The sequence below is a fragment of the Botrytis sinoallii genome (assembly GCF_014898435.1).
Source record: "Botrytis sinoallii strain Bc 23 chromosome Unknown BSIN_015, whole genome shotgun sequence".
NCBI classification, from domain to species: Eukaryota; Fungi; Ascomycota; class Leotiomycetes; order Helotiales; family Sclerotiniaceae; genus Botrytis; species Botrytis sinoallii.
This window is the reverse complement of record NW_024066042.1, coordinates 1,215,525-1,356,264: the sequence shown is the minus strand read 5'-3', so window position 1 is coordinate 1,356,264 and position 140,740 is coordinate 1,215,525. Positions and strand designations below refer to the sequence as shown.

General features: G+C 42.1%; 31 protein-coding genes across 31 annotated transcripts; 11 read left to right on the top strand and 20 right to left on the bottom strand.

Moving 5' to 3' along the window:
- Positions 1-32,324: 32,324 nt before the first annotated feature.
- Positions 32,325-34,125, bottom strand: EAF02_008353 (uncharacterized protein; the record flags this gene model as incomplete). Its single annotated transcript, XM_038904401.1, has 2 exons — positions 32,325-33,279; positions 33,416-34,125. The coding sequence occupies 2 exons, from the start codon at positions 34,123-34,125 to the stop codon at positions 32,325-32,327; spliced, it is 1,665 nt and encodes a 554-aa protein (XP_038756123.1).
- A 950-nt stretch (positions 34,126-35,075) lies between these two features.
- Positions 35,076-37,139, bottom strand: EAF02_008352 (uncharacterized protein; the record flags this gene model as incomplete). Its single annotated transcript, XM_038904400.1, has 3 exons — positions 35,076-36,830; positions 36,887-37,007; positions 37,060-37,139. The coding sequence occupies 3 exons, from the start codon at positions 37,137-37,139 to the stop codon at positions 35,076-35,078; spliced, it is 1,956 nt and encodes a 651-aa protein (XP_038756122.1).
- Positions 37,140-37,536: 397 nt separating this feature from the next.
- On the top strand, positions 37,537-39,657 carry EAF02_008351 (uncharacterized protein; the record flags this gene model as incomplete). Its single annotated transcript, XM_038904399.1, has 1 exon — positions 37,537-39,657. One exon carries the CDS (start codon positions 37,537-37,539, stop codon positions 39,655-39,657), a length of 2,121 nt encoding a protein of 706 aa, XP_038756121.1.
- A 293-nt stretch (positions 39,658-39,950) lies between these two features.
- Positions 39,951-42,163, bottom strand: EAF02_008350 (uncharacterized protein; the record flags this gene model as incomplete). Its single annotated transcript, XM_038904398.1, has 3 exons — positions 39,951-41,381; positions 41,430-41,974; positions 42,031-42,163. The coding sequence occupies 3 exons, from the start codon at positions 42,161-42,163 to the stop codon at positions 39,951-39,953; spliced, it is 2,109 nt and encodes a 702-aa protein (XP_038756120.1).
- Positions 42,164-42,636: 473 nt separating this feature from the next.
- EAF02_008349 (uncharacterized protein) lies at positions 42,637-44,005 on the bottom strand. The gene is made up of 2 exons (XM_038904397.1): positions 43,565-44,005; positions 42,637-43,499 (listed from the first exon to the last, which is right to left on the bottom strand). Exons 1-2 carry the CDS (start codon positions 43,868-43,870, stop codon positions 42,756-42,758), a joined length of 1,050 nt encoding a protein of 349 aa, XP_038756119.1. The 5' UTR covers positions 43,871-44,005; the 3' UTR covers positions 42,637-42,755.
- A 4,109-nt stretch (positions 44,006-48,114) lies between these two features.
- EAF02_008348 (uncharacterized protein) lies at positions 48,115-49,851 on the bottom strand (the record flags this gene model as incomplete). The annotated part of the gene is made up of 3 exons (XM_038904396.1): positions 48,115-48,993; positions 49,042-49,485; positions 49,549-49,851. The coding sequence occupies 3 exons, from the start codon at positions 49,849-49,851 to the stop codon at positions 48,172-48,174; spliced, it is 1,569 nt and encodes a 522-aa protein (XP_038756118.1). The 3' UTR covers positions 48,115-48,171.
- Positions 49,852-50,102: 251 nt separating this feature from the next.
- Positions 50,103-51,949, top strand: EAF02_008347 (uncharacterized protein; the record flags this gene model as incomplete). The annotated part of the gene is made up of 3 exons (XM_038904395.1): positions 50,103-50,251; positions 50,310-50,505; positions 50,561-51,949. The coding sequence occupies 3 exons, from the start codon at positions 50,103-50,105 to the stop codon at positions 51,947-51,949; spliced, it is 1,734 nt and encodes a 577-aa protein (XP_038756117.1).
- A 566-nt stretch (positions 51,950-52,515) lies between these two features.
- On the top strand, positions 52,516-52,785 carry EAF02_008346 (uncharacterized protein; the record flags this gene model as incomplete). Its single annotated transcript, XM_038904394.1, has 2 exons — positions 52,516-52,538; positions 52,581-52,785. 2 exons carry the CDS (start codon positions 52,516-52,518, stop codon positions 52,783-52,785), a joined length of 228 nt encoding a protein of 75 aa, XP_038756116.1.
- A 1,145-nt stretch (positions 52,786-53,930) lies between these two features.
- EAF02_008345 (uncharacterized protein) lies at positions 53,931-55,811 on the bottom strand (the record flags this gene model as incomplete). Its single annotated transcript, XM_038904393.1, has 1 exon — positions 53,931-55,811. The coding sequence occupies one exon, from the start codon at positions 55,809-55,811 to the stop codon at positions 53,931-53,933; it is 1,881 nt and encodes a 626-aa protein (XP_038756115.1).
- Positions 55,812-57,881: 2,070 nt separating this feature from the next.
- EAF02_008344 (uncharacterized protein) lies at positions 57,882-59,376 on the bottom strand (the record flags this gene model as incomplete). The annotated part of the gene is made up of 2 exons (XM_038904392.1): positions 57,882-59,063; positions 59,122-59,376. The coding sequence occupies 2 exons, from the start codon at positions 59,374-59,376 to the stop codon at positions 57,882-57,884; spliced, it is 1,437 nt and encodes a 478-aa protein (XP_038756114.1).
- Positions 59,377-59,671: 295 nt separating this feature from the next.
- EAF02_008343 (uncharacterized protein) lies at positions 59,672-60,222 on the top strand (the record flags this gene model as incomplete). The annotated part of the gene is made up of 4 exons (XM_038904391.1): positions 59,672-59,731; positions 59,785-59,820; positions 59,887-60,024; positions 60,082-60,222. The coding sequence occupies 4 exons, from the start codon at positions 59,672-59,674 to the stop codon at positions 60,220-60,222; spliced, it is 375 nt and encodes a 124-aa protein (XP_038756113.1).
- A 142-nt stretch (positions 60,223-60,364) lies between these two features.
- On the bottom strand, positions 60,365-61,664 carry EAF02_008342 (uncharacterized protein). The gene is made up of 3 exons (XM_038904390.1): positions 61,212-61,664; positions 60,940-61,156; positions 60,365-60,888 (listed from the first exon to the last, which is right to left on the bottom strand). Exons 1-3 carry the CDS (start codon positions 61,412-61,414, stop codon positions 60,802-60,804), a joined length of 507 nt encoding a protein of 168 aa, XP_038756112.1. The 5' UTR covers positions 61,415-61,664; the 3' UTR covers positions 60,365-60,801.
- A 410-nt stretch (positions 61,665-62,074) lies between these two features.
- Positions 62,075-63,064, top strand: EAF02_008341 (uncharacterized protein; the record flags this gene model as incomplete). Its single annotated transcript, XM_038904389.1, has 3 exons — positions 62,075-62,163; positions 62,219-62,890; positions 62,965-63,064. 3 exons carry the CDS (start codon positions 62,075-62,077, stop codon positions 63,062-63,064), a joined length of 861 nt encoding a protein of 286 aa, XP_038756111.1.
- A 651-nt stretch (positions 63,065-63,715) lies between these two features.
- Positions 63,716-65,218, bottom strand: EAF02_008340 (uncharacterized protein; the record flags this gene model as incomplete). The annotated part of the gene is made up of 2 exons (XM_038904388.1): positions 63,716-64,877; positions 64,944-65,218. 2 exons carry the CDS (start codon positions 65,216-65,218, stop codon positions 63,716-63,718), a joined length of 1,437 nt encoding a protein of 478 aa, XP_038756110.1.
- Positions 65,219-66,182: 964 nt separating this feature from the next.
- Positions 66,183-67,387, bottom strand: EAF02_008339 (uncharacterized protein; the record flags this gene model as incomplete). Its single annotated transcript, XM_038904387.1, has 6 exons — positions 66,183-66,740; positions 66,795-66,888; positions 66,951-67,038; positions 67,096-67,189; positions 67,258-67,293; positions 67,358-67,387. The coding sequence occupies 6 exons, from the start codon at positions 67,385-67,387 to the stop codon at positions 66,183-66,185; spliced, it is 900 nt and encodes a 299-aa protein (XP_038756109.1).
- Positions 67,388-72,600: 5,213 nt separating this feature from the next.
- Positions 72,601-74,129, bottom strand: EAF02_008338 (uncharacterized protein). The gene is made up of 2 exons (XM_038904386.1): positions 73,602-74,129; positions 72,601-73,549 (listed from the first exon to the last, which is right to left on the bottom strand). Exons 1-2 carry the CDS (start codon positions 73,961-73,963, stop codon positions 72,862-72,864), a joined length of 1,050 nt encoding a protein of 349 aa, XP_038756108.1. The 5' UTR covers positions 73,964-74,129; the 3' UTR covers positions 72,601-72,861.
- A 1,532-nt stretch (positions 74,130-75,661) lies between these two features.
- Positions 75,662-76,333, top strand: EAF02_008337 (uncharacterized protein; the record flags this gene model as incomplete). Its single annotated transcript, XM_038904385.1, has 1 exon — positions 75,662-76,333. The coding sequence occupies one exon, from the start codon at positions 75,662-75,664 to the stop codon at positions 76,331-76,333; it is 672 nt and encodes a 223-aa protein (XP_038756107.1).
- Positions 76,334-78,759: 2,426 nt separating this feature from the next.
- EAF02_008336 (uncharacterized protein) lies at positions 78,760-80,241 on the bottom strand (the record flags this gene model as incomplete). The annotated part of the gene is made up of 6 exons (XM_038904384.1): positions 78,760-78,861; positions 78,912-79,054; positions 79,102-79,403; positions 79,472-79,600; positions 79,650-79,738; positions 79,804-80,241. 6 exons carry the CDS (start codon positions 80,239-80,241, stop codon positions 78,760-78,762), a joined length of 1,203 nt encoding a protein of 400 aa, XP_038756106.1.
- A 3,233-nt stretch (positions 80,242-83,474) lies between these two features.
- On the top strand, positions 83,475-86,330 carry EAF02_008335 (uncharacterized protein; the record flags this gene model as incomplete). Its single annotated transcript, XM_038904383.1, has 6 exons — positions 83,475-83,502; positions 83,595-84,276; positions 84,327-84,404; positions 84,459-84,941; positions 84,993-85,705; positions 85,756-86,330. The coding sequence occupies 6 exons, from the start codon at positions 83,475-83,477 to the stop codon at positions 86,136-86,138; spliced, it is 2,367 nt and encodes a 788-aa protein (XP_038756105.1). The 3' UTR covers positions 86,139-86,330.
- Positions 86,331-87,085: 755 nt separating this feature from the next.
- On the top strand, positions 87,086-89,545 carry EAF02_008334 (uncharacterized protein; the record flags this gene model as incomplete). Its single annotated transcript, XM_038904382.1, has 5 exons — positions 87,086-87,220; positions 87,293-87,426; positions 87,487-88,039; positions 88,093-88,852; positions 88,902-89,545. The coding sequence occupies 5 exons, from the start codon at positions 87,086-87,088 to the stop codon at positions 89,543-89,545; spliced, it is 2,226 nt and encodes a 741-aa protein (XP_038756104.1).
- A 5,659-nt stretch (positions 89,546-95,204) lies between these two features.
- EAF02_008333 (uncharacterized protein) lies at positions 95,205-99,759 on the top strand (the record flags this gene model as incomplete). The annotated part of the gene is made up of 3 exons (XM_038904381.1): positions 95,205-95,909; positions 95,976-99,530; positions 99,625-99,759. The coding sequence occupies 3 exons, from the start codon at positions 95,205-95,207 to the stop codon at positions 99,757-99,759; spliced, it is 4,395 nt and encodes a 1,464-aa protein (XP_038756103.1).
- Positions 99,760-100,969: 1,210 nt separating this feature from the next.
- EAF02_008332 (uncharacterized protein) lies at positions 100,970-103,462 on the bottom strand (the record flags this gene model as incomplete). Its single annotated transcript, XM_038904380.1, has 2 exons — positions 100,970-103,318; positions 103,448-103,462. The coding sequence occupies 2 exons, from the start codon at positions 103,460-103,462 to the stop codon at positions 100,970-100,972; spliced, it is 2,364 nt and encodes a 787-aa protein (XP_038756102.1).
- Positions 103,463-104,854: 1,392 nt separating this feature from the next.
- Positions 104,855-107,891, bottom strand: EAF02_008331 (uncharacterized protein). The gene is made up of 3 exons (XM_038904379.1): positions 107,440-107,891; positions 107,068-107,296; positions 104,855-107,002 (listed from the first exon to the last, which is right to left on the bottom strand). The coding sequence occupies exons 2-3, from the start codon at positions 107,261-107,263 to the stop codon at positions 105,411-105,413; spliced, it is 1,788 nt and encodes a 595-aa protein (XP_038756101.1). The 5' UTR covers positions 107,264-107,296; positions 107,440-107,891; the 3' UTR covers positions 104,855-105,410.
- A 5,148-nt stretch (positions 107,892-113,039) lies between these two features.
- Positions 113,040-113,852, bottom strand: EAF02_008330 (uncharacterized protein; the record flags this gene model as incomplete). Its single annotated transcript, XM_038904378.1, has 1 exon — positions 113,040-113,852. The coding sequence occupies one exon, from the start codon at positions 113,850-113,852 to the stop codon at positions 113,040-113,042; it is 813 nt and encodes a 270-aa protein (XP_038756100.1).
- Positions 113,853-114,561: 709 nt separating this feature from the next.
- On the top strand, positions 114,562-115,901 carry EAF02_008329 (uncharacterized protein; the record flags this gene model as incomplete). The annotated part of the gene is made up of 2 exons (XM_038904377.1): positions 114,562-115,059; positions 115,131-115,901. The coding sequence occupies 2 exons, from the start codon at positions 114,562-114,564 to the stop codon at positions 115,899-115,901; spliced, it is 1,269 nt and encodes a 422-aa protein (XP_038756099.1).
- A 600-nt stretch (positions 115,902-116,501) lies between these two features.
- Positions 116,502-118,471, bottom strand: EAF02_008328 (uncharacterized protein; the record flags this gene model as incomplete). The annotated part of the gene is made up of 4 exons (XM_038904376.1): positions 116,502-117,192; positions 117,282-117,732; positions 117,802-118,281; positions 118,354-118,471. 4 exons carry the CDS (start codon positions 118,469-118,471, stop codon positions 116,502-116,504), a joined length of 1,740 nt encoding a protein of 579 aa, XP_038756098.1.
- A 1,419-nt stretch (positions 118,472-119,890) lies between these two features.
- On the bottom strand, positions 119,891-121,247 carry EAF02_008327 (uncharacterized protein; the record flags this gene model as incomplete). Its single annotated transcript, XM_038904375.1, has 3 exons — positions 119,891-120,254; positions 120,319-120,754; positions 120,875-121,247. 3 exons carry the CDS (start codon positions 121,245-121,247, stop codon positions 119,891-119,893), a joined length of 1,173 nt encoding a protein of 390 aa, XP_038756097.1.
- Positions 121,248-122,075: 828 nt separating this feature from the next.
- EAF02_008326 (uncharacterized protein) lies at positions 122,076-125,697 on the bottom strand. The gene is made up of 6 exons (XM_038904374.1): positions 125,591-125,697; positions 125,120-125,511; positions 124,915-125,058; positions 124,519-124,849; positions 123,656-124,385; positions 122,076-123,606 (listed from the first exon to the last, which is right to left on the bottom strand). Exons 3-6 carry the CDS (start codon positions 124,955-124,957, stop codon positions 122,581-122,583), a joined length of 2,130 nt encoding a protein of 709 aa, XP_038756096.1. The 5' UTR covers positions 124,958-125,058; positions 125,120-125,511; positions 125,591-125,697; the 3' UTR covers positions 122,076-122,580.
- A 5,282-nt stretch (positions 125,698-130,979) lies between these two features.
- EAF02_008325 (uncharacterized protein) lies at positions 130,980-133,184 on the bottom strand (the record flags this gene model as incomplete). The annotated part of the gene is made up of 1 exon (XM_038904373.1): positions 130,980-133,184. One exon carries the CDS (start codon positions 133,182-133,184, stop codon positions 130,980-130,982), a length of 2,205 nt encoding a protein of 734 aa, XP_038756095.1.
- Positions 133,185-134,935: 1,751 nt separating this feature from the next.
- Positions 134,936-136,351, top strand: EAF02_008324 (uncharacterized protein; the record flags this gene model as incomplete). The annotated part of the gene is made up of 4 exons (XM_038904372.1): positions 134,936-135,215; positions 135,272-135,368; positions 135,424-135,612; positions 135,664-136,351. 4 exons carry the CDS (start codon positions 134,936-134,938, stop codon positions 136,349-136,351), a joined length of 1,254 nt encoding a protein of 417 aa, XP_038756094.1.
- Positions 136,352-137,189: 838 nt separating this feature from the next.
- Positions 137,190-138,291, bottom strand: EAF02_008323 (uncharacterized protein; the record flags this gene model as incomplete). The annotated part of the gene is made up of 4 exons (XM_038904371.1): positions 137,190-137,264; positions 137,394-137,991; positions 138,103-138,131; positions 138,199-138,291. The coding sequence occupies 4 exons, from the start codon at positions 138,289-138,291 to the stop codon at positions 137,190-137,192; spliced, it is 795 nt and encodes a 264-aa protein (XP_038756093.1).
- Positions 138,292-140,740: the final 2,449 nt, after the last annotated feature.

The window sequence follows — 140,740 nt, the reverse complement described above, 5'->3', positions numbered from 1 at the left end:
ATGCATTATAAACAATCTAAAGCGTTCAGACTGGCTCTTTGTTTCTATAGAAATGCAATTTAACAAGTAGGCGATCATATATATTAAGAAACTCTTATATACACCTAGCAAACTCATTCAGCTGATCACCGACTCAGAGTTCTATACTCAGATTTGTTCTAATTATTAAAGGATCCTTAGAAAGTAACAATCTTTTCAACAAAGCTTGCTGTCTATTCCTTATAAACTCATCACTCAATTGATCATTTGAATATATTATATTCTAAAAACCGCAAACCTAATATATAATACAAGAGCCCTGCTACTCGGCTAAACAAATAGCAACCCACTCTCATTTCTTCTCTTTTACTATAAGGATCGAAGCCCACAACGAGCCTATCCATTCGGGAATCAAGCTCTGTCTCAACAACAACCCGGATCAGATATTCCCTTTTGGAAACAGAAGCGGATTGCATTTGTAGAGGAGCGAATAGCTCCTGGTATTGAAAATAAATTGCTAAATTCGGTTGCGATGATCACGCTGCTCAAATAGTTCCTTATCTTAGTATATTTAAATACCCTTAGGGAGGTCCAAAACAGACGTTAATTAATATAAATAAAAAAAAAAATATAATATCAATATAATCAGTCTTTATAATCTTGGAAATGTTTTATTCTTTTTACTAACCTTGAGTAATATAATTATTTCAACGAGTTTCTATTTGTTGGAATAATAGCTAAATCTGAGATAGGCTATGAAAATCTTATATATTATATTCTTTGTATTAGGCTAGTATACTTTGAGAAGATAAACAATTGTTTGATTGATTTTGAGTAATATGCTTCTGACTCTTATTATATATTTTTTCATTTTCTTTATAATGATTATTCTTTTCTATAATAAGATTGTCTGGCTATCTTGTTTTTGTAAAGAGTTGTATTGTAGATCGTCCAATGCTTTGAAGCGATCGAGTATTATTGTAAAGAGTGCTTCGGCTTTTTCTTTGATATCAATAATCTCTTAGTCTTTGATTATTAAAGGAGAAGTCTTGAGGTTTGCTTCTGGAATCAGCTTGTACTAGTTTATAACTTTATATAGTTTCTGATTATTCTGTATATTGTTTAGGCGTTTAATCTAATAGGCTTGTTTTGATATTTGCACGATTCTTTATAGATCCTGTTGGGCAATTACTATTCTATTAGCAATTCCAGTTCTCCTGATTTATGTATATATTTGATGTGCTTCCTTATATTTGTTGGTTCACTATGGGGATGATTGGTAGGGTTTGTGGCCTTTCTGCCCTATAGTTTTTATAGAGGTATTCAGTGTACTTGTAAATCTAATGATGTCACGGGGTGACACTAAGCCCTTTCTGTCCTGTCCTGTCCTGCTATATATGTGAGAGTAAGGTAGAACTTCCAGTTCTACCTCCTAGTCTTTTGGGCGTTTAGCTCAGCGGTAAAGCTTCTGAATACTCCCAGAAGTGATCCCGTGACAAATGATCAGTTTGTTAATATTGTGAGTAGACCGGAGATCCGGATTCTGGAGATTCGTTAAATGATTAGCTATTATATTTACTAAACAGAATAAATCTGAATTGTATATCCGGATATGCGCTTGCTTGTATTCAGAGATTCCTCTGTTCGAGATGATAGTGACTTGAATAGCGTGATCGGAGTTGCTATACAGATTATTATCGATCACCATCATAGTAATAGCCAGGTTGGAAAAGGTCAGGTCCAGAATATATCCCCTCGCATGTATAGGGGCATCGGGCAGAAATGAATTATATTATAATTACTTTCTAGAATATATTATAATACAAAGTAGGTTCGCTATATCTATAGATGCTTTCCCGGCTTACTTGTAATAAAGCCACTAGTACTAAACTTCTATAGAATCTTTTAACTATATTAAACCACCTATTGTATAATTACCTTCGAAAATTTCAATCAGAATCAAAACCATTCCTTTATGCCTTTATTTCTGTTTACTCCTTAAACCTATCTAATACCTCCATCATACCCTCTACCCTATAATATCCGATTATAGACCAATATATACATCCATCCTTTTAAGCCATATAGATAATATTACTATCGCTATTATTATATACTACACCTCGCAACTAATAGCCATTTCACATTACTGTTACAACGGATTAGTAACAGACTGTAGAATCACCAACTTATAGGCTATAATGATATTATAGGCCTCAGTGATTCAGCTGCAGTATACCGGGGGACACTAGGCACCCAAGGAAAGCCTTAGGCATGTATATAATATTAGTTATAGGATACCCTAGAAACCTAGAACATAGTTCCCAGGACAGTAGGTCCTAGGAAAGACAGAACACAGTAAGCAAGAAGGCTTCACTAGGATTAATTATGTTCCAGGGGATTAGCCCCGGGACAAAAGAATAAGCTAGGACACCAAGAGTTACGGGATTAGTGTCCCGTGATGGACAGCTCAGGAACAACAGCGCTCCAGGAGCGACCGGCTGTCCCAGCTGTCCAAATAAGACAAAGATCTATATAAGGGAATAGGTTTCATTATAATGTAAAGCTTCGTGCTCAAGAACAATCATTAGTTTCATCACTATAGTTACGAGAATTGCAATTAGTTATAACCTTATTGAATTCCTATTTGAAGTTTAGTCTAAACCACCTCGAGAGATCTCTAGCCACTTCCACGTGACCCTAGAGGCAGCTCCCGTAACAATTACCTTACCGAATCTTTTCTACACAATAAAACCAACTATATCTCGCAGACTTACTATTTCAAATCTCTAGCCAAACAGCCCTTTTATAATATTTCCAATTTATTAATTAAAGTTCTATTTATAAAATCCATTTTCCTAATATATAATTTATAATCGAAAATAGAATACTAGAAGCACATTATATATATATATTATAGGATTAACCTCTGTCTAAGATCCTTCATTATTATAATACTGATCAAGCACTATCAAGTATAACTTGCTAAAAGTGTTTTTCCTATATCAAAACTCCTTTACTATTATAATGTTTTTGTATATTCGAAGATAAAATACTAAAAACATTTTTCCTTTTATTTTATATATATTCCCACCGGCCCTAATAAATATTATTCTAGCCTTTATATACTTTCTATTACTTTCCTTATCATTTATAAATATCCAATCTAATATACCCACAGATCGTATATATTATTGGGTTATAAAAACTCTATATACTAACACCCCAAAGGTATTCTATCAGTTTTCATTCATCAAGTTAAGAATATCGGCCCTACTCCCAATACAAGCTTTAGTCAGATTTAATTATATTATAAAAACTTCATTATCCATTATTTCAAAAACTAATTCTGCTTTGTAAATACTTTACTATAATATATTCTAGCTCTATTCCTTATATAAATTCATAAAGATATAATTCCATATCAATCCTATTTTTATCTTCCTTTTATTATTAAATAGTTTTTATCTCCATTTTGCTAATAATCCTCTATTTCAAGTATCTTTTGTCACGGAATTCACCGTATAGTGTAACCCTACGGTATTAATCCTAGTACTCCTCCGGAGTACTCATTCCCATGATTACTAAAACTATTTCACTCAGTTCATTTGTGTACCCTATATACCTAATTAGGCGACTCCATCGCCTGATCAGGGTATATAAAGCAGGTATGATCCTTATGATCACACCTCAAGTCAATCTAGTTTATTATCACTCTATATACCTATCTCCTGATCAAAGTGACCATTAGACATAGCTATTACCTCCGTGATAGTTATGAGCCCGGTTGGCACTCATACTGCGCCCTCATTATTCATATACGTCTTTTGATCACTCTGATTCATATATACTCTCTCCTATTCATCTTTACAAACTCGTCATGTCTAAATCCAATTCCTCAGAAGTCACCAGACTCGTTACCCGTGGACACTGGTCAAGATGGTTCCTGAATCTACAACACCTCTGTATATCGAAAGGTATCTGGAAGGACGTCAAACCATCTGATTCCAAGACCATTCCGATCACTCCGATCAGTTCCGGAGAATCCTCGGAAGATGGAAAAACTCTTCACCAGTTGATCCCCACCGACGAAGAAGACTGGCTCACCAAGGACCCACCTGAGCTCATTACGATCGTCGATCTCATGAGAAAATACGATTTGAACAACAATGCAAAGTACCTCGCTGATCTCGATGCTTATGAACAATCTCAACAGAAGGACTCAGAAGGAGACACTAAGATGACTCCATCACAATCCTCTAAAGAGCCAATGCTTAAGCCTGTGAGGCCTAAAGCAAGTACCTTTCAAGATATCTCAGCAGAACACTCCGCACTTCAAGGAGAGTACCGCTACCAGAGGGACAAGTACAATATCATGCATAAATCGTATCAGGATGTCTACGAATGGATTACGGAAACAGTGGACTCATCCCACCTTATGGAACTTACTCTTGACAACAGTGATGGAAAAGCTTTACCACTCAAAACGATCATTCAGAAGCTACAGGATAAGCTCGCACCTACCATCACAACAGCAAAATCTGCTATTGCTCAAGAATATCGAAACGTTCTTCAGCAAGCAACCGTAGGTCGAACTGATCCGATCAAGTGGCATAACGAATGGACTAAAGCTTATACTACCGCAAAATCATATCATGTCGAAGTAGAGGATGACTTAGCAATCATCAACTTCCTACAGGCTGTGGGAGCACGTATGCTCCCCACTTGGGCAAGCACCATGCTCATTCAGATCGAGACCAACAATCAACTTGGAATTCCCAATTACTCTTTGAAGCAATTCGGAGATATCTTTGGTGGCTTAGTCTATCAGGACTCTCTAGCACCCAAGGGCAAGGGTATATTCTCGACAATCAACTCTGAACCTAAGCATAACCCTGGTAATCCGCAAGGAAAGCAAGGCAATGCTCGGAGAGGAGGCCCCAAAAAGGCAACTGGTCGATATGAATGCCCTTGTAAGTCGGAATCTGATTGGAAGAATGGAAAGGCGGGTGGTAGTCACTATCCCAAGACATGCTGGTTAGTTGAGTTCGCACTCACCGGAAAATGCGACTCCCGGAATTCAATCTCATTGACAGAGAAGGAATGCAATAACATACGAGGAAGGATCAAGGAAGATCGATGGTCGAATATACGCAAAGCCTGGGAGCAGAAGGGATGGATCAACTCAAGAGGTAGTACCTCTCAATCATATGATTCAATAGACCCTGGATCGAGAACAGTAGCCTGTCTCATCCAAGGTTCTACGAGTCACGGGATTTATACTACTACCTCTGATCCACTCCATCAACTCTCTGATAGTACTATACTTGACAGCGGTGGCGCCATGCACCTCGTTAACAATATCGATCTTCTTGACGGACATGAATATACACCTTCACCAGCATCAGATTACGTTGAGGCAGGAACAACAAAAATTCAGGTCGTCGGACGAGGCACTCGCACGATCAAGAATATCCTCCAAAGACCTCAAGGTTCAAAAGGTGATCTGGTTCTCTCAAATGTCGCATATATTCCTGGATTTCACGTCAATATCGTCTCGGAAACAAAGCTCTTAGGTGCAGGAATATGGTTTTTAGGGATGGACTCTACATTACGGAAGGGCAATCTTGAGAACAGTCATATTGTCGCTCATTGTACTCGTAAAGATAACCTCTTGTTCCTAGAATACAAACCACTTTCCTCCTGCTTGATCAACCTAAGCACGATACCTGTGAATCCAAACCTTCTGATGTGTCCCACGATCAATACCAACGTCAAACGACCATTTCGCCGATCGAGGGACCCACCTAAACCTCGAGAGGATTCCGCAGAACTCTGGCATGAACGATCAGGACATTTGGGTAAAGAAGCGCTCGAACATCTCGTCTTCTCAGCAAGGAACGTGAAGATAAAAGGACTCTCTAGGATTGAATGTATTGATTGCTCACGCACACATGCTAAGCAAATAATATCACGAGCTCCTAGTGAATCCCGATCACCACGTCCTTTCTACAAAATTCAATGGGATTTATTCGACTTTCCACGCGCATATACCGGAGCATCCTGGCTCCTGGTAATCAAGGACATGTTTAGTGGAAAGATCTTTAGCTTTCCATTATACCAAAAGACTCATTTCGAAGTATTTGACACAATCCAGAACTTCCTCGCTTGGGTGCTCAGAAAGTACAGTCTATCAGTAGTCTGTATCAAGCAGGATAACGACACTTCAGTCATTGGTATTATGGGAAACACCGTATTCGAAAATTGGATCAAAACCGAAGGTATTGAACTTGAGTTATCTCCACCAAATACGCACGAATCAAATGGAGGATCGGAACGAGCAGGACAAGAGATAATCACCAAACAGATCAAGATGCGGATCTCCGCAGGCATACCTGATCTTTTATGGGTTGAAGCAGTGCAAGCTGCTACCTACCTATATAACATTAGTCCTCTTAAAGCTCGATCGTTCAAATCCCCAAATGAGGTGCTGGATACTTGGTTTCATGAATACCTACGATCATCTGCCCCAGCGGTCGCGGATCACTTAACTGTCGATCTCCGCCCAAACTGGAGTAGAATATATCGATACGGGTGTAGGGCATACCCTCTGGATAAGGAAAGAGAACTAGGTATAAACAAGAGAATTTACAAAACTAACCCTAGAGCAAATATTGGATATCTCGTCGGATACGTACCAGGTTCTCCAATCTACCGTATCTGGATACCCAAGCTCAAGCGGGTCATCGTCACTCGAAACGTTACTTTCTTTGAGGAAAGAACATACAAAATGGATCAAACAGATAAAACCATCGATATACACACGGATCAAGAGCTACAGCAATTTGCACTAGCTCTCGATATTCAGCAAACAATCGATATCGATGGTACTATTGTTGATCAAGGTGACGATGTGATGACTTCGACACACACTACTACTGGTTCTGTTGACACCACCATGCGCACTTCAGATACACCTCAAGACGAGCAGGACTCGGGGGTGTCTCTGGGGGGTGGGAGCTCACACATGAATACCGAAAGTAGTAGTACGCACAAGGTTCTGCACTCTGAAGAGGCCCTAGAGGCAGAAGACCGAATTCAAGAACGAACCACCACTGATCAGGCACAGGAGTCTACAAGTTCTACTCCGACATCACCGAGCAACCGTAGTAATCAACCAGAAAGTATGGATTATGAGCACACTGGTAGTGCTACCCAAGTCATACGCGGGGAGTACGAGAGCGATCCAGACACTCATCCTACTGATACTATGGACGCCTACGTCGTAGAGGAAGTAACATCACCGGAAAGATTACCTCCTCCGACACGCACAATCGATCAATTCAAGGAAGATCAACTTTCATTTCTTCCTGATCGAGAACCCAAAAGACAAAGGATCATGAGGATCGAAATTCCTCGCCCAACTCTCAATCCATCTGAGTATCAATCCTTTGATTTTGATGATACAACTCCTGATATCAACACATCTACGGATCACCACCATCAAACTCGACAACAAAAGAGACTGCAAAACAATCCGTCAACAAGCGACCACACGCTTATAGGCACTCTTATTGCGAACTTGTCGCTCGAAGGTGATTCCCGTATCGAAGATTTCCATTCAACATTTTGGCCTAGCCACCCAAATATGGATATACAGGGGAAAGAACACTCATTTGTTACCGTACACAGCGTGATCGCCTCCGCCGTACGAACAAAACCTAGCCCTCCTAAAGCACCTGAAAATGGAGCCTTAGAGGAGCTACCCAACTTGCATCTATCAGGATTGCCCAAACCACCTCAGCGTTACCACCAACTCAAGGATCACTTCTTGGGGAAATGGTTTAAACGCGAGTGTGAGATTGAGATCAACAATCTGAAGGATCGCAAAACATGGCATGAAATCAATGCACAAGACGCACCAATTGCCCCTATACCATTGCAATGGGTATTCACATACAAATGCAATGAACAGGGATTCTTAACGCGATGTCGAGCTAGGCTGGTTGTTCGTGGTGATCTTCAAGCTAAAGACACGATCGAATCAACCTACGCCGCGACACTCGCCGGAAGATCATTTAGGATCGTAATGGCGCTGATAGCAAAATACGATCTGGAAACAAAGCAATTTGATGTCGTCAATGCATTTGTCAATGCTCATAGGGATCCATCAGGTGTACCTGTAGTTTGCTACTTACCGGATGGATTCAAGGAACCAAATAAGTGCGTAGTTCTTGATCGCGCACTATATGGTCTCCGAGATTCCCCTGCATTATGGTTCAAGGACTTTAGCAAGACACTAAAGAATCTAGGTCTAAACCAATGCAAGGAGGAACCCTGTCTTTTCACAAACCCAGATCAGACTGTTTTGGTACTATTCTTTGTGGACGATATACAGATCGTGTATCATCGCAAGCATGTATCAACAGCTGATAGTATCATCTCTGGTATCAAGGCGGCCTATGAATTGAGAGATCTAGGCGATACAGAGTGGTTTTTGGGTATCCGGATCATTCGCGATCGGAAAATGGGAAAACTTTGGTTAGCACATGATACCTACATTGAGAAGATTGCAAAGAAGTTTAATCTCAATAATGGCAACGCATGCACACCGTTACCAATCATGGAATTCGTGAAATATGATGGAACTGCTACTATCACATTCATACGAATCTATCAAGAAAAGGTAGGATCAGTGCTATATACCGCAATCACAGTTAGAGCAGATGTCGCATTCGCAGCATCGCAACTCAGTCACTTTCTAACTAACCCATCTCCGGATCACATGAAAGCAGTTGATCACTGTATTCGGTATCTCTGGAACACGAGATACTACTCAATTGGATACTGTCGAGAACAGATCCCACAGCTTTTGTCATTTTCAGACGCCTCATTCGCCGACGACAAGGAATCACGAAGATCATCTCAAGGTTTCGTGATCTCATTGTTCGGTGGACCAGTAGTATGGAAAGCCTCAAGACAAGATACCATCACTACTTCCACCACCGAAGCCGAATTACTTGGTGTCGAGCGTACATCAAAAGAGACACTAGCTACCCTTCGATTTCTCAAAGAGATCAATCTTGTAGTCAAGCAACCAGTCACGATCTTCTGCGACAACCAGCAAACGATCAGATTAGTAGTAGGTGAGAACGAAAGGATCACTACTAAGCTGAGACACGTCGATATACAGAACATGTGGCTACGTCAGGAATATTCAAAAGGGAGTTTCCATCTCACATATTTGCCCACAGCAGAGATGACAGCAGATGGATTAACTAAGAACTTATCACGACAAAAGTTCAATCACTTTATATCCCTCCTAAACCTACAAGACGTGAGCACCAGGATCAACAAGATCAAACGACATATTTTCCTTCAAGAGCACGCTTCTTTGTAGCGAATTCAATCTCGAGCTGCATCAATTCAAGCTTCCGCTTCTTCTCAGCAAGCTCGTCACCAGAGTCAACCACGTCCCCTTCACCAACAACATTATACTCATCATCGAGATCACTATCAAATTCAACCCTCCTTTCTTTACCCTTCGAAGCAGCGCGAGCAGGCTGTGACCAAGTCTTAGGACTCGCCGCAGGAACTCTCGTATCAACCTTCCAACGCTTTACCGCAGGAGATTGAGGAGCAGGAGAGGATCTCCGTTTCCTAGTCGGAGAGGGAGGTAATGATCTCGTGGCGGGGGAAGGACGAACGGATGATCGCGACGATCGAGCAGGGGGAGGAGACATAACCTGTGTTGGTGATGAGAGAGAGTCAAGATCGATGAACTCGCTATCCTCTTTAGTCATCGCCAACATAACCGTCATCGCAATACGGGCCGATTTCTGGTTCGGGACAGTCCTCTAAAGAGTATGTCAGCAGATCACAACGAGATAAAAAAGATCAGAACATACCTTTCCAGGAAGTACCACGAACTCAGGATCGCAAAGCTCCAACAGTCGAACACCCAAAGGTCTCAAATACACCGGGAGAGGTGTACAAGTGTGCGTGGTGCACTTCCAGCACCGAAGAGAAGACGCATTTCTCCGCTTGAAACACTTGCCATGTTCCTCATGACGACCAGAGAGAAGAGAACGAACACACTCCGTACAGGGAACAGCGTTTTGCGCACCCTTATTCCTAAGATCACGCTTTGGGCCCTTCCGCTTGCGCTCATCACGAGCTTTGCGAGTAGGTGTCCGGCTCTTACTTGACCTAGGAGCGGGGGTGGGATCGGTGGAAGAAGAGGAAGGTGACTCCAATAAGGAACTCTCGCCGTCGGAAGGAAGGTCAGGAAGATGATATTCCTCCTCGCTATCGACAAAAGGATTACCACGATCCGCGGGAGTTATCACTGTACGACCTTTGTTTGCATCAGCCCGGCGATCTCGAACAGCTTCAACCTTCTTCAGAAAGCTATCATCGAGATCTTGGTGATGTTCACCAAAGGATGGTCTTGTCCGTGAAAACTGTTTGTTGGAGGGCGATCGAACCTCAGCTGCAGGCAATAACTGACCAGGAGAACGCTGAGCATTAGATCCACCAGATTGAATGTCACCCTTCGGTGAGGTATGCGGGGAGGCGGTTGTATATCGATCAACAAGATCAATAGAGGCCGGGGACTCTCTGACAGGAGAAGGCATGATGAAAGAACGTATTGGAATTATCGAATATGAATCTAAGGAAGGGGAACTGTCTCCCTCTTATAATCATATCGATCCACTAAGTTCTCTCAAAATCCATCGAATTCCACTCAATTCCATCTCCGCCACAGAGCGTCGTATGCGCGGATCGATCGAATCAATTGATACAAACACTCAACCGCATAACAATCAAAATGACTCAAGCCTCCTGATATGCAACAATCCGAAGGATTAATTCCCTCACTCGAATATCGTCACTTTCTCACAGGCTTTCCTGATCAACGATACAACTCACTCTTTTCTTTTCTTGAAAAATCATACGCTTTATACGCCTCACGCTCCTTTATCTGATGAATAAGCCTGCCCGGCAGGTAAAATCACAGCAACTACCCGAACAAGGCGCTCACCAACGCTTACGCCGCTCACGGCCAGAAAAAATTTTCCTTTGTTTGCTATGCAGATCCCTCAGTGTAACCATCAAAGCACCGAGCGATCTGGGGGGTGTGTCACGGAATTCACCGTATAGTGTAACCCTACGGTATTAATCCTAGTACTCCTCCGGAGTACTCATTCCCATGATTACTAAAACTATTTCACTCAGTTCATTTGTGTACCCTATATACCTAATTAGGCGACTCCATCGCCTGATCAGGGTATATAAAGCAGGTATGATCCTTATGATCACACCTCAAGTCAATCTAGTTTATTATCACTCTATATACCTATCTCCTGATCAAAGTGACCATTAGACATAGCTATTACCTCCGTGATATCTTTACAATTACCCTTTGATAATTAGCTATATATACCTTCGTTCCCAATACAGCCTCCGATTAATGTATAACCACTACCCAGTTCCAGCTAACTCTACTTAGCTCTCCAATCGCATAATCGAAGGTTCGTAGGATACATCACGTACAGATGAGAGTCATCGTATCCCCTAGCAGATATAATAACAAAAGCAAATCCTAATAAAGTATTCGAAAGGTTTATTAATACAAATACCCTTATTGTATATATAGAAGGATAGATGAAACGAGAAATTCATACAAAAGCCAACTAAACCATATATAAACTAAATTGATAATTAGAATACGAAGTTATTGATATTTATTTTCATTTTATTATTTAACATTTTTGAAAAAAGTTTTTAACAAATACTTCAATTTTAACCCATTTCCTTTTAAATTATAATAGAAATACAAAAAGAAAAACAGCTCAGAATGTTGTACAAGGAATGCGTACGATTTAGTCGACAATAAGAGGCTCCTTAGCAGAACCAGAATCAAGCAAAAGAGAACCTTTCCGAATACCAAAGGATTTTGATCCGATTGATAGAGAAGAAATGGGACTTTAATCAGGAGAAGTATAAGGAAGACACGAAGGATGACAGCCCCTTAAATAAGCTTGCGGATAATCCGATTATATGCATCTAATTCTATAATCTCGTTATTTATAGTTTTCATAATTATTGCCGAAATGGTCAATCATATAACAACAATCTGGAAATGAAGTTAATCTATATTAACGATATTTCCCACAAGAATCCTTTATAAAAACCCCCTGACTCTATATCAATAAGTTATTTATGTATAAAGATCATATTATATGAATTTGAGCAGGTGTAATTCGATTATGTATGTATACAATATTGTTTCCTAGCATTACTAAAAGAGCAAGTTAAAGATTGTTATAACAATATTGGACAAGAGCTTGGTTACTAATGAGGAGAATGGGATTTTGATTATCGGCCACTGTTGCATTTGCTGTATTATACAATTGAAGAGTCCTATTCATACGAAAATATCAGTATATTATGTACAATACTATGCTAGTAGCAAGTATAAAGTAAATTTTGGTATGATTGGCTGCTCTTTCAGCAAGAGTGAAATATATATTTCGGATGGTCAATTAAATTCGAATTTTCTGTAATATCGATTAGATTAATATAGTTCCGAAACCAGGTATATCGTTCGATATAACCGAAGAATACGTACGGGATGGAAAGCCTTAGATTTTGATGATTTTGATGGAGTTTAGTATAGTTTTGATTGATTTGGAATAGAATTTTCTATGCTCGTTTGATTCAACATAGGGATAAGAATTAGATTAAGTGATAAGATAGCTGCCTATCACAAGTTCTATATATCAGTTTGTTTTATACAAACAACCTTCATACAAAAAAGAAAAAGTTAAGCCTATATCGGAATACATGATTAGATCACATTCACCCTACCTTCGCACAAAGTGTGTATGTAGAGTAGAATGTGTATATAGCCTAGAATATTCCCCCTTTATATAAAGAGGGCAGATAGAATAATAAAACCCTTTTATCCTTATATGCTTTTTGTGTATACACCCCTTACGAGGTCGATCCAACAAAAAGATATAATAAAAGAACATATTGAAAATATCAAATATAAATCTGAAAAAGAAGGATTGTTTTTTTCTTATATTTATATTAATTAAATAAGTTCTCCCAGAATTCTATTATATTCTCCTCAAGTCTATCGACATTACAAAGTATTGGGGATACAATGACTCTCACCTGTACGTGGTGTATCCTACAAACCTTTGATCGTATGATCGGAGAGTTAAGTAGAGTCAACTGGAACCGGGTAGTGGTTATACATTAATCGAAAGTCATATTGGGAATAAAGATATATACAACTAATCATCAAAGAGTAATTGCAAAGATATTCGGAACAAAGAACTATCAGCAAAATGAAAATGAAAATCATTCGATAATAAAAAGGAGATAAGAATGGGATTGATATAGAACTATACCTTTACAAATCTGTATAGGAAATATTTATTTATTTATTTATAGTGATTAACGTCTAATATCTGACCTCCCAAGGGGTATTCTAGACGTACTAAGGAGCGGGCCTACGGGCCGCTAGCGTTCCAGCCGCTCATAGTAGTGTAATGTTAGCTAATCAGGGGCTTGTTGCCTCTGGTGTTCCCCCGCTCAGTACCGCTCATGGCGATCCTGCGGCTGTTCTGTCTAAGGGTTTGTGGTCCTGTTCTAGAGGGCCTTGTTTTGTATGTCGTCCGGGTGTCGGCGGATGATCGGGTCGACCGCTATCGATCGGGAGAGCGCTCAGGGCGCTTATGGCTGGTCGGTGCGGGTCTTAGGTTGATTGGCAGAAATGAATTATATTATAACTACTTTCTAGAATATATTATAATACAAAGTAGGTTCGCTATACCTATAAACGCTTTCCCGGCTCACTTATAATAAAGCCATTAGTACTAGGCTTCTATAAAATCTTCTGATTATATTAAACCACTTATTACATGATTATCTTTAGAAGTTCTAGTCAGAACCAAAACCATTTCTTTATATCTCTATTCCTATTTGCTCCTTAAGCCTATCTGATACCTTCATTATGCCCTTTACCCTATAGTATCCGATTATAGACCGATATACACATTTATCCTCTCGAGCCATATAAACAGTATCGCTATTGCTATCATTATATACTACGCCTTGTGGCTAATAGCCGTTTTGTATTATCTTACTGAATCTTTCCTATATAATAAGGCTGACTATATCTTGCAGGCTTGTTATTTCAGATCTCTAGCCAGATAGTCCTTCTATAGTGTTTTCAATCCACTAATTAAAGCTCTACTTATAAAATCCATTCCCTTAATGTATAGTTTGTAATCGAAAATAGAGCGCTAGGAGCGTATTGTATATATATATTGTAGGATTGGCCTCTACCTAAAATCCTCCGCCGCTATAATATCGATCGAGTGTTGTCGAGTATGGCTTGCTAAAAGCATCCTTTCTATACCGAAGCTCCTCCGCTACCATATCACTCCCGCATACTTGGAGATAAAATACTAAAAACGTCCCTCCTCCTATTCCATATATACTCCTGCCAGCCTCAGTAAACACTATCCTAGCCTTTATATACTTCCTACTACTCCCCTTACTATTTGTAAATATCCAATCCAGTATACCCGCAGATCGTATGTATTATTGGATTGTAAAAACTTTACACACTAACATCCCAGAAGTATTTTGTCGATTTTCGTTTATCAAGTTAAAGATATCGGCCCTACTCCTAATATAGGCTTTAATCAGACTTAGCTATATTATAGAAGCTTCATTATTCGTTATTTCAAGGACTAATTCCACTTCGCAAATGTTCTGTTACGATATACTCTGGCTCTACTTTTTATATAGATTTATAAAAACATAGTTCCACATTAATCCCACTCTCATCTTCTTTTTATCATTGAATGGTTTTTATTTTCGTTTTACTAGTAGTCCTCTATTCCAAGTATCTTCGTGATTACTTTTTGGTGATCAGCTATGTATACCTTCACTCTCAGTATAGCCTTCGATTAATATACAACCACTATCCGGCTCCAGCTAACTCTACTTAGCTCTCCGATCACACGATCGAAGGTTCGTAGAATACACCACGTACAGGTGAGAGTCATCGTATCCCTGTATAGGAAATAGAGCCAAAATATATTACAATAGAGTATTTGCGAAACGAAATTAGCCTTTAAAATAATGAATAATAAAGCTTTTATAATATAACTGAATCTAACTAAAGCCTATATTAAGAGTAAGACCAATATCCTTAACTTGATAAACGAAAATCGATAAAATACCTCTGGGGCATTAATATACAGAGTTTTCATAATTCAATAATACATATAATCTACAAATATACTGAATCGAATATTTATAAATAGTGAGAGAAGTAATAGGAAATATATAAAGGCTAGGATAATATCTACTAAAACCGGTAAAAACATATATGGAATAGGAGGAGGGATGTTTTTAGTATTTTATCTTTAAATATATAAAAGCGGTATAATAGTGGAGAAGCTTTGGTATAGGAAGAACACTTTTAGTAAGTTACATTCGATGATGTTTTAATTAGTATTATAATGGTAAAGGATCTCAGGCAGAAACTAATCCTATAATATATATATACAATATGTTTTTAGTACTCTACTTTCGATTACAAATTATATATTAGAGAAATAGATTTTACAAACAAAGCTTTGATTAATGAATTGGAAACACTATAAAAGGGCTATCTAGCTAAAAGTCTGAAATAGCAAGCCTGCAAGACATAGTCGACTTTGTTGTATAGAAGAGATTTGATAATATAATGTGAAACGGCTATTAGTTATAAGGCATAGTATATAATAATAGCGATAGCGATACTATCTATATGGCTTAAGAAGACAAATATGTATATCGATCTATAATCGGATACTATAGGGTAGAGGGCATAATGGAGGTATTAAATAAGCTTAAAAAACAAATAGGAATAAAGGTGTAAAGAAATGATTTTGGTTCTGACCGAAATTTCCGAAGATAATCATATAATAGGTAGTTTAATGTAGTCAGAAGATTCTATAGAAGCCTAGTACTAATAGCTTTATTACAAGTAAACCAAGGAAGCATTTGTAGGTGTAGCGAACCTACTTTGTATTATAATATATTCTAGAAAGTAGTTATAATATAATTCATTTCTGAGGCGTATGGTTTGATCACAAGCTCACATTCAAACAGCATATCGAAACGCGAGCAGCCAAGGCCGGAAATGGCCCACCATATTTAAGGGCTAGCCCGGACCGCAAACGGACCCCCAGTAGTATCTCTACAAAAAGCAGTAATCACTTGCCTATACTTAGCTCTATTCTATAGATCGAAAATATAATATATAAAACGAACAAGAATTATTGGACAGTACTGAGATGGGATACCAATGGTAGTAAGTATTTGGCTAAAAGGAGCGATTTTCATTATTAATAAGGTTTTACGAATAGCAATCAAAGAAATCCTTTTAGTCTAGTAAACAACTCCGAATTCAGTAATAATGAGAGATAACACTCTCCCATTTGTAGAAATAGTGTTAAAACAAATAAAATGGAGAACAGCTCTCCATACTTAAACTATTAATCCAAAACACTCTTTATATCATTAAGGGATAAGAGCCACCTACTCCTTCAATAAGAGAAAAGGCTAATTGCAGTTGGCCAAAACAAAGGTCCAGATAATCAGCCAATGCCTCTCTTAAATCAAGGAAACGATTTAGCAGAGCCCTATTACACACCAGGGTGCCGAACAAATCCCATAAGAGGCCTTACGAAAGAGATAGTAGCTAAGCAATTCCAAGAATAATAAGTAAGCATATATACAATCAGATTATCATCTTCTCAGATGGATTGGAATAGACCAATAAAGACAATAGGCGAATAGAATATAAATATATTATATACAGAGGACAGAATGTAGTACACAAAGGAAGCAATAGACTACACCACAACTCTCATATATTCAATGCAAAAGCAATCGGGCATACCGAGGCCTCCAAGCAGCAATCAGAAATATTACTGGTATAAAACAAATGGAAATCTGTATATATATTAATAGTATATTAGTAATATAAGGAATAAGAAATATAGCCTCTATTATATCGCAATAAGCTTTTCTCAAATATTACAAACTAATGCAAACACACTTAATCCAAATCAAATGGTTGTTAGGCTATATAGAGATTGAAGAAAATAAGTATACAGATATATTTGCTAATAAAGGGATAAGAAAATCAGCTTTAGGGTATACAAATCAATCTACAATAAACAGTATCTATTCTATAGCAAAAACTATTATGGAATCAGTAATATAGATGTAATGAATTAAATAAAAATCAACATTCTCCAAATAGTATTAGAAATAGAATTCAAAAAGTATAAACAAATGCTCTAATAAACTAGAACTCTTATAAGTATCACGGGGCAGGCGGGCGGGATAGGGTTCTAATAACTTTACTTTAATCTGACAAAGTTATACTGATTCGGGTAATAGGTTCAGATTGAGGATTAAGACGTAGCTCAAAGAGCTATAATACAGGATCTTCTGAGTTGAAGATATACGGAATTTTCACAGTAAACTAGTCTGATCGGGCTCTAGCTCGTTTGCGCTCCGGTGCGAACACTCCTTTCGGTTCTCTCCGATAGGATCAGTATATTATATAAGCTCACATCATAACATTATCCCCCTCCTAAGGGTTGAACTCTATCGAGACGGTACATTACGGTTTATAATCTATAGGCAGGCAGGGTCTGATTAAGTGGAACCAGATTTATCAGGATATCTACAATGGAAGTTGTAGATCAGTTCTTATACATCTTTTAGGTAGCTTATAGATTCTTTAGTTAGCATATTATAGCCAATCTAACGGATAGTATATTTCAAACAAGATTCTTCACAATCTCTTCTTTCCTAATGGGAATTTAGGATTTCGATAATCTCAAAACACTTAAGGCCATCTATTTCTACAGAGAATAATAATAGATTACACTACCCAGGAACAGAATTATTATATATAGGATATAGTAGATTAACATAGAAAACAGAATGAATCTTTATCAAGACTAGGAGCTCCAGTTTATAAGCATAAAGGCCTACCGGGTTCAAGATTTTGAAGAACCCAAGGTTCTTCCAATTAAACTTCTTTTGTAAATACAGGATCTTAATATTTCTAACATTCAGCCAGATCAAATCACCGGGCAGGTATCTATAGACAGGGGAACGGTAAATGTCGGCATTCTTCGAATATCGAGCTTGATTAGTAATTAATTTGATTTGTAAATATAAAGAGATAGTTTTTATTTTAGTAATGAATTCTTTAGTGTCTTATACAGCAAAACGGTTATTTTAGGATGGTACAGGCTTGAAGCCCAGGTGGGGGTGGAACCTGTAATTCGAGAAGAACAGGGTTATCCGGATACTTTCGGACCAGGTGTTATTAATAGAAAATTCAGTAAGTGGGAGTCATTCTACTCAATTATTCTGTAGATATGCTATATACAATTAGAGATACTGCTCTAATATTATATTAGCCTTCTCAATTTATCTATTAGTTTTGGGGTAATAAACAATCGAGAGCTTAACAGCTATATTCAAGTACTTGCAGATATGTTTTTAGAATTCAGAAACAAATTGAGCTCTATAATCAGATATAATGAATAGGGATAAGCCATAAAGCTTCCAGATATTCTTTTAAAATAAATAAGCAACCTCTTTGAAATTACAAATACTATAATAGAACAAGAAATATTTCATTTTCGTTAATCGATTGATTATTATTATAATAATATCGAAACCAATATTTTCGGATAGATATATAATAAAATCTATTGAGATATTTTGCTAAGCTTTTTGTAGGATCAGGAGTAGATGAAGAACTCTCTCCTGGCCTCTACAATTTGGGACAGTGTGATAGCAATTATAACAATTACAGACCCACTGCATAATATAATTATAATATTCAGGCTAATAGTAGTTTCGAGACAGTAATTCAAAGATTCGGGTACAATGCAGATAACCGGCAACAGGCGATTGTCACGGTGTGAGCTCACGTGATATGCTGGTCCTATCGGAGAGGACCGAAAGGAGCGCTCGCACCGGAGCGCAAGCGAGCTAGGGCCCGATCGGGCTAGCTCGCTGTAAGAATTCCGTATATCTTCAACTCAGAAGATCCTGTATTGTAGCTCTTTGAGCTACGTCTTAATCCTCAATCTGAACCTATTACCCGAATCAGTATAGCCTTGCCAGATTAGGGCAAAGTTATTAGAACCCTATCCAGCCCGCCTGCCCCGTGATACTACGTAGCTCCTACCCATTAAAATATCGCTTTCGCGATGACTGCTCCGCACCCGCCTGGCCGGCCTGGGGACTCCTCGGAATTTGGCGCTTCTGTATCGGAGGACCCCCAGGTTTGGTACCAATACCTCCAGTCGGCATCTGCGTATTATGCCGAGCTGGAGGAGACCAACAGATCGCTCGAACGCGAAATTTCCGAATCCCTAGTCCGCGAACGTATTCAAGCCGCTCTGCACGAGCAGGTTGCTACTCAAAACGCCCGTCTACTCGATCGCCTTGCCGAATCCACGCCTACTATACCTGCTCGTTTGGAAACCGTATCCCCCGAAACTCCCGCTGACTCTGTCCCCGAACCTACTGTACCTGCTCCGACCACTCGATTGAGTGAGCGCATCCCCGATCCGAAAGAGTTTGATGGCACCCGCTCCGACCTGCGCAGATTCGTTCAACAGATACACGGAAAATTGAATGCGAATAATGATAGATTCCCGACGACTTCTGCCCGCTTGACTTACACTGCTGGAAGACTTACTGGAAAGGCATACGAGCTTATACTACCTAAGATCTCCCGTGGGATTCCTCAGTTCACCGACTATACCGCACTCCTCGAATATCTCGAAAACGCCTTTGGGGATCCTGATCGAACACAAAACGCACAGAATAAACTATATGTACTGAAGCAAAGACACCTCGATTTTAGCACCTTCTTCGCGGAATTCCAGAGACTCGCCCTAGAAGGAGAGATGCCTGATGATGCTCTAACCCCGCTCCTATTTCAAGGAATCTCTCGCGAACTACAAGACATGCTGTTGCATAACCCCGCTCCGACCCGTGAATTTCGTCAATACGCTAACCACCTACAACAACTCGATAACCGATTCCGTCAACACCAACAACAAGTCCACCGTATTCGTCCTATCGCTTCCGAAACTTCATCCCGGAGAATAATCGCTGCTCCGCCTCTACGACTCGCTAGCCCGAAGTCTACTCCTGGAGACCCAATGGACCTGAGCTTAGGAAAAAGGAATACACTGCTAGGAACCTGGGTTCGCGGCGGGAACGCGGCGAATGCTATCGCTGCGGCTCTGCCAGCCACCTGATACGAGACTGCCCGCACCCCGATACCCGTCCTGTTCAACTCCGAGTTACCACTACTACAACCAGCCCTACGAGAACCAGCCCTGTACCGAACAGTCCTCCGAGGGGCCGAGTCCCTATCCGTTCCCCACCTCGCTCTCCTCCCCGCTCGCCGACTAGCTCAATCAATTCGGGAAACGGGATACGCCTGACCTAAACCGCGATCAGGACGATCCTCCGCGTACCCTCCGTTTATCTGCTGCTGCTACTCATGGCCTTCCTTTGGAAGATGAACTAAACAATCGTGCGGATCTGATGATTCTACCCGTCACCCTGCTCTTGGAAAAAGACACCCTCCCGACATACGCTATGGTCGATAGCGGATGCGAAGGAATTGCCTTCGCAGATCGAAGTTGGGTGTCTTCCCAGAAAATACCAGTACACCAACTGTCTACGGCGTTCGAAGTCATAGGATTCGACGGAAACACCCTGCCCGACAATCGAGTTACCTCCTACATCCGAGTAGGACTCAGAATCAACGATCATATCGAGAAGAAGATCGTTTTGTATGTAACCGAGCTAGCCCACTATCCTATTGTGCTGGGGATAGCTTGGCTTAAGAAACACAACCCCCGTGTCGACTTCGCGACAAACTCGTTCCAGTTCGATAGCTCGTTTTGCTACGAATTTTGTAACACTCCGTCCCGCCCGTCCCGCATAAAAGCTCTGCCAGATGTTCCTCCAAAAGCCCGACCTGTACACCTGCCTGCCCGCCCCGAAGGGTTAAAGAATAAGGATATAGCCGCGATCTCCCTGAGAGCCTGTTCGGCTTACGCCCCGCCGGAATATGAAATGTTCCAGATATCGATCGAACAAATCGATGATATTCTAAATAAGAAGAAGAAGGTATTCGACCCCAAAGACCTATTACCCGAGTTCCGAAATTGGAAAGATGTCTTCTCCCCAAAGAACGCAGAGAAGCTACCCCTCATCGACCGTACGACCATGAGATCCGTCTTAAAGAAGGAGCTGTTCCTCCTTTCGGCGCCTTGTACTCCATGTCCCGCCCCGAATTAGAAGCCCTGAAAGAATGGCTGGAAGAGAATCTTAGAAAAGGGTTCATCCGGCCGAGCTCCTCCCCCGCCGCTTCCCCTGTTTTTGTTTGTCAAGAAGGCCGATGGAGGCCTCCGATTTTGTGTAGATTACCGCGCTTTGAACAACTTGTCGGTCAAGGATCGATACCCCTTGCCATTAACGAAAGAATCTCTGAACAATCTGAAAGGAATGAAGTATTTCAGTAAGATCGATATCATCTCTGCCTTCAACAATATAAGAGTGAAAGAAGGGCAGGAATACCTGACTGCGTTCCGTACCCGATTCGGACTGTTCGAATCCTTAGTCATGCCGTTCGGGCTGACAGGGGCCCCCGCAACCTTCCAGAGGTTTATCAATGATTCCCTACGGGGATACCTGGATGTATTTTGCACCGCTTACCTGGACGACATTCTGATATACAGCCGAACTCGAGAGGAACACGTCCGCCATGTCCAGAAGGTCCTGCAAGCACTGAGGGAAGCCGGCTTGTTCGCTAAATTCGAAAAGTGCGAATTCCTGAAATCCGAAACCAAGTTCCTAGGCCTTATTGTAGGAAGCGATGGTATCCGAATGGACCCAGAGAAAATCCGAACAATCGTGGATTGGAAACCGCCTGCTAGCGTAACCGACGTCCAAGCATTCATTGGGTTTTCGAACTTTTACCGACGGTTTATTAGAGATTTTTCGAAGATTATCAACCCGATGGTAGACCTGACCAGAAAGAATGTTCCGTTCCTGTGGAGCCCTGCCTGTCAAGAAGCGTTCGACCGATTGAAGCGAGCGTTTACCGAAGCACCTGTCCTGGCTTCCTTCGATTGGGAAAAGGAAGTGATCGTAGAAACCGATGCCTCCGATTACGTATCCGCCGGAGTACTCTCCCAATACAACGATGATGGAATACTTAGACCTGTTGCATTCTTCTCTAAAAAACACTCGGCAGCTGAATGCAACTACGAGATTTACGACAAAGAACTGCTAGCTATTATCCGTTGCTTCGAAGAATGGCGTCCCGAGTTGGAAGGCGCCGCATCACCAATTCAAGTGATCACCGATCATAGGAATCTGGAATACTTTACCACAACGAAGCTATTGAACCGCCGTCAAGCCCGCTGGTCCGAATTTCTGTCTCGATTTAATTTCCGAATCACCTATCGCCCCGGAAAGCTAGGTGCCAAACCCGACGCGCTGACCAGGAGGTCAGAAGATCTCCCTAAGGAGGGGGATGAACGCCTCCTGCACCAAAGCCGTACTATCCTGAAACGAGAGAACCTGGATCCCGACCTGTTTCCCGCTGCTGTTACCCTAATCGAACCCAAGATTGCCAAGAGAGTACGCTTCGCTGTAACCACCCGTAGCCAGAGAAACCCCGACCCTACCGACACCACCGACCACTTGGATTCCGACGATACCGTAACTTTACCAGAAAATGGCAAAGTTATAGAGCCTGCAATCCCACGTGCCATATCTGTACCCAACCCTGCGATACGACTAGAGGACCCAGAAAACCCTCTAAACCTTCCTGCCGACCTGCTTACCCTGTTCCACGAAGGCTACCAAGCCGACCCTGTACCCGAATCTGTCCTGAAATCCCTACGAGAGGGATCCCCGAAACACCCGAAAATCACTCTTGCCGAGTGTACCGAAAACAACAACCTGCTGTACTACCGAGGGAAACTATACGTTCCCGACCACGACCCCCTGAAAACCTACCTGCTCCGCCTGTACCACGAATCGCCCGCCGCTGGTCACCCGCACCGTACCCGAACCTTCGAATTACTGTCCCGAAACTACTACTGGCCTGGATACTACGATTATGTTACGCAGTGGGTCCGTAACTGCCATAGTTGCCACCGCGCTGCCCCGAATCGCAGAGGCCAGGAGGGAGTTCTCCGCCCGCTCCCGATCCCGCAGAGAGCTTGGCAAGATATCTCAATAGATTTCATTACGCACCTGCCCGAAAGTACCGGTTTCGATGCTATTATGGTAGTAGTCGACCGATTGACGAAAATGAAACATTTCTTGCCCTGCTATGGTACCTGCAACTCCGAAGAGGTCGCCCGCCTGTTCCGGAAGAATATCTGGAAGCTCCACGGCTTACCCCTGACCATTATATCTGATCGTGGAGCTCAATTCGTCTCTGAATTCTGGAAACATATCTGCAAGCGCTTGGGCGTAGCCGCCAAGCTTTCAACCGCTTACCATCCTGAAACTGACGGACAAACCGAGAGGGCTAATGCGATGCTGGAACAATACCTCCGGTCGTATGTAGCCTACCTGCAAGACGACTGGGCAGAGTGGCTCCCACTCGCCGAATTCTCTATCAACAATGCCTGGTCCGAAAGCACCCGAATGACCCCGTTCTTCTCGAACTACGGGTTCCACCCCCGCCTGGGCTTCGAGCCCGCATCGTCCCAGAGTAACCGTCCTGCCGTACGAGATGCCGAAGAATTCGTCGCTAAAATGGAAGCCATCTCCTCACACCTACAGACCGAACTAACTGCCAGTCAAGCCCGATACTCGAAGAATGCCGATGCCCGCCGTTCCCCTGCCCGTAGATACCTGCCCGGTGACCTGGTCTGGCTGAATGCCAGAAACATCAAGACCCTGCGCCCACAGAAGAAGCTCGATTGGAAGAACCTCGGGCCCTTCAAAATCCTGAACCCGATAGGCCCCTATGCCTATAAACTGGAGCTCCCGGCCTCGATGAAGATTCATCCTGTTTTCCACGTCAACCTGCTATATCCTGCACACGATGATCCTGTTCCTGGGCAGCGTAATCCGCCACCACCCCCTGTAGAAGTAGACGGCCTCGAGCGTTTTGAGGTTGCCGAAATCCTGAACTCCCGCTGGGAAAGAAGAGGTCGTGGAGGACCTCGCCTGAAATACACTGTCCGTTGGGTCGGCTACGATACGCCGACCGAAGAACCTGCGAGCTACCTGGAAGACGCACAAGAACTGATCCGCAACTTCCACCGTAGATACCCTGACAAACCCGGTCCCGCTTGACCGGGCCCCGCCTGCCTGTAGATTGTAAACCGTGACGTGCCGCCTCGACGGAGCTCGACTCTTAGGAGGGGGGTAATGTCACGGTGTGAGCTCACGTGATATGCTGGTCCTATCGGAGAGGACCGAAAGGAGCGCTCGCACCGGAGCGCAAGCGAGCTAGGGCCCGATCGGGCTAGCTCGCTGTAAGAATTCCGTATATCTTCAACTCAGAAGATCCTGTATTGTAGCTCTTTGAGCTACGTCTTAATCCTCAATCTGAACCTATTACCCGAATCAGTATAGCCTTGCCAGATTAGGGCAAAGTTATTAGAACCCTATCCAGCCCGCCTGCCCCGTGATAGCGATTCGTGATATAAATAGAGCAGATAGGTTTTCAGGGGATTGTAATCGGGAATATATAGTTTCCCTCGATAATATAGCAGATTATTGTTTTCGGTATACTCGGCAAGAGTAATTTTCGAGTATTTCGGGGATCCCTCTCGTAGGGATTTCAGAACAGATTCGAATATAGGGTTGGCTTGGTAGCCTTTGTGGAACAGGATAAACAGATCGGCAAGAAGATTTAAAAGGATTTCTGAATCTTCTAATCATATTGTAGAGTTGGATATAGATATAGTAAATAGAATTGCAGACTTTATAACTTTGCCATTTTCTGGTAAAATTATAGTATCATTGGAATCTAAATAATCAATAGTATCGATAGAATCAGGGTTTCTTTGGTTGCGGGTAGTTATAGCGAAGTATACTTTCTTGACAATCTTGGATTCGGTTAGAATAACAGTAACAGGAAACAGATTAGGATTCAGATTCTCTTGTTTCAGGATAATATGACTTTGATACAAAAGGTATCCATTCTTCTCCTTAAAGAGATCTTCTAACCTCCTAATCAGCATATTAGGTTTAATATCTAGCTTCCCAAAGCAATAAATGATTCGGAAATTAAATTAAAATAGAAATTCGGATCAACAAGTTTAATAATGGTTTAATAGCTTTGTAATAATAAAATACTCCAGATTTCAATAATCGATAATAACTTGAATTAGGGAGATAGTGCCTTTCAGCTTCGGGTGTTACTTTCGAAATAGTGAATAATAGCTAATAATTCTTTATTATAAATCTTATAGTTATATTTAGCTATCAAATGTTTTTTAAAGAAAAATGCAATAGGTTTTAGTATTTTCTTATTATTGTATTAGGAGAGTACTCTGGTAGATATATAGTCGAAAATGTCAGTTTTTTAAGATAACTTTTTTTTCTTAATCAAAGGAAATCAGAACAAAGGCTTTGATGAATATTCACTTTAATTAGTCGAACACTTTTTGATAAACAGGGCTCTATAGAAACAAAACATTCTTTCTAATCAAGTCTATTATTGGGCTAATAATCTTCAAGAAATCTTTAATAAATCATTGATAGAAGTTTGTAAACCTAATGAACACTTGGACATTAGTTACAATAACAGGCGGTTTCCAATCTATAATGATTTTGATTTTCTCTGGGTTTATTTGGATATTATCTTTTCCTATAATAAAATCTAGAAATTTAATTTCGGATTTCAGGAATTCATACTTTTCGAATTTAATAAACAAACCGGCTTTCTATAATACTTATAGAATCTTCTGAATATAATAAATATGTTTCTTTTGGATTCGGCTGTATATCAGAATATTATTTAAATAAATGATACAAAATATATTCAAATATTCTTACAGAGAATTGTTGATAAACCTTTGAAAGGTTGTGGGTGCTTTTATCAGCCCGAATGGTATAATCAGGGATTCAAATAGTTCAAATTGGATATGAAATATAGTTAGATACTTCTGTCCTTTTTTTATTTTTATATTGTTGAAGGTAAAGATAATATCAATTTTATTAAAATACTTTATTCTCTTTAGATTATTTAGAGATTCCTTTATTAATGATAAGGGGTATTGGTTTTTGATTGAAAGGTTATTCAGAATATAATAATCTATACAAAACCGAAGGTCTTTATTAGTTTTTTTGATAAACAGAATAGGGGAAATAGTAAGGGAAGAGCTTGGCCAAATAAACTCTTTTCTAAGATTCTCTTCTAGTTATTCTTTCAGGGCTTCTAATTTGGGGTGGGATATGGAGTACAAAACGCTGAAAAAAGAAATAGCTCCTTTTTTGAAACGGATCTTATAATTATATAGTTAATGAGGAGATAGTTTCTCTATATTCTTTAAGGAGAAAATATCTTTCCAATTTTGAAATTCGGGTAATAGATCTTTGGGATTGAATACCTTCTTCTTTTTATTTAGAATATCATTGATTTGTTTGATTGATATCTGGAACATTTCATATTTCTGGTGGGTATAAGTTGAATAGGTTTTTAGAGAGATTGTAGCTATATCCTTATTCTTTAACCCTTCAGGGCAGGCAGGTAGGTATATAGATCGGGCTTTTAAAGAAATATCTAGCAGAGCTTTTATATAGGATGAGTGGGATGGAGTGTTACAAAATTCATAGTAAAACAAGCTATCGAATTGGAATGAGTTTATTACGAAATCGATACAGGGATTGTGTTTCTTAAGCTAAGCTATTTCTAGTATAATAGGATAGTGAACTAGCTTGATTATATATAAAACGATCTTCTTTTCGATATGATTATTGATTTTGAGTTCTACTCGGATATAGAAGGTAACTCGATTATTAGGTAGGGTGTTTCTATCGAATCCTATAACTTCGAATGTTGTAAATAGTTGGTATACTAGTATTTTCTGGGAAGATACTCAGTTTCGATTTGTGAAAGCAATTCCTTTGTATTCGCTATTGACTATAGCATATATCGGGAGGGTATCTTTTTCCAAGAATAGAGTGATAGGTAGAATTATCAGATCTGCATAATTGTTTAGTTTATCTTTCAAAGGAAGGCTATAAGTAGCAGCAGCAGATAAGCGGAGGGTATATGAAGGATTATCCTGATTGCGGTTTAAGTTAGACATATCCTGTTTCCCGAATTAACTAAGCTAGTTAGCGAATAAGGAGGAGAGTAAGGTGGAGAACGGATAGGGATTTGGTCTTTTGAAGGATTGTTTGGTATAGGGCTGATTCTTGTAAGGCTGGTTATAATAATAATAACTTAAAATTAAATAGAATGAGTATCAGAATACAAGTAGTTTCGTATCAGGTAGCTAGTAGAGCTGTAGTGATAGTATTTGCTGTATTCCCGCTGCAAACCCAGGTTCCTAGTAATGTATTCCTTTTTCCCTAAGCTCAGATCTATTGGATCTCTAGGAGTAGATTTCGGACTAACGAGTTATAAAAACGGAGTAGCGATTATTTTTTGGAATAAAGTTTTGAAAGTAATAAAATGAATATAGTAGACTTGTTATTGATATTAACAGAATTAGTTATCGAATTGTTATAGATAGTTAATATATTAACAAAATTTATAGGTTGGAATAGGATTATACAATAGTATATCTTGTAGTTTATAAGAGATTCCTTGAAATAGGAGTGGGGTTAGAGTATTATCAGGTATCTTTCCTTTTAAAACAAATTTCTGGAATTTTATAAAGAAAATATTAAAATCGAGATATCTTTGTTTCAATATATATAATTTATTTTATACGTTTTATATTCAATCAGAATCCCCAAAGGTGTTTTCGAGATATTTGAGAAGTACAATATAATCAGTAAACTGAGGAATCCTATAGGAGATCTTAGATAGTATAAGCTTGTATATCTTTCCAGTAAATCTTCCAGCAGTATAAATCAAACAAGCAGAAGTTGTTAGAAATCTATCATTATTTGTATTCAATTTTCCATATATTTGTTAAACAAATCTATACAGATTGAAGCAAATACCATCAAACTTTTTCGGATTGGGAATATACTTATTCAATCAAATGGTTGGAGCAGGTACAATAGATTTAAAAACAGAATTAATAGGAATTTCAGGAAATACAATTTCCAAACAAATAAATATAATAGGTATGGATTCAGCAAGGCAATTGAGTAAACAGGCGTTTTGAATAACAATCTGTTTATACAGAGTAGTTTGAATACATTCACAGACTAGGGATTCGGAAATTTCATATTCAAGTAATCTATTGGTTTCCTTTAGTTTGGCATAATATACAAATACTGACTAAAGGTATTGATATTAAATCTAAGGGTTCTTCAATACAGAAATGCCAAATTCTGAAAAGTCCCCAGACTGGCTAAATGGATATAGAGTAGTTATTGCGAAAGTGATATTTTAATAAATAGGAGCTATATAGTATTACAAAGCAAACGGGCAGGATAGGGTTTTAATAATTTTATTTAATCTAGCAAAGTTATACTGATTTGGATAATAGATTCAGATTGAGGATTAAGATGTAGTTCAAAGAGCTACAATATAGAATCTTCTGAATTGAAGATATATGGAATTTTCATAACGAGCTAGTCCGATCAGGCCCTAGCTCGCTTGCGCTCTGGTGCGAGCGCTCCTTTCGGTCCTCTCCGATAGGACCAGCATATCACGTGAGCTCACACCGTGACAATAAGCTACTTTTTATTGTATACTAGTGATCCGCTCAGTATATAGTAATTTCGAAAGTTGTTATCAATAATTTAAATATAAGGAAATAATGATTTATTGCTTATATGATATATGTCACGGGGTGACACTAAGCCCTTTCTGTCCTGTCCTGTCCTGCTATATATGTGAGAGTAAGGTAGAACTTCCAGTTCTACCTCCTAGTCTTTTGGGCGTTTAGCTCAGCGGTAAAGCTTCTGAATACTCCCAGAGGTGATCCCGTGACAATATATACAAATCCCCTAAGCATATTGTATATTGCTATAAAGTTTTTGTGATCTACAAAACCTGGCCCCCAGATATCAGGCTCAAATATTTACCCCCGTAATCGAGTGGTTTAAAAATGATTATTGAAATAGTTAATACATATACCAACCAAGTTTACTAAATTTATTACTATAATAGACTTTTATAGGAGTATATACCCTAGAATGCTATTAAAAGAATAGGAAGAGAAAATAGAAATGAATCAATCGATCCGGGTGAACACAAATATAGAATAGAAGGTGACCGATATAGCAAGGTTATAAAAAACAAAATCGATATATATAATATATTGTATTGTATTAGAATATATACAAAATCTATTTTTACAGAATAAAGCAACTTTCAATCAAAATATTATATAAAAAATCGGAAAGTGTGTATGGAGGTATTCAGAAAATCGAAAACAAAAGCGCAAGCACGTTAACTATCACTTGAAAGACTATTGAGGGTATTGAGACCCCATTCTTAGAAGAGGGGGATTATATAAATTAGAGATTATCCCACAGTTAGTCCAATTGTAATGCCCCCTGGGAGATTCGTCTATACGGCCCGGTTGAAAATTACTAATAATAATAATAATTACAAAGTATTGTGTATACAAATCTCTTGAATTAATCAATATAAACATTCAACTATATAACAATTAATATAATTCAAGTTATTTGGTATATAGCAATTTTATAGATTAAAATCCCTTATTCAAGATCATTATTCTTTTATAGCTTTCCGAAATAAACAAGGCAACTTACTCTTTTCTTTTTTTAAAAAAATTATATATTTTATATACCTTATACTCTTTTATTTAATGAATAAGCTTATCCAGCAGGTAAATCACAATAACTATTCGAATAAGATGTTTACTAATGCTTATACTGCTTACAGCCAGAAAAAAATTTCTTTTATTTGCTATGCAGATCCCTCAGTGTAATTATCAAAGTATTAAACGATCTGGGGGGTGTATTATGGAATTCACCATATAATGTAACTTTATAATATTAATTCTAGTATTCTTCCCTCTTTTGGAGTACTTATTCCTATGATTACTAAAACTATTTCATTCAGTTCATTTGTATACCCTATATACTTAATTAGACAACTCCATTGTCTGATTAGGGTATATAAAGTAGATATGATCCTTATAATCACACTTCAAATCAATCTAGTTTATTATCATTCTATATACCTATCTCCTGATCAAAGTGACTATTAGACATAGCTATTACCTTTGTGATATCTAATTACTTTGAGAGTAAGGATTATAGTATATAAAAATAAATATCTTAGTAAACGTTTATACATATTTAGTACAAGTCTATTAATTGTATTAATCATATTATGTATATATTTAGCTTATAGTCAAAGCTAGTAGAATCTTAATATAAAAGTTTTAGCAAAAAAAGTCTTTATTCCAATAGATCTGGAGATAAGTAATATAGAGATCTTTATAATGGTAGATATTGAAACTAGATTCTTTTTATAAGTAATATAATCAATAAATATATTTAGAGAAATAAAGACTTTATTATTATTTGAATAAATATAAATTAGAGATATACAAATTATATCACATTACTATAACTAGTCTATCCATTTGGGAACCAAACTCTATCTTAATAACAATCTGGATCAAATATACTCTTCTGGAAATAGAAGAGAATCGCACCTACAGAAAAGCAAACAGCTCCTAGTATTGAAGTTAAATTGCTAAATTCGATTATAATGATCACGCCGCTCAAATAGTTCCTTATCTTAGTACGTCTAAATACCCTTAGGGAGGTCCAAAACAGACGTTAATTAATATAAATAAATAAATAAAAATAAATAAGTGATTCGGAATTGGAATTGGAGGATTGTGTGATCTATAAAACAAGATTGTGTATAGAATAATTGAAAAAGTGTCCGAGTTCCCCATACGTTACATTATAGGAAGATATATTCATTTTTGAATATATAGTAACTTAATCGGTATATCAATAAACAATAAACTCATATACTCACATACTCATAATCTCACTATTAATAATCCCAACCTCAACACCTCTCCTCTCCTCTCCTTTTCTCATTTTCTCCCCTTCACCTCTTCTACTTACAACCCTTACAGCAAGCGAGACATTGTACTTCAGCTTTCATACCCAGAAACGGAAGACGAGACGAGGCGAGATGAAAAGATATAGATCGAATCAAAGAAGGAAGATGATATCTGTAGATAGGTAATCTTACATATATTGAAGCCTAGACACGTCTAGCTAGACTGCTGTATGTAGCTAATCCTATAACTCTCGAATAGAACAATAATTAATATCATAACTGAATAAACATATCACCAATATAATACATATATATACCCATAAATATAGACCAAGAAACTTGTTACCAAAGCAACTCATCATCAAGATAGAAAGACAACATCCCACGCAATCTCCTCTTTCATACACAAAACGCGGAATTACTCAAATACCAAACCGTCTAAAAAGCATACACATATATTCAAACACCCATAACCAAATTTATACACATATTCACATTCCCCTATCAAAAAACTATCACTATAACAGTACAAACTAATCCACCCCCATCAATCTATCCCACAATAAAATATCTCAAACCCCAATCTATCTATTTCTACAGCTGTACACCAATACCACACGAACCACTATTCAACAAATGCAGGGTATATTGAGAGAAAGAAAAAACCCCCCTAACACCAAACGGGGCATTCGATAATTTTCCCAATCAAAAAATACCCGACCCAAAGCCCAGCAAAAAAATTCGCCGAGCTGCAGAACCCCATATTTGATGCGCCGAGTCAATGAGTTCGCCCAAAAAGAAAACTTGATCCTGATAGCCATGTTCCTCATAGCTGATGTGTTTGTAGAAAAAACATTAATGAATCGAAGTCGTACTTTGATGTTGAAAATTGCATGTACGTTCGCTACCGACATTTGCGAGAGAACGCCTAGACTCCAATACCCGTGGAAAATAAAATGTAAGGGTGATCTGATATGTACCCCCAAGTACTCCGTAAGTACTCCATTAAAACAGATCATTGTGAACCCCTCAAAAATAGATCTCAAGCACTTGTATTGGCTCTAACTGTAGTAGGCCGTGCAGAGAAAGCTTTATTAGAAGGTGGATCTTGCGAAGAAGCAGATGAATCTAACCCACTATCCGTGACGATAATTTTTGGGACCCCAGATTGACCAGACGAGGAAGAAGTATTGGAAGAAAGAGGTGAATTTATATCCCCAGTTGAATCCTCGAGTCCAAGACCTTCATCCACACTCTGAGAACCTGCAGATTGCAGACCATTGCCCCTGAACAATCTTTCCGAGAACATTTGCTCTGGGGGTAGAAATGTTCGTGGTCCCAATGACGATACACCTGTAATTGGGCGTGCTCCCTCGGTAACGGGATACATTCCATTTCTCGAAACTGGTGGCCCATAGTGTTGTGCAATGCCATTTGCGCGCCACATGGCAAGAACAGCTTCCTTATCGTCAAGTCCGACTGCCTTGATTCTTTCTGTAATCCAGTTCTCAATATTTGTTCTGCTCTGCGACGCAGAAGGCTTGAATTTATAGGCTGTCACTTCATGTTCTCTATAAACTGCCTGGCTGGAGGTACAGACCCGACAAGATTTTTCCGCTGGGGTGGCATTTGATCCTTTCCTACATTTCCACCAGCCCCCCTTTCCATTACGTCGCCCAACTTGTTTCCATTCTTCTCCATCGCTGTGAAATTCCAGGTTCCATAGATTACGTTTGGGATTCCTCTCCTTATGATCATCATAGCCGAGCTCAATTTCTCTCCCAATAATCCAATCATTAATCATATTCCTGAAATTGTCCCAGGGCCTATGAATTCCATCGGACGGAAACCAGTCAGGTAGGTATGCGCCACATGTATCCCGATCTGCGAGTGTGATTGGAGGTCCAGGTGGGATGTGTGTCTCTTTGCATTTCTTGCAGTATTCGATGGGTGCCTCTTCGTCTAAATTTCTGACAAAATCGGCCTTTTGTTCGTCTCTGTGAGCACCCAAATGTTAGCAATTGTGTCTTATTATGGGCTCGAGGCAGATTATGCGACAAGAAACACCAGCACACCTGTAACATAACTGTCAAAGTAAGATTGTAAAAGAGAAGAGAAGGTTGGTAAACTTACACAGTATAGATTTCACCAACACATGAAGGATCATGTTGTACCCATGGCTTTTGTGTAAAGTCTATTCCAGTGGCCATCATTTCACCAATCGATGGTTTTCTGGTACGCTTAGGTGCAGTAGATACGAGCTTCTCAGGAGATGGTGTATTTTTTACAGCAAGCTCAGCTCCGTCAAGAGCCACATCGAAAGTATCATATTGTTGTGGATCGTACTTGTCGACCTTTTCTATTCCTGTATAATCAGAATTTGCTGGCGGAGGAAAGATTTTCCACGGTTCTACTGGCTCATTTGGCCTCGAAGGGGGAAGTTCGATATTCTCGGGTGCACGCTGACGAGAAAAGCCGGTGACGACTATCGGATTCGTAGGCTTGTACTCATTGTAGGTATATTTTGATACCACTTCACCCGCGAGATTTCTGATGACGGCGGGCACAGTCTTCCGCGCATGCGCAAGAGGTACAACTGAATGAGGTTTCGGCCGGGGCTGGCTGGATGATGTAATACCATTCGCATCAAATTTTGAATCATGACGAGGTCGAAGGGATAGGTACTTATAATCTTCCGAGTTTTGACTGTTAGAGGCCACAGCTTGGGAATCCATAGAGGTATCCTTATGTAAACGTTTGTTGTTCTCCAAAATAGAAGCTGGTTTGGTTTCATTGTTGGGGCCGAGTGAACCATGATGTGGCATGGTTCCCGAGTTGTCCATGTTGAAATGAGTCTGTAGGGGGACCAGGTGGAACATTATGAATTGGAAGCAAAGTGAAATGTTATCCTCCTCTATTTTGACTGTTGATGAGAAATTGTGTCAAAAATTATTGATACAAAAGGAAAACCTGAAGGACAGATGTAAGTTATTTTTTTCTTGGTGTGTGAGAAAGTTTGGTGCAAGGTTCTAGTTCATGGAAAGAAACTTGCTTGAAATTTTAGTCCAAGGTAAATCAGAAACTCAAAAAGCCAGCGATCAAAGAATTATGCCCCCTTGATAGCTGATATGCAGTTGCCCGATTAATGTAGGAACAGTGTCTCTGGAATCTACCATGAGCAAGCTGGGTAGATGTTTCCTGAAAAAGTCGTTGGGGTTGATGAAATAGAATGATGGAAGGTAGAAACAGGCCAGATGACTGCCTGAGAAGCTGTTGATTCATAATTTGAAGTGGAATAATCAAAAGGGTTTGAATAATCTATATACTTTACTGTAATAAGTTACGGTTGTAGAGGTCCAAGAGCATACTGTAGTAGGTAACTGTCAGTGACATAGGTTCTCATATGTGGAGATATAAACGACACTAACAGTAATTGAATCGTACAGATGAAAGTATAGAAGTGAATAGAACATGAACAAATCAGACAAAAACAATTTTTATGTTTACCTAGAGGAGATCAATATTAAAGCATCAATGCTGAATGGGGGTTTGTCGATTGAGGATTTTGGAAAGGAAACATGAAGGCTTTGTGTTTGGAGGGAAAGAACTCCGCAGAACTAAAAAATAAAAATAGAAAGGTGCAACAGTGAGAAGATATGATGAAAGACCAAGCACTCAAATTCACTAAACACACTTTGATATAATTATCAACACCCTAGTATTCAACAAAAATGGTTACTCAATTACAGATTAACAAAGGTTTCACACAAACCCACTGTTGGCTGCCCAAGTTTCATCCCAGAAGAGGTCCAATACTGACTGCTTCCCTCTTTGCTAAAATGGCGTCTTGCTCTAGCTTCAACCGTGATTTACCTGCTCGCCTTTTTTCCGCCTCCAAACTCGAGAATCTTCCCTTTGCGCCATGCTTGAGTTTCGTTATCATATCTCCAGCCTGGCCCTTCTTCAGATCCGCGGAGGTCAATTGGTCATCCTGTGGTCGAAACTTGTTAAGAAACATCAATTGCCCCTCTGTGGCCGGACCGTTTCTCCAGGAGACTTTTCTAGCAATAAATTGGAGAGGATATTTTTTGGCCGCGAAAGTATCCGCCGCATGAACGGCATCCAACAAGGTTTCTGCAGCGACCAGTTGGCGGGGCTTTGCAAATGGTGATTTAGATTTCGAAGCCCTTAGACTAGCCATGGCAACAGTCTCGGTGACGGTGAACTTCTCTTTCGACTCCTCGGAATCTTTTTCAATTTTTAGGTAAGTTCCATTTGTATTGCTGAGCACATATTTGTCTGAGCCAACACATACCCATGCAAATGGAGAGATAGATCTGATATGCCTTTCTACAGAGGTGTCTTCGATAAGGTCATAGACAGAATCATAATCAGTGAAACTGACGGTCCTGATGTTGGAACTGGCGGATCTTGGAGAAGCTTTAGCTTTCACGTCTTCGGCTTCTCTCTTCCTCGCTTCCTCCTCCTCCTTTCTTTCCTTCAGAGATTTAAGATCATCCGGCTTCGCTTCCTCCACGAGTTCGGAAGGATCAAGACCGAAAAGAGTTGGCGTCGTTACGATGCCAGTCGTGAGGGTGGCAACCATATCAATGATATGGCAATTCTCCTTTCCAGGATGTAATCGCATACCTCGACCAATCATTTGAACGAGCAAATTACGCGATCTGGTAGGTCTTGCCAGTAATACACAGTCAATATTCGGAATATCAGTCCCTTCAGTAAAGACTCCGCAATTAATCAGCACTGGGAAATCCCCGTTTCGAAAAGCATCGAGTCTGGCACTACGCTCGATCTTTGGAGTATCCCCCGTTACGAACTGTGCATCAATTCCGTACTCGCGAAATTTGTTAGTCAATCCTCCCACATGAGCAAGATCGACACAGAAGACTATTGTAGATTTCCTTCCTTTGGCCTTTGCAAACCAACTACGCACAGTAAGCTCATTGATTTGATCAGTGTTGACAACCTGAGATAGTTCTCCAGTCTGAAAGTCTCCATTCGGGCCCTTTCTCACGGAAGAAATATCAGCTTTCGACTGTACGGTGGTGAAGATAACCCCAGATAGCCATTTGTCTTCAATCATATCAATGTAATCTTTGTGATAGACTATCTGATCAAGAGCAGCACCCAGCCTCAATCCATCGGTACGAGACAAAGTCGCCGAGACGCCAACAAGAGCTGGGGAGCTTTCTCGCTTTTCGGAGAGTCCAAAATGAGTCAAGACTTTCAGGTATTGTGGTGCAACAATATGATGTGCCTCATCAACCAGTATCAATTTAAAACGAGTAGGATCGAACTTCTCGATCCGGTCACGAGATCCAATGCTTTGAATACTTGCCACAGTGATGTCTGCGTATCCACTAGCATGCATCTTACCCATCTCTATTTCAATTCGTTTGTTTGGGTAAGCATTTTCACAGTGCCGAGCTGCTTGCTCAACAAGCTCTTGTCGGTGAGCTAGGATCAGTGTTTGGGTTGCGCTTTCAGTGTTTGGTTGGACTCGATCAATCAGCTGTGTGAAGATTACCTGCCAAATGTGATGAGAATGGGAAAATAATGATACTCGTCCAGGAAATTACTTACAGTCTTTCCACTTCCAGTAGCTAAAGACACACCCATACGCTTGTGACCTTGATCCAGATGAGAAAGTACGGCTTGGATACATTCTTCCTGGTAATCCCTCAAAACAATGGTTTGGCGAGGACTAGCCACAGCCGCTTGTTGCACTCTAGGGAGCGTGGAAGCTCGTGCATAACTTCTGATGGAGCTTTGTACCCTTCGCGGTCGCCATGACCTTGAAAAATAGCCCTAGCAATCCTCTTGAAGTAGGAGGCATGATGATATTAAATTGTGGCAACAAATTGTGGTCAGTATTGAACACTGATAAGCGCGATAGACGCGAATGATCGTATCCCTGTATCAAAGCCAAGGCATTCAAAATTATAATCGGAAGTACCAAGGTCCATATCCCCTTGTTTATTAGCTTATTAGACAGGACCACATTACAACCATGCTAATTTTTCAAGGTTCTCTTATGATTCACTCCAAAATTTACCTTTTTTTTTTCGGAAAAGAAAACAAAATATATCAAAGCGTAAATATTCATAATCGAAGCTTTTCAGAAAGGCGAGTTTCGATCCACATCACGTCCCATTTTATCGCAAACTATGTGGACGAGAAGAGCACAACACATTTATCGATTAATACGTTTTAAAGATCGTTAGCTCGCCTACATGGACCCGAACAATTCTGATCCCTTCGAAGGCCCATTTGATATTCCTGAACCAGATTCGGGATCAGCGTACGAGAATTCTGACAACGATTTTGGGCAAATATCACATGATGAGAGAGCGCGTACAGGCGGTTCTCAAAACCACGGAAGTAATGATGGAGGCGATGTACATTCAGAAGGAGAGAGTGATTCTTATTCAACCTCTCTGGCAAAACCAAATCCGAACAACCAATATACGGATGAATGGATAATTGCAGATGCTCTCAAATGGGCGGCTACTTTTGTACCTCCCAATGTGGAAGATATTCCTATGCCAACAAGAGGAGCCTACCGTCCGACATCCAAAAAGCGAAAGTTAAAGCAAAGAACGAATGGAAATCCGGCGAGGGCAAAGCGCGTCAAAGGATTCTATAGCAAGGACTATCGCGATCTCCTGAACAATGAGATTTATGATGTAGGAGCGAAGTCGATCCTTGAGGATAATACTCCATTGGAAGGCAGTCAAATTGGCTGTTCCATATGGACACCCGAAGAAAAAGATCTGTTTTTTACTGGATTGTCAAGGCTGGGCAGAGACAATGTAAGAGCTATTGCTACACGCATAGGGACCAAGTCGGAAGTTGAGGTGCAGGAATATATGCAACTACTGCACAAAGGATTGAAGGAAAGGAAAATTGAAGATGCACGACTACTGGATGTGACAGAATATCCAGCCGCCGCGGAATTTACTTCAGAATGTTGTGAAATCATGGAGCGAGCAGCAGATGGTCTTGCTCTACGACAAGAGCAATATGAGGAAGATGTTGAGGAAGCTAAATGGGGGAAATATTGGCTCCTAACCGAAAAAGTGAGCAAGTCTCTAGAACAGAAACGCAGTGTCACCAGGACCCAAGGCAATGAAGATGTTCAAGATTTACTACCAGCAGTCCGCCTTTTAAACCTCAAGAATTGGCTTGCACTTTCCGAGAGAGTGTTTATGAACTCCTCCGAGTCCAGATGGGAGGATAATTGGAGGCAGATAGGGGAACACGGAGAAACTCCCGCTATGCGTGCGACTGCTTTTGACGATTTTCATTCATTAACAGTCAGTATCACGAAACGTCTCGTTTCAACTGTCCTCTTCTGCACAATGTCAAGAATAAGAGCCATGGACTCGAATAAGATCAAAGCAGCGGATATCAGCATCAACGACGTGGAAGCTGCTACTAGGATTCTGAAAATGGACACCAACAGCAATGAATTCTGGGTAAAATGTGCGAGGAGAAACAATCTTTCTATTTCCCGCTACGATGAACCGGGTGGTCCTATAATGACATACCCAGAGGTGGAAACCGAACTACGCAAAGAATATAGTGGAAGGAGGAGCAGATCTCGTTTACGCAGTCGTCCGCACCTAGATCACGCCGAAGATTTATCAGAAGTATACACATCCTCCTCCGATTCCCACCTTGATTCGGATATTGAATCAGATGCTTCCGAAAATTCTATTGTATCTGATCATCTCGATGATAATCCTTTCACTCAGCGATCTCCATCCCCCTCTCAATCGCAAACCCAGTCTCGCTCTCAACGCAAACCCCATCTCTCGCCCGAAGAATATGAATATGCCCTAGAAGCTTACGTCTCCGCTTTCGATGACCGAGTCAGCAGAATCGAAGAACAACGCATCTGGAGCCTATTGGGACAAGATCCACCTTCAGATCTTAAGGCAGATGAAGATGAAGAAATGCCCCAGAAGCCTGCTAAGAAACTGGAGGTAGAGGCTGAAAACAACGGGGAAGAATGGAGAGACAAGGAATTTCGGAGTGAATGGGAGGTTATGGGTGTGGTTGGCGAGGAAGAGTTCCTGAGAAACAGGGAAAAGATTGGGAGAAGAGAAAGGAGAGAGATGTTGAAAAAGAGTCGTGAAGGAGAAGCAATGGCGATGAGAATTAGAATAGCTGAGAATCAAGAGTATTCTGGTGAGAGCGGCAGTGAATGGGATGATGTGGATGGAGAGACAATAGATGGTGTGGACAAGGAAAATGCTAGAGAATCGAACACCCACCACGACGAAAGTAACAAGCCAAAAGACATTGCTAAGCCTAGGTCTTACGTTGTCTACAACAGCGATGATGATTGATTGGCACAAGCTCACATAATAGTTTTATTTCCACAAGATGTAAATATATGATCATGATATAAGTGCCACTTCATTATCTTAAGAATACACATGAGCACACGCGAAGAGATACGAAAAGTAAAAGCGTGAGACTCCTCTTGTGTGAAGGTACCTCCCCAGTCTCAAAGTACAAACACATACATGTGCGCGATTTATTACGCAACGACCAGTAAATATTCCATATTCAACCCCAGTTACGCCATGTAATACCTACAGCCAAGCCATTCCTTGCCGCCTGCTTGCTCGTATCATTCTTAGATATCATAACTCTTGATTTGACCTTCCGCACTCAACGGTTGTACGCTTCCTGCGGGAGCAGAAACCCCATTAAAGGACATTTTCTCCCCTCCTTGCATGACGTCCTGTGCCATTTTGATTCCTTGTTCCCCGCCTGTTGCAGCAGCTGTTTTCAGACCTTCTTGTACATCTCTAACACGCTTCTTGAATGATAGGCGGTCCAAAAAGAGCTGTTGGCGACCTCTTTCTAGCTCTCTTCGCTCCGCTTGCAGGATATCTTCCATTTCGTTAAATTGTTTCAACTTCAAATCGAGCTTCATTGATGTAATATTCACGGCTGCCGATACCAAGCGAGTCATTTCACGTTCTTCGTGGGATGCTAAGGCACCAGCACGACCGGCAACCGCAACCAATGGAAATGCAGCAATCTCACTCAACGATTGTTTAGTCGATTCGGTATCGTCAATTTCCATCGAGTCCGAAGCTCCCTCCTTCTCCTTCCCCTTCTCGGATCCTTGCGGTTTCTCAATCTTCTCTCGCAGACTTTTCTTCATTGCGTCTACTGTTTTACCAGCTGAAGCTGCTGTAACCTTGGGGTCTGTAAGACTTGCCAAGAAACCAATTACAGACATAAGTGGGTTGTCGGCCTGACTGAAAGGAAGCATGCCGTTTTCAGGACCTAACATACCAACGCCGATGGATTTGTTGGATTTGTGGGTGCTGCTTGGCTCCACATCGATATATTTATCTTCAATCTCGAATTGCAGGAACTTGACGACGCACTCTTCTTTCGTTCTGGTACCGACGTACTCCGCGACTGCCGTCCAGTCATCATCATTACTTTCCAAAGCCTCCAAAAGTCGAAGAACCTCGGCATCACTCCAGTCACGAGCAAGTTCAGGAGCGGCCGTGTATGTTGGATTCTCCATCTTTTGATACTGTATTCGGCCGTGGTTGTGAGGGTATCGACTTTCCATGAAACAATTCGAGCAAATATCCGATTTACCCTTGGTGGTTCCGGGAGCTGTTGGGTCGGCCGGAGACATGTGATGGTAATAAACACGAGTGCAGTCAATACCGCAAACATGACAGAGAATTTTGGTTATTGGAGCTTTCACAATGTCCTCGATGGACTTTTGAACAATGTCTGAAGAAGTGCCATTGGTGCTCGCACCTTCGCCGTTTGTTTGATTTTTGGACTCCGCATTCAATTTGTTCTCTTTGGCAGTAGCATCGTAGATGTTGCGTCCTATCTGTAAATTTAAGTCTGACTTGGGAGCTGACTCTGCAACTGCCTTGGCCTCTGTATCTTCATTTTTCTTGCCCTGAAGAACGATTGGATCGGCGGAAGGCTGCCACGGCTGCAGGCCACGAGGGGTATCACATATCACTTTGAAATGGCCAGTAAAAGGGGGACCGACTTGCGAAGGTCGTTGTTGTGCGTCAACCTAGACTCATTAGCAGATGGATATTTCAACGGGTAAGAATTGACATACTTGATAATTGATCAAGCCCCATTGCTCGAGAAATGCATGAACGCGCATAATGGCGCAAACGTCACCAGCCAAGTTCCTCCGGCATGCTGTCACCGTCAAGTACTCTATTGGGTTCAATCGGTAAGTATTGATCATGAAGTCTCTATAATCCTTGTAAACAGATGGGGTCTTGCTGCGATTGCGGTTGTTGAAGAATTCCGGCAAAGATTTCTTCTCGACTGGCGCAATAGCATGCATGTCGAACCAACTACTATAACTTGGTATTATAGTCGAATGTGTTTGTGAAATAAGATGTTCCCTTGCTGATGCTTCGATTGAAGCTTTTGTTTTCTCGACCTGTCCATTTGTAGCTCCACTCTCCCCATCGCCCTCTTTACTTTCTTTCACTTCATCTTGGGCTTGGGAATCCCCCATTACCTCATCCTTGGGTTCATCTGCTTCTGGGCGAGGTGCGTCAGGCGCATCGAGCGGATTATCGGAAACAGGCGCACTTGAATCTTTTTTGATGGCTGAGTCGACGGAACCAGCTTCTCCCATTGGGGTATCTATAGATATTATCCGTTAGAACTTACGCGTAATGCGAGCATGTGATGATATATACCTTCTGCTCTTTGGGCTTGTCCAGTGGCCCCTTGACTTGGTGGTGAAGTAGACTCTGCGGGAAGTGGTGGTTGCTCGAGGATGACATTACTGCCTGGGGCAGGCGAATCAAAGTTCAATGAATTGTCCTCCATATTTGCTTATTTTGAAATGGTGAAAGTATCGCAATAATTTATTCGTAAACGGTTTCCAAACTTGGCGCAACGGGAGTCGTGCTAGATCTCCAAAATGATGTTCGAATTCTCATGCGCGTCGAATCGATCAGAAACTAGATGCACGACTTAATGCAAAAGAAAATTATGTAGTAATCAACGATTGAGAGATTGAGGCGCAAACACTATTGCTGTGATTCGCGTTGATGATTTTCTGGAGGGAAGGTCGCGTCTCGCTTGCTATGCTAAAGCTCAAGATGGAGCCAAAAACCAAAAAGCCAAGACTATAATAATTCACGTGATTACAAACCAACCAAGGCAAAGTTAACACCTTAAATTAGTAAGGCTCGGGCTGTTAAAGTGTCAGGCACATAAAATATGACCCTCGGCTTGAAGCGGCACGACTCCGATGGTGGAAGGAAAACATGGGGTAGTTATCTACGATAAGTAGTATAATAAGAGTAAAAAGGTATTAATTTTAATAGTATAAGAGTAATTTATTGTACTTTTAGTAGTACGAGAGTAATTTACTATAGACTAAATTAGGAAATTCTAAAACTAACAATATTGTACATTATTGCTTCAACTTCTCGGTGAGCTCTGGGACCTTGTCGAACAGATCTCCAACCAGTCCAACATCGGCGACTTGGAAAATCGGGGCATCAGCGTCTTTGTTGATTGCTGCAATGACCTTACTATCCTTCATTCCTGCCAAATGTTGAATAGCACCAGAGATACCTGCACATAAGTACAACTGTGGCGCTACAACTTTTCCTGTTTGACCGACCTGTAAGCTGTTGTCGGCGTATCCACTGTCTACAGCTGCTCTTGACGCTCCAATGGCTGCCCCCAAAGCATCTGCCAAAGGCAGCATTATTCTGTCAAACTCCTCCTTTGATTTCAAGCCTCGACCGCCAGATACGACTTTACCCGCAGTGGCGAGATCTGGTCTATCTGATTTTGCCAGATCTTCTGATACCCATTCGGTCTGCGATTCAATCTTAGGGTCTACCCCCTCCTCAATTGATGCTGAGCCACCCTCCGCCGCCGCTGCTGCAAAAGCTGTTCCTCTGATGGTGATGATTTTGATTTCGTCTGAAGATTCGACAGTAGCAATTGCATTACCAGCATATATTGGTCTAACGAAGGTGTTCTCATTTTCAATTCCTGTAATATCCGATACTTGTTGAACATCGAGTAGTGCGGCAACGCGGGGCATAAGATTCTTTCCAAAAGCTGTGTGTCCGGCAATGATGTGTGTAAAGCCACCCTTCTTAATATTTTCTACTAATAAAGGAGCATAGTTTTCTGGCAGACCCTATAACAAAATTATCAAAATCTGCTGATCGGTGGAACCGATCGTGAGCAAATAGGTCTCCTTACCTTGTCATATGCAGAATTGTCTACAGCAATAACCTTTTCAATTCCTGCAACTTTAGCTGCTTCTTCGGCTACAGATTTTATGTTTCTTCCCGCAATAAACGCCGTTATTGACCCTCCTAGCTTTTGTGCTGCGGTGACTGCCCCAAGTGATCCATGATTAAGTTTACCCTCCCGTTGTTCCAGGACGGCAAGTGATGATAATAGTCTTGCGAGTGCCGAGAGGGAAGCTACTGGTGTAGGGCCAGCTTGTGTTCGTAATTGAGTCCGCGCTTGGCGTAAAATAGAGTGGCCGGCTCGTGAAAGCATTGTTATGAAATTGGGAGGAACAAAATGTTTCGGAGCGTAGCGGAAAGAACTTGGGAGTCGGATTTTACGGAATTTTTTTGTGTAATGGATTCGTAGAAGCAAACATCAGTTGATTAAAAGGAGGTGCATTTGGAGGTGTATTTGGCGGGGTGCATTTGAAGGTGCATTTGAAGGTGCATTTGTAAGCAATTTGTAAGCAAGAGGCACAGATCTGGTGGATGCATCAGGCGTTTCTTAATATTAGAATCTAAATTAGAAATTATAATGAGAAACTAAATAAGAAATTATTTCACTATTCTACTATTCTACTATTATATTATTCTATGATCTATAATAAAAAGATTGTATTTTATAATTAGAAAAGTAAGTACTCTAATAAATTATTAGAATTAATTTCGTAGTATTATATAATACGATTATTATTATTATTGGTAATTTTCAACCGGGCCGTAAGGGCGAGCCTCCCGAGGGGCATTACGGTTGGGCTAAATGCGGGGCTAGTTTATATGATCCCCCTTTCCTAGGGATAGGGCCTCAATACCCTCATTAGCTTCCCAAGCAATGGCTAGCGTACTTGCGCTTTTATCTCCGATCCTCTGAGTGTCTCCATATGCGCTTTCCGATTTCTTATATAATGTTTTGATTGAAAGCTACTTTATCCTATAAGAATAGCTTTTATATATATTCTATTACAGTATAATATATTGTGTACATCCATTTCCTTTTATATAGCTTTGCTATATTAATCGCCTTCCATTCTTTATTTGTAATCGCCTGAATCGATCGATCTGTTTCCTTCTCTCTTTTTATTCTTCTGATAGTATCCTGGAGCATATGTTTTTGTAGAAATCAGTTATAACAATGAATTCTGTAAATTTGATTAATATATACATTAATTATTTCAATAGCCGTTTTTGAGCTGCTTAATTGTAAGATAAGTATTTGGGCTTGATATTTGAGGGTTAGGTTTTATAGATTACAAGGACTTTGTAATAATACATAATATGCTCAAGGGATTTGTATATATTGTATAAGCAGTAAACTATAACCTCCTTGTGTTTAAATTATTAGTAATAGTTTTCGAAATCGCTATATACTAAGCGGATCGCTAGTATGCAATAAAGAGTCGCTTATAGGAGTTCAAGTTCCTTAGAGCATTTGTCTGTATTTCCTGAATTCTATTTCTAATACTGTTTGGAAAGCATTGGTTTCTGTTTAATCTATTATATTTATACTATCGATCTTATTGTAGTTTTTGCTATAGAACAGATACTATTCATTATAGGTTGGTTTGTATATCCTGAGGCTAATCTTTTTATTCCTTTGTTAACAAGTATGTCCGCTCATTCATTCCCTTCGATTCCTGTATAGCCTGGAGACTATTTGATTTGGATTCGATGTATCTATATCAGTTTGTAGTATTTGAGGAATGTCTACTAAGATAAAATAGAGGCTATACCTCTTATTCCCTATATTACTAATATACTATCAATATATATACAGATTTCCATTTGTTTTATACTCGTGATATTTCTGATTATTATTTGAAGGCCTTGATATACCCCAATCGCTTTTGTATCGAATATATGAGAGTTGTAATGTAATCCATTCTTTCCTTTGTATATTATTATTTATCCTCTATATACAATATATTCATAGCTTATTCGCCTATTATCCTTATCTATCTATTCTAATCCATCTAAGAAGATAATAATCTGATCATGTATACGCTTATTCCACCATTCTTGGAATTACTTAATCACTACCTCTTTTGTAAGGCTTTTTGTGGAATCTGTTCGATATCCTAATATATAATAAGGCCCTATTAATATCATCTTCTTAATTCAAGAGAGATACTGACTAATTATCTGAATCTTTATTCTAGCTAGCTTTAATTAGTCTTCTCTACTACCAAAAGAGTATATAACTCTTATCCCTCAATAATAAAGAGAATATTTTGAATTAATAATTTGAATACAAAAAGATACTCTCCATTTTATTTATTCTAATATTATTTCTGCTAATAAAAGAGTGCTATTCTTTATTAATATTGAATTTGGAATCATTCGCCAAACTAAAAGAACTCCTTTGATCACTAATTGTAAAACCTTATTGATAACTAGAATTGCTCCTTCTAGTCGAATACTTACTATCACTAATATTCTGTTTCAATACTGTTTAGTGATTTTTATTTGTTCTATATACCATACCTCTACTCCATAGAATAGAGCTGGGTATAAGCAAGTGATCATTATTTTCTGTAGGGATGCTACTAGGGGTCCGTTTGCGGTCTGGACTAGCCCTCGAATATAGTATGCCAGTTTGTAGCTTTTAACTACTTGTATTTCAATATATTGTTTGAATATAAACTTGTAATCAAACCATATATCTAGCCATCGCAAAGCTGATCCTAATGCAATCAGAGTTATAATACAATCTTGGTTTATTTCATATATTGAATTAACGAAGTGTTTATGCCATATTATATGAATCATTTTTATCTTTTTGAATACAAAGATTATTTTATTCTTAGCTCCCCAGCAAAATATATCTTTCATATCTCTTACTAACACTTTAACGTTTTGTTGAACATTTGCTGATAATCGGTATAAACAGATATCGTCTGCATATCCAAAACGAAATTCAGGGTCTTGTTGAAATAGCTCTGCAAGATAGAGCATGTATAGAACTAGCGAGAGGGGTGAGCCTTGTGGAATGCCGCATTCCACTGAGCTGTAGCCAGTTATTGCTTTGTTAAGTCTGACTCTGAGTTGCCTTTGGGATAGGAAGGCAGAAATGAATTATATTATAACTACTTTCTAGAATATATTATAATACAAAGTAGGTTCGCTACACCTACAGACGCTTTCCCAGCTCACTTGTGATAAAGCCACTAGTACTAGGCTTCTATAGAATCTTTTGATTATATTAAACCACTTATTGCATAATTGCCTTCGGAAATTTCGATTAGAATCAAAACTATTTCTTTATGCCTCCATTCCTATTTGCTTCTTAAGTCTATCTGATATCTCTATTATGTTCTTTGCTCTATAGTATCCGATTATAAACCAATACACATATCCATCCTTTCGAGTTATATAGATAGTATTACTATCACTATTATTATATACTACGTCTTGCGATTAATAGTTGTTTTGTGTTACCTTACCGGATCTCTCTTATATAACAAGGCTGACTATATCTTGTAAACTTGCTATTTCAGATTTCTAGCCAGATAGCCCTTTTATAATATTTTTAATTTATTAACCAAAGCTTTACTTATAAAATTTATTTCCCTAATATATAGTTTATAATTGAAAGTAGAATGCTAAGAGTATGTTGCACATGTATATTATAGGATTAGTTTTTACCTGAGATCCTTTATTGCTGTAATACTAATCAAGCATTATCAAGTATGGCTTACTAAAAGCATTCTTCCTATATCGAAACTTCTTTATCACTATGCCGTTCCTATGTATTCGAAGATAAGATACTAAAAACGTTCCTTTTTCTATTTCATATATACTTCTGCCAACCCTAGTAGATATTATCCTAGCCTTTATATACTTTCTATTACTCCTCTTATCATTTGTAAATATCCAATCCGGTATATCCACAGATCATATGTATTATTGGATTGTGAAAACTCTATACACTAATGCCCCAGAGGTATTCTATCGATTTTCGTTTATCAAGTTAAGGATATCGGTTCTGCTTCTAATATAGGCTTTAATCAGACTCAGCTATATTATAGAAACTTCATTATTTATTGTTTCAAGAACTAGTTCTGCTTTATAAACACTTTGCCATAATATGCTCTAGCTCTACTCCCCACACAGATTTATAAAGGCATGGTTTCACATCAATCCCACTCTCATCTCCTTTTCACTATTAAATGATTTTCATTTCCGTTTTGCTAATAATCCTTTGTTCCAAACATCTTCACAATTACCCTCTAATGATCAGCTACACATACCTTCGCTTCCAATACAGCCTCCAATTAATATACAACCATCACCCAGCTTTAGCTAACTCTACTTAGCTCTCCGATCGCATAATCGAAGGTTCATAGGATACACCACATACAGGTGAGAGTCATCATATCCCTTATATAATACGATGATTTCTATAATATATATATTTATCATTTAAATATATTTTATTGAAAATTATATTTAGAATTCTAGAATCTATATATTTATAGTTAGATTTTATTATAGAATTTAGCTTGGATAGATTAGAATATAAATGATATAAAAGTAATTTATTGAGATTTTAATAGTATGAGAGTAATCTATCGTTTAATCTAAGACCTTGAGCATGTCTTCCACATTTGTAAACTTTTCTCGCTCCTTCCCGTTACTGTTACCTCTCCTTCGCTCGGCTGCATCAATCTTCTGCCAGTCTTCCCACCTGACCCTTCGGCAACCCTTCTTGTCAGCCTCAGTTTTTACACCATCCCATCCAAGGCCAGAACCTCCAGCATTGCCATTGAGAAATGTTGCATGTGCATACCAGTCTTCAGCTATCGTATCTGCGGTCGAAAAAGCATCCAGCATGGTACTTGCAATTACACCTGTCGGTCCTCGTTTTACCCACCCAGCACAATACATTCCTGGAATATGCTTAGACGAATCCGAAGTTGACCATCCTTCGTTATCATTGACAACACGACCCAACGGATCATTTGGTATGATGCCTAGGCTATCATTAAATGGTATATCCAGATCCGAGAATCCTGGCAACGCTTCTGACTTGTAACCAATAGATCGAAAGGCTAGAGAGGCTGGAAGATCAACCATTTCTCCAGTACCATTTGCCTTAGCTATAGGATCAAAGGGGTTTGGACTCAGTAAAGTTTTCTCAAATGACATGCCACCTAACTGAGAGGGGGAATGATGACTCTGATTAAACGATTTTGGTGAGAGGCAAAAGTCAAGTGACCATGATTTAGCTGCCGACTCCAAGGAAGCACTTGATCCCTTTTTGATAATTTCCATAATTCTCTTCGAAGCTCGAGGTAATTTCGATATGTCCTCTGGGATTAACGATCTATCAATGGAATGAAAAGCCACCGAATCTAATTTCGCCAGCTCACGAATTTCTTTGATCGTGAATGCAGCCTGTAATCGTTAGCATAAACACGCTCCACTCTGCCCCATAAAACAAACCTGCAGAGGACCCCTTCTCCCCACTACTCTCACTCTTCTGACTTGACTTTTTTGCAAAGTCTCAATAGCTCTCTCCGTGATGTCGGTAGTTCGCAGTACATCGGGGTCCTGCAAGAGGATCCTTGCGACATCTAAAGCTACATTGCCTTGTCCGATGACTATTGCTTCATCGCCCTGTGTAAGATCTGGGTCAAGATCCGCATATTCCGGCAGTCCATTGTACCATCCAACAAATGCCCGCGCAGAATAAATACCCTTCAAATTGTCTTCTCCCGGGATATTAAGCGTACGATCTCGAGATGCGCCATACGCATATAATATGGCATCGTAATGTGGCAATAGCGAGGCGAGAGGTAAAGCTCCAGCGTGATCTCCTATAGATATGTTCCCAATGAAATTAAAGTTCGGCGATTCAGCTACTTCGCTGAATTTATCTTGACAATTCTGTTTAGCATTAGCACAACTTTCTCTTGTCGTTCGGTCTGGATCTGGCTAATTGAGATTTACCTTCACCTCAGGATGGTCGGGAGCAACTCCAAATCGTACCAAACCAAAGGGTACCGGTAGATGCTCATACATATCCACGATTGAATTCTCAATTTTGGACATAACCTTATAAGACGTGTAAAATCCAGCAGGTCCTGACCCAATGACAGCCATCCTAAATGGTCTACCATCGTGAGCTCTGGGCTTCTCAGTAAGTTTTCTGGTAGTATTTGTAAACGCCCTTGATCGAGTGATCAGACGTATGCGTTGCTGTGAAGAGTTCGCACATCTTGTGCAAATCCAAGGACTCGCGATCCTGTTCATTTTCTTTCGCTCTCCAACGTCATTTGAAAGCGTTCGGAAATCTTTATCGCATTGTCCGATAACGCTGCGCTTCGTAAAGTGATCGTTTGTTGCTGTGTTAACGAAGCTTGCATCTAAGTTGTTGATCCAAGCTCCAATCTCCAGGATTAATGTCGCAGGTTATACCCTTGATTCATTCTTTGCAAAATCCACGTTCCTGACTTCATTCCTGCAATATTCACTCTGTCTTTCATTAATAGTTGTCAGGTATAATGGGTATCCAACCTCCCTTCATTTATGACCCAATCAAAACAGATTGGTCCTTTGATCCAAAAGCTGTCTCCAGAGCGAGCTTATCACCCCAGACACCACGGCCAAAGCGACCAGATGGTCCTTTGGTCAACTTCAATGCACATCCTGAGTACGTTTGAGTATGCCGTTGGAGATTATTGTAATTTATACTGATATGCTTTCATCAGTTCTTATCTCATTGTTCCTTCTGGACATGGGGATTCTGAACCAATGGACCCTTCTGTCAAGAAGAGAGTCAAATGGACTAGAAAAGTCGCATTGGTATTGCGATGTTTTCAAGTCTTGGCAGCAGTCGGCCTTCTAATCATGTCAATTTTGATCACGGGCTTGGATATGGTTTCAGGGTGGATCATGAAGCTTGCGGTATGTTATCCCCAGAATGCGTCATGTCAACTACCGACTGATTGATATGTCTCAGCCCGCAGTAGCAATTATTCATACCATTTATGGGGTATATCATTTAGCGCGAAGATCTGGCGGCAGAGCGCCCGGATCTTCAGCATCATATATGGTGTTTGCATCTTTGACTGACATAAGTATTGTACCATTTTATGCGTACATCTCTCTCGCAGCTAAAACGAAACAAACTACTTGGACTACATCTCTTTCTGATAAGACTCTTCTAACAATTTTCACCGACATTCTTTTCTACGCAGCCACAGTTGGAGGCGGGCTTCATTTGATTACTCTTGCTATATGTCTATATCTCGCTGTCACATTCCGCAAAATCAATCAACTTCCTCCGGATATGAATCCTCTGGAAGATAATCTCACTTCTCGCCACAAACGTAACAAATCATCCATCTCAACTTTCACCACCATCACAGCTCCATCTGAGAAAAGACTGTCAAGGGGTTCCAACCTTGAGGATAAAAGGCGTTCTGGAGCCGCTTATGAGGATCTGGATCGCCCTCCAACAATACCTTTCTTCCACACGCGGACAAATTCCAACGAATCATTCCAGACTAATCAATCCTCACCTCGTACATCTCGCACAGATTCTCCGGCTCGCTATAATGCCTACAAGCCCAATCAATCACCCCGTCACTCAGTTCCAGACTTCAAGGCAGCACCGTCAATCTCATCTTCCCCAAAACGCGCATCTCACCAGTCGTACACCTCAATTCCTGCCTCTGATCTATCCTTCCACACAGCTGAAGAATCTACTAGCAATGCCAACGCTGATAGTGGCGTTATAAGTTGGTTCACTAGTGATTCTCTCAGTAAGAAGGGCGATCGCAGTAGCGCACCAAGTTCTCGGCCCCACTCGCCCAAAAAATCATCCACTTCCATCAAGTCTTCTTACCATCCCTTGCCGCTTGATCCCGCCGCATCCGATGATTATGATGACAATTTCCATCTACCCAATCCGCTAACGGAAAACCCTCCAACCCCACGTCACAATTTCCCCTCCTCGTCATCCAAATATTCCTCCCAAGCCCCGTCCGCAATCAATCCAGATGCCGATGAACATGTCGGCAGCCCAAGTGTTGATATAACAGACGAGCCATCTTGGCCTCTACCTCTGCGTTCTCCTGAGATTCGCGAGCTAACACCTAAGCCCCTTCGTACACGTGATTCGGACTCGGGCGATAGCTTCAAGTCGAAGTACTATGGAGATTTGAAGCCTGCAACACCGCCTGTTATGGTTGGCGGGGATGGGCGACAGGTTAGCAGTGGAACTGATTACACGGGTCAACGTGGAAGCTACAGGAGAGATGTCAGTGGCAAGATTGCTGAAGAAGGGAGAGGAGGTGGCGTATGGGGAGCAAGGCTGAGGAACATAAGTGGGTTACAGGTCTTGTAAATGTACTAAACGTAATAGTGCTTAGACATGAGACAAAAGTCGAGGGGCAGAGACTCATGATGAAGTTTCTCGCCTGGAGCTTTAGAGACCCGAAATCTTAATGAAAGAGTCGGAAATACAAACTAGTTTCTATAATTGGTTGTAGATCTACTTTCGAAATTAGGACGTCATTGGAATTCTGAGATTCCATGTACATCATATACATCTTTCTACAGTCACGATGCTAGGTGCTAGGCGTCAGCATTGGATATGGAATGGTTACAGAAATTTAGATATACGAGAATATGGTATAGGATCTACGAAATTGTTAAGCTTGGTTCACGTTGCTATGTATCGAAGAGGGAAACAGGCTCGTTGTATACATTTTTGGTTTTTGCGACTTGTAATTTAGGATTAATACGTATTATGTATATCTGTTATTTATAAACCATTGCTCCGTTAAAAATGTGCGCAGTACTTAAGAGGTGTTCTTGTGACGATTGCTAAGCCCTACGTAGACAATCGCGCTTCGCCAGTTCGCCCTTCAATCATCAAAGAAACCCATTTCATTCATCAACAAGACATACATGGGAGAGGTCTTCGTCATTCTGTAAGATTCAAAGTGAGTTGGCAAATAATTTTCCATCTACAGATTGGGTTTTGCTTTATCCGGATTCCACTTGGGTTGGTGGAATAGCGATGAAAGCGACATGAAACACAGAGCCGCAAACTACATTGATGAAAATTACAAACCAGATATCGATCTGTTTTTCTGTTTTCAACTTGTGAGAAATAGATCATCTGTCACCATGTCCTCCAAAGGCATCTTGTACAACGAACCCATCTCGGGTATTTAGTTCACTACGGATCTTGAAACTAGAATCGAATATCAAATCTATCTTACATCGGATCATCCAGAACATGAATTTAACCACCTAGGTGTATACTATGAACATTAGAGACTACTATCTGACAACCCTAGTTGGACATACTCAACCTTGGTTAATAACTCAATGGAATGAGAAAGGGCTGGAACAGCAACTTGAAGGCTAAATTGCATGGTATTATCTGGAAGAACGATTACTATTCTCTCGGGGAGCAGATTGGTAACCTGTGCGGTCCTCGCGTAATGAAACGGCTCAGACGAGCGATGGAAATAGGGTTGTATGTCTTGCTCATCTAAAAAGCAGTAATCCATATTCAGGGCAGGAAGATACCTGGTGAGATGGCATGACTGACCACCAAGGTATGGAAAAAGAGTCATTTCTGTTTATCTTTACTACCAAGAAGAACCACAGTGAAATAGGACAGAGACACATATTTCCGTTGGCTCTCGAACTGTTAGACTGGTGCCCTAAAGGGTTAGAGGACCAATTTGGCTGCTGTTTTTATAATCATCAGGTTCAAGCTGTATCATAAAGACATGAAACCAGGTTCTCCGACAATATTTTACAGTTCTTGAGTATGTGACTAGTACCATTGCATCTACCATCTTCTGTACACTGGGAACTGTTGCAATTGGGATACCAAAGTTATAATAATTTTTTATTGAAGGGGAGTTTCTATTCTATTCTATTCTATCCTGATAATTCCTGTTCCTATAGTGATCTGATCTGATCCTGTTCTGTTCTGTTCTGTTCTGTTCCATTCCTATTCTTATCCTACTGTATACGTACGAAAACTCCAAGAACTCCAAAAACGCCAAAACTCCCAACTCCCAACGCCAGAAAGACAACAGAAAAGCACAAAAGCAAAACCAAATACACAATACAGAATACAGAATACAAAAGAATCAAACAACAGACTAACCCAGAAAACAGAAAGTTCAGAAAACAGACCCAAGTGAACCAAAATATCCGTGTTCCTCAATAAAAAGAGCTCCTATGTCTCCTATGTCTTTTCCTCCTTTCTTTTACAGTTCTTTCCTTTTTTTCTTTCCTCTCATTCCTTCGCCAGTAGTGATGGTGCACGTGGTAGTGTACGTCACCACGCGTACCGGCGTCTAAACTAAAAAAGGCACCTCCATCTTCTCATTCTCCTTGGTGCATTCAGCCGAAGGGCTGGAAGAGCTTGCAGCTTTGCTCTCCCATCCCTTCTCAGTGCTGGCCCAACGAACACGGCGGTGTTCCTTGTTCTTCTTACTTTTCTTGCTATTGTCGAGCGTTCCGGTGCGTGGGTTGTAGCCCGTAACACCAAGATAATCGTCGGCCCGGTCGCTAGCTGGACCAACATAGTCTTCAGCATAATTTCTTTGAAGTTCAGAATACTCTTGAATGGGTAGAGCTTGTTCCTCCATCTTTTCTTCTACGACTCTCTCAACTCTCTTCTTGCTCTTGCTGCGCTTGTGACTACGTGATTTGGAGCGTGAATAACCAAGGTAATCGTCAGTGAGATCGCTGATCAGATCGATATACTCTTCAGCAGAAAATCTTTGAGGTTCAGACTGTGCTTCGATGCTGGCCTTTTCTTCCATCCTAGCCTGTTCTTCGATCCTGGTTTTTTCTTCCATCATAGCTTGTTCTTCCTTGCTGGCTTGCTCTTCCATCCTAGCCTGTTCTTCTATCCTAGCTTTCTCAGCCCTATCCTCCTCTATGCCTTTTGTAACAAGGGCACGCCAAGCTGGCAGCAACCAGTCATCGACTATTTCACTTTGACGATGGGCAGCGCTGGGATGATAATCGCAGAAACACCAAGCAAAATGAGAAGAACAGGTGCCATGACGAGGGCAGTAGAAAGTTGGAGCTTCACCCTCCTCAGTGGACTCAAATGGGACTGATTCGAAGAACGTTGGAGCGTTTTGCAAAGCTTCAAGAGCCTCTTTGGCTTGTTGCTTGGTGTGGCCCCTCTCAGCCCGATTGTTAGGGTGTAAGGCCTTCAAAGGTGCCAGGATTTCCTGAGTAGAGGAAAGACATTCACGAATCTTGGCTCGGTATCTTTGACGGTGGGAGACTTTGGTTGTCTCCAATGGAGTATGAATAACAGACTCTGATATTGAGCCTGAATTTGAGGTAGGAGTGTCACTGCTAAGCTCGGAGACTTTGACTGTCTCGAATGCAGTGTGAATTACAGACTCTGCTTCAGAGGCTGACTTTGAGGTGGGCTCGCTGCTGAGCTGCGAGATCTTTGAGCGAAGTTTTTTGTTTTCCAACTCTTGGTTGAATAATTTTGCTTTTAAGTTGTTGATCTCCCTCTCCTTTGGAGATACAACGACAGTATCAATACCATCCTGTGAGTAGATAGAAAGAGAATAATCCGAAACAGACCATTGCTTCTTTTGGTAAACGTTACCTGAAGCTCCTGAATCTTCCGTAACAGCGATACTGTCTGCATTGACAATGTTGTCCAAATGAACATCATTGTTCACATCATCATGATTATCTGAAACAATGTGATCACCTGCGATGATGTGATTGTCTGAAACAATTTCATCCTCTAATTCAACGCATTCATCCGAAGAAAGGTTATAGGCGGAGAATTTTGCTTTCAATGTCTTTGAAGACAGACATTTTCGAAGCTTAGCCTTGCACCTCTGGCGGCGCGAGATTTTGACCGTCTCATCATGAATGATCGTGTCTGTGGATTCTTTAGAGTCATTAGAGAAAATATATTGGTCAAGCTCGCTTTGCTTGTCCTCCGACGAGTAATGGATGACGGTCTCTGAGGTGTCTTCAGAGGTGAATGACTTTGAGCATTCTTCCTCTGATGTAGTGGGGTTATAATGTTCAGGCTCTTCTGGTGAGGCTGATTTAGATCCCTTGGATCTTCTGAAAAGCTTCGAGCGACGAAGTCTGCGAGGTATGATGTCTTTAGCACCGTCCTTTGCAGTGCTATAGACGTCCTCGGCGACGAAGTAGCCGTAGTAATAGATGAGGTTGATGCCCATGATGAAGGTATCAAGGTGGTATAATGGTTAAGCTGTTGACTGGCGTTTGAATGAGAAACTTGAATGTTCAAATATAGTTGAGTAATCGAGTGGAATACTGATTGTAAAGGGATAAAGTTGTGATACTGATCTTAAAGCGTTGAAGTGTGAATTTTGAGATTCAAAATTGTGTTTGATAACGAGAATTGTACAGTATTAACTTTGTCTGAAGAACGAAGAGAGAGAAGAGAAAGAAAGCAATAGATAGAGTAAAGGTGGGAGTATATATGAAATGGAGCCAACGATGCATTCTACTAGCAATCATCTGGTCTTCAATGAAGTCATGGAGAATACTTCTCCGCTAGTGGTCAATTGTACGGGCATGTAGGCAGATCCCCAGACCACTAACGGAGAAGTCTAGAGCTCGATTATTCTAACTTTGTTTCTCATAGCCTTAATTGTTTTTGGTGAGCTTCTATGCATGTTCTAACAGTGCTATAATAGCACTGTTATGGACTCAAAGAGGCTTGTATATGTGTCATCGGGTGCTAGTTGATGGAAGATCCGGATAGCTCCTGCTTAATTTAGCAAATAACGTTAGCTTCCCCACTAAATCAATCATAAATTTGTCCATATACGAATAAGATCGCCCTACCTTAGTAGTTGCATTAGGATGTACTATAAAACTTACAAATAGCTAGTATTATCTGGAGTATGGTATTATGTTTACTAACAACATTGGGCTATACCAAAGAATGCGGGCGATCACAGGTTGACAATGTTCCTGATACAACACACATCCAATGTATAGTCACAGTAAAGACACAGCCTGACTCGTTAGCTGGTGTTCTATGTGAATTGCAGCATGTCGCTTTAATTTGACGCCCATTACCATTATCATAGAGCGGCCTGAAGCATTAATACACCATAACTAAAGTTATGTGATGCTTTGTTTTGGCGATACTTGCAAGCTCACAACAATCAGCATGCCGGTATAGAGTTATAGATCGTAACTTTATACATAAAGTTTCGTCTTCCAAAAACAGTTACTATCAAACTACGACAGTGGAAAATAAAATCCCGACAAAAGAAGAATCAGATTGACAGCACTAGGCCAAGCCCTATATTATGAACGGGTCCGTCTTTCTATCTAAAGGTCAATACTAGCAATCTGCGGTTCAGCCTTACTAAGTTCGTTCTTTGGTGCCGAATAAACTAACTTTCATTGATAAGGATCTAGCGCACGTCAACACCAAACCTTATATTTGATGCTATAGATCCTGACAGTCCTTTCAAGACTAACAATACTCGGCTATGAAAAAGGGCCACCATATACGAATCGTGGACTTATCTATGACTGTATATACTCATTGTATTAACGCTGCATTTATCTCATTGCAAGATCTTCTTCTTCAAGCTTAGTTTTTTTATAGCGTCGGTCTTCGACATCGGAACAGCTAGCTTGATTAAGCAGAAATGTTAATTTCATCTATCGATTGACTGAATTCTTAAATATCATGTACTAATGGGACGAATATCTTTTTTAGACACCGCATACTAACGGGATCTGCTTCAGCCTTTCAATACCGTCATGGAAACTATTCTTTCAAAACCCAAAACCTTAGTTTCAATGCGGCGGAATGTTTGATTGAGTCAGTGTAAAAGCATTCAACCCCAAATTATGCTCAGTAATTACTTCAGACTGAGAAAAACAACGTGTAGACGAAAAGGAAAGCAATTGAAAACAATGGGAAAGTGAATGTAGAGTTTCATGAAAGCAAGCTAGATCAAGCGCTCACATGAAACGAATTTTTTTTCAACTTAGGTTGAGATACAAGTAAGTGATCTTGCATCACATTCTCCTTAACCCCACCAGAAATAAGCGAGACGGTGAAAATAATCGACATACGAGCGTCACCACAATTCCAGTATCTGTTAAAATTATACACACTTACCTACTAAGAGATAATTTTTGGAAATGGTATTTGTCATTACTATAGATCGTGCCACCATATTACCGAACCTGCTAGACTCCTAAAAATGCATTGTACAGTTGACTTAAAAAGAATGGAAAATCCGCTATGAAAAAAATTACCACCTGGAAGGGCCCCTTTTATACGGACTATGCTCAACGTTCCCAGATCTTACTCTTGGATCGAAGGCACTTGAGCCACTAACCCTTCTATCATTCTCAGTGCTTGAAGATGGCATTCTGCCGAATGGTCGAACGTCGCTGCCTCCCTGCACTCTCTTCATCGGGCTTGCTTCGTTCTCTCTTTGATCTCTTCTTTCCCTCCCTGCCATATCTAAAGAGCTTTTGGGTGTGTCTCTACGATCTCGTCCCTGCATGTCGAACATGCTGCTGGTCTTCTTCAAAGGCGAGTTGGCATGATTATAGATACCCAAGCTACCACCATCCCCCGACCCAGTCGATGTGGCAGTAGTAGGAGTTGTTTGACGGAATTGGGGTTGTCTCATGGATATGTTTGATATCTTTCTGTTGTAGGGCGAATCTCGCGGTTGCTGAAAGGAAGCTGAAATAAAGGATGGAGCAGGAGAGAAAATTTGACGGGAGACTGGCTTGGTAGGACTAACACTGTCCGGGTCAACATACTTAGCGTAGTTAGGATTTGGATTGGTACGGAAGCCTTTTTTGAGAACCACACTCGGCGTGTAGATTTCAATTTCCTCCTCTCGTCCGGCTTCAGCACCCGGCCCAGAAAACTGTGTGCCAACATCTCGCATGACCGGATTCAAACGGGGATGTACAAACTTGGCATCATATTCGCTCATGACTTCTTTCTGTATAATGCTGTTGTCCTTTTCTTGCTGCGAAAAATTTGTTTCTAAAAGAAGTAATTGCCCAGTCATCAAGGCTTCCAAAACCAGAGTAGTAAAAATCGTGACACTTGGTCGAGCATCTGAAGATAATGTTGGAAGGAATAGCCAATAAACCAGTACATGTCCAGGGCTAAATAGGCAAAATAATCGTAGGCAAACTGGTATAGGATCCCAAACAGCGATCTCCCAAACGTCCCGAGTCGGGTCTGGATGCGCTCTTGACTGCGCACTTGTGTCCCCTAGCATATTCGAGAAGAACCGAAGAGGAGATGAAGATACTGGCGAGGAGTCTACGCGTACTCTGTGGGCAGAAGGGGTAGTGGGAGCAGTTTCGATAGAGCTCTCGAAGAGGCGGTAATTGCGCTTTCGTGAGAAGGTTGAGAATGCATTCAAGATCGACAATGCCGTCAGTAAATAGACAACTAGAGTAGACTATTAAATCAGTCAGTATCAAGCTACACAAGTCACTATTCACAGTGGTAACTCTTACCAAATAGCTCAACCATCCCGATCCTGAAGGCACATCCCCAAATACATCATCTCCAGTTCCATGACCTTCATCTCCACTATTCGCCCTCGCAATTAATAGTATAAAATGTAATCCAAAACCCAGTGGATTAGCATACGCTTTCGAATCCCAATCTCTTGTTTCGATTTCCTCCGATATCCATAATAACCAATCCTGAATATTAAACCAATCCGTAATCCGTTCACGAAGCGGTCTTCGGCGCACAAGTCGCGGCATAATGAAAAAGATGTCGATGATATCTTCACATCGTTGAACGGCAATACATGAAGCGAAAATCGTAAATCCGATGAGTTATTGCAATCGAATTTGCTTCCTTGCGATTTCCGTTCCTGTTGTTTACCGCAGAGGCGTTCTGGGGAGATGATTTATATTTTGGACGTGGGTCATTGTAGCTGCAGCCAGGGATGCCGTACGCTAGCGCATAACTTTAGTGGGGCCTGAGAGCTCACCTTGCTTAACGCTGCCACTGGATTGATTGTTTGGAGAAGTATATCAAACAAACATAGACAACATGGCAGCTCCAGCATCTGCCTACAAAGATAGGCAATTTCTTGCCGTCATTGGTGATGAAGTGAGCTTCAAATCGATCCAAGCTGTTGTGAATGTTGCTAACCAGCCTTGTAGGACTCTGTAACTGGACTGTTGTTGGCAGGCATTGGTGTATGAGATATCTTGTTCTACTCTGCGGAGTTATCGCCCGAGAAAAGATTACTGATGAAGGCATAGCATGTCACTTCACCGCCAGACTCGCAGAAGAACTTCCTCGTTGTCGATAACAAGACAGATAATGCCGCCATCGAGGAAGCCTTTGAAAGATTCACAACCGAGAGGAAGGATATTGGTATTTTGTTGATCAACCAACATGTAAGATAGTTGTTACAATTAGCTTTGGAGCATGCAAGACTAACAAAGGTTTTACAGATTGCGGAACGTATACGCCATCGAGTAGATACATACACAGCCGCATTCCCTGCATTGTTGGAGATACCTAGTAAAGATCACCCATACGATCCGGAGAAGGATAGTGTTCTAAGAAGAGTTCGAAGACTCTTTGGAGAGTGATGGTTAGTTGTTGTGGTTTTAGGGGGAGATTGTGTGCTATGGGTAGGGTTGTGTGTTTAAATGGCTAGAGAGTTGGGCGTTTTCGAGATTAACACCTTCATGGGGTTATTGATATCAAACAAATGAATACAAGAGTATGCCAGTTTATGAAATTTTGCACATACATTTCCTTGCGTTTTCTAAAGGTTTACACAACTTGGGCTTATAATCAACTAACCGCAGCATCGAAAAACTACACAGGTTCAACAAGCCATCAAAATTGAAGTATTTGCCATGTCATATGACTGGCATGTAATAAATTGGTGGAGCGGGATATCAGAATGGAGGCTTCCGTATTAATCCAATTCGTTAATTCTCGTATATTCAGTTCTCATGAGAACAGCGCGCCCAGAAGCAAAAGAAAGACCCCGTGATCAGAAGTATCTGTCAAGATACAGGGTGAGGGATCCCAGAAAGTAAACTCCTTCATCCACCATTATTCATCGACCTAATACAGTCCGCATGCAAATCTCTGCTCTTCACGAAATCCTAAGTACAATTTGAGGGTATTGTGTAGCTATTATCTAGTATCGGGGCAGTCTAACGTGAAAACGTAACCGTTGCTTGTAAACAAATAATAGGTTCATCGTCCGCAGTAAATGCATCGGCGAAGACGGTGTAAGTTCCCTGATGTGATGAGTTAGAAGAAGAACAATAGAGTGCAACTTGAAGACTTACGGGAGGGATCTGGTTTGGCAAATCAACATCCTTTGTGATTATAATCTTTCCAGCATCAATCGGGCAAGTCAAATCGACATTAGATACTTGATCGCACAGATCCTCTGTCATACTGATAAGTCGAATCAAGCCATATTTGACCTGCAAGCGAACGTATGCACCCTTCTCCAACGTCTGCGACAAGGTACCGACCGCCTCGATGGTAAGTTTATTCCCACTGTTGTCTAATTAGCATCTGTTATCACGTCTCAAGATTCTACGGCTTTGCGTACGCAGTTGGAGGATTGGGATTCAAATTGACATGGTCGAGCGATAGGATATCAGAAGAATGATCGGGATTGCAGTAGGTGAGTGGGTTGTTTCCAGGAACAGCTGCCTTATCGTCAAGGACGGTTTGACCGTTACTGAAAAAAGGGCTTGCAGCGACAAAAGTGCTGCTGAAGAGCAGAGCAACAAGACTGACGGAAAACTTCATGATTGATTTTGTTCTATGTTATTTGATGTTGTTGTGGTGAAGCTGAGTACAAGGTTGGCGGTGATTAAGTATTGGGAGTGGCGGGTACGACTACTCCTAGGCTGAGATGGTTTCTCGCTTGGGGATGACGTCTGGGATTGGGTCAGAAGACACTGTAGCGGATACCAAGATAACAAGTGTGGCTGCGCTGCAAAGTCAATGATATTTTATTGAATTGGATTGATTATCTTTCTTTCATGTAGATAAAATTGTAATTATAATTTTTAATATATAATTGTGTCTAGGTACTCAACACAAGAAAGCTTTTGAAGTAATTATCTAGGCATCTCAAGTGCTCTACGGATTTTATAAGTTAGTACTGGTGTACAACAATTAGCTGAGACTGAAGTTTGTAGCCAAGTTCTCCCCCCTGACTTGGGCACTCCATAGGACTGTGCATAGGTCCACGTACACTAAACCCCTCATCAGCTATCTTGCTGTGGCTGAGCGGGTACCTTGATTTCATCATCGTTTCACCATTCACTGACCTTCTTTTTATACAAGACAGTCTTGACACCTATATTCTATTCAGATATTTTTCACGGAATTTAACCATCTTGTTTTTCCAAATCACCTATCGATCTTACATCAACAGACTCACAAAGAAGCACCAACTTTAAGATGAATGATTTTGCCCCTCCTACCGGTCCTCCACCTCCGAAAGTTCCTGAAGGATACAAAGCAGTATGGAACGCCGAATACAAAGAATGGTGTGTATTAATCTCATTCATTTCAGGCACACTATGGAAGTTAATAAGAAACTAGGTTCTATGTAAACATTTACACCAAGAAGTCAACCTGGGACAAACCCACCGAACCTGTCTATCCTTCCGGCGATAGCGCTCCTCCCGGCCCACCCCCAGGATACTCCGGTGGCTCTTCTACCTACCCTTCCGACAACAAAAGCAATCCATACGACCCCTCTCCCAACGCCGAAAGCGACGCCGAACTTGCCCGTCGTTTGCAAGCCGAAGAAGATGCTCGTGGAGGTTCAAGCAGCGGGATGCGCGGAAACGCCCAGCAAGACTATCAAAACACACCTATGCCTTCTTATTCGCAACAAGAACTACCTCCACGCGAACAGAAAAAGGGATTCTTTGGAAAGCTTCTGGGAAAGACCAGTGGTTCGAGCTCGAGTTCAGGTGCGCCGCAGCAACAGTATCAACAGCAGTATGCGCAACAACCACAGTATGGTGGATATCAGCAGCAACAATATCCACAACAAGGCTATCCACAACAAGGTTATCCACCTCAGGGTTATCCACCTCAGGGTTATCCACCTCAGGGTTACCCCCCACAGCAAGGGTACGGAGGGGGTTATGGAGGAGGCTATCAGCAGCAGAGGCCACAAAAGAGTGGCGGGGGAATGGGAATGGCCGGAGGTGCGGCATTAGGATTGGGTGGAGGATTGATTGGTGGAATGTTGCTCGAGGATGCGTAAGTTTTGAATGCCTACATTCTTCCCGTTTGTAATGACATTCTGAAACAAAATACTAACCGACTTCATTTAGAATCCAAGACCATGATCAAAATGAATACAATGAAGGATACGAGGATGGTGCAGATAACGGTGGTGGAGGAGATGATTTTGGTGGCGGTGACGATTTTTAGTCTAAGATGAGATGAGAGGCGAGGATGCGACGACTGGCGTGAAATCATGGCTTTAACGATATTAGCACAATGTTTGCAATTTGCTTGAGCGAGTTTGGAAGAATGATTTGATGACTCTATATCACATGCTGCTACAAAATACCACGATCGGCTACTTATTATGAGAAGTGAACGGGAGAAATCGTGAATATGCATGCACAAAAAGTTTCGATGCTATGTTCGAATTTGATAATCAAACAATTTTTTAGTTTCGATGCCTTGATGTGAAAGAAAAGCGATTACTAGTAGGGGACTTGTCCTTCGCACTTTTGCTAGCCTCGCCATTCCAACTTTCTTTACATTACTATTTACAGCATATTCTGCGTGTCTTCAACTTGTGCATATATATGTCCTTATGGAAATATCCACTAAGCCAACTAGCAGTCTACTGTGTTGACTAGATATTTTTCAATCCCCTAAACGCCTCGGTTCGCCTCGCCTCGCCTCTAGTTTTCGCTAGTATTATTTAATTTGATCATCAATCCCCTTTCGTTTTTGTTGGGCGAATCATTAAGCCGTGAATTTTATCCTAATCACCTGTGCTTTTGCCCTGACGCCAAGTTTTATTTTCCCCATTTGCGCGTGCATTAAAACTGTCAGACAAATTGCTGATCATTCAACCATAGCATCTACATCCTTCTCCACACTCCTCGCTGGAGCTCCCCCACCTCTCCCATCAACGCCGCTAATCAAGCCCCTTGTGTCACTCTGACAGCCTGGGCAATTATGCACTACCTCATGTGCAAAGACATCACAGTCGATACAAAAGTGATTACCACAAACCTCACACGCATACCTCCCACTCTCACTCATGCCCTTCATTGCTTGCTCGGAAGCACCTTTCTCATGTGCGTCCCTTTGGGGAAAAGTTGCTTGGCACCCATAACACCCTTTAGATTTTCCGGCGTCTTTCCAAAGAACTTCAACCCAATTGCGCAAGGGGAATAAATGATGATATGAGCGGGCCAAGTGGGTGGAGAGAATAAGCGTAAGGCCGCACGCTGGGCATTCCGCTGGCAGTGAGCACACTTTACTTTCACAACGAGAGCATAAATAGCCTCCTCTACTTAACTTCCCATGACATGCGCAAAAGCTCATGCTTTTTCCTGGATCGAGTGTTCGAGATGGGAAACCCATCATGAGTAAACTACTCTGTGACTGTTTTTTTGTACGCGTGACTGGGGGCGTTGTAGTTGCCATCATTAATTGTCTGAAGTGTTCTTCATTCAGTGCAACAGAATATGCTGCATCATCCCCAGCATTAGTGCGCGAGCATATTTCGGCGCAAATGGCAACTTGGGCTGCAAGTCCTACAATACTAACTCGTATGCGATCCGTTATGAGCGACGAAATCGTTTCATGAATATCGCCTGGATCACTTGAAAGTAGCGCACCGTATATAATAAGTATCTCCCTTGTACCATGACTTGGAGCGTGAAATAGTGCAGCTCTACTCATCTCTAAGGCATTTTGTAAACTGGGATTTCCTTGACCTTGGTCTACGCGGAGAGCTTTCAATCGTTCGATGTGTTCAGTAGGATTTCCACTCATATCTGAAATCCGCACTGCAATGCCATCGCGCATGCCAATAATCCCAAGTTGTGAGATGGGGTTCTGTTCGAAGTATTCGGTAACGAATTCACTTGCGTAACGGATGGTGAGAAGATAACGCGTGGGGCGCATGTCTTTCTCTGTCATGGCAAAGGAGAGGTCAAGGATGAGAATGAAGTGGCGAATAATACCTCTCTGTAAGGGCGTCGTATCTCTCAATAATCTGGAATGGTCAATTATCAGCACGTTGCCAACTTGCGAAACATTTCAAAAGGAGAGCTCCTCTTACCTCTTCCTTTTGTTAGCTTCCCTCAACCCCTCAACAGTAGAATTGATACTACCATCTGCTCCTTCGACTACAGTATCCCAACTTCTTTGAATATCTTCCCATGCAGCTTTCCGCCTATTACCACCTCCATTTGCGGCTTTTTCTTTGGCAGTTGACCCTCCAGCGCCTGTGGCAGCTCCAGTAGATCGAGTGCCATGCCCAGCATTTACATTGGCGGGTGCTCCAATATCATCATCTGAGAGATCCTCGACATATTCACCGTCAGAGTCTGCCATTCTTGCGGTTGTAAAAAATGGAAGAACTGAATTGGATGGCGAATAAATTCTTTCGTTGATTATTTGGAAACGGACAAGGCTGATTGATGTCTTTCAGAAATGTCAAGGCTAGAGCTTTCTAAACAATTAAGTGGAGCAGCCAATTGCCGAGGAGAGCAACAGCAACAATGCTTTTATGCAGCCTTGTGTGTAGGAAGAGTTATCTGGGGAAAAACTTTAAAAATAAGCAACTACCTACCTAACAGTAGTGATTGGTCAACTGTGTTCACCGCCGTACTGACACTCAATAATGCATTATCCAGTCTTAAAACAAGATTGCATGTGTCATTCTGATCGTCAGATTAACAAATAGTTCGCAGTGCATTGTGGATATTAGAGTCCAGGATCAAGGTCATCAATGCCTGGATGACAGAGTGCCTCGAGAGTGCGTCACATTCAAGCTCTCAGGACGTCTAGCTAAGGCATGAGTGCCTACCTAGATTGAGTATGCGAGTCTGCGGGATTGAAGATCTACCCTTCTAATAAGCTGCCATGCATGCATTCAAATTTGAGATGAGTGGGGCAAAAGAGCCTTAAATTGCATATAGTATGTGGTAATAAAGTGGTCTACTTTGATGCTCTGAATTATAAGTTCTATCTTCTCCTATTATAAGTTCAATGTTGGGTATAATACTCGCAAAAATCGTTATACAAGCCATTCCGCCAATTCATATAATCATTCCTAGCTGCGCCCTTGTCGTTATTACTTCCGCCCTCATTTTCGTGTAGCGTGAAATTCTCCGTCCTCATTACCCCATAGACAAGAGCTGTAGCTGTAAGACGCGCTATCCTTGAGCCAATATTCATGCTTTTTGTGTAGCAAGATGTACCACATCGGGTATTAAACTAATAGTGTCGTAAGACTTTCGTATGCGCATTATAACAAAATTCCTAACTCCATTGCTCCCTGATTCCCTTAAATTCCTCATGAGTATGTGTTGGTGACTGGCATTGGCCAATCGTCTTCTGTGATGCTCGACCAAAAGGTCCATACCATTACCACAGAGAGTAAGGTGAAGAGCGTCTCGAAAAGAGCTCCATCAATTTTTCCGTTCGTGCCGTTGCAAATGTGAGGGCTAATAACATAATTGAAAATTTGGCCAAGAGCAAATAAAACCGCAGCACCCGTTAAGAAGATCATGGGCTTACGCTCGCCCAAAACTTTGATGACCAAGACTGTTTCCAGGGCAAAAAATACAAACAAAAAGACCAATGGTGCGAGTTGGTATAGGACATAGAGAGCAATGTTTCGATTTTGGCCATTGCCTTGACCAGTTAAACTTGAGTCGAAATGTCCGGTCCAGCTGTATCCAGTATCGAGGGCAATGTATCCAGTTCCGATGAATATGACTGCTGCTGAAGCAACCATCAGGCCCAGTGACATGGCTGTCCCATCATCGATTATCTGATAGCCCACAACAGCGTTCAGCATCAAGATCCATAAAGTTGCGCTAATCATTCCGAGGTGGATACCGGTGAAGGCCTGGGGTCACAATCAGCTTCCACATATGGGTCTTGAGAGCTTGGTCCTACTTACTATCCGAACAGTTGCGCTCAATGGAAATTCGCCCACAGTAAATATTTCACATATTTCGATGATTATATAACCTAGGAGGAAGAGCTGCATTTCCCTGTACGACGAGATGTAAGTAAATGATGCAAATCAAATATAATTCTGAGAATATTGACAAACCTTCTTCCCACTGCTGCTTGTTTTCGGTCGGATCGCCATATTAAGAATGCACTGATTACAATCGCAATTCCTGCAATTAATATCGAACCTTCGGAAGTGTTAGTTTATGACTTTCCGATCATTGATTCTCTGGAACAGAACGAACCCAGATTTCCCAGATATTTCCCACCGCCTAACGATATACCCGTCAGCTCGCAGCCTCCGTATCCGAAATTACTGTTGGTGGGAGGATTGAATAGCTATTAAAAGTCCGGTTAGCAACGTTGAATTGCGAATCGTATAATTAAAACTGGGGAGTGGTACGAACGTTGCAGACTGGTAACGTCGAGTCACGGCAGAAGTTCTAAATGGAATGTTTGTCAGTAATCAATCTCAATGGACATTGAGCTATGCAAAGATCTACTCACATGGAAATTTCCAAACTGTGTTGAACCCATTGTCTCTTAATAGAACCAACAATTCGCAATTGCGCGCAAGATATTTTCGATTATATTTAAACTGTTGTATTTTGTTGCTCTGTAAAACAAAAGAGTAAAATTGATTCTTCTCGCAATTGCGAAACCTCAATGCGCGTGCTTGTTTAAACTGTGATTGATTTGTATTTGTGAATGGAAAATTGATCGATGGTATTGATTCTCAGTTCCCATTCCAGTGGTTTCTGCTTGTCGGATTGTTCTTTCCTGATGAATTGATCTGGGACCCCTCAACTTCGACCCTTCCTCAGCTTCTCCAATTAATATTTGAAGCGCTCGATTTCAGGAACAGGAACGAGCCGTTAGATTGGTTGTTGCTTTATATTGGTGTTCGCGCGGATCGTTTGACGTAAACCCTGGATGCCGAATCGAGTTTCGTAAATGCGAATATATTTCAATCTTGACACATTCGACACGTTCGACACAATGAAGAGAGGTGAGAAAGTATGGATACCCAAGGTATAACTTGGATAAGATTGGAGATTGAGAGTGAGAGTGAGAATTGTGTGTGCAAGAGGGTGGAGGTGGAATAATTCACGAACGAGGAAGTGAATTCCAAGCCCTTGATGCAAAATGCGCTGGTCAAAAGGGCGAAGGCTGGTCACCGTAGCCTGTTTTACTCTCTTTTACCTCTTTTTGGCAGTATAATACTACCTAGGTAATTCGACAACTTGGATATGTGCAGGGGCCCCAGACCATTCGAATCCCGGAAAGCTTTCCTTTTCTTCAGAAAAATTCCATCAATCCCTGGTTCTCTCAAAGGCTCGTGAGTCGTGAGTCGTTCGTTACCTGGACGAGATGATGGTTCCGTGGTAGCGAAATGATCTTGGTCGGAGCAAGGTCGAATCGGAGAGTGAATGGTTACAGCAGGTAAGATGAAATGTGATGGAGCCAGCATTGCCAAAAGGAAAGGAGAGCTGGAGGTACATGGAGGAACTTAAGAAGGAATCATGGAGAGGGGTAATTTCATTCATACCAATTTCATACCATGTACATATTTGCAATATAAAGTTTTCAATGTTTTTGTTTTATTTTCTGGTCCATTTCGCCATTTCTCCATCTCTCCCTAGATCCTGGGAGGGATCGTGTCATGATGTGCGAACGGTGGTGAATGGGGCAGCAAAATATGCCTATTCTTGCCATTCCAGGTTGTGATGGTGTGAAGGCTTCAAAGTTGAAACTCACTCAGCCTTTTCCTCTTTGCCAGGTTTTGAATAGAGCAGCCGCCACGAAATAGATTCCCCCCTCGTCACCGATTTCATGCATAAAGTGCATTGTATAGGTACTAGGTAGCTAGGTCGAGGTATAAGCCACCTGGGAATCGGAAATTCCGGAGCCCGTTGAGAGTTCAAGACTTCGCTGGGAATGGAAAGTTGATGATACCGGTTTGGGTATCTTACACTCGTACGAAAAGTGTTGTGATCTACGTAAGGAAGGACAAATCGAATAACTATCGTTGTCGCGAAGTACCAGAATTAATCAATCAATGGAAGAGAAAAACTTGTCCTTGCTTGATACGCTAATCCTTACTTTCGTCGATTTTAAGTTCGTTGGTAGTTCAAAAAAATTACAAAGGGAAGCGGCTTGGAGACATGACTTCTGCGAATAATCTTCTAGAATGGTGTTTGCAGATTCCACCTGTCGGAAATGGTGGACAGCCGTTGGAATGATGCTACTGGTGCGGTACTTGATGGGATCTTCAATTCCTTTACTTTAAGCGCCTACAAGGCTCTCTTACCCTTCTGCGTTTAGCTTTAAGATCATCAAGCACTTGGATGTTTTTTTTGCGACAGTGGGTAAATGAAGGGTTCAGGAGACCTCACTCATATTTACAGAGATGCTTTCTAAGTTCTCAATTCAGATTTCGAGAGGTTCGCGACGAGGACTGGGAGAATTGCTGACCTCTTCCCTTCAGCTTCGATGATGACAACCCCAACGATAGCCTTGTGTCTCTCAGGGCGGACACTCTCTTGGCGACCATTATATCTACAACATTTATTCGAAACAACTTCAGAGGTGGTCAGTAGCATTGCCGGGCTTGAAATATACGATCAGAGACAAACGATAAGAACTAAAGGTAACTCTACTCGCCGACATCACATCTCAAGCTCCATAGATGAGATTATATCTCACACTTATATTGCGATTAGCCATTCATTTCATCTTATTCCACCATCTCGTCATATATCCGCAATACTATTCTCCAGACCTCACTCAACTAGTGGGACAAAGATCTACGGTCTATCAATCAATAGTTCCTGACTACTTCCACCATACAAGAGATATGAAAATTTGAACTTGACCTGATTTTTTAACAACACCCAATACCCAGAGCAGTGTCATGGAGAGAATACCTCCGCTGATAGGAAGCGATTGTCTAGACTGTCGAAAGCTCCAGATGGGTCTGAATCTTCCCATCCCAGCAGCAAATACCAACTATTGTAATAACTGATTTCCGATTCCATCTTCAGCCGGCGGAGAATGACACCCTGTATGCCGACTACGGCTTTACCAATACTCGTGAAAGAATACTATTACACTCGAGCAGAGTGCACCAATACCGAGTAGATATCAAAGCAAATTCTTTTCACCTTAAATTCGGCGTTTCTTTCTTCAAGACTTAAATGAAGACTGAATACTTCATACCTCGTGGGGTTGTGAGCTTATCAAGATAAAAATTCTTGTTGTATATACCTAGGTAGGCGGAGAATATAAATCGCGGAGTAATACTTTATTTACCGACGTTCGAAATTCTACAGATATTCGATAGATATATAACCTCCTCGTTAGATATATTAATATAAAAAGTAATACTCAATAGATAACGAATTGTTATAGTCTTTAGAAAGACGGAAAATTGAGAGTATTATATAGTCTATCTTCTAAAGTGTTATTTACGAACGGTAATATAGTCTATATATTAAATAAGAATATTAATAGATTTATTAATAATATTATAAATAAAGATTTTTAGATTGAATTTGAGGGTTAAATTTTATTAGAAAGAAATATAATATATATATATATTAAATATATTTTTATAAATGTCTTATTTAAAACAAATTTGTTATTTTTAAAAGATTTTATTAAAGATTTGTTTCGAAGCGTAGCGAAAGAAACTTATACGTCGGATTTTACGGAATTTTTATATAATATATATTAACTATATTTTCTATATCTAGAAATCCAATTTATATATATAAATATATAATCTGTATAACGTAACGTATGGGGAACTCGGACACTTTTAGCCCATCACCAACTTGAAACCGCAATAACTTTTATTATGCATACCCAATCACCTTCTACATCTGCTCAAATTGAAGAGAAGCTTCAAAAGGCTATAATTTCACTTCAATTGAAAGAATTTAAATCAATTAGAAAGGCTGCAGAGCATTTTGAAGTCCCTAAGTCTACTCTAGCTGATAGACTGGCTGGGAAGAAAATACATTCCCAAACCTACGAAATAGCTCAAATTCTTTTAAACGTAGAAGAAAATACTCTTGTACGATGGATTTCACGACTTATTATCACTGGATTCCCTGCTATACCTATGTTGGTGAAGGAAATGGCCAACGAAATTCGTCTTCGATACATTCGGGTCGCGTCATCTCGAAATCCTATCTCGATAGAAATTCCACCTATAAGCTACGAATAGATCTATAGATTCCAAAAACGATATTCAGAACTTAAAACATGCTATTCACATCAATTAGAATCTAATCGGGCTAAAGAAACAACTCCGGAGAATATTCAGGCTTGGTTTGATGCGTTTCGTACGTATCTCATTAAGCGAAAGTATGAATTAGATGATATGTATAATATGGATGAAACCGGATTTGGAGTTGGAAGTACTCAAAGTACTCGTATAATAGTTGATTCTACTCAGAAATCGAATTGGAAAGTTACAGCTGGCAAGCAAGAATGGATAACTGCATTTGAATGTGTCAATGCAGCTGGAAATGCTCTATCATCTATGATCATTTTCAAGGCTCAGAATACGAATTCTACATGGATTCCAAAGGACACACCTCAAAGCTGGCAGTTCTCTACTAGTACAAATGGATGGACCTCAAATAGCCATAGATTAGAATGGTTAAAAAGGGTTTTCGAACCAGAATCCAAGAAAGTGTCAGGTGACCGACCTCGACTTTTGATTATGGATGGCCATTCAAGCCATATTACAAGTAGCTTTATTGCTTTCTGTATAGATAATAATATCGATTTACTTATATTACCTCCTCATTGCTCTCACTTGCTTCAGCCACTTGATATTGCGGTGTATAGGCCAATGAAACGATATTATGCTTTAAAAGTCGATCGATATTCTCGAGCTAGTATAAAGCGAATCCAAAGAGCTGAATGGGTAGAACTCTTTCAAAACATTAGAAAAAAAGCATTGAATTCTTCTAATATTAAAGCTGGCTGGAGAGGAGCTGATTTAATACCTTTTGCTCCACGAAAAGTACTCGATTCATTACCATTTAACTCCTCCCAGCAACCTTCTATTCTACAAATGAGAACTTTCAATCAAAACCTAGACTTGTCTATACTCAGAAGTTCTCCTTTAGATAGAACAGAACTAAAACAAGCAAATCAGATCTTTAATATAACTCTAGCAAACAGTGGTTCTCCTGTATCGCCAACTTGTCGATATGCTAAGAGAATGACTAGGCTTGTAGAATCTCAAAATGCTGAGATAGCCCTACTTCGGAAACAGTTTTCTGATGCTCAGGAGGTAATTGAAACTTGAAAGAAGTGAATTAAAGGTAAAAGAGTCAAATTACAAGGTCAATTTGTCTTTAGTACTAAGGAAGTATTGAAAATGGTATGTGAGGCGGAGGAAAAACCGAAGGAGAAAAAGCTACGAGGACAGCCACGCAAATGCTTAATTGAAGAATCAGAAGAAGAGATTGAAGAAGAAGAGCTAGAGAATAGTTCAAGTGATTCGGAATTGGAATTGGAGGATTGTGTGGCTCGTAGAACAAGATCGCGTGTAGAATAATTGAAAAAGTGTCCGAGTTCCCCATATGTCCGAGTTCCCCATACGTTACGTTATAAATATATGATTTTTTTTATCTTAGATTTAATTATATAAAGAATTAAAAAAACTGAAAACAAAGAATAAGCTTTATTTTCAGTCTTTTGATATTAAAGGTTTATTAGATAGATATTTACTTTAGCGATATTAAAGCTATTCGAAAGATAATCTAGCAAAATATACTCTTTTATTGAACGCTCCGAAACACTAGCGAGCTAGCTCGCCCCGAATATCTCCTTATAAAGAGCTAGCTATTGTATTCAATACAGATAGTAGGTCTTAAATAAGAGCTACCTACTGAAAGAGCTAGTCTCTTTCGCATTCGCTTAGGCTTAGTACGTACATTGGCCATTGAATTGAAGTCATTCACCTACGTTCATACCAAAACTTTCAACATTCAGTTTGCTTTTAAAGTGATTTCCTTCAAATACCAGCCTATTATCAGAGCAGTACCTGGTCCAGCAAATATAGTCGCAACGGGAAGCGTTATAATGTAAAGCAGCCATTTGCCATCCAGCAGTCCAGCTATATGAAGGTCGTAGAAGGAAAATATCACCCATAAAAATGCGGCCAGAAATGTGCCCACTTCATCCGCTTGAAGGGCTTTTCGCGTATGAAGGACAAAATCTGATTGCACTTCGACTCTTGGAAGAAAGACTGTCGCAATCGGGAAAGGTGAAGATGTGATTGTAAAAAGCCACACAGCTGTGGAGATAGCACCAAGAATCGCGAGCAGGCCTCCCAAGCTTGCAAATGATATTGTACCTGCGATCCGATCTTTGGTAATACTTGAGCCAACAGCGACAGCGATACCAATCCATAAGGGGGATGCCTGCCATGCCCAGGTCCAGTAGTGTCTCGTTGTAAGATCGGTTGCAAGGAACATGAGAAATAGCTCCGCGGTATGCAGCAGCAGCACAACAGGAAGTAGTGTCCAGGTGTCGTTGTGACGGACTGTGCGAGATGAGGGTGGAAGTTTTGCAAGATCCTGCGCACCTGGACCGAAGATAAGACAAAGGAACAAGAAGAAAGGAGCAACGATTCCGATACCAGAAAACTGCGCCAGGAATATGAAGATTGTAGGACTAGAATTACTAAGGTCAGTAGTATACTTTATGTACAGGAAATTGAACTCACAAGTATGCTGTACTCAGAGCGTTTGCTGGGCGAAATGACTCCAACAAAATTATCGTGTACAGCGGTCCGAGATCAGTGAGAAAGGAAAACATCTGCCACGATGCGACCTCGTCGTAACCAAGCGTTGATGGACTAAACGTAGCCATCGTACCCCGCCATATCTGATTAAACATTTCAATTGGGAAGAAATGGTTAATGATTGGGACACTACCAGATGTCCACTCTATGATTCCGGACTCAGCGAATGGTTGTTGTTGTGTAATAATCTTTTCTAGATCCATAGTCATAGCAGTCCATACTGATATCGAAAGCAGCGTTACTGCTACAATCGCCCTTATGATTTTGATGTTGTTGGGCGCCATTGAAGTAGGGAGTAATGAGTAGTTATTTGCGGCGGCAAGAAAGGTGACTGGATATGAATGTACTTGATATGGTGACACTTGAAGATCTTCAAGCTAGGAGATCAAGTCACTTTGGAAAAGACAGTATTTATTTCGCAGTTAATCGCGGAGCTGCTGAGTATTTGGCGTTGAGCTTTTGGCCCTATGCCACAATTCTGCATTTAGTGCTTGTTAATACTTGTCAGCTTATTGTGTTCGACGCCGTGATTAAATTGATAGCTCGACCAATCCGTTACACAGATTGAATTCGGTGCCTCGAGTTGGCCAACAAACCCCACTCGCTGTAACCGAATTGTTAGTGGCGTGTTGCAATATATGCATATATGTTCAAAAGAGGCAATTTTGTCAAATATGGTAGAGGAAAGTTGGCAACGATCGCACCTACAATTCACTCTTTCGAGGATAAGGATGAACATTTTAGCCAATACTACTAAGAAGAATACGCAGTCTTGCAAACGAATAATCTGATAAGTTAGTTAAAAGGGGTGTACTATATTTAACCGAGGCTCATAAATGATTAACAGATGTCTCAAGACTAACGTAACAAGGTGATCCATAGTACAGCTCTTGAAACACTTTATGAATAAGTATTAATCTTTTCTAGAGTTTACATTCGACTGAACGAAATTTGTGAGGCTATTCCAGCTTGTAAAGCGTATACAGCAGGTCGCCTGTATATCCTATCATGCCTACTTCTCCCACACCAGAGCAGATCTAATATATGCAGGAACATATCGACGATACGTTAGTGCCCTCAATGCACATCTCTAACGGCATCATGGTTGGTGCAGCGACAATATCTGTGGTTATGAGATTCATGGCGCGGAGAATGAGCGCATCTGGTATAGGAAAGGACGACATCTGTCTTTTTGTTGCCTATGTGAGTTGCATTCTGCTCGTCTTCCTTCCTGAACAGATAGATGATATTCGTAGTTTACTCTACTGGGCTCAGCTATATCTCTCGCTTTAGGGAAGGGCAACATGTCTTGCGTTTGACCAATCTACGAGGATTCGCGATTGTAAGTGAAGTTTCTCGAAGTCATTTGACAAAAGGCTAAAAGCAGATAGAGCACTATCACTGTCGCTAGTATCTATGTATCAGTCAGAAATTTATTTCAGCTTACAGGTGCCGCCGATATGTGCCGCCAAAATGCAGAAACGACTCCTAAATATGTTATTGTTATAGTTTACCCTTTTCTCCATAGTGGCAAATTCGTCAACGGCTCAGTGAAAAGTAAAAGGAATTTGCAAGGTAGAGTGTTGTGGTCTCCATATAAACATAGTGCAAAGCACCTCCAGCGAACTCCTATTCCTTACGATTATAGATTCAACATATAATAGAATTAGATCTTCGCAGGATCTATCATGGCCTACATTCACCTAAAGCCTCGAAATCAAACCTATGTCTCTAATATTATCATATATTCAACCAAGGCTCTGCATGTGCAGTCTCATTACGTTCTGTATCATTTACACACAGCATGGCTCTTCGTTCGCAACGACATCTATAATCTTCCTGTTGTAGGGATCATTTTTGGACTGTTAAATGCCTCGATCGCTCATAAATATTACGATTGCGAGTATATACCACTATTATCTATCCTGTCAAAACTTCCACGGATGGCTATGTGGTCATTTTGTCTCCTCTTGGTATTTAACATGCATAACCAACTCCGAGGTGTTACGGAAGATGCACTCAACAAATCATGGCGCCCACTACCGGCGGGAAGGATTAGTGACAAGCAGACAGCAAACATCCTCTATGGGGTTTATCCTATCACGGCCGCAATATCTCTCTGGATTGGTGGTTTCTATCCCGCTTTATTATTACTTTCGGCTTGCCTTTGGTACAATGGATTTGGTGGAGACTCTCACCCTCTACTAAAGAATTTCTTGAATGGAGTTGGAATCACATGCTTCTTGGCCGGGCCCTTGGAGATTGTCCTTCAGCATTCTGTTATGGCGTCTAATTCTAAGCTCATCGTCTGGTTGACCATCATTCTGGTGACAATCGCAACCACAAGCCACGTACAGGACCTGAGAGACATAGCTGGGGATAAATTATCTGGGCGAAGAACTGTTCCAATTTCAATTGGTGACATGGAGGCGCAGGTCTTAGTCGCTATGGGATCTATCGCATTAACCTACCTAGCTTGCTGGTTCTGGGATGCTGGCTACGGGGGTGCCATTTCACCAACCACATTACCTTTGGCTCTGTCGAAGACATTGCTTCTGAGTCGGGATCAGAAATTCAATGACTTTGTTTGGAAGAAATTGTGGTATTCGTGGATGTTAAGCCTGTTCTTTGTCCCATTGTTCAAGGGCCTTTGATTACAGCTGGAGTACATGTTGGATATAAGAGCGCTACATCATAATGATAAAGCTCGAAGGCCGAAAGATGTGCAACATGATAGACGACCCAGGTACTAGACTTTTGTCTCTAGAAATTTGCAAGAGAATGAAAATTAGATAGTATAAATAGACAAGTATAGTCACTTCTTACTATGCTTTTTGATTGCCTTTGGTTCCAGTCAATCCCCCTTCCCACTGTTCTTCAATGTACATAGACCTGAGGTATGAGTTGATCCGCAACTAGTTCCACAACTGCGGCTTAAAATAATAAGTTTATCGCTATTTTCAAACTATAAACTCAAAATGAGTACCCAATCCGAAATGCTTGGTGAATCAGTTCACTACTTGTATCTCGGCCTCCACTGCCTGCGCTGTCTGCTTCTGATGGGATCGATCGATAAATACACTAATGCAATGTCGACCGCCCTCATAGATCAACACTTCTCGCTCCACCTTACTTTTCCTCAACACTGCCTCGATCGCCAGCTGGGCAAGATGCTGACCCACCCCAGCAGAATACTGTGATACTAACAGGGAGCTTCGCTGCTTCTGCCTTGCGGAACTCGGTGAGAAAGCTCACAACTCGTGGTATGGCGATGCTAACACGGTCCTTGAACATGAACAGCGCGAGGCCATAGAGTGTTCAAGCGACGGTGTACCAGATGTGAATGATAAGAACTCTTAAAATCCTAATGTTTTAATTAATCAATAAGATTTTCGTTAAGCGGCGACGCCTATAAATGACATTTCAGGGGACAGAATCCAGAATGAGTTTGTTATTGTCGGGATATCGATCATGTGATCTAAAGAGGGCACCGTATTGCACTAGCGTATGCACTAGCGCTAGCACTTCTACTATATTAATTACTAGCTTCCCATAGATAACAATGATCAAGACGAATAATACAATCAATCATATTGATAAGACTGAAGTACTTTACACTTTAATCAACACCAAGTTGATACCAACAGTTATCATATCGAGGGATGCGAAGACTCAACACCTGTACGCGGTGCATCCTACGAACCTCCAGCTCTCTCTTGAGAGTCTGCAGAGCTAAGATTGAGTTGCAGATGGAATTGGAAGAATTGGAAGGAGAGAGGTTCAGAGATATAGCGAAGGATTATATTACGATTTTACAACAGCAATACCTACAAAGAATTGAATACCAGCTTTAGACACGGATACAAAGGTTACGGAAGCCCCGGTTAGATTCAATATCTATTATCAATTACTATTTCAAATACAGAAATATAATATACAGTAAATCTTTTCTTTTAGAAGAGTCTTTTTGATATAAAGCTTGCCGTCACTCTACTTGTACTACAATCCTTTTTATATCCTTTGGCTTTCAGCCACTCAAATACTACAACAACACAATACAGAGAATGCCATCGCTTTCAAATTAATACCATACTCTGGGCATCAATACAATACAACGTTTTTCTTTTAATTTTTGAATTTTCGAATTTTCCGAATTGATTTGTATATGGGCAATAGGGCTTAGGATTCAGCCCTGCCCCACTATTTTCAATAGTTTCAATTATACACATCTAATAAAAGCTGAAGGATATCAAGCTTATAAAGATATATAAAGGGTTAGTTTAAAAGAGATAAAGACAGAGAAGAATAGTGCCTTCTTCTACTACCTCACTAGCAAAAGGATTTTTTGTTATATTGGAGGTAACTCGGGAGGGGATAACTCTTGCTTTTTATAGAAAGGGAAGGATAGCAAATTGGATTTAGGATTTTAAAAAGAGAAATTGGATATTGGAATACTTTAATTAGATTAGGGATAAAGGAAGAGTAAAAAAGGAAGTATCTCAGAGGATGAAGACTATTTAATCTCTATTTGCACTCCGAATAGAGATCAGGCATAGCACCCCAGTATTCGTTTTTACTCCCCCAAATTGAATATATCTACTATAGATATCCACTAGCAGTTGTTAGGTTCTTAAAGCCTAGCCGTCCTAAATAGTCTTGGACTGAGAAAAGGACGTTAATTAAATCAATCAATCAATCAATCAATCAATCAGTTATCATATCGTCAATTCTCTATTCATATGAATGTAGTGTAGTGTCGTAGGGTTTGTGTATTCAAGCAGTCAAGCAGGGGATTGAACAACTGTTTCCAATCGAGAAGTAACTAAGCAATGATTGAGGTCACTAGACCTTCTATCTCTGTTGAATGAACTACTCGATAGTCTATCAGTCAATCTCGGGTAGACCGCTGGACTTTCTATCAATCTATCTGTCACGTGCCATCGTTCCGTCCCTGAGGTCATACTATTGTCTATTGACAATTATAAGCCGAAGATCCTCAGATACTATAGTTTATAACATAGCTTTAATACAATTTGCATCATGTGTTTCATTTATATTATGATTGTTAATCACAGAAAATTTAAAGGAAGTTTGGAGACAAGATATTAACAGCCTTTTGATCCTGCTCTAAATTTTGTTGCAAAAATTCCTCCAGAATCCGAACACCACATCGAACAATTTCCTACAAAGAGTATGAGATTCCGAAGAGAACGAGGGAACCAAGGTACATACCCGTGCTTTCCAGTATGACGCGAAGATGTATTGTAACTTCTTCATATCTTTAAGCTCCCCCGGAAGCTCATGTATATGACCACACTTCAAGTAAAATACGTCCTTGCCAATACAAGACATAATAAGAAGCTGGTGTCGACGACCTAGCATGATTAGCAAAGAAGTACTAAGCAACAGACAATATCCTAACCAGCTTGTAGTATGCCAACCACCTTTATCTTCTTCATGACTGTTGGGTCGTTTTCTACCAACTCGCCAATGTGACACAGCATCGCTCTCAAGCCACCCACAAGCTTATCAAAATCATTGAGCCATTTCGCAGCAAGTTGCCCTTCCCATTTGCGAATTGTCTCCAAGACAAGCAGTTCATAACAAGATTGGGAGCTGCCGTCAGCAGATAGCTTACGACGGCGTGCGATCGCATCGTAACGAGGTTCGTTGATGAAGTAGGAGTACGGTTGGTAGCGAGTTGCTGAGAGAGAAATTTCTTTGCTGCAACGATGTCGATTATTAGCCAAAGCAGACAAATGAAAGAGCAGAGAATTGGTATGAGGGTTTACCGTTGAACGACAAGCTCTGGAATCTCGCAGAAAACATCGTCCAGGAAGCGAGGATAAACCAAACAATCCCAAACCCCTTCACTCAGCTCTTCATCTAAGATCATTCCGGAGTTCTCTAAAAGCCGGACACTGCTTTAAATCGGCCTATTATATAGGGCGAAGACGGCATGTAATTCACGTGTGGCACGAAACATCACCGATCCATTTAATATCACCCTTATGAGACATCGTGCGTTCGATTCGGCATGAGTGCTCATAGGAATTCGCCTATCAAAGTCATCAACCATCAGTTATCAGTCCTCCGAAAGCCTAAAGGCAAAGTACTGACTGACCTTCTCATACTTCTCGAGGGCCTGAAGTAACTCCAGGGGAAACCTAGGGAGCGGTGATTCTTCAACACAGTCTGTGATCTGCTCACAATCTTCTCGCATGAGACCCAGTGTCGTGATGGATTCGGCATCCAGGATGCTAAAATGAATTGGCTTAACTTTTCCAGTACGTCGGGCATGATCTAGCATGACATCTTGAAGGTAAACATTGCCATGGGCGAGTAACATCTTCTTGTCATTAGTAAGGGTCATGCGAGAATCCTCCAAACAACCAAGGATTTCTTGGAGCCTTTTTGTGTCGGAGACTTCCATTGCCAGTGAGTCTTGCTTGTCGAGGCTGGAGTCAACCGTCGCGTTCAGATTATTGAGATCATTATCAGCTTCTAAATCGGCACAATTTGTGTCTGGGTCATCTTGAAAGACAGAAGCTCCACTGTGCATATAGAATTGTTAACGATGATTGTTGTTCCACTATCCTTGGAAGGAACACCAACACAATAGTGGTCCCTGTTTGCGATGAATTCAACGTAATACTATTTTGGTTGATAGCGATAGTAGCAGGCCTATGATTGGCGACTTTGCGTCGTCCACGCTTTCTCGTTATTGACCTGATGAAATTCTTGGCCCTTTGCTGGTCGTTTTTTGGGCTCTGCCAAAGAATGCCTATTAACAAACATCAAGCTCGACTGGGCTAGTGAATCTGATGGCCACGAAGGACAACAGTAACCCAGGAGAGAGGGGTCTTCGCGAAGAAGCCACACCCAAAGAGTACACAATCGTTTCTCAGCCGATCGCGAAGGTAAGCTGCGATATGCGCCTCGGCGTACCGTTGACCAGGACGCCACGAAGGCATCCTGCGATACAAATGATGCATAGATATTAGGTTTGTAGCTCGGAGAATCAACTTACTGAAAGAACCCATGCCGCCCGCAGTTTACTAGCCGTACCAGCAACTTTGGGGTCCTCGCTATTCTGTAGGTGTTGTATGGACGTCCGCCAGCAGTTGTGGACATTGGATATATTGTACTTCACATAGCCCAATTCCTTGTATATTTTGTCACAGCAGTCCACAACATCCCATTCATCACAAGGCGTCTTGTCAAAGTAAGGATGTGTACACGACCTATTTCTGCTTGTATCGTGGTTGAGTGGAGGTGGCGACTGAGGCATGATTACAACAAAATGGAGGTTGAATGAAGCACACGGGAGGTCGGAGGATTTTCTATCTAAGTAGATTGCTGCCCAGAGCGCCAAGACTTTATTGGGGCGACACATAATTTTGCATATTATCCGAGAAGAAGTCATTTATCGTTCCAGCTGCTTGAACACACGAAGCATATTGAACTTAAGAGTGGAAAATCAACGCCATTGAATCCCTTTGGAGTCCCTAAGACACCACTGAAGCCCTTGGATCCCAATCCTCGAGAATTCGGACCCATGGATTCCATCACGTGATCCCGGGTTCTTGGACACTGTGCTTCTCCCAAGAGTTACAGGGGTGCGATGACTCTCACCTGTACGTGGTGCATCCTAAGAACCTTCGATCTTGTTATCGGAGAGCTAAGTAGCTAGGTGGCGATCGTACGCTAATCGGAGTACTTGGGGCTAAGTTGCGCGCAGCTAGGCGTCGCTGAGGCGTTCGCGACAAGCGCGGAACATAGGACTACCAGCGAAACGGAGATGAAAACCGTCCGACGGTCGAAGCTATGAATGGCCATTCAAAGCGGTACTGGCCCTTTCGAGTCTGCAGCGGGATCCAGAGCCTGCGAAGGAAGCTTTCGTAGATGGAGGTCGACAGAACACCTCTGGGGTGTCGCGAGTAGTGCAGAACGACATGGCGTGGAGGTTTCTGCGGATTCCAGAGAAGCGCTGCTGTAGAGACGGGCCCAAGGACAACAAAACGGGATTACAATGCTCTTACTAGGGGTTACGGCACCTCTCGACTCTGATCCGGCGCACCCGATGCATCTCGAGTTGATTCTTTGCGCGGCTATGAACTATACATTGGGAGGAAGGGTTGTACAAGGGCACTTTGGTTAGTGAGCTGAAACGCTCTATTCTGTGCTGTCTGGTTAGGGGTTAAGACACAGCAAAGCTTGTAAGATACGGTCGGCCTTGTTGTGCAGGAGAGATCCGGCGAGGTAATGCGAAACGGTGCCCAAGCCGCGGGGTGTAGCGTAAAATCTCTTCCTCCCCCTCCCCCTTCTTTCAAATCGCGTTCGCGACGAAGCAACTCTATTCCAAAATCGAGATCATGCTGCCGAGCTAAAGCGACGCCAGCTAGAGTTCCCAGACGGCACTTCCTGTCTCCAATTCCTGGTTTTAATCAATCATTTTTTCTTTTCCCGACTGGCGTCTTCCGTCTTATCCACAGTATTGTCTTCTCCCTCTTCACATATATTCAGAAATCCTCCATGCCAAATGTCGACTTGAGCCAAGGTCGTCCGATGTTGTGCCGGAGGATCATCTGTATGGCAGAACGACTTCTTGAGGACAAAGTTCAAGCATCTAAATTCGCATAGGGGATAGAGATTGCTGTACTGAAGGTCGATCTACTAGGTTGGTGTACTAGAATGTGTACAGAAATTGCGAATACGAGGTAGGGTTATATGAGCAAACATCGATTTAAGAATATTATTGCAAAGTTTGTACCAAAGTTCGAGAATCTCAAGCCGTTGATTCGTAAGCTTCGATTCATTCTCTTTTCAATGAAAAACAGGAACATGTTTATAGGAATATATTCATAGGAATATTCTATAACATTAATATAATATACAATAGGATAATCAAGATACTCAATAGTACAATTTGCTCTATTCAGAGTAAGAACCAAATAAATATATAGATGAAGCAACTGAGTATTAGTATCATCAAGTGTTTTTTGAGAAGATAAAAAGAATTTGAATCTTTTTCCTTTTGAGTATAAAGAGTCTAAAGAAAACTGTATGATATCACATTCAAAGCTTGCAAACATGTTCATTCAGCTCTTGATTAGTGATAATGATTATCTGAATCGATCTCGAATGTCGAAAAGAGTGCATTTCTTGGGTGTCCCAGGTTTTCATCCTGCTGGTATCAGCCCAGATCTCACAATCTTCAAGGGGAGATCACAAGCACAATTCTCCATAGGTGGGTGACGATGATGGACACACTCAACACCCTTTCCAAATGATTTATTGAGTAAGCGATCAGCATTTCTCTTCGAAAGTAGAAGGAAGCTGTTCAAGATCTTATCATTGATATAAAGTTTAAGTTTTATTAGGTTCGGAAGACATTCGTTATCAGAAGTGTTTTTTTGTAAATTCCTTGATTTTGGTGATTGACTGTGCATGCAATTCCGTCCATACCGAGCATAGGTACCCATCACCTCCTATCTAGGTAGGTATTCTTTTGTAAAATGATTGAGTTCATGCATGCTCGAGGCAAGCTAGCTTAAGCACGCTGACTTTTTGTTACTTTTCGAGACTTTCGAGGTATCTTACAATGCGACTGAATCAAGCCGTCAAGATAATATATAATTGATGAGAAGAAAAGGGGGAAGCTTTGATTGTCCAAATATAGCATGTAGTAAGCACCACGTGACACATCTAATGTAAAGGGCTCCGCATCTAGTATCATACCTAGTAGTTAAGCACCAGTTCTCAATTGCAGGATCGTTCTTTGGTCCGCGTACCATGAACTCCTCGTCATCCGCCCATATCAGTAGGTCGACAACACACAGCCTTCTTTCAACATCATCAACCAACATCGTATTAAATCACAAACTTGTACTACGAATTGAAAGCGAGATACAGACGCCCAAGTCTCTTCTGTTTCATTTTTCTTATCATATGAATACCCATCTCACCGTGTGGGATCCACAATTAAACAACCACGGCCATTCAGGGTCTCGGTGTTAGTGACGTGCCATCTCATCCACTTCGTGAATAACTCCCTACCCCGACTTTTCCCCACCAATCCAACTCCGCGCGATTTGGGCTGCTGCTACAGCTCAATTACCTTCAACATTCCTTCTCCAAAATCATCTCGTCGTCCCGCTAACATACCACTACGAACATTGTCCTCAGCAAGTCAATTGAATCCTAACCAAGGACTGCTGGGCTCGGACGAGAAACAGGGTCGGCGGTCTTCCCTTTCGCGCTCAACGTCACCTGGTTCCGAATTCTCGTGGAGTGACACAGGCGATCTTGCAGAGCAACTCGCAGACGAGGAAGATCCGTTGCAAATTCGATTACGAGCGTCCCTTGACGAAGAGGTTTTTGGCGGCTCTTCCAAGAGAAAAACAAGAAAACGAGTTCGATATAACGACGAGGCTACCGATAAGCAAGAAAAACATTATCATCCTGGACTTGTTAAAGAGGATATCGAAATACCAGATCCTGGCCCTCGAAGAATAAGTCGAGCTGAGCATATTCTAGCCGCAATCATGTCGGGAGGTGAGAGGCAGATGCACGGCCTGACAGGCCGGCCATTAGTGTAAGGACCTTGATTGATATGCTCTACACACTGAACTGACGATGAGGCAGGTATTTTACTAGTATTTTTGTATCATTAGGTGTGTTCCTTTTTGGATATGATCAGGGAGTTATGTCTGGCATTATCACGTATGTATTACTGTAACTACGTGGATTTCTAGTTCCTGGCTAATCGCCTTGTAGCGGTCCTTACTTCAAGGATTATTTCAATCAGCCCTCTCGAGCCGAAGTCGGTACCATGGTTGCTATTTTAGAAATCGGCGCATTTGTTTCATCGCTTGTCGTCGGGAAGGTCGGTGATATAATAGGTCGAAGAAAGACAATCTTATACGGCTCCTGCATCTTCTTCGTTGGAGGTGCACTTCAGACATTAGCCACTAGCATGCCTATGATGATGCTTGGTCGTATTATTGCAGGTGTGGGTGTCGGTATGCTGTCCACGATTGTTCCCATATATCAATCCGAGATATCACCCCCACACAACCGCGGAAAACTTGCTTGTATTGAATTCTCGGGCAACATCACAGGATATGCAACCTCCGTATGGGTGGATTACTTCTGCAGCTTCATTAAGGGAAATATGTCATGGAGAATACCTCTATTGATGCAATGTGTTATGGGTGCGCTTTTGGGTGTTGGAAGTTTGATCATTGTCGAGTCACCTAGGTATGTGTTGTTCGCTATATTAAATGTACTTGCGACTAATGATCATATTAGATGGCTTTTGGATAACGACCATGATGAGGAAGGTATGGTAGTTATTGCTAATTTATATGGTGGTGGTGACATTCATGATCAGAAGGCACGGGAAGAATATCGAGAAATTAAGATGAATGTTCTACTGGCTCGACAGGAGGGCGAGAAATCTTACAAAGATATGTTTCGACGATATCGTACTCGTGTCTTCATTGCCATGTCAGCCCAGGCATTCGCCCAACTTAACGGCATTAACGTTATTTCATATTATGCGCCGCTTGTCTTCGAATCCGCAGGTTGGCGTGGTCGCCAAGCAATTTTAATGACAGGAATCAACGCGATCACGTACTTCCTGTGTACCATACCGCCCTGGTATCTGGTAGACCGCTGGGGCCGACGCTTCATTCTTCTTAGTGGTGCAGTAGCTATGGTTATATCGCTATCTTGCATCTCTTACTTTTTATTCTTGGACATAAAGGCTACGCCGACTCTGGTTGTTCTATTTGTCATGATATACAATGGCGCTTTTGGATTCAGTTGGGGACCAATTCCATGGCTTTATCCACCCGAGATTCTTCCCCTCAGCATCCGGTCCAAAGGAGCCAGTTTGTCTACCGCCACCAATTGGGCCTTCAATTGGCTCGTAGGAGAAATGACGCCTATTCTACAAGAATTGATCACATGGCGTTTGTACTTGGTTCATGCGTTTTTCTGCGCAACCAGTTTTGTCGTTGGTAAGACTAGTGCCCTTCCCTTATAAAACTAGAAATCTAACAACTTGCAGTGTATTTCATCTATCCCGAGACGGCTGGTGTACGATTGGAAGATATGGACATGATATTTGGCGACGCGACCACAGCAATGCCCACACCTGCTACCAGAGCCGAGAGCGGCTCGTTGATGGGCATCAGTTCACCCGTTCCTTCTGTTGACCTGAGACGTGGTTATGGAGGTCCAAATGGTATTGGACCTTCAAGTGCCATTCCAGGTCTCGATATCGACCCACCCAATGTATCTATCGTCAATGGAAAGCCTCAATATGGAGCAGATGAAGAGTCTGGAGAAGGTGTTGGTGGGTGGATATCACGTATGGTGAACAGAAACAAAGGCGAAGGAGACAGCATCAAAAGTGGGAAATATAAGCCATTAGATCAAGATGAGGAGTAAGCGGCTGTACTCGTAGGATATACGATATTAGATTGGAACTAGCAACAAGCGGGCGTACATGGAAGCTCGAAGGAGAGAGTGTAATACCAGTGCCATCTAGAGCACATATAGAATGTGAATTTATGGGAATTTGTAGATTATTTCTAGTGGCCAGGCATTTTACAATTTATAAGGGTCTCAAAATCTAACGCTCAAATCTACGCAATGTTGATGACATGTGCATCGAATTTAACAAAGCCTGAGAACTCTCTAATAATGGAAGCTAGCCTATCTACTGTAATAAGCCCCATGTCATAATTTCGTCCGACGTTGACACCCACAGGCTGTGATCCAAAAAACGTGCGTACTTTGGTTTAAACTGTGCCTTTGTGAAGTTCCAAACACCGCTTGGTATATTTTTAAATGTAACCCGAATAACAAATAAGTGATAATTTGATATATAATAAAGTAGACTACTGTGGAAAGAAAATTGCAATAAGTACCCAGGTAGAATGTACTTTCATCGACTTGCTTCAGCCTCGTCAGCAGAGAAGGACAGATTTCGGGTATATGTGGTAGTGGTGCACTAAATTTAGATACCCCAATTGAATTCAAGCAAGGTAGATTTAGTATAATCTTTCAGAGCTCGACTCCTTTTTACAAACTTTCACAAGGGATTACGTCTTTACATACTTCCTCTTCTTCTTCCTCTTCATCTGCAAATCTACTCTTAGAATTTGTGGAGAGATGCAAATCTCTGTTAATTAGTTTACCCTTATTCAATTCTCCGACATTCTCTAGAAGTTTTTGAAGTTGCGACTCTCGACATTTGACAGCCGCAACCTTAAACTTGGGCCACGAACTTTATACTGCCACTGCAAATCATATCACAATTGAGAGTTACCTTGGGAAATACATTATAGGAAGGGAGGAAGCTTCTTTCTCGAAAACCCTCGCAGATATTCGAGATGGCTTCCGATAAGACAGCTGTTGCTTCTGGTGCGGATCATACTCAAACAACCCGTCGACGCAATGTACCATCATCCAATGGAGGTCTTGTAAACACGGTGGAGATAGATGACAAGAAGACACAAGTCAAGAAGGTGAGCAAACCTTGAAAGGTTCTGCCTCGATAGCTTTGGAGTCAATAGACTAATGGAATCAATTCATTATAGGGAAAGCAATCCATAGTAGGATTTCTTGACGAGTGGGAGTTCTTGATCGCACCATTGGTTTTTACAATATTCGCATTCTTCACCAGATTATACAAGATCGGCCTTTCACCTATTGTTACCTGGGATGAAGCTCAGTAAGCACATTCTTCACATTTGAAACTCTAAGATTGTGGACTGATCATGTCTGGATATAGTTTTGGAAAATTTGGGTCCCATTACATCAAAAGAGAATTCTACTTCGATGTCCATCCTCCTCTTGGAAAAATGCTGGTCGGTCTTTCCGGTTATCTTGCAGGTTACAATGGCACTTTCGAATTCAAATCTGGGGAACAATATCCTGAGGATGTGAACTACACTTTCATGCGTGCCTTCAACGCCTTCTTCGGTGCCGTTACTATTCCATTGGCTTACTATACTGCTCGCGAATTGAACTTCAAGAGACCGGCTGTATGGTTCGTTACATTGATGGTCTTGTGCGAAAACTCCTACACCACAATCAGTCGCTTTATTCTCTTGGATTCTATGCTCCTATGCTTCACATTCACCACCGTTCTCTGCTGGGCTAAATTCCACAATCTACAAAAGCAAAGTTGGACTCCTGAATGGTTCGTTTGGCTCTTGTTGACTGGTGTAAGCATTGGCTGTGTTTGCAGTGTGAAGATGGTTGGTCTTTTCTGCACAACCATGGTTGGTATTTACACGATCGAAGATTTATGGAACAAATTTGGCAATATTAGAATGCAAAAGGTAACACAAATCCGATTACTTTATTGAGTTGGTTGGACTAACATATATTTTAGGTCGAGCTCGCATCGCATGTCGCTATCAGAGTAATTTGCTTGATTGTTATCCCTATAGGAGTTTACATTGCCTCCTTCGCTGCCCACTTCGCCATTCTTCAAAACAGTGGACCCGGTGATGCTCAAATGAGTTCCCTGTTCCAAGCCAATTTGAGAGGAACTGAAGTTGGAAAGGATAGTCCACTTGAGATCGCATATGGTTCTCGAGCAACAATTAAGAATATGGGATACGGCGGTGGTCTTCTTCACTCCCACATTCAGACTTACCCTGAAGGATCCAACCAACAACAAATTACTTGCTACCATCATAAAGATGCTAACAACGAGTGGTGGTTCTATCCTAATCGTTCTCAACCAGAATTCGACCCAGAGGCACCTCTCAGATATGTTGCTGATGGCGACGTTTTACGTTTCGTTCATTCACAAACTGGTCGCAACCTTCACTCACACGACGTATCAGCGCCTATTACCAAGGCTGACAAGGAAGTCTCATGTTATGGAAATACCACTGTTGGTGATGACAAAGATCACTGGACCATGGAAGTTGTCAAAGATGTTTCCTCAAATGATCGAAGTAAAATTAGAACTTTGACTACTGCTTTCCGACTCAAGCACACAAGTTTAGGATGCTACTTACGAGCTGGTAACGTTAACTTGCCACAATGGGGTTTCAAGCAAATCGAAGTCACTTGCACCAAGGACAATAATCCCAAGGATGTTTACACTCACTGGAACGTAGAAGCCCACTGGAACGAGAAGTGTATGTTGATCTTTCTTAACAATAAAGAATATACTGACCATCTTTATAGTGCCTGCTGCTGATGCTGGAGCTTACAAGTCTCCTTTCATTCACGACTTCATTCATTTGAATGTTGCCATGATGACTTCGAATAACGCACTTGTGCCAGACCCTGACAAACAGGATGATCTCGCTTCTTACTTTTGGCAATGGCCAATTCTCAACGTAGGATTGAGAATGTGTGGGTGGGATGATAATATAGTCAAATACTTCCTTCTCGGTAACCCTCTTGTATACTGGGGTTCTACCGCCTCTCTAGGCCTCCTTGGCCTACTCGTTATTTGGTATCTCATTAGATGGCAACGCGGGTATGATGAGCTTAAACAATCCGAGATTGATCAAATTCATTATGCTGGACTGTACCCAGTTCTTGGATGGTTCCTCCATTATATGCCATTTGTCGCCATGGCTCGTGTCACTTACGTTCATCACTACTATCCAGCACTCTATTTCGCTATTTTGGTATTCGGTTTCTGTGCGGATTGGATGTTAAGAAATCAAGTTAAGACCTTGCAATATGCTATCTATGGTGTTTTGTACGCTTTGACGATCGCACTTTATATTTTCTTTATGCCTATTTCATGGGGTATGGTAGGACCTAATAGGGAATACTCTAGGTTGAAGTGGTTTGATAGCTGGAGGGTTACAGATTAGAGTGCGCGTATCGAAAGTGAGATGCGAAGATAACAGTCTTCATGTATTGGGAGGCAGCAACTATTTGTTGGGGTAGATGAATTGATGGGTGGATGGATGGCGATATTGTCTTGTGGGAAGGAAGGGACCGGGAAAGGGAATTCTGGGAAGGAAAAAGTCTTCGGATAGGAAGGTGGGTGGATAGCCTGACTCATCCCGACATGAATTTATACATTACGTTACGGATAAATATGTGTAACAAAATTTTGAATGTTTCATCTTTTGTCTTCTTTTGTGGTGCAAGGCTGAAATGTGTTTCTTGTATTGTATGTTTGTATTCTACTAATAGGTCTTTGGGGGAGGGTGGATGAATAAACAGTTACTTGAGAAGAAGGGAAAGGAAAGGGGGGGAGGATAATGAAACTCATGATATGCAATGTAATGAACCTACCTATCAATGAGTAGTAGTATTGAATCAATAAGCCTAAGTGACGCAGTTGCAACTTTGCATCTGTATAGGTCTACACGTGGCTTCTCCCGCTGAATAGTGTGGTATATGGTGTATTGATTGTATATGGACATGTCGAATTGTGATGGAGCTCTATAGGACTAAAGAAGCGCGGAGGAAGTGTATTTTGATTTTAGCTCCTTGGGGGAACGTCGATGAGGGTGAATGCTGAGTAGGAGAAAAGAAAAAGGGGGAACGTGGAGATTCAGAAGGGAGTTGGAGTTAGAGATGTATGAAAGGGGGGAATTGAAGAGGGCTCGAGAGTACAGATGAACATCGACGATGGTTCCCAAGTGTATGTATACTGTGACTAGGATCGGTATTGTGACTGTGATGGATTTCTGGTGCTAGTGGTTGAAGAATGACGAGGACCGCGGAGAAAGAGGTTGAAGATTGAAGAGGAGAGGTCTGGAATTGCGTGGACGGGTATATTATGTGTTGTTGTTATTGTTTTTGGTTATGGTGATGTATTCGATATATGATATGATACGAAAGGGACAAATGTAAGAGAATGCGAAAAATGAAATCGTAGATGAAAAGTTTGTGATTATGATGGATGATGGAGTGGGTGTGACCCGAAGCCGGTTACGTGAGGTGTTTGAGGGGTGTGTAACATAGCATAATAACGCGGGGATAATTGATACGATATGATTATGCAATATAAGTTGCTTGCATATATAATCATGTACCATGCCCCCCCTAATTATAACACTTCTTCAGCGAAAGAGAAGATTACATAATTCCCGACTCAATTACTGAGTACCTCACGTTGTATTCCGGTCTCCTGCCGGCATGTATACATATATACATATGTGGATATGTATATATGTCCCAGAAAAAATACGCGAGGGTTACTCCCTATCTAGGATTCATATTGGGTTGGTCCAAACATGTGAAGGTGTGACGCCTCGAGCTCTTGGGATGATCCAAGCATGAGCCTCGCCGGTGTTTGTATGTATAAGAATCGGTAAATTAAATGATCGGTAGGATAAAATGCTCTTGGCACCGTTCGATGAAGGGCTTGTAGATGGTAGATTGGTGGAGGCGGCATGGCTGTAGATGTGTAGGGGGCAATGCATGAAATATGTATGGTATAAACGTATGCAAAATTTGCACACATTTCAAACAAATATTTGTGTGAGTAATAGAAGAAAGAGGGTATGCAAGCGATGCTTTTTTGGGCGTTTGTGCATGGGATGGTGTGGTGTGGGTGTGCGGAGAAGTGAAGATGGTAGGTAAGGTATGGTTTGTGTGAGAGGGGAGTCGCAAGTACAATGTATTGAATGTTATTAAAGCTCAATGTGTAACGAATGAGATGAGGAGTAAGTATGATTGGCCTGAGCGGGGATCGAATTGTGATTGGAAATTGGTCGCATTGATGAAGGAGTTCTTGATTGGATAAATAGTCATCCTAGTATTTACAATGCCAATTGATGTACATGAGCGTTTGAGGATCTTTCAGGAGGAAAGAATTTGGTATCGCACTGCATTATAACCGTTTTGTCATTTAGTACTTGTACCTTGCAGTATTGCATACATCGTGCTCACTTGAAGATTCTTTCGTTCCTTCAATTTCGTGAGGCGATAACGCACCTTACTATTTGTAGCTGCATCTGAAGTTGCATGTTGCACTGTGGATGGATATTTAAGATGTGTATGCAGTACTGCACTGTACATGTGTAGAAACCCGAGATTGGAAGTTGCTGTAGTTTGTTTGGTTCAAATGGGGGATATAATAAGATGGATGCTGTGCTAGCTACCCTGTAAACTTGCAGCGTCACATTGATGACCATCCTGGCTTTTTGTTTAGCTGATGTCAGATAGGACTTCTGGTTTGTGTAGTTGGAATTTGGCAAATTGAAACTTTGGTTCAAGTGTGTTGTAGACAAGATAGGTAAGGTGGCTTTGAATTGTTGCCTTTACTTTAATCTATAACATCATGAATGAATGCCCCATTTCGTGGGGTTCTTTGCCTGTTCTATTACATGTTGAGCCGATCAAACTATATGGGTTTGTTTGGGTCTGCGCTTGCAAAGTGTTCTGACGAAGATGTATGGTTGTTGATCGAGATTGTGGCTATGCTACAATTGAAGATATGCTGAAGCATGGATGGAAGTGCTTTAAACTTGCTTCAATGTTTGGTAGGTTTAGGCCATTGTATTGTGGCGACCGGTGATTAGCAGATCGAGACAAGTTTGAGTACTGAGGTTTGTGTACTACTTTAATTGGCCGTGAATAAGAATCTATTCGGTAGGTATCGTAGCAATAGTAACCTTTCAGGAGAAGAATCACATCAACGTGCGGGGACAGAATGTCATCGGCCAGGCTAGATCTTGAAAGAATGGACAGCTGAAGAGTGGGGAAACGAACAACATGGGGGTTCAAAATGGAGAGCAGGATGTAACGGGAGGGTGTAATGAAGATGATGTGCATGCGGGTATCCCCTGGACCCTCCATCTCAGACAACCATCAGTACCGGAATGCCATTCCGCCAGAGAACGCCGGTTATTTTAAGCATGTTTTCTTAGTAGCTGTTTTTCGTTAAATAATGTCTTTGCTGTACAATAATCCATACAATAAATAACAAGAACAGACTTTGATGCAACAAACTCAAAGATGATAGGTAGTGACTAAAACAAATATACTTTGAACCTGGAAAGAGATGGTGGAACAGAATCAGTGATATTCTTCTTGCTCCTTGATTGAATCATGTCCCAAACTTTACATGCCCAGGGAACTGGGATTCGACATTTCTTATAGCAGCGAAGTGGTTCCAAGCCATGATTCTGACAACTACCTAGCTACATTACAGGTGCTGGAACCTTCGTATCGAAATGGGGATTAGATTTGACTGGTCTGAGTATTTGAATGAGCACTGATCGATTTTGATAGAGTTGCACACCTAATAAAAACATGAAGAACAAAATGAGAGCAGCGGCCGGATAACTTAAAATTATTGCGACTAAAAGTGTGAATATTGAATCCATATTGTAGATGCCGAAAGACAGAGTGATCTTCGGCTATTGGTGTTTTCGTATTCGTATACGGACATAAAGTTCGGCTCGGGTTACAAAGTGTGAGGGCGGCAATCGCGACCAAAACACGTGATATCCCCCATTCGGCGACTCGAGGTCTACCGGGGTGGCAGTAACGGACGAGACCCGAGAGAAGATCTAGTCCCCTTTCTCAACCCCCGAAAGACCCTAGCCCTGTCGCTATTAGGGTCGCACGGTGGACAAGAGTACAACGGCCAGCCATGCAACATTGATTTAGTAGAGGAGAAGCAGCAGACTACCAGGGCATCAAAACATAGCAAGCAATATCTAATAATGTATTCGATAATATTCCTTGACATTTCATTGAAGAGGAGGAACGCTAAACCCCCGCATAACACATTGTGTTGATTGCTAGGATTGAGGAAGAATGCGAAATCATGTTTTGTTTTTCATAGGTAAACCATACCTTGCTTGGATTTGGAAAGCATCAAGGAAATTGTGGCTAATATCAAACTTTGTAGCAGATAAAACCGCTGATACGTTGAGCCACAGCCTTCAAAGGCTGTTGTATAATGAATCAATGCAAAATCGAAAAGAAAGGCACTCGTCCTATTCTGACACGATAATGATAAACTTTCATCCAAGCATGCCCTTGCTTTGGAAAGAGAAAAAGAACGGGCTAGCTTTTTTCCCCGTGGAATTGGCGACATAAACGCCCTTTACCATAGGCGATCCCCTCAACCTATGCAAAATGGTATTGGGTTAAAAAAGCAGATCATGCCAATGGTAAATGTGTGCCTTGGCACGCCCATATGCAAGCCACTCTCCTCACTATCTCTAATGCGGATGGACTGAAAGAGGATGGTGGTGCAAAATGGTAGAGAGGACGGGAAGAATCGGCACCGTCTTTATCTTCCTCCCTTTTCCAATGCCTCTAAAGAGAGTTGAGCTCAAAGTTTCGGAAGGTTTAAGTGGTAATGCTCGCATCGACTTTCGTCTGTTTCTGAAAGCTTTGAGGTCCGTAATCGCAATCGTGCATTCAAACCCCTCGTTTACCCCGTCGCTCCACCTCCCATTAATCTTCTCTTTTATTGTATTTGTTTGTTTGTGAGAATTTGACCTTGCTCGCATGTTAATCCATGCACATTCTTCATGCCACTCGATCCATCCCTCCGCCAGTTTTCCATGTTACCATGATTTTGTACCGTCATTTTGAGTTTTTGGGGAGGATAGTTCGTGTGGGAAGACGAAGGAGCTATCATCCAGATTCTCTGGGTAGGTATATCATGTTAATCCATTTGGAGTAAGAGCACTTTTGGCGAGAATTATCTGTGTGATAATTGGTAGATAGTGATGATCGATGTGTACTGACAGACATGTCAAAAAGCATCACCGCCAGTTTGCATTTCGCAAAATTGTAAAAAATTCCAATACTCCATTCCATCAACTTACTCAGCTCAAATTCCATCAAGATTCACTCGAACTCTACCCTTTGGTCACTTGCTCTTTCCTCCAGGGTTTCCTTCTTGATTAATAATTAAGAAGGCTTTGGATTTGACGACCTACACACTCACCTCGCCCTCGAGAGACTTCGGATTAGGTAAGGACCGTAAGGTTTTTGTGGGAAAATTCAATTTTGGCCTGAGCAATTAGGAATCAACAAAAAAGACGAGGATTACCATCAAACCAATATTGGGGACCATTGCAGCAGTATTGTACTCCACTTGGTGCTTTAACAAAGTACTTGCAATTCGTACAGTGTATATTGTACCTCTTGCCCTTTTTCCACAAATTGCTACTCAACCTGCCTACCTTCAGAATACCCGTTTTATTCAAGGCCTGCTTTCTACGCAACAGTCCAGTTCTAATATTACCCATAGCCAATCTTATTCGGCTTTTCACTTCCTGCCTGTTGACGCACACCACACTTGGCGTACAAAGATCCTCGTCCGACTCCATACGACCCCATTCATCCTTCCCATTACATACATACATTTGACGAGGGCAGCGCGCAATGTTCCGATAGTATTGATATCATTGGGATAGAGGTCATCGCCAGGTCGATCATTCGCGCCTAGGATTCATGAATTTGTGCAGACCAGGGCTTCACAGAGTCTCTACCACGTAAGGATACACAGTGCGCTCGAGAAGCCTTGTTTCTACATTCGTAGAGGCCATGCAGGCAATACCAGAACCTTTATCTGCAAGCTCGCCGCCGTTCATTCTCAATTCAGACATGTCGGGAGTGGAGTCTGATCCCGATTTTGAATTCCTCGACAATTCGCATTTGCCATTTGAGGCAACCTATAGTCCGAACAACCTCTTCGAGGAATTCTCACACGACTCACCCCCATACTACTCAGCATATGCAACGCCGAGCGTTGCCGGCCACAAAAGTCCCGAGCAGCCTTCCTTCATTAACACGGCTGTACTGGAGGCGCCCTTATCAGCCCCATCGACAGCCTCGCCGGCCGGATCGTCCCAAAGCTCTACCTCTGATTCGATGGAATACAATAGAAAATCCAGTTCCGATTCATCCGGGTCTGCTCTGCACTCAGGGACCGCAATGATAGGTGACGATATTGATATGGGAGACTGGAAAGGCGACGATGTGGTCAAAGGGGAGAGTATGTCGAGTTATGGTGACTATGCCGGAAATGGGACCATTAATCCTTCAGCAATGGTTAATAATTTTGGGTTCAATGACAAGACCATGGAGAATGATTTTGACTTTGACAGTGCGTCGAGTAGTCCAAGTCCTTTTGCTATAACAATGGATATGGAATCACCAGAAATGCCGACTATAAAGCACGACACCCCTCGGAAGATAATATCACCAATGGGTAGGAAGAAGTTCAGGAATCATAACAAATCAAACTCTGTAAGTCAATCATCATTCATTGCCATTTCATATATACAGATGTACTAACACATATACCAATGGCAGCAACATTCGGTAGCTCACTCTACGAACGGATACCATATCGGTTCGAGGGAAACGTCACCCTTGTCTGTAGCATCGACAAGTCAGGTGTCGTCCCCTGCACATCATATGTTCACTAACTCACCCTCTCCCAATGTTGGGCTTGAATTTATGCCTGGAACGATGTCCAACGCGGCTCATGGCCTTCCACCATGGACAAATAGCATGGAAATACCTCCCAATATCATGAGAGCCCAAGCGCACTTTAATCCCCTATCGTTTCAAAACACACCACAAGTCAAGGGCCGCCAGATTCCGGGCGCGCCATATACGAAGCCGATTTTGACCATACACCCCACACCATTGAAATCACGAGTTGAGACTCAAATTCCCATCAAAATGACACTTTTCCCTGTCCCCCAAGGTGTTACCAAGCTTCACTTGCCAACTCAAACGATCTCCAAACCTAAACTTCTCGTTAAACCTCCACCGGAACGCTCACCCGACACCTTGGAGCTCTATACGATGTTGGTCTGCTCTAGTGCAATGGAGAACCCGGACATTCTTCGAAAAGCTTTAGAAAGAGCAGCAGCACCTGATGTCTCAACAAGTCAGACTTCGGATAGTGGATCTGATGAAGAGGATGACAAAAAACCACTGAACGGAGGCGAGGTGCTGATATGTAGCGGTTGCATTACGCGCGAGAGAAAACGCGCCGCCAGAAAGAAGGTAAAGAAGGTCGAAGAAGAAGAATCATGGCACAAAGACGAGGCTAAGCGAGTCATCGTGTTTAACACCCATGAAGTCAAGGATTGGCAATCACCAACAAGCCAACCCCCCTCGGAAGCTACTGGGGACAGACCTGAACCTATGGTGCCTGATGGTGCTCTGCAAGTTGATGCCCCCATGCGAATCGCATGTTATTGTAGACACCAAAATGAAAAGATCGGGTTTCGGGTAATCTTTACTATCAAGGACTATCAAGATCGCCTGATTGCACAAGCAATCACCTCTTCAATCATGATTACAGATGATCATAAGACGCATAACTTGTTACCTATTTCTGGACAGGCATCTGGTGCGCCCGACGGACAGATGTATCCAGGTTCGACTTCATATTCGAATGAAAGAAGCTACGATATGACGTCTGGTGCCGTTCCTGGCATGGCTCCTTTTCGTGTATCGCCATCCGCCTCGGATCTTCAAAGCCTACCACAAAATTTCATGTCGTATCCACAGCCAATGAGTTATCCACCACCCAACCCGCCTCAAGCAATTTCCACCACAATGGCACCCCGGCATCCATCGCCACAAGCATCACCCTCGACTCCATCCGGCCCTCCACTGTCCAAGAAGCGTAAAGCTAGTGCCTCTGGTAAGGTTCCCACTGGTCTAGCAATGACCAAATTAGAGACAGGGCAACCGGCAATGAGCAATGGTTCTTTTGTTCCGGTCAGCGCCACCACTTCAGCTATACCCTCACCATTCACGCCAAACCTTCCAAATTTCTCATCAAATGAGCAGCCTTTTTGCCCACCTGCTCCGATGCAAAATATCCCAACACATTTCAACACAGGTCCTCCTACTCCGAATGGTAATGATCAGATATTCATTCTTCATGGCCATCGACCTCAACCAACAGAAAATTTGGCCATGCATCAGCTCTTCTCAGCGCCCCCTTCAGCGCATCCTAGTCGTGCCCCCAGTCCGAATGGTATGCGCAATAACGTTCAGATTTATCAGCCGCAGCAACAACAAGCTCATATGCCACAAGCTGTTGTTAATGGGATGTATGGCATGCCTCTGACTTTGAGTCCACAGCGGCCACCCGTGATTCATAAACTAATACCAAACGAAGGACCGAAGGCCGGTGGAATAGAAGTAACCTGTTTGGGTAGTGGATTTTGTCAAGGACTGGAAGTCATGTTCGGTGATGCTAAAGCAACAACAACAACATTTTGGGGCGAGACCTCTCTAGTATGTCTTTTGCCGCCCTCTGCCATCGCGGGAACTGTGCCTGTCACGTTCAAACACCAGCATCAGCAGAGACAGCAATATCCAACACCACCAATGCCAAAGCAAACTGCGTTTTTCAAATATGTAGATGATGACGAACAGCAGATCATTAGAACAGCGTTGGCTGTATTAGGTCACAAGATGACAGGCAAAATGGAAGACGTGCGGGACCTTGCAAGAAGAATTGTGGATGGTCCTTGGGGAGCACCATCAGGCCAATCTCCGCCTAGCGGAGGTGGGTCCTCACAGCACGGTGGTGGATTTAATGCGGCAAGCTTTGGTGTCGATGTTGAAGCAACGCTATTGAGATGTCTCGATCTGATCGATCTTGATGACAGTCCGACCAAACCGCGTTTCAACCTGCGCAGAACTTCTGGGCAAACAATGCTTCATCTTGCTTGTTCCTTAGGACTGCATCGCTTCGTTGCCGCTTTGTTGGCACGAAACGTGAATTGTGAACCACGAGATAAAGGTGGATTTACTCCCATGCATTTTGCTGCTCTTCATAACCATCCGCAAATCGTTCGACGCCTCATCCTTAGTGGTGCCGATCCGTTGATCAGAAGTCTCCAAGGTTATGCTCCGGCAGATATGACATCTTCTGAGGAAGTCCATCGTGCCGTTCGCAGAGTAGAACATCATTCAAGAACACGAAGTGGCTCTTCACTAAAGAGCAGAACAAGCAGCGCGACATCATTAAGATCGTTGTGGCAACCACCAACTGCAGAGATACCGAATGAAAGCGGCATCAGTGACAGTGACGATGAGGATGACAATGAATACGAGGACAAGGATGCTGATGTTGATACTGCTGATGGGACATTCCTGATGCGACGCAGGCAATCTAGGGGATCAACTTCAAATATCCTGAATGAGCCTATCGAGATAACTCAACCCCCTATCTTGGAACTACCCGAAGTCGAAGCAGACGAAGCAATGGCCTCCCCAACAATGGCCATGACTGCATTCAGAGATCAGATGTTCGCACAATTTACACAATTCACCGCTCAGATGCAGCACCTTCAGCAAACCTTCCACAACAACATGCATCTTGGCCTTCCAAACCTTCCTCAGATGCCACAAATGCCTACACTCGCAAACCTTCCAGATTATCAAGCTTATTTACCAAGTCCCATGGCCCGTCGTATCGGCAGCCGTCCAGAAAGCCCCAATCATCAAAATGGTGGCAAGGAACAAGGCAACAAATGGTGGGATCTTTTCTCTGGTAATGCAGCTGCAGCACCGCCTGCCTACGAAGATATATTCCCACAAAATGATATGGACGTGAAACGAGCTTCTGCAGAACAAGCAGTCGCAGATACCATTGCTGACAGCAAATGTACTCAAATCTTTGATCAAATAGAAATGCAAGTTGGAACAACCACATCTGTGGCACGTGCAGAAAGTTCAACAACTGCTATGCAAAGAAAGCCGATGCCTATGGGAACCCTTCGAATTGGCGGGAAGGAGATAGTTACCGTGGAGCAACAGAACCAGATACAATTATTACGCCAGGAGAAATTGAAGAGGGTCAGGAGTGACAGGAAGTTATTCCTTATCTGGGTATGTTCTCACTTTTGTTCTGTGTTTCGATTCCCATCTTCCAACAGCCTCACTCTTTCACTTGACACAAATCGAAGCTAACGAAACTCCACAGATTCCTCTCCTTCTCGTAATGATGCTCGCCACATTTCACACTCGCATCGCTACCGTTTGGTCCCATGCATCTTATATTTTCAATTCTCTTAAAAATCGAAACGAAGATCACGGACGTGTTATGGAAGTTTTATAATCCCTTACAAAAACTACAACCTTTTCCACGATCATCCATGCTAGCCTTTTTATTACGATTTTTTATTTTTCTTATTCATCTTACGTTGCGTCGGTTACCCCTCGATCGCCTTCACACTAGAAATGACGGCCAATCTATGCTTTGTTTATTATGCGTTTTAGCGTTCATGATGATTTGATGGGTTGCAATGGAATGGATTTCGACGGTGGTGCTGGTGCTGATGGTTGGTTGGTTGGGGTTGGGGCTCGTTGGTTCCTGGGCTTTACCTGTACAGGATAGTTATAGGAAGGATGGATTGGAGGATGGAATGGGAAATATGATATGATGGGTGGGAGGAAGTCTCAATTGTCAATTTAGCGGACATTTTTGGAAAGCGAGCACGTGAGCAAGCGTTACCATGCACTGGCAGCATCACATCACACAGCGGAATCCTTTTTTCATATTATCATTCGGTATTTGTTTTCCTGGAATAGCCTAGGTATTTAATGTACAGATGGATGAAGAGAAATTCGATATTTGAATCGAATCGAATTAGGTAGCTAGTTAAGTAGGTAGTTAGAAGAGATAGATCGTGATGCAAATCATAATTGCACCACATACACACCCCTCTATTCTATCCATCTGAAATGAATTTGACACTGAAATCGAATGGACAATAAATTCCTTCTGAAAAGAAAAATTGCCAGGTATTCCATCCCATCCCATTCCTTTCCTTGCCTTCCCTCCCCTTTCCAACCCAACCTTCCATCCCCCCTTTCCTCGAATTAGTCGCCTGTGAAGTTCATATGCATCAAAATGCCCAATGAAAAACAAAAAATGCTCGCTCAAATCGCCCAGTCGCTTTTGACTATCGTGCTATGCTATGTAAATGCAATGAAGCCCTCGCAAATGGGCAAAATTAGACAGACGCCTTTGTCATTCGTAAAATTCATAAAGAGAGTCAGGAAATGTAAACAAAAGAAAAAGGGGAAAAAGGGGAAAAATTATTAGGGGTAGGTACTGCCGTTAAAAAGCGCAAAGAACGTCGTGAATTTCGTAGTAGATTAATACAATATCCAATCATCATGTCTGTCGTAAACTCGTAACACATTCGGGTGATGTCAAATTGGTGGTCTTGCTCGGGGTATATTCCTCGTGGGGTTTTATCTGTAGGTCGTTTGTTGTGTGTGCTGTTATGTATGGTGGTTATAGTTGAGGACGAGAGAATTGACTAGAAGATTTCGAGGTCATCGGGCCAGTCTCCAGGTTCTTGGCTTGGTTGTGTGTGTTTTGGTCGGGTCTTGTTTGTGTTGAGCATCTCGCCACTAGGAAGTCGGACATTTTGAGGGATTCTGGGTACAGGAGGGACTCCGTAAAAAGTATGTGGTAGAATGGTTCCTTGGTCAGCACTATCAACCTTAGGTTCGGATTGTGAAGATGGAGCGCTTCTCGTCTTAGTATAGCTGAAAGAATCACCATCAGTATTGTCAGGAGGTGAATCTTTGGGAATCTTGAGTTTTACAAGTATGCTTCTGGGTCTCTCGGTTCCACGGCCAGGAAGAGGTTGTCGGGCTGTTGGCTTATGTGCACCATCAGAAACGACTCTCTTTTCGGGAGAAGATGACCCAGTGTAAGGACTCTTCTCATTGATAAATTTGCGATTTCGGCTACTTCTGACTTTCTTAAGAGGTTTGGCATCAAGATCTGGACCAGATTCGAAATCAGATTCAGATTCGGGTGTAGGTCTTAAAGCTCCGTCTTTCTCGGCGCTCTTCTTCTTCACTGCGCGAGCTTGGTCGGCCTTTGCTTCGAAAGAATGCCCTTCAATAAATGCTTGCTGTGAAAGAATACGTGAAGTTGTAGGCTTGACTTCAACGGCCATCTTGGCACCATTGACTGATCCGCCTCTAACAATCGCTTGGGCATTATGGACATCAGACATTTCACTATCAGACTCAGATTCGATGCTAGATAACACGTACTCTGATCCCTCCTCCGGTGCTGTGATAGGAGGCTGACTTGCTTGTACAGGACGTATCTCGCTCGTCTTGAACAAATCAGTCGGGCGGGTCGAAATATGATCCATGCTGTCTTGCGTAGTAATTGCTGTTCCAATGTTGTAGAAATTCTCATTATCATTGAAATCCGCTCTAGGATTAACGTAACCGCTCAAAAGTCTCTCGGATGGAAGGGTTGCCAAGGCACCGGGTACGAAACGTGCTCTACCAAATCGGTCAGATGAAGGAGGGTGCGATTGCGATGGCTGTTGCTGGTACGACTGCTGATACGATCGCTGTTGTTGGAAATCAGGAGGTTGGTAGATGTGCTCATCAGGAAGTGGTTCTGCGAAAGTATCCGTTAATTGGCGACGAGCTTCTTCGAGCTTTGTCTCCAAATCACTGACACGCTTGACCAACTTCTGTTGTCTTTGAAACTCCTTTCTTGACGGAACCTTTCTTACAGATCGAGGATCTTCTGGAAAGGCAGGTCGCGACAGCCACTCTCTACTCGTCATATTTCTAAGGTTCGACATCGATGGTGTCTTTCGGTGGAAAATACTTCGAGGAGTCGAAGCATCAACAGGGGCAGATATCTTAGAGCCGGGGCTGTCGATATAAAAGTCTTGAGTACTGGCATTGAGTCTACTCTGCCTCTTATCTCCCAAGGGCAAATTGTCTCGGGAATGGTATTTGTCGTTTAACTCGACTCCAGAATCATGCTTGATTCGTGGCGTTTGATCCATAGAATGCCTGACAGCATCAAAGCCTGGCTGCTGAAAGATTGCACGTTTGCGAAAGTAATTGTCTGTCTTCAATTCGTGGTACATCTTTTCTGCCTTCTCCCTTTGTTCTCGTATCGCTCGTTGTTGAGGTGTTTCCTCCGGAACTTTTTGCGCCTTTGAGAATATCTTCCAGTTGGATGGTTTGATTGACGCTGCAATCTTACTACCGAATCGGAATATGGTTGATTGTCGAGAAGTATCGGAGTTACCTGCGAGCGAGGATTCTGCACCCATGGATACGTTTGAATGTAGCATAAACCCACGAGGCTTTGCCATCTTTCTACCTGGAGTCGTCTGGCCATTATTTCCCATAAGCTCGTCCTCAATGTATCGCTCACGAAGCTCCTCTTCATGGTAAAGGTATGGTATCGGCGGGAGTTTACTGACTTTATCGTTCATACTACCTTCCATAAATCTCGAGGGACGAGATCTCTGGAGAGAAGGTCGACTAGGTTGGGGAGATGCGGTAGATCTTCGACTTCTTTGACTTGTTCGACTTTGAGCGCGTGAAGAGACTCGAGACGGAGGGACAACTGCCTCCTCTGGGACAGGCGCCGACGGCAAAGGCCAATTTTCAGAGCGGTGACGCTTCTCGTCCGGATACTCCTCGTCGTTATCGAAAGCAGGCCTCAAAAAACATCCACCTTCGCCATCATTTCCTAGAATTGTCGGTCGGGCATTGCGATTACTGTACAATCTCTTCGAACCTTTCGAATCCGGTCTCGAGTCAATGGAATGCGTAGCGTCATCGAACGGACTCTCGCCCATGGGATGATCCATTGACTGGCGGCGAGGAGTCTGACAAATGAGAATGTTAGTGACTGATATACCTCGACCATTTTGTTATGATTTTCCTCGGGGCTTGGAAAGGTGCATGTAATCAATTGAGTTTGAAATATGGATCTGAGGTTCTTGTTGAAGACTAACCTTGTAACTCGCCATTGCCAATCCTCAAGTACGGATATTTAACACGGTGACATTGACGCGCTCAAATGAAGGTAATTGCTTGTCGAACTCTACGCAGGAAGAGAGAGCGAGAGAGGAGACGGCGGAGGACGAGACGAAGACGAGGACGAAAAGGGTCGCGAAGAAGAAAGAAGATCGAAAACGAGAGCTGAAATTGAGAGGGGAAAATAAAGGTGATCAATATGATTTGAATATGCACCTCTATTTCCAGATAGCTTGAATAGCGTATCAGAATGTCTTACAAGTCTTCCCAATCCTCGAAGGATTTCGCGCATTAATTGAAATTTGATTCGCAGTGTTTCCTTTTTCTTGTTGATATCAACGTGCAGGTTGCATACAAAAAATGGGGAGTTATAAAATTAGTCTCACCGCTGCATGAACACGCAGGAAACACGTTGTTGAGTTGAGTCAAGAAGGGGAAGGTCGAGTGCAAGTTCAAGTTTTGACTCTCCTTTGAGTAGAAAGTAAACAAAAAAAGTGAGTGGCTAAGGTTAAGCTTAGGAGGTACCTGTAACCTAGTAACCTAGGCAATTTACTAGTATGTCAATAAACCGAAGAACCGTTGCCAAGACATTAGTTTATACACAGTTACATATGGGGATGTATACGCGGTCGATCCCAGCCATTCAATTCTACGCACGTGGAGTTATACATTGATGGATGCGAGAGGTAGGGCGAATTGAAGGATTTCTTCACCAGTTTTATTCACTCGTCATTGTACGGATTGTACTGCTGGTGTTAGCTGTTAGCTGTTAGATGTTAGCTCTTATTAGCTGTTAGATGTTAGCTGTTAGCTCTTATTAGCTCTTAGCTATTAGCTATTAATTCGCTAGCTGTGTGTTGTTGATGTTACCTTCTAGCTGCCATCTACATTTCACCTGTCAATCATCAACTTTGAACTATCGGCTACTCTCTTACGGTCAAAGACGTGCAAACACCGTATCAATACTGTCATGGATGTGTTACATAAATACACATTTATTAGTCTCTAAGAATACACCCAAATCTAACCCTAATAGCTCATATCCACCACCAAATAGCCGTCTTCCACGTTGTCAATCTCCTCGATGATCTCATGCAGGCCATTGTTTATATGCCTAAGTGTGCATGTCGAGCATTAGTTCATTAGTAGTCGTGCTATATACATTGTACCTGCATCGTATCTACAGTAACGGCTTCAGCCCTGAAATCCATCGGGCCAGCTCATCTGTGGTCCGGAAAACCTGGGGGAGAGGCGGAAAATTCAGTCCTGTATCCTTAAATGAGTAGATAATTATGACATATATTCACAGATTATAAAATAGTTGATCATATTTACTCTAATGTTCATTCTGCAAAGTTCTCCAATTTTAATCTTTTTATTTCATATAGGTAGGTAGGTAGGTAGGTAGGTAGGTAGGTAAGTAGGTAGGTATTCAACTCTATGCAATCCCATCCCATTCCATTCCATTTCGTTCCATCCATCTCATTCAGGAAAGGAGTCTACTTCTCTCATCTCCATTTTCAAGTCCATAAATTACAGGATTGTTTTCTCAGCCCGCTACCCCTCATCTCATTCATCCATTGCAAATTTCCCACATGTGCTCAATATACCAACAAAAGAAATACAACGGTATCAGAAAGTCAATGTTTCCCACCATCTAGATATCATAAGGAGAAGTGCCATGTATGCTTTTCCAGAAGCGTGCGAAAATACGTGTAAACAACACCATCGCGAATCGTGTAGAAAAAGAAATGTAAAAAGTTGGAGGTATATACATACCCATCAAATTGGTATCGTAAAAATCAGCTTCAGAATCGTACGTTGAAAAAATGGTGTAGAAAAAGTTCAAAGGCGTGCAGAGAAAACGTCAATCCGACGCCTTTTCTATAAAAAAAATCGTGACTGACGCTGTTGCTGAAGACTTTTTGAGCTTGGTGCAGTTTAGTTGAGACCGGGGGCGGGTTTCTGGTGAATGTTGCCATCGGCTCGTCTATAAGTCATTTGCTGTTCGGATCTTTCTTCCTCTTCGTCTTCTGCAGAAATAGCACTTGGTCGTCTACCATTGAATAATGATTCAGTAGGATCACTGAAAACCTCATTGTAGCTTCTCTTATTAGTCGACTTTGATGGCTCCGCCTCGATGGGAGCATATTGACTGTAAGACCCAGATCTCTCCAACTTGTTGTAGTTGTGGCTTGATATTGGCGCTGAGTTTTGCGTCCCACGTGAAATAGTCGTTACCGAAGCAAGAGGAGACATGGCTGTAGACTGCTCGCCTCTCAGTGGTGCGAGAGCGACAGAATCCTGATAGCTGGTCGAGTATGCAGAAGGAGGATTGCGGCTATAAGCAGCCTCCATTGATTGTTGATTATAAGCTTGGTTCTGAACAGCAGGGGCGATTGGTTGAGGGCCTTGGGATGCAGCAGAGATCTGATATCCAAAGGACATTCTTCGGTAGTCTGGTTCATACGATTGCTGATGAGGAGGGTTTGTGGAAGGACGAAATTGGCTATATGAAGATCGCCTCTCATCAAATCTAGTAGGTGCAGGAGGTGGACCTTGAGGAGGTTGCTGACGAAATTGTGTCGATGGGCCTTGATTAGGGTGAGTAGCTGGCACTGGCTGTGGATAGGATGAGGGTGGAGGCGGTGGTGGATGTGGAGGTTGGATACTCGGAGCAGCGGCGTAGCCAGGTCCATTCGGTATCCAGCCAAGGTGGTTACCACCAGGAAGAGAGGCGTTGGGTGTCGATGGAGAAATTGAAGGCGTACGGAATGGGGTAGTTACAATAGGCGAATGATATGGTGAGCTTTCTCCTGATCCACGCCTCTGTTGTGGATCCTCATGAACGCTTGTACTCAGAGCTCTTTGCCTCGCAGCTTGGATGGCATAATCAAATGGTGGAGATGTAGCTCTTCCTTGCTGATATTCATCCTCTTTTTCACCAAAGTCCCCTCCAGGCTTTGTATCTCTTCTTCTCATCCTCACGTCACGTCTAATACGAACACGGCAACCTTGTTCCGCTACAGTTCTGCTCAAATCAGTGCTTTCGGAAAGGCCAGGGAATTTCTTTGCACTGTATACAGTGAATTGATCAGATTTGAGTTCCATGCGCCAATCAAAAGACGATTCGGCAGCGGCTGCAGCGCTCGACATCTTTCGCATGCTTGGATCGTTCGAAGGTTCGATGTCGGTATCCTTCTCCTCTTTTGTTTCCTCGTAGAGATTGAAGCTCAATTTGTATTGGCCCTCGTGTCGAACAGATAAATCGGGGAAAATGAAATATCCAGCTTCATTGGGTCTATCCAAGTAGGCCATTCCAGACACTGGCATGCCCGTCAAAACGGGTGCTTGAGGAGCCGAAGTTTGTACACGACCTTGAGCAATATTCCGAGCTACCTCCAAAGTTGCGAAGAGGAAGAAGTTTGCATTGTAGTGGAATGTTATCTCCTTTTCTTGTCGAGGATCGGTTTCATCATAAATGCGAAGTTGAACGACGGGAGGAGGGTCGACTGGACGTCGATCGGCAGATGCTAAGAACGGTATCAGTCTCCGCAACAATCATTTGGCCTTTTCACTGAAAGAAAGCCCAACATACATTTTGCTCCCGAGCCACATGCTCTCGCACGCTCAGGTTGTTGAATCACAGTCAACGTATATTTCAGTTTCCTCCCCCCTTTGGTCGTCCTCGTAATTATTTCAGGCATGCTTTTAGGACCTATAGACGCAGCCATATTGGAGTCCACACTCCCTCTAAAATGATTTGAAGCGATAGAGATATTTCGTTCAGCCATTGGTGCCGACTTTCAACAAAATTACAATATATGCTATATTCTCGTCGTTAGCCTTGAGCCATTCAGCTTCCAGTGACCGGGAAGTTAATTCTTGGTCCCGACACCCAGTTTAATGGGTACATTATCGGAAGGTTAAAGTAAGGAAGCGACCATGCGTTATCGAGTCAGATGCGTACCTAGATATGTATGTTTCAAACTTCTGCTATATTTCCGAGGCTGGAATTAATCGTGAGGAATGCTGTAACTTCAGAAGTTACCAGACGAAAGAATGAATTGTTTTTCTCAAATGCTTTCTCTTTGGAAGGGATGTTGAGATCGGAATGGCCGTGTTGATGGTTGGCTACCATTCAACATAAGCTAGAAAGCTCAGGAACGCTTAGGTTGGTAGGATGGTGAGGATGGTAATCTGCCAATGTTCCCGATGCTTCGAAGCGGAGTGTGGGTGTAGTAATCAATAAGGATATCGACAAAGATGTTCTGTATTTTCTGACTGCCTCTTCTCAATCACTTCAAGCCATTCATTCCCTATGGAGTCGTCGATGAGTGAGTGATGTCGAGTGAAGTCGAGTTGGTGTCAAGTTTTCGAGGAGGAAGAAGAGATACAACAGTCGAGAATTAACTATCTATCTTCTGCACGACCAAGATAATAGTCAGGAATTGCTGGGTAATCCCAATCACAATCCTAGCCAGTTCGAGTTCCACTTCCAGTTCCAGTCGCTATTATTCCCGGTCCACAAGCAGGGCCCATTAATCAATCGAAAGGGAGGAGAAAAGCTGTGCCCTGTTGCTTGTACGATCCCCACGAATTTTAGTTCATTTACTAGCACCAGAGACCAATCCAAAGGGCCCGAGTGTATTCCAGTCTGCCACTGCCAGAGCATTGAGGGAGTGAGGGTCGTGATCTTGTTTGCCCGCTTTTGGCGTGGTAATGTAATGCAACACACTCTCACGGGGGCAGTCAGTATCACACACAGCACTATATTATATGTAGCACTATCCAAATGAAGGTTCCAAAGGTTGTGTTCAGCAGAGTGGAAAGGCTGGATCGGAAAATGACTGGATGACAAACTACCAATGGCGCACATATTGATACATCCTCCGTGCTCTGTCTCTACAAATACATACATGCACCCTTCAATTCCATCTCAATGTTACAGCTTACAACTTCCCTGGGTACCTATTTCACCAATCCAGGGAACAGGAAAATGACTGGAATTCGACCAAGCATGCATTTGACAGGGGACGTGACAGGCTGGACAGGCTGGACAGGCTGGATGACAGGGCTTAAGTCGTTTGGGCTCTCCAATGCTCATTCCGTTACCCAGCCTGAAGGTAGTTCGCGCCAATAGTTTCTCATCTTCCCTGGCACGCCTGGCCGTCCGTATATTCTTTCCTCTGCAATGCGACGTACACCATACTACCATACCCGTGAATCAAAAGCAGTATTGAAAGACATTGCTATATAAAAAGAGCATGTGCACCTTTCCCTCGTTCTGAAAATACGAATGCAAAGTCATTCATTCCGTCTTTCTTGCATTGGCATCATTCTATCGTTCGTATCTTCAACCGTCAACCCAATTTTCGTATCTTTGGGTATGAAACTTCCTGTCTTTCCAAAATCTCCTTCCTTTTTCGCCCACTCCAGCATTTTTTTGTCTCAGCCGAGATCGATGGTCATTGGTTTGATGATGCGAGTAGCGTAGATTTGGTGGTGCGGGTATTTAGATTGACGGCTACACGGCCTGGTCAATGGTCAGCGAATCCACTATGTCAAACCTTGTTAGAAGATAGGAAATCTGGTTGACGGTAATAATAATAACACCCCCATGATAATTCTAACAATCTCAGCGGCGGATGCTGCATTTGTGGGAACCAAGAAGGAAAATATTACCCAAAATAAGTTGAGGAGAATGAAGGGGTATCGCATAAGCCGTGCATCAATATCTCGTCTAAACCTCTGCATTTCTTGGGAAACGTTTAAATCTCGAAGCATTTCCGATTAGTTTGCTTCCGGAGTGTCAAACGATTAAGCTTTCATCCAAAGGAAGATAGGGTTCAGCATTCTTTCATTTTCTTTGTACTCTGTAATGGAATACTCGTTGATTATTTGCTGGTTAGACTAAGTTCGGTGCTGCCATGTTTCGATTGATGGATGGCAAGTAGCATGAGCAGATCCTTCAGCTGCTTTGAATGAATACTTCTGAGTCAATTGCTCGGTATGTATTTGCTTCTCTCCAAAGTTTCAATCCAACTCCTCTGTAGAACTCCGTGAGAGATCTTGAGTCATTCATTCATTTGAGAGCCTACTGTTCCTTCCTGGCGCCCCTAGCCCGGGTAAATCCAATAGGACTAAAGTAAGCATCATACGATTAGCTACGCGGGAGGCTAGTCCTCAAAAGAACTTGCATGCCACGGACATGTACCCCGATCGAGGTATTCAGGAATGCGCGGGACAGAAATCCACAATTCCATGATCAAAAATCCGGAACCTACTTTACTCGAACCGGTATTATTCGTCTCCCTTCCGCTGGCGTCACCAATCTTCTATGCCCCGCCCGGGCAACGATCTCCACGAATCCGACCAAATGAATGAATATTTAAATGACTTGATTGCGACAATTGCGATGATTACCCGTGATGAATCCTTAAATCAATTGGATGTTATGATCACCACTCAGCTTTCCAAGATGTGCATACCAAAGCTCAATCTAATCTGCAAATAATAATGCTTATTATGTGATATAGTCTGCTAGTCTTCCGCAATATCCACTTAATCCGAAGTCCGTCAAAATCAGAATTCACTTAAGAGAGGAGGTTTCGGGTCCTTGAATTCCAGTCGTTTGGTAAATTAGACATGCCGAATCCTGATGCTGATCACCATTGGCCAGCACTTGCAATACCTACCTACGCTTAACTACCTACAGGCTACATAACATCGGGATCACGGAGGGTATCGGCTCTCTAGTTCTCTTACACTTGTATCGTGCCGAAGAAGTCGCGGACAATTAGCAACGAAATGAGTATCTATTCCTGTGTTATCGCGTGCGTGGGGCACAAAAAGTAAAGAAAGTAAAGAGAAACTATTTGATCCATGTTCCATTCCATTGCTCTGGGAAGAAATTAATGGCTTGACCACCAAATGGTCTGAGAAAAAGGAATCTACGGAGTAACTTGGTGTTTCATGGATGAAGGATCTTTCTTAATCCGTAAAGAGTCCAAAGACGGCAAAGAGGTTGGGGTAATACAACCGTTTAAAATCCAAGATTTATTCCCGACAGACATCTACCTACTCGAGCTATGTACTTACTATATACACTTACACTTTACCCGATATCGACCCGACTCAAATGTACGGAACAGATTTTTCCATCACATAACATCACAATATCAATTAGCCAATTAACTAATTTCTTACTCTTCATTTATCGACTCAAAAATAATGCTTGCCAACATGTGCTGTAATATTGGACTTATTGGACTCCTCCCCTTGAAATCCAAGCCTCGCTCAGAAGCTGGCATGGCATGGCATGGCATGGCATCCTAAATGCCGGCCAACCCATCATCGGAACCTGTCAACGCAGTGCAGAAATTTTCTTTGGATGTTGGATCACATTCTAGTCCTACCTCGTTACCAAAATAATGCACGTCCACCCCATTGGTTCACATTCTGGAAACCGCAGCAGAGCAGGTAACACGCCACAATGGACCACCGACCATGGTGGTGGGAAACTGTCTCGGGAGCTTTTCTTTTTTGTGCAGTGTGCGAAAGGCTTGATCCTCCAATAACATCGGGGTGAAAGCGCCTGCTCCGCTTCTGTTGCATGCATACGAGACTGGGGTTCCCAACTATATCTCATAGCAGTCCGTCTCGCTTTTGGACGAACGCCACTCAAATGCATATCACGAGTGGCACAATTATCTTCCTTTGCATTTGTGGTGTGGTAGTATCGAGCCAGAAGCTGGCTTTTGTGGGCGCAGTCTGTGGCGACTCATCGTCTTTTTGGTCGGCCGGTAAAAGTTTCCAGCATGACCCATTCATTGATCAATATCACAAAACCCTAGTCGCAGATTGCACGGTGGTTCAGATCTAACCAAGATCGCCAACTGCCGTTCTCGTCATTTACCATCATTCATATACTGCTCATCTGATTTGCTCGCGTGCCCTGGGTCAACTGTATTGTCCACAGGGCTGCATTGTTCTTGCTGGTATTTGGAGGAATCCATGTATCTTATCACCAGGCATTATATGTTTATATCGATTTAATGAATTAATTTCGCCTTGAAAGGTCTATCCCTCAAGGTGAGAATAGCGAATCAAGCTTACCAAATATCGATATGGCCTGGCGAGAATCAATGATTTGCTGAAACCGCTAAGCGCCTTCCATCTATCTATGGCGGGCTTACCAGCTGCTCAAAATTTCAAGTTGGTAGCCATGGTACATCTTGAGTACTTCCATAAGCGTCACATATCGTACGTTTATAATAAAGTTGGGTTTCACAACATGCATCGACTGTGTCACCAGAAGATGATTGGCATTGGAGCTGAGTTCTTGTTGACACGTTGAACTACCAAAGAACGTGCCGTATCATTTGACTCTTTCATTACTCTTAATTTACATCCTTTCCATCTAATCAGCGAAAACAAGCTCTGTCAGATTTTATTCAAGGGAAAAACTCGTTTTTTTCCATATTCATCATGCCTATTTCCGTCGGACTTGAGAGGAAAGTTTTGATCCCATACTTGTGGATATGCAAAGCAAGTCATTTCCAACCTGCTTTGCTGTATCCACCCGCGCAACTACATCTGAATATTCCACTTGCATATTCATGCTAACCTCAGCTAATCCCCCACTCGTTGAATGCCAGCATTTGAAACCGTCTTGTTAATCACCTCATTCCATGTCCATGTTGGATTCTTCCCCTATTACTTTTAATCACATCAGACCACTTCATTTCTCAGTAAGTCAGATACCTGTTTGGCGAAGATTTGAAAGTTAAGATCTTCGAAATTCAATACTGAGAATCGTCATCCGAACTGAAAAATATGTCATATCAATCTCGGCCACAGTATTTCGGGAATTTTGGAGCAGCCACCCGTTGTTTTTCAGGCTCGGTGCGTGTGGTCAGGAACCACACGGGTAGTCGCTGCTGATACTATGGGCACAACGTGATTGTCACTGACACTTTGGTTGGTGCACGAGTGACCGGATAAGTGAAAGGCAATATTTAGTGTTGTTTTGCCTCTTTCATCATCTAGGAATGGCTAAAACGAGGGTGATCACGATCCTTACCGAGAAGGAGTTACAAAGAAGAGATACTGCAGATGTTCCGATGTTTTACTGTTTTGGTTCAATTCGGGTGTCGAAGCCGAACTACTGCTTGTGTTCAGTGTTCTAGGAGGATTAAATCCGAAAATTCCACGCTGAAATCGATTAGTCTTGATTATAAAAAGCCCGGGGCGAACAACATCAATGACATGGGTAAGATTCTCATTTTCTTACTGCAAGAAGGTCCTCTACAAGTTGAATACTGTCAATTGCTAATGACATTCTCAAGAATGGTTACAATGTCATAATAGCAAGTAAGTTGAGATGATTAGCCACTACATACTTCAGAAGATTCATTGACGGAGTCTTCTCTAAGCCAAAAGATTGGTATTATATTTATGACGCTATGGATTCCCCGCCGTGAACCGTGAAACTCCTTTGCCATCATTATTAGATACAATCATTTCTCGTTTCTTGCCTCAAGCAAGTTACTACAGCAATGTTCTTATTCAGCTTTCACCGCCACCCATTTCTCTCTTCATTGCCTGCCTGACCATATCTCCACAAAGTTTTGCCGTCGGATTCGCACTCACTGCTAGTGCCTTTGCAATCTCATTACCATATCTTCCCCCTGTCATGAAATCTCTTGATGCTGCCTCTTCAAATTCTATCGTCTTCCACTTCGCCTCCCTTCTCCTCTCATCAATCCTCACACTCGATTCAGTGTCAGAAGAAAGCTGTTTAGCTGACAGATGATATAAAGCACCTCGTTGCGTTAAGGCTTGGGAGAGTGTCTTTGCTGCTTGAGGAGATATCGATACCCAAGGCGTCTTTGGAGCTAACAGTGAAATTGCTTTATCAAGATCGGATAAGGCGTTGAATGATGCAAGTTTTATGGTAGGTTCAGATGCTTCTGTATCCAATGGCTCGTTTACATCAGTTCCAGATCCTTTGCGAGAGGATTTCTTCACCAACATCAAATCGCCATAAATTCGTCGTAATGCTTGTGCTCTATTATTCCTCGCACTGGCATAATTAGGATATTCTTCGATCACATCGTTCAAGCTCTGAAGGCAAGCGTGATATTGAGATAAAGGCGAGGGTTCAGCAAGAGGTTTCAACCCGGCCATCTGAAGTTCTACATCTTGCATCGAGAGAATGATATCTCGTTCTCGTTGCGCAATTCCTTGATATGTCGAAAGATCGATGATATGCGGGTCTTTGGGAAGCGAATCATCGATAAGGAGGGGATTCGAAGGACCCGACTCAGGATCCTTTATTTTCTCGAGAACTTCGAGGTCGTGTCTGGTAAGTGTTGTCATTTTTGGAAGGAATCTGTATTTGTCTAGGTTGTAGTTTTGAAAGCCTTTTCTAGGTATTCGAAAGAATCATTAATGATGAAAGCAACTCAAAAGTTAAACATTTAAATTGATCGAGATCATGAATGCAGAGGTATTCGGTATAACCAAAACGTGACTACGGTAGTGTGGTACAGTGAAACAATCGCAATTCCGCGCAATGACTAAGCGAATAAGCGACATTTAAGCCGAACACAGCCGTTTGTAAACCGCGCGGAATGAAGGAGTATCAACCGCACTTGAAACCCTAACAACTTCTAAAAAGCAATCCTAGCCAAAGGATGGCGATCGGTTCAATTGCTGGACGTTCATTAGTCGGTGATTGTGAAGCTTAGTTGATGGATTATGCGGTCATTCTATGTTTTGACATGGCTTAGTCCGCCGTATACCGAGACGTATCGTCTTCATAAGAAGAGGAGCTGTTGGCAGTCCCAAGTTCTTCTTCTTCCCAAACATCTTCCTTTGTTAACGAATTTTGACTCTTTTGACAAACTCACCTGCAAGCAAAGTTTGCTTCCGAAAAACTATTTTGAGAATCTCCCTATTACTTAAAGTATTGATTGGTCGTCTACTCTCAAGCCATCTCAGATTATCAATCTCACCCACCTACATAGAGGAATCCAACTCTATCCATCTACTGTCTCCATAAACTCCCATATCACAACATCACATCATGGCACCTTCCGCCGTCACTCCCCCAATTCTCACTCCCACCTCCCTCACCTTCCCTACATCAACCAACACAAACTCCTCCCTCAGCACCAACACTCCCAATTTCCACGGCTACGACCACATAACCTGGTACGTAGGAAACGCCAAACAAGCCGCCTCGTATTACTGCACACGTCTGGGATTCCAAACCATCGCCTACAAGGGTCTCGAAACCGGTTCGCGCTATATCGCTTCGCATGTCGTTGCGAATGGCAAGATTCGTTTCGTCTTGACTTCGCCTGTGAAGGCATATTCGGGCCTCAAAGATGATGAACCGATTACGGAAAAGGAGAGAGAGTTGTTGAGAGAAATCTATGAACATCTCGAGAAGCATGGGGATGCGGTTAAGGATGTTGCGTTTGAAGTAGATGATGTAGCGAGCGTTTACTATAATGCGGTAGAGCAGGGTGCAGTGGGTGTGCAGAAACCAATCAAGGGAAAAGATGAAGATGGGGATGTTGTGAGTATTTCTATTTTTCTTAAACCCCGTTTTTGTGTATCAAGGAAATATACTAATCTATACCCATTCAGACAACCGCCATCATCCGCACTTACGGCGACACAACCCACACCCTCATTTCCCGCAGCAACTACACTGGGGTTTTCCTCCCAGGCTACCGCGCCATCCCCGCCTCCAAACACGACCCCCTCAACGCACTCCTCCCCAGCATCCCCCTCGAAGCCATCGACCACTGCGTCGGCAACCAAGACTGGGGCGCCATGCAATCCGCCTGCGAGTACTACGAAAAATGCCTCTCCTTCCACCGCTTCTGGTCCGTCGACGACTCGCAAATCAGCACCGCCCACTCCGCCCTCAACAGCATCGTCATGGCCTCCCCCAACAACGTCGTCAAGATGCCCATCAACGAGCCCGCCCCCGGTCTGCGCAAGAGCCAGATCGAGGAATACGTCGATTTCTACTCCGGCGCCGGCGTTCAACACATCGCCCTCCGCACCCCCGATATCATCACCGCGGTCTCGAATCTGCGCGCGCGTGGCGTGGAGTTCATCTCGGTGCCCGAAACATACTACGAGACGATGCGAGAACGTCTTTCGGATAAAAACGCGGGGATTAAGTGGGAATTGAAGGAAGATTTTGAGGAGATTAGAAAGTTGAATGTGTTGATTGATTTTGACGAGGGAGGATATTTACTACAACTTTTCACAAAACCATTGATGGATCGCCCCACGGTCTTTTTGGAGATCATTCAGAGAGAGGGATTCGATGGGTTTGGAGCAGGAAATTTCAAGAGTCTCTTTGAGGCGATTGAGAGGGAGCAGGAGGAGAGAGGAAATTTGTAAAGACTGAGTGTTGGGTGCTGGGGTATGATTGAGAGGCTTGTTGTAGATGGGTTAGGACGAGGGGTGCGTGGGTATATCTGTTTTAGGGGTCTGGAGTCTGGGATTTTGAGGGCATAATATTGCATGCACCTTATGAATGATGATCACTACATAGCATAGCGTCAGCGAAGTGGATGAACGGATTTTGGTGTGCATTTTCGTTTGGGCCCCTTTGAGTAGATAGTTATAGTGGATCCTATAATTTATCTTATATACATATATCCGTACATGCATATATTTATTCATTGATATAGATCTGATCTGAGTATAGTGATATAATATGTATATATGCGTTACAGCCAAAGTCAAAATCTATCATATGTACTAGTACTATCTTTCAAAAATCTATATGCAGATTGCAATGCAAAGTATCGCTACGCTCTCCGTTATAATCTTCAAATCTCGAAATCACGCACCCTATATCTTTTCCCTCTCATTCCCATCTCCCATTCTAGAAAGACACTAACCTCAAAGCTTGACATCGCACGGCTGCTACATGCCTCGAGCCCCACAATGACCATCATCATCACCGTCACCCCACCCCGTCCATTCGACTCCAACCTAAACCTCTGAATCCCTCTCTCTTCCCATCCCACTAGCAACATGCGCCTCCTCATCCGGAAACCTGATAGTTCTCCCCTCCATCACCCCATCCAACATCCCAATTGGACTCGCCTCCTCCCCATCCATCCCAATTCCACTCTCCGTCACACCCCTCGCAGTTCCCGAACGAATCACGCTCCCCCCAATCCTATAGATCGGTCTCGAGCTCGTTCCCGAACTCAAAGCCGGAGTCGAAATCGCACTTCCCAAACTTCCCTGTGTCGTTCCACTTCCACTTGCATCTGTGCTAGCATTTCCCCTTCTCCTCTCCCTCAACACACCCGAGTTTGAACTGTAAACTCTTGCCCCAATGGCCAGATTCGTTTGACTGTTACTTTGACTTGTAAAAGCTCTGCTGAGTGTTCTCGGTAAGAAAAAGCCTAATTTGCCTAATGGTATCGAAAGTCCATGCACTACAATACTACAAATTGTCAAGAACCAAACGACAACTGAAATAACCTCGGCTAGATGTTCTGCATCTTCGCGCTGGACACCATCTACTGTGATGGTTTCGAGGAATTCGAGTGAGATATAGAGATAGAAGACAGCGCTAACTCCAATTGGTCCAAAGAACCCAACGAAAATAGCCTGTCGTTTCTCCTCAATTTGAGGAATAAATTTGTGCATTGCGAAGACAATTGGTAAACGTCTATTGAGTTGAAGTCAGTCTAGATTTCGACAAGTGATTTCTGATCTATCTTGAAATGCAGAAAGCTGCAAAGAGGAGGGATCGCTTACCTGAAAAGTAGTATCAAGATACCCAAGAATATCAACCGATAAATTGGAATCACGCTATTGGTAGCAAATGAAGCCCAAGGACAGATGGCTCCGAACCATATAAAAACACTCAGATTCAGCAACATATCGATAGTAGGTTGAAGTGAATCATCCAATGTCTCTAGACGAAACCAATCATCCCAAGTAAAGACATTTCCAGCAATAAAACATGCCAAAACATCATCACTACCAATCATACCGCAAGTGCCCACAATGAATAGAGCTAATGTGATAGCGAATACAAGGAAACTTTCCCGATCCACAAATTTCTTTTCTTCGGCCCAGTGAAGAAGCTCTTTGGCTATCCAGCCTACAGTAGCTCCATATACAATACTGAGGAGAATAGTATAAACCCAGGTTTCTCCAAACCAAAGACCCATAGCTTTCGAGGCACCTCCAGTTTGACCAGCGCCTACGACAGAATATTAGCATAAACGCAGAATAAATAACGTTGGATGAAAATCCATCAAAATAAACTCACCACCTTCCCCTGTGTATTTGATCAAATACAATGCTAAAAACAAATACGGATATCCCAATCCATCATTCGCCCCACTCTCCGCCACAATAATCTTTTGTAACTCCTTTGGAATATTCTTGTCCGCAAATTTTCCCTTGACAATACTATTACTCAGCACCGGATCGGTAGGTGTAATACATGCTCCAACAGCCAAGGCATGCAGAAACGACAAATTTGGAACCATTCCCCAGATTAATAGCGAACTCGAAAGCCACATTACAGTCATAATAGGACCGAGTAGGAGAGCGAGGGATTTCCATTCCAATTTCAAATACCGAGAGGGTAATTGGACACCAGCGAGGACAAGTTGAATGCCTAGGACTAGGCGGGAAAAGTCGAGGGTGGTTGCATTGAGGTTTGCAAGAGAGCCTGTGTAATCGAGGGGGCGAACAAAGTCTGCTGCATGTGGAGACATGGCAACACCAAAGAGAAGGGATATTACTGTTTAAATCCGTATCAGCCATTGTCTGCCAATGACCAGAGTAATAAGGGGAGAAAAGGGTATAAACATACATGCTTCAGAAAGATAAAATTTCTCCTTAAACAAATAAGATACCAATCCGAACAAAGTAATGAATCCGCCAAGGACGGCACATACAATGTTGAAGTTGGACGTCGAAAGGGTAGGCATCTTGGGCTATTCTATTCTATCCTCTTTTGATTTTCTGGATGCTCGTCTTCTCGATATATATCGTCGAATTGAACTGTAATTCTGGTTCCTTTCCTGCCAAGCCAAGCCAAGCTTGTGGGTTTACAACTCCGTATGTTGTGCCTGTGGTCTGCGAGCCCAATTGCAAGCCTTTGGATCTGCGAGACTTCTAATTCTCACTCAGTCTCTAATCCTCACTTGAGCTCTCCTCTTCTGCACACAAAATATCCCTTTCCTTCCTCAACAGTAAGTTCGCAGAACCGTCCGTCGTATTATCCCACGCCCGAATCGTCACTCTCACAATCCCTACGATTGAATCTCTTCTTCAATCTCGAAGCCTCCTTAAGATCCCAAGCCTGTGTTATTGAATCATTGAAAACCTTTTCCTCTCTCGAAATATCGAATCTGGAAATGTCCGCCACCTTGTTCCGCGGAGCTCGTCTTGTAGATGTATTCTTTCGATTTACCTTGTTGGAAATGGCAGATAGATTATATGAAGAATACAATACTGATGTACGCAAACAGATAGAGAATGTTCTCGGAAACTCTTGTCGTGTGATTGATGAATACTACCGTTTTATACAAACATGCAGAAGAGTGTGGTTGATCAATAATTATGCATGTGAATAAATTTAGATATCGGTGAGGTGAATGATTTTCTTTTACCCTTATCAACAAACTGAACCCCTGCATTCAGCCATTGTGCCACCCCTCCACAGAACCTGGAGCACGTTGTTTCTCCGCTACCTAGGTATCAATCAGTACGAAGTATGGGGTGGGGGGAGCTTCATGAAACGAAATATAAAGGTTGAAAATAACACGATAATAAATGATTTCTATATGATATTATCTGAATAATTTCATCCATGACCAAATATAGATTGAAGATTGAAAACAAGTATCCCGGACAGAATCACTATGTAATTCAAGATCTCAATGGCCATTGTCATTGAAGTTTGAAGTGGTCTTCCATGTTCCTATTAGACGAACCCCCAAATTTCCCCCTCTTCTTGTCCTTCCTGATGAAAAATTACACGACGTTGCGTGAAGGTTACATAGATGTGAACAGTTTGGATATTAATGGTATACCATAAAAGTGCAAACAATGGGTGGGGACCATTCACATTGACATGAATAATCAGGTATCACAAAAGTCTTTATTGGACAAATAAAATAGTAGCTGCCTACCCAAAGTCCCAGGGAAACCAGTACACTAAACAATGGTATCATTTCAATTCTTTAAATTCCTCCCCTTCGCAGCTTGATGTTCATATTCAAGCCCACGGTGAGCGCAATCCTCTTTTCACTCGACACTTCATATCTGTGACATGAGGAGATGCAGTTCCTAGGGATTCCAAAATTGGCGCAGTGTTAAGTAAGAGGCTCAAAAAAACAAGCTCCTCATCTGTTCTTCTCCATTGCCCCCTTAACAGCCAACCTATCTGCTGCCACATTCCCCGGATTCTCATCATGCCCTTTAACCCACGTCATATTAGTCTGAACCTTAGCTTTCGTCCTCTTGTCAATAAGCGCCCTAATCTGCTTCACCAAGTCTTCATTCATGACTGCTTTTCCAGTACTAGTTTTCCATCCATTTTTCTCCCAATTCTTATACCATACCGTCGCACAGTTTATTGTGTAATTGCTGTCTGTGATAATCTCGATGCTCTTATCTAATGGTAAAATCTCGAGGGCGCGGAGAGCAGCCGTAAGTTCGGCGCGTTGGTTGGTTTGAAGGGTGCCTTCTAGGGGAGCCGAGATGTTTCTACAAGATAAGTTAATATATTTGTGAAGGACTTTGAACAGAGAGCTCGAAGGAAAGGACATGCCTTTCATCACCGTCTCCAAAGAAAACTCCATATCCAGCCACAGCCCCAACTTTTCCATTACCCCTACTACTACCATCTGTCCAGACCTTGACAGTGTCTCCTTTGATAAATTCTTGCGCTTTCTCCTCCACCGTAACCTTGTCTTTCCCCTTCACCACTTTCTTCCCGCTCTCCTCCTTTTCTGCACCCGTCTTAACCTTCTTATTAGTCTTTCCACCTTCTCTCACGAACTCCTCTGCCTCCTCTCTCGTAGCAAACTTCTTATATTTTGGCCCTTTGACCCCGTCAATTTGTTTTTTCGCATCTGCCCACTCCTCATAAATCCCCGTTTCATGTCCCACGGCCACAGCATAAAATTTATCTCCCTTTGAAGGTTTCGCTGGATTTTTGCCGGCTACAAATGCTTCTGCGTCTGATTGTGTCGAAAAGGATTTATCTGTGGCAACATCTTACGTTAGCACTTTTTTTTTTTTGGCACAATTCAAGAATATACAAGAAAATTTCTGTGCCTATTCCAAGTTCCTTTACTAAGAACAAAACGAGAAAATAAACTTACACATAGCTCCCCCAAAACCCGTAATCTGCTCCTTGCAATCCTCCCAATCAGTAAATACACCCGTTTTCTTCCCCTTCCTGACTGCGTAATATTTCTGCGCACCACTAGGTCCTCCCTTATCCTTACCCTCTCCCTCTTTCTCTTCGCTAAATTTTCTCTTCCTTGTAGCTGGAGGCATTATAAGATTACTCAACCCCGTTGAGCGTCCCAAGTTTTCCAACTCTATCAGAATTCGAATTTCTTCAAGCAACAATATTCCCTGTCTTAAAATCTCCTGTCGCGTTTGTGTAGGAGGACTCCGAATTTCAGATAATCTTCTATTCTTCTTCTTCGATTTAGCAATACGATATTGAGCCGTATGTGCTCTGGACATATAAGTATGCGTCCTCAAAAACTCCTTCCGAATTAGGATTCCAGGCGATTCGAATTGACAACGACGAGTTGCAAATGATCTCGGTCGAATTCGAAGGAAATCATGTGTGAAAGAGCTAGCAATCTTTATCTGCCAAATGCCCAATCCAGTCAGTCAATGAGTTTGGATGCGAGACGAGACGGAACAAACAAAAACAAAAACAACAGAATGAGATGAAACAAAGATGAAAGAGAATAATGTTTGTTTGTTGATTCTGGATGCGGCCAGAGCGAAAAGACAAGATGGAATTACGCTGTAAAGAGCATTCAATGTAAGGCAAAGACAGTGCTCTCTGGGGAGCTATCGCAAAGCACAAGAACCCTACCGTAAATATTGAACGTAGTCAACCTGTTTGTAGGCGCTTAAACAACATTTGCCAACTCAGTTATATCCAGCACAGCACAGAACAGCGAAGCCAAACAAAACAAAAAGAGAGTGCGTGAGTAGTCTATATCTCAATGTCTAAATTTAAGTTGCAGTATGCATTGAAAGTGTGGTTGCGACCCTGTGCAAGGGTTGAAGAAATGACGCGCGGGGGAAGGGGTCCGGCCGGATAAACCGACTAATAGTCGGCTCTCATAAGCGGCCGACTAGTACACTTAATAAGAGTTTCTAGGATTGCAAGCAGGTGAGGTCGACTTTTTTGCATCATTGTTAATCTACTGCCAATGATACTGCCAATAAGATCATACTACTTTTCTCAGTATGTATCAATATCTACTAGATACTCAACCAGGTAGTATTAATCACAGTCAATTCGAACTACCAGAGACTTTCTAATTGGGATATTTGAAGGCTGAAATGATATTTTCATTTTTATTTTCATTTTCTATTTTACTCGCTTTGCAGACATCTCTATTTCTCTATTTCAGTCTTGCTGTACAAAAGTCATCTGACCTTCCATCTATTGTAGGTTCGCTCTCAAAACGCAAGACCAAAGCCAATCTTTTGGATATCCGCAGAAGTGTAGTAAACGCTGAAGCAATTCATCCATCATAAAGAGTAGAAAGGGGCCTCTGCCGACTCCAGAAATATGTTCCTGTACTTGTGCACACCTCAACCACGTTTACTTCCGCATTTCTGAATCCGATACCAGTTCCAATCTCCCAACTGTTGTTACAAATCATCAATTCCCCGAAAATCAAAACCCAAACTCCCAATCTGTAACAAGACCTCGCTATGCAGTGCAACGCAAACTCATCCCAAATGATAAAAACTCCGGAAACCCCTCGTATGTTACATCCCTCCTCGTATTCTAGCTGTCCTCCCCGCAATACATATAGACAATCAAATATTAATTGCCTTTCTCTGTCTCTTTTCTTGGTTTGTAGTTTGGTAACTCATCAAACCATTGTTGTTGTTCATTGTATCTGTATGCATGGAACTCAATGCCGTAAGGTTTTGGTTCAATGGCGTAGAGCATTCCCAAAGGTACATCCAAGTCCGCAATATCGTCTCTGGTGAGATCCATGAAGTAAGCCATCAGAACTCGGGCAACAGATCGGTGTCCGATGATAAGAACATGATCTGTGATACGTTCGAGTTCTCGAACCATATCCCTGAGTCGACTGATGACTTGCAAATAACCTTCACCTCCAACTCCAGGATATATGTAGTGTAATTTGTCTTTTGCTCGCTTCTCGTACTCGTCTGGAAAGCGTTGTTCGATTTCCTTGTAGGTCAATCCTTCAAAAGCACCCGCATTCAATTCGTTCAGCATTTCCCAATTCTTGACATCATAATCCTCGTCCATCTCAAAATTCTCTGCCGTTTGAATACTTCTCTTGAGCATCGAAGTCCACACACAGAAGTTCTTTTCATCCAGTTCTCCCATGATGTCTGGATAGGGTGGTGTTCTGACAGCTTCGCCTCCTGGAGGATATTTTGCACTCTCAATAGCTGATTGCTGCTGCTCAAAAAGCCATTGTCTTCGACTGTTCGTAATGAAGTTATGAAGAACTCGAGCATATTGTTGTCCTTCCTCCGTGAGCTCAGAATCACCACCAAGCTTGCCTACTTTATTGTCGTTGGATTTTCCATGTCGTGTGATCCAAATCTGTCTTGGGGAAAGATTGAATGTCGACAAATATGAAGCTATGCCTCCTGTCAAAAAGCCCTTCAGTTGATAATGGATAACCTTTCGTCCGACATCTATCATTTTGATATACTGCATATGATTATCTTCTTCGTATTTTCCCAGAGGAACGTATGCGCTTTCATACGCAGCGACTCGTAGTTTAAAGTCCCTCAGAGACGATTCTGGATCCTTGTCTTTGTAATCAGGGCCTCGGAGCTTCAATCGCATGTTTGCCTCGAGCAACTAGAATATGTTTAGTAAGGGAGTCTTCAAAAGAATATGACATACATACACTCTCATCCTCGCAAACACTCTCTATGAAGAGAATGCCGAGCTTTGGCTCTCTGAACTTGACGTGATCGAAGAGAAGTTTGCGACGCTCAATAGTGCTGTTTGTAGCGTCCAAGATACCAACAGCGCCATTTCCCAATAAGAGGAAATCCAAAAGCTCATCTAATGTGGCCATTGCTACCTGCTCTCTGATCAAAGCCGCCTTGGAATTCATTGGGTCAAAGAAGTTGGCCGATTGATCCATAGTTTCTGGGTTTGACGATCCAGTGGAAGTTTTCTTCGTCTCAGAGCCTTTGATTTCTTGAGTGGGATCCACACCGTTCAGAATCATGTGAGCAGCCTGTGTAGGGGCATCTATAACGCCAGAATTGGAACTAGTGCGACTTGGTTGACTTGGAACAGATGGCCGATGGGCCGATTCCTGGTTCTTCAGTGGTGTGCCGTTCGACGGCCGCGGTTTTCCAGCTGCGACGCGACGTCGATTTCCAACATTGAAAATCCTAGTCTCATGTTGCTGCCATGACAAATATCTTTGAATTTTCTTCGTAATGTATGATTTTCCACGAGCGGGCAGTCCTACCATAATAACCACCAATTTTGAAGCGACATCTCGTTGTGCAATTTTACCATCAGGAGAAACGCGAGATCTGGTCATGCCAGGAATGTTGAGAGTGGTAGCAGGAGCTCGAACTCGGGGAGTTGTAGTGCCAGAATTCTGTCTTAGTGGGAGACTGTACCATTGTCAGTATTGAGTTCCGAGTAAAAAAATTGTTGAGGTCTTTGCGCCCAGGTAATCTCATGAATATTCCATGTAACACTATTCATTGACTGAAGGGGAACTGATGAGGATGGAGATAGACTGACATTCTTGGACTGCTCTGAGCAGTTGAAGGCCCGCTTGGGAGAGGTGTGTCAGAGGGAGGATGACCAACTCCCTCGGTGACTCCATCGCTAGTCATACCGAATCTCTCGTGAAAACTTCGATTTAAAATTGCAGGTATAGCAGATGGTGGCAGTGTGATGTGGTTATCGAGTTGTGGGTTGTAAACGGCAAAATCGCGTTCGAGGATGATATTGCCAGAAAATGTAGTGAGGGGTTGAGGAGAAGGTTTTGGGGGTGGATTCATTGCGGTACAATTGTTAAAAACCGCCGCTTTCGCGATCTGAGAAAGTTGGGACTGACGTCGATATTCCGCTGCAAGTGGAGCGTTAGTGGATACAGAATCCATGAGAAATTATGGAAAATGGTGGGTAGCATACACGACAAAAAGTCCTGGGGCGCTGCATGAATGGCTGAAGGCATTTAATAATTCTCAAGCGTTCCAATTTTGAGGAAGGCAAGCGGGCAAAGGACCTAAATTGATCCAATCAAAACTTTTTTTTTAGCTTTCAGTAGTTTGAGGTCTAAAAAGGAATTATGTCGGTACTATCAAGGGTTTCTTGGAAGGTTTAAGCTAGAACTAACCTTTTTTTTCCTTCTTTTTCTCCCACTATGATTGACAAGTATTTATGACCAAACTCTTTTTTGATAAACACTTGGGGTACTCGTGATAGTAACTGGGATTTGTGGTCCACCTGTGAGAGTGGAGAGCAGGGTAACGGCAAGTTGAGAAAGTCGTGGTCGAGTCGTCGACCCAGAATCGCCGGTTGAGTCACGAGTAATTTGCTTGAGTCGTGGTCAAGCACAGAAAGTAGGAGAACTGGGAAGGGTGTACGAGTGTGTGTATGTAAGTACTAAAAGTATGGATGTTCGAGTCAATTCGAAATCCAAATGGAATCGATGTTGTATGATATCTTGGAAATGAAACGTGGTGGTGGTGGTAGTAGTAGTCGTAGTAGAAGTAGTAGAAGTAGTAAAAGTAGTAAAGTAGTAGAAGTAGTAGAATTAGTTAGAAGTAGTAGAGAGTAGAAGTAGTAGAAGTAGTAGAAGTAGTAGAAGTAGTAAGAAGTAGTAGAAGTAGTAGAAGTAGTAGAAGTATAGAAGTAGTAGAAGTAGTAGAAGTAGTAGAAGTAGTAGAAGTAGTAGAAGTAGTAGAAGTAGTAGAAGTGTAGAAGTAGTAGAAGTAGTAGAAGTAGTAGAAGTAGGTAGAAGTAGTAGAGTAGTAGAGTAGTAGAAGTAGTAGAAGTAGTAGAAGTAGTAGAAGTAGTAGAGTAGAAGTAGTAGAAGTAGTAGAAGTAGTAGAGTAGAAAGTAGTAGAAGTAGTAGAAGTAGTAGAAGTAGTAGAAGTGTATTAGAGCTCCGTAAAATAGAAGAGAAAAAAACAAGTGGTGATAGTAATCAATCAATCCAAAGCTAGAAGAAAAAAGGTGACAGAAATGATTGAGGATGAGATGTAGCCGTTGACTTCTTCGTAATGTAAACAAAATTGAACAGTTCTCCTTTCAATTCTTGAGGTGACGATGGATTATGACATCAATATCAAGTTCCATCTGGTGCTCCGAAAGCCGAATCCAGAATATCTCCAGTTTCGCAGATGTAAATCCTTCTCGATAAAGACTTTCGGGAAAGCTATCAGTAAAAACACTACACGCACTAGACTCGGCTTGGAAAGTCTTGGAAATGCAGGGCAAAGAAACAAGCCAGGGATATATCAAAAAAAAGATGAGGCTAAATGCAATAATGGGTAATGGCCCATGGGAAGGGGAGAGGTTGAGGTGGTATGTTGCAAGGGTAGCTCGATTTCTTGGAATCGTTTCGATTGATGTTGTGAATTGTTGAAGTGGGGGGAGTGAGAGAGAGAGAGAGTGAGTGAGTGAGTGAGTGGCAAGAAGACTCTAGATTTATATCTGCGAGCTTCACTTCTTTATGATGGTGGTAACGTTATACTGGTAGATGGGTAGGTTTGTGTGACAGTCTGCTGACTTGAAGATCAGGATGTTGTGTTGGTATATCTTAGTTGAGTGAGAGATTGATGATGCGAGAGATGAGAGATGTGAGAGAGAGATGTGGGATGCGTAGGTACCGATACTGGGAAGAATGCAATTTGATATAATGTGATTTATTCAAGAGCCTCCCTTCTATGTCTTCAACCTCATTCCGTTCAATACAAATATAACTACTCGGTCCTCACGTGTACACAACCGCCGTGATATCTATCACCTTGACACCTCACGATGTATCAATCAATGAATGAATGAATGAATCTAGAGACTTTTGGTTCCAAACAGCTGAAAGATTAAGGTTACAGCGGCTTATTGCAAACTCAACAAAGAGATTCATGAATAAAGTCTATTCCTTCCATCCTTTACGACCATTCATCATCATCATCATCATCATCATCATCATCATCATCATCATCATCATCATCATCACCACCACCATCCGTCCTCCTGATCCATCTTACATCTTCACCCCCATCTCCGGGGAAAAGCATCGTATGGAGTTTTATCTGTACACCGCATGAAAAAGCATTCACCGGCTGAAAATTAGTATCCCACCCCCAAGAGTATTTCTTTGTATGGAATTGGGCATTGCTTGAACATGGCCAATAATGCACACGGCGTGCCCTTTACGACCCATTTCATAGGTTCAAAGAATCAATGCAGGGTTAGGTAAATTGTCACAAACATTCTTCAGACAGATACCTACCTACCTACCTACCAACCTATCCCAAGATCCATCCAAGATACTCAGCCATGTTGCAATAAGCGTCACATCCACAATCCACAATCCAAGAAGATTACTCTGTAGTCCGTACGATACACCTGCAATGGGTTTTGTTTTGTTGAGAGATAAGGATTTTCGGAATTCTTGATTTGCATTTGCATTTGAATTTGGGAAATTAATCCAAACTAGAAACAATTCCATTACCCATGTTTCAGTGCCCAGATACCTACATACTTGTCCGCAATCAACAGTCTCAGACAAAACCACTTTGAGACTGCAGTGTGGGGGGGAGGGCCAGCAGCCTTGACATATTCATGATATTCTAATAAGAAATCTAAATCTAACATCTACCCTTGACTCTTGAGTCTTGAGTATGGACTGTGCTATATGCCAGCTATGTATGCATGACCAGTATTATTAGCACAGCAGCAGCCAAATGATCTTTGCGCAAAGTTATAAATAAACAAATTACAAACAATAAGGGTTACCAGGCCATTCTTCGGTACTCAACTGCCTCGAGAATCTCACCCCTCCGGTCTTGGGATTCTCTGCCCAGCCCCATATCCAAACATCGCATCGCCCTTCGCCAAACACGCAAATTTCGATCTTCATCTTGGTATCGCAGTCTCAAGCAGATCAGATCCGTATCGCTGCGTAGCAAAAGAATCATCTCACACGCGGAAGCCCGGTCCGGACTTGGCAATGTCTTCAAATCTAGATATGGTCGGCCGGCCAAGACGGAAATTGTTGGTAAATGACCGTGTGCTTATTAGTGTACAACAAACATTTTGATGCTGTCGATAGTCTTGTGAAGGAAACTTCGGTGCTGCTAATATTGATTTTATCTCGGCGAACTCAAAAATCCGGATCTTGAAGTGGAGGGAGACGTGGTCAAGGTCGCATAGCAAATATTGGCAGTCAAAGCCAAGCGTGATTCAAACCGAAATTCCCGCCAGAAATTGGAATTTCAGATGGGGTGGTGAAGAGGAGAGGCGGAAGTATTGGCAGCCTCGTAAGTGGCAGTGAGTGCATGTTACATTCATCGATCTTGCGGGTAGGCCTCCGAGTCCTCTTCCGGTACTTGCAATGCAACACACGCGTTACGACACGGTGATGTGTCACCATACAAATGCTTCTCTCGCTTTCATTCAGCCTTGTGTTTAGTTTTTTCATATCATTCGTGTAGGAGGCGTCAAGGATAATCGCCTTGGCTAGAATTTGTGGAGATGCGCACAACATACTTCACAATCACCATCGTCACCAGGTATCACTTCAGTTCGGCAGCCGGTATCGAAATGAAGTTGTTGAGTTGGCACTACTTAAAGCTGGAGCACCTGCAGCCTTCCAGTCATCGGGAAGCTGAGTGAGAAGAACTTCAAGGAGGTCAAATGAGTTTATTATTTGAAGTCTCCGAAAAGAAAAAAGTTGTGCGCAATCCCCACAAACTTCTAAGCAGGACCGAATGTCCAATTCCGGGGACTCCGAAACTCGGTGTGGAGTTTGGGGAATACAGTCGATCAGTCTCCTGTATACAACACAGTCATCCATTTTCGGAACGAAAAGGATATTCTTCCGGTTGTGCTTGGTTGAGGATTCGGTTTGGAAAAAGCAAGGTGATGATTGCTCAGAACTTACACCACCTTTCAGATGTGGAAGTTTTAGGCATATTTTTTATTCCCATGATACATTATGTAGGTACCTGTACAAAGTGTCGTGTGCTTCAATATTTCATGACTCGATGAGTATTGTTGAGACACCAGAATATCTCGGAGTGTACAAAGTATAAGTATGCTTTTGATACGCGGCTCCTTCTTCTACTTCGTTGTTATATCAAATCTAACATGCACATGGCCGAGTTTGTCGAATATTCGAAAATGTCAATTGAAGATGCTGTTGATAAAGCTTTACTGTCTCAATGCATCATCTGAATCAAATAAATCCCCATAGACACAGAAATACACCCCAGTGGGAGTCTATAAGGATCTCAGCCCTTCAAAACGAGACTGAATACTGTAACCACAATACAGATATACTCTGAACACAATAGTCAGATACATGCGTTCTATCCAGTTGTCCGAATAACATGATCCAAAGAGATGAGACGAGAAAATATGATTCTTCACCATCACTCCAATGACACGGAAACACCAATCTTCAACCTAGGTACCTATCTGGGAAAATCATCTAGTACCTACATAAGTATTTCTCCTTCTCTCCCAACCCTTCAAAATACCTGTAAGTCGTATCATATCCTCTCACTCTCACACATGTCTCTCACCTTTCAACTCCAAAATCCCTGCATAAGTTGTGATCATACTAGACAAGTTCCCCAACGCATTTCAATCACACACAACCCGATGAGATGAATCGCTTCTCTGTTCGTGGAAATCAATACTGATATCGTCATTCTGATATATATCCACAATCGGATCGCTGGAACGTACAATCCAGGAAGAGGAAAATTTTATTGTTTATCCTGTTATTCGAGAGGATGTTGAAGTGAAAACATATTTTGAGGTGAGAATGGAAATGAAAGGAACGCGTATTCAGAATAGGGAATGATATATATTGGAGATGAAAACGAAAATGAAAATGAAAATGAATTCATTACGAGGGAAGGTTGTCGACTTCGGTATTAGTATCATAGTATTAGTATAGGCATTTGTATCAATTTCGCAATTGGACATAGATAATAGAGAAGAGAATTCTTCGAGAAAGAAGAAGAATCCCTCGAGGAAGAAGATGGGAAAAGAAACAGAAAGAAATGATTATTCTAATCATCTACAGACTATCAAGGTATTTTTCACCAAAGGGAGTTCATTAATGAGTCTGGTACTGACTGACTCAGAGTGAGAGTATCAAATATTTACAATACTGGTGCGGTATGTGATTTTCCTATCGCATTGTATTAAATTGAACTGGGAATGCAGAGGGTTATGAGATGAACGATAGAATGATAATGATAGAGAAGGAGATGAGTAGAGAGAGAAATAGGAGTATGATACATTACTTCCCGAATAATATAATTACTAGGTACCTAGGTATACAACATAACTCACAACACTATCATCTAATTTTCAATTCGAAATGTGTTTCCTTTCCTGCATTTTGTTTATTATTTGGGCCTTCGGTTATACTTATATATACATCAATCTATATACAACACGCATCTACACACGAGCCGAATGACATCGTCAGATAGAAGATAAACACAACTCCAGCGTATTCAATCACTCTTCTCCTCTCCTCCTCCTCTCCTACAATGGCAGAAGTGAAAACAAGCGAGTTTTAATACCCTGCACAAATTCGACACCCTATGCTTCACATCTACGACTATGTTGCTACTCCCCCCATGACTCTCGAGTAGCTTAGCTCGTTGTTTTCTGCATTCTCAGATTCTTACGCGTAGTCTTCCTGGGTCGGGTGTCTGAACATCGTTTACAAGAGATGCCTCGCTGAGCATCTTGATTTGAGGATCTAAAGGTATTGAGAAATTGTGGTGTAGACTTGCAAGTATTGCTTCCGCATAAAAATTCTTTAGGTTAGATTGGAGGATAGATGATTTATCCCATAACCTTGAACACATGGCGTCTTACCCATCTAAACGACGGAGGGTATGATGGCATGCGTATCGCTTCTGTGAATTCGACAGAATGAAACTGTCTAACACCGCTTCCACCATCATCTCATGAGAATGTATAATATCAATCGATCACCCTCACTCATCCTCTGGACCGAATCCAAACCAGATTTCATCCTTGGGAATACTTCCCTTTTCCAATTCCTCAACATTCGCTTGGCACAATTTTTGGTTCTCCTCCGGAATCTGCATCTTCATAACTTCATCAACCCGATCCATGAATTGCATAGCCATGCCCGCTTCTCCATGCCACATCATATGACAATGAAACGCCCATACTCCTGGATTATCCGCCACGAACCGAAGAGCTAACCATCCGAATCCTTCTACAGTTGCTACATCCCTTCTGATTAAATTGTCTAACACATGTTCATGGCCTGGTAATGTACCACGACCTTCTGGTTGAAGGTGTAGAGCTTGATACCCAGGAAAGTCGCCATGTCCTTGGCCTAGAACCCAGACTTTATGACCGTGTAGATGCATGGGATGGTTTCCTTCGTCGAAGTTTCGGATGATTATATCAACGACTTTGACTCCAGAATGTTGAATCAAATAATCGTTTTCCTGGTTATAAGATATCGAGTTTACGCCATTGGTCTGAGCCATGGATGTGAATGATTCGTTCTTGGTTGAGAAACCATCGATTGTACGATGGAGTGTTGGTTGATGAACTTGAGGGCGGAAAGTAGAGCTATTGAAATAGCCTCGCTGAAGACGCCAATAATGTCTTTCAAGATTTGCGCGGATGAAATAGCTATGATCTGCTATTTGCGGGGCAGGTTCAAAGGAGGTGGGTATGAATCTGGTGGTGTTCATATCTTTGCACCATGTTTCGATTGGCTCCTTCCACTCTTGGGAAGTTGGTTTAGAGGTCATGGTTTGAGGTGTATCTTTTTCGGAGATATAACGGATGACAGCTCGAACTTCATCAGCTCCATTGGCTGGTAGACTGGGTTCTTTCCAGCAATGAGTTACCATTCTTGCCCTTAGCCAAAATGCATCAGTAGAGTTGTGATTTGTATTCACAATCATACTGTAGCGTTGTGCAGGACTGATCATCATGCGGGTTTCATATGATGGCATGATGTCCGTCCCATCAACTTCAGTGATGGCAAACTCGTGCTCGTCCAAGCCCACTTGAAACCAAGCGAATGCGCCAGTATTGATAAATCTTAGTCGATGATTTTCATTTGCGGCCAAATCGAATGAAGGGAGACTTGCTGTCGAGTTGTCACATGTTCGATGTGGTAGAACGGAACAGTCTACACTGTTAAGTCCATTAATTAGTGCGCCGTCAGGAATCGGTGAGGCTTCACTATCAGGCTCAAGGTTTTTCATCGTGAGTCCACTACTCAACTCATGATAATAATCTTGGAGCATGATTACTCGATCTGTAGAATATGAGATTGGCTGTAAAGTCTTCTCTTTCTTAGAATGGATAATCAGAGGCCCGTATAGCCCATCAGAAATTTGTACAGCTTGATGTCCATGATAGTAATAGGTGCCAGATTGACCCGTGACGTTGAACTGATATCGAAATTTATTGCCTGGTGCAATAGGACATTGTGTTATGCCTGTAGTACCATCCATATGGTTGGTTCCATTTTGAAAGATGCCATGAAAATGTATAGAGGTAGCGTTGACGGCTTGATTATCAACATCGATAATTATAACATCTCCCTCATTACATTCGATCATTGGACCGGGAAATTGCGAGTTAATGGCGATCATTGGTCGAAAAACTCCGTCTGGATTTGCCTCGATATCTTTGATGGTCCAGTGATACGTACGAACTTTTGGCGAGGCATCAAAATCCCAATTTGGATTCAATTCGTAGTCACTTGCTGACCTACGGAAGCCGTTGGATGTTGGATTCGGATAGTCAATCACTGTGTTACCTTTAGAGGTGATATACGATGCAATCTTCCACATTGTGAGGATAGTTGCTATCGCTGTTGAAATTGATAGGAATACCACCCAGGGGGTTCTTAGATGCCATTTTGTTTCGAACTCAGGCCCAGGTGTTAGTTTACCCTTTTGATTTCCGCTTGACAACAATCCATCTTGATCTCCATAATCATCCTCTCTCCCTTGCATTGCAACATCATCCAACGTTTCGCTTGACCCTGAAGATCTATTGGGTGATATGCTGTTTCTCTTATTCGACAACAGTCTCATTTTTTGATTTCCATAACCATCTTTTCCTCCTCTAACCTCCTGCATTTCAACATCATGTAGACTTTCGCTGGATCCTGAGGATCGCTCATTGGTAAAGACAGACATGGTTGGATCTTTAGACAGATGCTCATCAATCTTGTTCGTGATGTTGCTGAGATGCTGCAAATTTGTCAAGCATTCCAAGCCTGGAATTCTAACCTCAAGGCAATGACGTTCCTCTCTTCAACTAAATGAATTAAAGTATGGTTGATGTGATGAAGTTGATCAACACGATATCATCTTTCTTGTCTGCGGAATGACATGGAAATAACCAGATTGTTTCTGACCAGAAATGGTTCAAGTATAGGAAACCAATGTCGTCAATATACAAAGTAGAATAAAAAGCCGACCTCAGAGCCGGACTAGATTAGTATAGTGAGTTTTCAAAGTGAGCAGTTCAACCGAATTCGGATTGGCCATACACTGGATGCACATGTCTCGGGAGCGGAGGGAAGATCAGTTACGTTTGCACGCTTTAGATAATGATGACTGCAATCAATTACTCGTAGATTATAGAACAACTAAAGAAGTAAAATGATGATCCCTTGAATTAATTGCCAACAAATTATTGGAGTGGCATCTAGATTCCTCTCCGTTATCCGTCAAGTTCTCCAATAGGATGACACGTTTTCCCCACGGGACTGCGAGATAAGCATTTCTTAGGCTCACCAGGTGGTTTGGATGTCAGTTTTTAGCGGGCTGTATCTCGGCTCGCTAGGCCGAGATAGGCAATCGAGCTAATCAACTAAGCACCTACCATTTTAGCTACAGGAACGAACGTTAAGTCTTACCACGAAAGAGTTAAGTAGATACCACTTCCACACTACCTCGATACTAGGGAAGAATATTCTCCGCCAAACTTGTGTTGATCAGCTAGTTACCACGGTCCACGGGAAGGGTGTAGGAAAACTCTTCATTTCAGCTAACCTTCCCACTGTGAGTTAGTTTAACATGACAATATCAGACGAGATATAAGCTGATGGATTGTATGATGCCGGGTGCTAAGGAGCTCACAGATGACGACAAGTGTTTGCTTGTACTCGACTATCTTCTATACCACGAAGCGTCAGTTGCTAATGAGTACATCATGTGTGGTATTTATTATCAATTGAAGATCGACGGTTGGCTACTCTTCTACCCCCAAGAAATCTTGTTTGACAAGGGTACTTTGGGTACTACCATCGACTGGCACTTTGCAGAAGATACTCCGCATAACAACTAACAAGTGCGAAGGGACTAAATTATCGCCCCTCCCCGCTCTTCCAGGAGATCGCGGCACAATGCCATCCTTGTCACCCTACAAACTGCAGTATCTGCGTGCTCGTGCATGAATTCTATGGCCAGGAATGAAAGTACTGGATAAATCGGATATGCTCAATTCTTGATGAGGCAGGTAAAAAAGATGCTTCAACGTATGACTTTCGTCCAATGTCATCTCAACTTACCAACATCTGGAATCTTATAGGTTGAAAGATTTCTACCGGGATGTCCTGCCATGACTCTTTTTACACCGCAGATATGGCGTTACTGTCCTTCCTCTTCACTTTACCGTTTGTCCGAGGTGGTTGATTTACTAGTTGCCATCTACCAGGGTGCTAGTTATATACATAGTGTTGGTTCATTTCCAGCATCTTGGATTTGGTAATTAGCTTGAAAACTTCGATAGTTCCATCGAGTGATGTTTAGATATTTCATGGGAAGTATCGCCTTGGCTTAGTGCTTCCAGTAGTCAGTCAGCCTTCAGCATAAATAACATCGAGTCCCCGATTTTTCAATTATTTTTGGCCAGCAACTTCCAAACCTGCAAAGTTATCAACATGCGTACCAGAATTGCCTTCCACAAGCTCGTGGCTCTTGTAGCCCTCCTGCTCGCAGTGGCACTTTCAGCTACAATCTCCCCGAGAGTTGAAGACCTTACCAACACTATTGCCGATGGACACATTTCTCACCCGACAGCCTTCGGCCATAAGGCTGTTCTCCACGCTCAACAGTATGCATCACACAGAAGTCCTACCAGTTGCGTCAAGGGAAAGGTGTTCGATCGAGTTTTCAACATCTGGTTTGAGAATACTGATTACGAGACTGCTATTGCAGACCGTAAGTTGCCCTTCCACAAAAGAGAAATAATTACATGTGTACTGATATCTATATAGCAAACTTCAAATACTTCTCAGAGATGGGTATTACATTGACAAACTATATGGCGGTAACACACCCAAGTGAACCAAATTACCTCGCATCCTCTGCAGGGTGAGTTTGAATTCTATAATAGATTATCCGCTCACAATAACTTACATTGATGCAGTGATTATTTCGGTCTCGATGGTGATCCATTTACTACTGTTCCTGCAAACGTTTCCGGTGTAGCCGATCTCCTCGAAGACAAGGGAATCACTTGGGCTCTGTACCAGGAAGATATGCCATATACTGGATTCCAAGGTATGGAGTGGCGCAACGAAGTCACCGGTGCCAATGCATATGTTCGCAAGCACAAGTAAGTTTGATCAAATCACCAAAACATTCCAGCGTATTGACATCCACCCAGCCCTGAAGTCCTCTTCAGCAATGTCGTTGACAAGCCCGAACGTCTTCAATTGATCAAGAACCAGACCTTGTTCCACCAAGATGTTGCTGCAAACACACTACCCCAATGGATCTTCTTTACCCCCAACATGACCTCTGACGCTCACGATAGCTCCGTCACCGTCGCAGGAGAGTATCTCTACAACCTCCTTAACCCCCTCCTTACCGATCCTCACTTCATGAACAACACTCTTGTCATTATTACCTTCGATGAAAACGAGGTCTACTCCCGTCAAAACCGTATTCTTACTATCCTCCTCGGTGACGTCGTTCCAAAGCACCTCCACAACACCACCGACGACACTTACTACAACCATTACTCTAAAATCTCCACCATCGAAGCTAACTGGGGACTCCACACTCTCGGCCGCTATGACGTCGGCGCTAATGTCTTCAAGCTCATTGCCGAGAAGACCGGCGACAAGATCCGCAGCTGGACTCACGGTGTCCTCGAGACCCGCTACTTCAACCACAGTTATCCTGGTTTCCTCGCCGCGACAGTTGGATGGGCACCCCAGCCCGTTCCAAACACGAAGTTGGTGGTCAATAAGCGAACCGTCTTGCCTGCCATCAAGAAGTACTGGGGAGGACAGGATGCGGATCCCAAGTATCAAGGACAGTTGGAGATCCCTGATGGATACAACTACTAAATCGCCATATCAAGGGGCTAGTTGTGTGGAGTAAGGGCGAAGGATTTACTACTGGTAAAAATCAACTTGTTGTATCGTCTTAAACCTTTCTAATCACACATTTGATTTTGCTATTTGATTTCGTTGATTGATTTTGCAATTCTTTCGGTGCCGCGTGAGGGGGAAATAGGTCGGAGTACACTTTGGTTTGGAAACCCTTTTCGCGCTACATAAGGAGGATAAACAAAAGGTTGGAGTAAAGTTTGCTTAAGTTGTGTTATTGATATTTTCACGGGGGCGTATGGAGAACGGTGTATAGGCCAGGTTGGGTATATGATGTATAGTAATAGTCGATCTGGGAATTGGGTGGAGAGTAAGAGGTTCTTTAGGCTTTTAGGAGTTCTTTGATTCGGCCACTGGATTGGTGCCAAAAAAACGAGAAAAAATAGATGAGAAACCCCCAAAACTATTGTTTTTACTGCTCTGGTGATGTGATGTGATGTGATGTTCATATGCTTTAGAACAATTCTGGGAACCTTGGAATTATAGTGTCTTGTCTTTGTGCAAATAAAGGGAAAAATACGCGATGGATGATTAAAGTGAGCTTTACTTTGAAGCCTGCCAAGAGTTGACGATCCATTCCACTGGGAAGGATCATTACTTGTCTGTTTATCAACTTCTTTTGTCCAAAATACACTAACATAGTTTCGAAATCATAAATTATAAGATCGACTTCTCACGTTATGCAGATCACAGTGCAGCAATTCATGAAGTCCTGCGCAAAAAGTGTCTTTAATAGGGTATATCTCCTGGTTTTTCCTAGTGTCCGATATTATCAAATTCCCAACCTTCTCCTTTTCTACGCCGCTGCTGCCGGTTTAGCGACACTATATGCAGTGAAGAAATCCGGATCATTTGCTGCTTCTTCTTTGACCTATAATGTATTTAGTTAGAAATGTATTCCACCAATGTGTAGGCTGAGTGCCTGGGAATATGGATACCGGGACATGTTGCTCAAGTCCCATTTCCCTCCTAGGATAACATTAAACAGGGAAGAACTTACAATATCCAGACCTCCAACAAGTTCTCCATCCATCCACAATTGTGGGAAAGTAGGCCAATCCGCAAATTCCTTAAGACCCTGCCTTACCTCATCATCGGCCAAAATATTAAAGAATCCATATTTTACCGACTTTTCTCTCAGTAAAGCGACAAGTTGACGAGAGAAACCGCACTGGGGTGCAGAAGGTGTTCCTTTCATGAACAACATCACAGGAGCTGCCTTTACAAGATTGGATAAGCGAGCGTGGAGATCTTCTTTAGACATTGGTTCTTCGGATTCGGTAAAAGTGGTAGGTGCGGTGGTTGATGGCGCAGTAGAGGCATGGTTTATACTGGGGACGGGCTTGGCGGATGTGCCGTTTGTGGAGGTGGAGGGAGAGTTGGCGTGTTTCTCAATGGCATTGCGGACTTTGGTGGCGTCGCTGCCGGAGACGGTCTCGAGAACTACATTGTTGCGGGTGAGGACGAGGTATGGAACCGCGGTTACGTCAAAGGCATCGGAGACGGAAATAACTTCTTCGGCATTCATGGAAACCCATGAGGTGGTTAGGGGTGTAGTTGGGGGATAGGATAGCGCGAGGGTTCGGAGGACCGTTGTCCTAGTGTGGGAATTAGTATGGTCGTCTGATAATGTGGGCAACTGGGAGAAACTGGAGCGAAGCTAAAGTAGGAGAGAGGGGTTGATGACGATGAATCCGGGGGAGTCTTACATTTGCGCGCATGGTGCTGCCCATGGTGCCTAGTGTTTGTCGCATTAGTCAAGGTTTGAAGAGGGCGGATGAGGGGCAGTGGATGAAGAGACATACGTGAAAGTTAATGATCTGCAGAGTCGATGATGGCAGAGATTCAGTGTGCTTCTGCCATTCTTCTTCTGTTGTGATATCGATAAGAGTTGACATCTTGATACTTTTCTCTGTTTGTGGTGGGGTGGATGTTGCTGGTGGGGGGTAGTTTCGTGGCTTTGTTTAAGAAATCGTGGGGTGTATAGAGTTTCTCTTGTTTAGTTTACGGAAAGTAGGTAGGTATCGAAATGTTAGTCGAATCAATGATGAAGAGACGAAGATTTAGTTAAAATAGATCTGATTGATGGGTGAGTGAAGATGCGAGGCCGGAGATATATTTTCTAATCGCTATCAAGATGGCTAGCCTCATCGCGTCATCCCAAGCGACAAATTTCTCAATCGTTCCATAGGAAAAGGACAATTACAAAAATGATTAATAATCCAACATGATTGGTTTGTTGTGAGATCTGCTGTATCGTAGTAATATCTTTCCTCTCTGAAATTGTTTATATGGTGCATATTGGAATTAGAAGTTAATTCTCGGAGCACCATAGAAAACATGAGATCCAGCATAAAAGTCTTTTGCAAGCTAAAATGTGTGTGCTATGCTCCCAACGAGCTTCGTTGGTGGTAGTACCCGATGAACTTTTTATTTTGGAAGTTTCTCCCGGTGAAGATTATTCCCACGATACCTAGATACTAACCTTTCTACACTCAAGGTGATCATCACCCGGCCTTTCTCCAACATCATATGAGCAAACCTGTACCGATTTCACTTACGTACATACCGGTCACTACTATACAGAATACTAAAGTCTCTGGTCTTGTTCCTACTTTATGCTTATATGGTTTCGAGATTTTGAACTATCCACACTCAGATTTGAGCTAATCTGGGAGGATACGCCATCTATGCCAAGACATCACCAACCTCATTTCCACGATTTGGAGGCCTCACGACACATTCCTTGATCCCATACCTTAATCGAACCAATTTCAAAGTTTACTTACCTAGTTAGTATACGCACTCGAAGCTAGCTCTGAGGTTGTCCTTCTAAATCCTTGTTGCCATGTGGATGACGAGGATGTAGTTCGGGCCAAGGTGTTTTTGATTTTCTCTTCCACTGTTCCGAGTTCCAACTTCCATGTGCCGTCTCCCAGGTGCCGTCTCCCGAACTTTTTGAATTGATCTGTCTCTGTGATCGTCAACTCATTCTCTTTGTATCGTCCATCTGTTTTAACTTCCGATAAACTTTCCGCACCTGAGCAGCTTACACTTTCTCTTTCGTGCAATCATGAAATCAGCGGACCTTTCCTTTCTCGAATACTCAAATTTTCAGCGAGTGATCTCAATTCGAGTCTTGGTGATCCCCGGACAATCCGTTTCAAATCCACATGTCTGGACATGACAAAAATTGTACTGTTTTCGATGTTTTAAATGGCCACGCCTCAACTTGTCGTTGTTATGGGGGGTCAGTGACATACTGATTCCAGCTCACCGTATGCTGCATAGACAAGGCACCGATCGTAGTCCGTGATATTCATGAAAAAGAACCCACTTGTCATGATATTGAATGACTAGTTAGGCCACAAGATTGACTCTGCTTGATGGACGAAACAGACATTCTCTTGAATGCCTTGGGTGGACAAGAAATTGGAAGATGTAAAAGAATATTTCCTAATACATAACACTGCTAACAACCATCGTGGTATAGATATGAACTTCCAATGCTCAACGACTGCATAAATCTGAGGGCCTTGAAGTGAAGAATAGAGCCAGCCTTTGACAAACGTGGCTCTGCACATGAAATGGGTATCGCAAAAACCGTGGCCCACTTTGACATTGTCACCCACCAACACAGCAAAAGCCAAAAGTTAAAAACATACAACAGTAAGGATTCGCTGATGGTCACCCACTCAACTACTAATTTACCGATTTGAGTCTTGAGTATGGCAGAGCGGACGGGATGCCCTAATTTTCTCAATCTATGGTCGTATGTGGAAGATTGAGAGGGAATTTGATTCATATACCACAGTCTGGAAGTTTTCAGGGTGTCCTGCTCTTTCACTTCGACTACTATGAGAGCGACTTGTGTCCCTCAAAGTTCTTGTTCAATCTCTGAGGAAATGGAATACTCTCTGAGCACTCGGTATTCAATGATGTGTTTACTGCAACGATAATCGTAGAGCAGGTTGTCAGCCACATAGTACACGGCGGCTCTTCGTTTCTTGAGTTATCGATACTTTATGTACGAAGTACGAACGAGCCGTAGTATTAAACTAGGACTACCCCAGGACGATCAATATTGAACTAGACCTTCAACGGATAGCGTAAAACGACATGGATTTTCAGCGATTGCAAGATTAATGTTCGATTTCCCCAGGTCACTGGTGCTCCACTGCATACCTGCGCGTACACAGCAAGGTGCGTGTATTGTAGGACGGCACGTGGACGGATACCACAATACTTTGCAATTGGAAAAGCACAAACTTGCACGCCACGCAGCAAGCTTGTTGTATACCTAGTAGATAAGGGGGAGAACGCGAAGCTGCTGGTACCCTGGCAGCT

Bases quoted from the DNA above. Each gene is read 5' to 3' on its own strand.
- EAF02_008331 (XM_038904379.1), bottom strand. From the start codon at position 107,263: ATGGCTGAACGAAATATCTCTATCGCTTCAAATCATTTTAGAGGGAGT. The intron at 107,003-107,067 runs GTATGTTGGGCT...TACCGTTCTTAG, and splicing joins ATGTGGCTCGGGAGCAAAAT to CATCTGCCGATCGACGTCCA.
- EAF02_008338 (XM_038904386.1), bottom strand. From the start codon at position 73,963: ATGGCGCCCAACAACATCAAAATCATAAGGGCGATTGTAGCAGTAACG. The intron at 73,550-73,601 runs GTGAGTTCAATT...TAGTAATTCTAG, and splicing joins GCTCTGAGTACAGCATACTT to TCCTACAATCTTCATATTCC.
- EAF02_008349 (XM_038904397.1), bottom strand. From the start codon at position 43,870: ATGCTTTCACGAGCCGGCCACTCTATTTTACGCCAAGCGCGGACTCAA. The intron at 43,500-43,564 runs GTAAGGAGACCT...ATTTTGTTATAG, and splicing joins ACAATTCTGCATATGACAAG to GGTCTGCCAGAAAACTATGC.
- EAF02_008326 (XM_038904374.1), bottom strand. From the start codon at position 124,957: ATGCCTTCAGCCATTCATGCAGCGCCCCAGGACTTTTTGTCGT. The intron at 124,850-124,914 runs GTATGCTACCCA...CTCCACTTGCAG, and splicing joins GCCCCAGGACTTTTTGTCGT to CGGAATATCGACGTCAGTCC. The intron at 123,607-123,655 runs GTATGTATGTCA...AACATATTCTAG, and splicing joins GTGTTTGCGAGGATGAGAGT to TTGCTCGAGGCAAACATGCG.
- EAF02_008342 (XM_038904390.1), bottom strand. From the start codon at position 61,414: ATGAAGTTTTCCGTCAGTCTTGTTGCTCTGCTCTTCAGCAGCACTTTT. The intron at 61,157-61,211 runs GTACGCAAAGCC...ATTAGACAACAG, and splicing joins AATCCCAATCCTCCAACTGC to TGGGAATAAACTTACCATCG. The intron at 60,889-60,939 runs GTAAGTCTTCAA...TCATCACATCAG, and splicing joins TGCCAAACCAGATCCCTCCC to GGAACTTACACCGTCTTCGC.